Genomic DNA, 144,179 nt, shown 5'->3' with positions numbered 1-144,179 from the left:
GTGGAAAGACTCAAAAGTCCGCTGGCAAAGTAATGGCCTCTGTTTTTTGGGATGCGCATGGAATAATTTTTATCGATTATCTTGAGAAGGGAAAAACCATCAACAGTGACTATTATATGGCGTTATTGGAGCGTTTGAAGGTCGAAATTGCGGCAAAACGGCCCCATATGAAGAAGAAAAAAGTGTTGTTCCACCAAGACAACGCACCGTGCCACAAGTAATTGAGAACGATCTGGCCCCCCAGCGACTTTTTAATGTTCTCAGACCTCAAAAGAATGCTCGCAGGGAAAAAATTTGGCTGCAATGAAAAGGTGAACGCCGAAACTGAGGCCTATTTTGAGGCAAAACCGAAAGAGTACTACCAAAATGGTATCAAAAAATTAGAAGGTCGTTATAATCGTTGTATCGCTCTTGAAGGGAACTATGTTGAATAATTAAAACGAATTTTGACAAAAAATGTGTTTTTCTTTGTTAGACCGGGGACTTGTCAGCCAAACTGTTACTGTGCAAACATATTATGTTTCAACCTAAGAATATCTTGTTTTAAGGCCCCAAAACCGCTCTACGCTATTTCATTACTTTTTCTTGCTCAGAAAATGTCGACTTACTCATAGTCGACTCGATTTGTTTTGATACACAATAAAATATGTAAATTCAATAATGTTTAACATTAATAAATTTTTGTGGAGCCTCGCTCCTGTGCCACAACAATATGTCTTTCCAGTAGCACCATTTGCTCTATCTCCGTCGCCATATTTATTTTTCTCTATTCTCTCTCTCTCAGACGTTTTTAAACATATCTATGTTTATACAAAATTTCAAAAATAATTTATGTTTGCATCAAGAGGCACTAATTCAAAAACTACGTTCTAAAATCGGACGGTAACAAAATGGAACGTTTGGAAAGGTTGAAATCGGTTAAGATTTCGAGATAGCTCCCGTAAATATCATTCGCCCGATTTACACTCATATGACCCCAGAGGCCATCATTTCACTCCGATTTACGTGAAATTTTGCACAGGGAGTAGAGTTAACACTCGTGCTATGCATGTTAAATTTTGTAAAAATCGGTTCAGATTTAGATATAGCTCCCAGATCGCCCAATTTCCCTTCATATGACGACAGAGGCCACAATATTTTACTCCGATTTACCATAAATTTTGAGTCGAATTAACATTGAAGGATTTAAGCTGGTATCGAAAATGTAGATCTGCAAATTCGTTCAGAGTATATTATAGTCGGCCCGGCCCGGCTCGACTTTAGACTTTAATTACTTTTATATACTCCACCATATGATGGGAAGTATACTACCTTTGTCAATTCCGTATGTAACACATCGAAATATTGGTCCCATAAAGTATATATATTCTGGGTCATAGTGAAATTCTGAATCGACTTAGGGATGTCAGTCCGTCTGTCTGCACGAGCGTCTTTTGAATTCCCTCTAACTTTCGATGTGGTCGAATGATATTGCAAATGGGACATATCGGGCCATAAACCGACCTCCCATATTTGGTTTGCGGAGCGCCCCGGAGGAGCAAATTTCATCCGAGCTGGTTGAACGCGATGTGAGTATATATAATAAAATTGCTTCATATCGGTCCATTACTATTTATATCACCTATATAAACTGATTTATATCACCTATATAAACCCAGATTTTCCTTACGCAGCCTCTTGGAAGGGCAAATCTCGTCTGAGCCAGTTCAAATTTGGTACGTGATATATGTATACGTCCTCTAAGAATTATGCAAAAATTGGTCCACATAGGTCCCTAAATATATATAGCCCCATATATACCGATCCTCAAATGTAATATATTTTGCCATGGGTAACTATTACCCCAATACGAGTAATACAATTATGGTTGATAGTCTTCAGTGGAACTTTGTACGTAATCTTTGGTGGAGGGTACATAAGAGTCGAAGTGTCGGCCGTACTTACTTCCCAGCAAAAAAATTTGGAAGTTCAAAAAAATTTGAAAGTGCTTTTAAAGCTGTTCCATAGGCACAGCTTTAAAAGCACTTCCAGAAGACACACTCCCAGTGATGTTCTTTATTTTAACTACCCAGGAAGTTCTTTTAATTCAATTTTTATAACTTGTTTTTTTTCATACTTTTAATAGGTAATTTTAACTTTTTTTGTTTCAAATAGGTTAAAAACAGAGTAAGAATTCGTAAAATGGTAGATATCATTTAAATTTTGTCGAAAAAAATCCTAAATCCAATCTGAAAAAATTGTGAATTTTTGAAAATATTTGAGATCAAACCTTTCCGACAAGCGTCCGAAGCTTCCGGACTACGGAAGGTGCTAGCATCCACGAACTTCGCTCCAGGTTTCAATAATACATCGGAGGGCAATTGGACAACGTCCAGTGAGGAGACGCTGGACGTACTATTGGACACACATTTTTCCGGAAATCAGACGGTTGAACCATGTACTGGCGGTGCCACAGTGGCTCAGCGGTCGTTTTCTATCGAGGAAATTGTATCGGAATCTAGAATAACATGGGCGTTAAATAGCTTTGGATCATTCAAATCCCCCGGACCTGATGGAATTACTCCGGCGGAGTTACAAGCGGTGGCTGACAGAGTTATCCCCTGGTTGTCGGCGATATATATAGGATGTATCAACTCAGCATATATTCCAGGAAAGTGGGGGGAATCAAAAATTGTTTTCATACCTAAAGCGGGAAAAGCCTCTCACTCGAATGCGAAGAATTTCCGACCAATCAGCTTATCATCATTCCTACTTAAGACTCTGGAGAGGATGATAGATATTTATCTTAGAACTAGCGTCGATTCAAGTGTGCTCTCGAAACGACAACATGCATACTCGAAGGGCAGGTCTACTGAGACCGCATTACATGAACTAGTCAGCTTTATTGAAAGCTCACTATTTGTCAAAGAATACACAATCGTGACATCGAAGGGGCGTTCAATAACGTCCATCCGAGCTCGATATTAAATGGACTGACAACTCTGAATGTTGATCCAGGTATACTTAGGCTGTTAGACGAACTTCTAAGGAAGAGACGCATTTCAGCCACACTAGGACAAGCAAACATACAAAGGTCAGAGGCACTCCTCAAGGAGGAGTTCTATCACCTCTTCTTTGGAATGTTGCTATAAACGACCTTCTGGTTTCACTAGAAAAAGAAAGGATATAAGTGGTGGCATACGCAGATGATGTGGCGCTAGCAGTCAGGGGAAAATTCCCATCAACAGTTAGAGATATTATACAGAGAGCTCTCCGGATGACTGAGAAATGGGCGAAAGATAATGGTCTTGGGGTAAATCCTGCAAAGACAGAACAGTCATGTACTGCAAAGATCGAAAAACTCCCACGGTTAGGCCCATTTCCTTAGGGGGTATTGAAATTCCGTTTAGTGAGTGTGCAAAATACCTTCGCGTTATTTTGGACAGGAAACTGAACTTTAAGCTTAATATTGAAGAAAGGGCGAGGAAAGCAACCGTAGCTTTATACTCGTGCAAAAAGGCAATAGGAAAAAAGTGGGGACTAAAACCAAAAAATGTGCATTGGCTATACACGGCAGTGGTTAGACCTATAATGCTATATGGTGTTGTAGTCTGGTGGCCGGCACTTCACCAGCCAACAAGTTCAGACAAAGTTCAGCGTATGGCGCGCTTGTGTATCTCAGGTGCATTCAGCAAGAGAGGAACAAATTCCCTTAATGTCATCTATTGCCTTTAGACATTTTGGCCAAACAGTCAGCTGCAACAACGGCTGTGCGGTTGCGCGAGCTATCGCTGTGGTCGGAAAAAAGTTACGGTCACAGTTCGGTCTTCAAAATAATGCCAGATGTGGGTTACACTTTGGCGAGACCACTTTTCGACAAAAAGTTTGAGACTCTAATTCCCAACAGTGAGGCGTGGTGTACACGGACCCCGGGGAATAAAAGATATATAGATTTCTACACTGATGGCTCCAAATTGTATGGCCAAGTGGGTTTCGGAGTATATTCTAAAGATCTGGAACTTCGAATAGCGAAAAGATTACCTGATCACAGTAGTGTTTTTCAGGCTGAAATATTAGCAATAAGAGAAGTGGTGAATTTGCTGAGAAGTAATGCTCCAAGCAATATTGGCATTAATATATACTCAGGCGGTCAACCTGCAATAAAATCCTTGGACTCTGTGTTCCTCAACTCGAAAACGGCCATCAACTGCCGCAAATCTCTCAATGAGATGGCTGAGCAGCACAATATTCACCTAATATGGGTGCCTGGCCATACACGGATGAAAAAGACTATTTTTCATATGTTTGGCTATAAACATTATATGTTTGGAACACAAATTTTTAAACACAATATTTTTGAGTGCAAGCATATAATGTTCATAAACTAGCATAACATGTTTGGGACATATATGTTAATATGTTAGAACATATTATGTTTGGGACATAAAATGTTTGTAAATATAATATGCTTGGATGCAAACATATATTAATTTAGAAATAGTCTATAAACATATATGTGTTTAGTAGCTTGGAGCACTATTTAACAGGGAGCGATATTGAATTAAGTTGGTGGTTGTTGCTTGTTATTACAAAATTAACATTTTATTTTTCCTTGGGCAATTGATCAGCTACTTCTTTGATCCTTACAAACTGTATGGTCCGCTGTTCGAATCCCCGTCCGGCAAAAGGTAAAATTAAAATAAAAAAAAAAATCATACAATTGAATAATTTCTTCTACAATGTTTGTATTACAGAAAAAGGTGCTAAGAATTAAAAAATGTCGTGGAAGTGAGAAAGATGTGGGGGAATATACAATTAGGCAGAAACAAAATTTTGAGCATTCAGGTCGAAAACCTATGTTGTTAGCACTTATATTACCTGTTTATTTTCATAATTCATTATGATTGTAAATATATAAATAAATAAATAAAATTTTGAGCACAATATTGTTTGGGAGAATTTTTTTAAGCATATAATATTTTTGGGTGCAAAATGATTCCAAACATATTATATGTTCACAAAATAACATATTGTTTTTTGGAAGACAACATTATTGAATTGAATTTATTGTTTAGACCAATATGCTTTCAAACATATTATATATTAGAAGATATCAAACATATAAATGTTTGGGCAATACCCAAAAATGTATATGCTTGAAGCAAAATAAGTTTGGGAGTATATGTTACAGAAGCGATTTTTTATGAGGGTGTAGGAACATACCGGGGAACTGCGAAGCGGATGAGCTAACAAGGCTGGGAACTACCTTACATATTCCAGGGGAACTAGAATCTGTTGGTATGCCTCTGGCTACCTGCAAGCTCTTACTGCGTGAGAAGGCTGTCATGATGGCAAATGTTCGATGGGAGAATTGTAAGGGTTGTAACGACACCAAGCAAATATTTCCCCATTTAAACTTAAACCGCATACTACACGCTCACAAAAAATCGCTTCTGTAACATATACTCCCAAACATATTTTGCTTCAAGCATATACATTTTTGTCTATTGCCCAAACATTTATATGTTTGATCTCTTCCAATATATAATATGTTTGAAAGCATATTGGTCTAAACAATATATGTTTGGGTAGTCAATTTCCGAACATTTTGTATTTTTGCATCCAAATTCAATAATGTTGTCTTCCAAAAAACAATATTTTTTTATGTGAACATATAATATGTTTGGAAGCATTTTGCACCCAAAAATATTATATGCTTAAAAAAAATTCTCCCAAACAATATTGTGCTCAAAATTTTATTTATTTATTTATATATTTACAATCATAACGAATTATGAAAATAAACAGGTAATATAGGTGCTAACAACATAGGTTTTCGACCTGAATGCTCAAAATTTTGTTTCTGCCCAATTGTATATTCCCCCACATCTTTCTCACTTCCACGAGATTTTTTAGTTCTTAGCACCTTTTTCTGTAATACAAACATTGTAGAAGAAATTATTCAATTGTATGTTTTTTTTAATTTTAATTTTACCTTTTGCCGGACGGGGATTCGAACAGCGGACCACACAGTTTGTAAGGATCAAAGAAGTAGCTGATCAATTGCCCAAGGAAAAATAAAATGTTAATTTTGTAATAACAAGCAACAACCACCAACTTAATTCAATATCGCTCCCTGTTAAATAGCGCTCCAAGCTACTAAACACATATTTGTTTATAGGCTATTTCTAAATTAATATATGTTTGCATCCAAGCATATTATATTTAAAAACATTTTATGTCCCAAACATAATATGTTCTAACATATTAACATATATGTCCCAAACATGTTATGCTAGTTTATGAACATTATATGCTTGCACTCAAAAATATTGTGTTTAAAAATTTGTGTTCCAAACATATAATGTTTATAGCCAAACATATGAAAAACAGTCTTTTTCATCCGTGTAGATATGCTAGTGTTCTCTAGACGCCAGATATCACTCCTGATATCTGCTATAACGGGTCACTGCTTGATAGGCGATTTTGCAAAAACTATAGGCGCGAAGTATAATGACTATTGTATGAGCTGTCATGATGCGGAGGAAAAGGAATCAATAAAACACCTCTTGTGTGAGTGTCCTGCATTTTGTGTAAGGCGTAAGCAAATTTTTGGGGCACTTCAGATTACTGGCGGACCTGGAAAACGTTAACTTAAGCAGTCTGCTAATGTTTTTGGAACAATCTGGTTGGTTCAACGGAAGAAAATAATCGAGAAGGTTCAGCGGTTAAAACTAGAAGTGTCCATATGTAATAGGTAATTTTAGTTAATGTGGTATCACAATGGACCGAATAGTCTAAGTGAGCCCGAATCTTAATCGGGCTGCCACTTTAACCTAACCTAACCTTCCGACAAGCGTTAAAATCCATTAAAAATTATAAAAAACTAGCGTAACCCGGCCCGCTTCGCTGCGCATTCCGAAGCATATTTGTAGAAACAATTTGCGTTAACTTAGTCAACCATATCCTTCGTGCTGAAAACAAATTCGAAAATACGGAGGATATTCATATGTAAAACGGTTCGTCTTAATAAATGTCTGGGAGAGGGTGTACCCTTTCCCCAAATTTTTTAAATAATGTTCTGTATTCAAGTAGTTGGACAATCTTCTATATTTCTTGAGAATTTTAAGTGTGGCTTGTCAAGGAAAGGTATCCTTCTCCTCAAAATTAAGCACTATATTATAATAACATACAAAGAATTACTGTTTCCCATCCAATAAATCGGAAAAAGCAAAAGTAGTAAAAAAGTTTACCATATTAACCCTCTATGTTGGCTGCCAATTTCATGTAAATTTAAGTTCGTTACTAAAAAGAAGTCTGGCAGAAGCCTGTGCAAAAATCATAAAATTATGTACCGAGTTCCCATTTATGGACAACCCTCTACTTTCAATTTAAGAAAAAAAAACGGACAAAAGGGAACCCTCTCCCCACCTTCACTCCACACCGACCTGATATCGGAATTATAAGCCTAAATGGGCGGCCTCTCTTCCGTCCAAATATCACAAAGTCAGGTATCAACTATTAATATCGTAACCTCTCCCCAGTCCTCTGTAAATTTCAAGTAACTCGGTAAAGTTTAATTGTTTCTCTGTATGTACTTAAGAGAAGCCGATGTCTCCCTATGCCCCTTTGTTTTTATTAAAAAATCAGGAACCTGATATAAATTTCATAACCTCGCCCATTTTTTCCGTAAAATTTCAGTCGCGGGAATTTAGTTTTGTTTTCACTGTACTTTAAAAAAAAAAGTCGGGCAAAGGGGCTGTTCCCAACCCTCCCCCCATCCAAATATCGAAAAGTAATGTAGAGGATTTTTGTCTAGATGCCAACCCCAACATTCTATGAAAATTTCAAGCAAATCGCATAATTTTGTTCCAAGTTTCAAAAAGTAGGGCAAGGGGGAGGTCCCTTTCCCCGTCGACATATGAAATCATCAGGTATCCGATATTAATTAAATAACCTCACCGCATGTTCTCTGTAAATCTCATAATTTAGAGAATTTTAGTTTTTTCACTGTACTTTAAAAAATGTCGAACAAAGGGAGGTCCCCCTCCGCCACCAAATATCGAAATATAAAGTAGCGGATCTTTGTCTAGATGCCAACCCCAACCTTCAATGAAAATTTCAAGCAAATCGGTCAACTTTGGTCCAAATTTCAAAAAGTTCGACAAAGAGGAGGTCCCCTCCGCGACCAGGTGTCAAAAAATGAGGTACCCTATTTTCACCACATGAACGCCCCCTACGATCTCTGAAAGTTTCAAGTAAATCGGTTCAGCCGTTTCGTAGCCAACTCGGACCATACAAACAAACAAAAAGTCGCTTAAGGGGAGGTACCCCCTCCCGATCAAATTTCGAAAAAAAAAATTGCGAATCTTTGTCTAGGGATCACCCCCTACTATCCCTGAAAACTTCGTGCAAATCGGTCAAGTTTGGTTTAATTTTCAAAAAGTCGAACAAAGGGGAGGTTCCTCTCCGCGACCATATGTCAAAAAATGAGGTACCCTATTTTCAGCACATGAGTGCCCCCCACGATCTCTGAAAGTTTCAAGTAAATCGGTTCAGCCGTTTTCGCGCCAACCCGGAACATACAAATAAACAAACAAACAAACAAACAAACAAATAAACAAACATAATTTGAATTTTATATATATAGATTATAAAAATTATTTATTTGACAAAATATCACATAATTTTTTTAATTTACATCCAAAACATTGAATTCGGATCACACCTAAAGAAGTGATGCAAATTCAGTGCAACGGCTGTAGAAATGGAGGACTTCCGTCCTATGACAAGCCCATGTTAAATTCATCGCTTATGCGTCAATTTTGCACCACTTGCGGCGACGCTTTTTTTGCTGGGTTGTTTTTATTTTAGTGTATCGAAGCAAACGGGTAAAGTAGGGAACTAGCGCCGTCGATAATATAGAAGTCTCAGTTGCTAGTTTTAGATCTTCAAATATCTTAGAATCAAACAAACTGGATGTTAATTGCCTTTCACAATAAAAGTTGTCATTAAAATAGTTAGAACACGACTTTCAACAATTAATCGATAGGGTAAAAGTAAAACCATCCAGTGCATAACAAACTGCTCTGAACTAAAGAATTGAAATTTGTTCAAGTGCTTTAATCTTTAAAAAATTAGCAAAAATTTGCAAAATGATGTTAAATAAAATTGTACTGATAATCGTATCATTTTTCGCGGGACATGTATTATCTAGAAAGTTTCTTAAACCCAGACGTAAGCTTTTTACATTATTTTTAAAAATTTACGCGAATCAATTAGTTTCGTTTCATAGCCGATTTTCTAAAATACTGCACACTGCATGGGCCGGATTACAACGACTGTTTCAGCAAAAATTCTGAGCAAATGATCTCTCATTGGAAAGCAGGTAAAATATTTTAGACTCTGATTAAATATTATTAGCCCCTATATAAACCTATCTTAAGTTAATTTATTTTTGTTTATTATTAATAAATTCTTCTTTACACCCACCACAATATAAATTTAAGTCGGGATACGAAACACTTTGTCATTCCGTTTGTAACACATCGACTTGGAACTTTACGCAAGTAGTTGTATGTAGGCCGGATAGTATTGCATATGGGCCATGTCGGCCCAGTTTTAATTTAGCTTTGGCGTTTTGGCTGAAATTTATCAACCAATCCCCAGATTTGATTTCCAGAACTTCCTGGTGGTGAAAATTTTATCCGATCCGGTTGAAATATAAACCGACCCCAAATTTGACGTCTGGAGCCCCAATCCGGTTGACTCTCTAATTTGCAATTATTTAAAGGCTCCTCTATATAAACCAATTTAGAACTGAATTGGCTTATAATATAAGAATTTAATCTGCTGTTTTGTCTAACATATGGACTAACTTTCAATTTAGAAGACAATGTTATGAAGTTTTAAGATCCCTTGATATCGGCAAGTTTTACATCATCCCAAGTAATTCAATTGTGGGCTACAGTCTTCGGTAGAACTTTCTGTACAATCCATAGTGGAGGGTTCATACTATACTTAATGGTAGCACAGGAAGAATAACGCCTGAAGAAATGTTCGGGATGCTTAAAAGAATGACTCGCAGCCTATGACAAGCCCGTGTAAAATTCAAAGCTTTTGATCCAATTTTGCACAACTTTCGGATTTACCTTCATTGTTTTCTTTTTGCTGGGCAATAAACCTATTTTGCGGTAGGGATTCCTAATCGAACACAATTTAGGGTCAGTTTTTGATATAACCCTCATATAAATCGACCCACACCCGCGACAGCACTTCAGTCCCCGCTTAATCCATTTTGTCATACTCTTTCCTATATTTTGGCCAGTTTATGCTTCAATGTTACGAGTATCTTCCAATGCGTGAATTAATGCGAGATTGTCTGTATAGACATTAACTTTAACATAGTCTTACAAAATCTAGGCGTCCATTTGACGGGTCCCGAATGTGAAATAAAATGTTCACTAAACTCACCTCTCAATAACTCAATTGTTATGCGAGCCGTGCTGCATGTGGCAGTACAGTCCAATAGTGTCATCAGCCCATAACCCGCTCGAAACTGTGAACTTTGGAGTTATATTCAGACTTAAATTCTATTATGGTTTTTAGGTGTTCCCGGTCTCAAATCAGCTGGTTCCCTCGATCCTTTGCATGTTAAACGGGTCGGAATCAAACACACACAACTTCCATTAGTAGTAGAGGTGGACTTAATGAATATTGAATTTACAGGTTTCGCTGGTCTTCAAGTGCCACAGACGAAGTAACTTTTTGTTTTTCAATAAATAAACATTTTGATTGATTTTATTTATTTTTTTTTTTTTTTAGTTATACATTTGAAAACTTAACAGCAGTATCCACACTGGTTTTACCGGAGTTCAGAATTGCTTCTGATTACAAAATGAAAGGAAAGATTCTCAATTTAAATTTAAATGCAGTGGGCAAAATGAATATTGCCATAGGTAAATAATGCAAAATTTTGACCATTGGCATACGCAAGCTCATGGAACTCCATCTATTATTTTTTCTCATTTATCATCATTCCAGACAACTTTACTGCAAAACTCTATGTTCAATTTAAGTTAGTAGATAGCGATGGATATACATTCGGTGACGTTGACAAACTACGCATAGAAATTATTGGAATCGATCATTTGAGTGTATCCATGTCGAATCTCTTTCAGGGGCAAAAAGATCTAGAAGATAGCGTCAATTCCCTCTTCAATGATAATTGGCGTGAATTTTATGAATTATTGCGTCCTGCAATTCTGACATCTACAGAAGCTGTGATGAATGATCGTCTGAGAAAAGTGTTTTCATTCATTCCTGTCGAATATATATTTGACAAATTCCCCACGGCTGCAGAATACTATGGATGAACGAGATTATTTGTAATGACTAGCAATAAACATAAGTGAAATTGCAAGAAGACGATATGCAATATTTTAATTTTACAATTAATTAGTTTTCGAGCTTTATGGACAAATTACATCAAGGAATTTGATCTATGGAACCATTGAAAAGAAAACGCCAGATACAAATCTACACACGCCAATACTGTGGTATCACAATGGACTGAATAGTCTAAGTGAGCCTGATACATCGGGCTGCCACCTAACCTAACTTAACCTATACTGTACATGTTTCAGTTCGGGTGAATGAACTTTTCCACAGCCTTTATATAGATCTGGCTGGGAGAGATAACTCAATTTTGTTCCCTTTATGCTAACTTCTTATGGAAAAAAAAATTTGGGAATTTTCTTCTTACAAATTGAATCATCTTAATTCCCACTGTGCATCATCTTTTCATATAGTTACAAATCCCTTGATCTTATTTTTATTTCGTTTTGTTACTGCAGTAATACAACAACACAGTGAACAATCAAACAAAGCTTTTGTTTCTATAGTTAACAACAACATGTGACAATTTACAGAAACATGTTACAAGGAGACAACAACAATTCTAACGCGTACTTTAGTAGTGTTTTTTTTCCTAGTTTACGACGGGCTCTTCATTACTTATTATTTTTCATGCTAGCCTGATACCGAAACAGGCGATTACTATTGTTTTCTCTCTCATTTTGAAAGCATCGTTTTAATTTAGCCAACTTTGATAATACCATCCTAGGCCAAAAATCGGGGACCATACCAACTTCGACCGACATAGATCTCCCTTCGGAATTTCTTAACCCTTTCGACCCTGAATTTTTTTTGTATCGCTAAATTTTTTTTTTACTTTAAATCATGTTGAAGTCATGTAAGAAGCATATAGCCAAAATTTTGGGTCGCCACGCCCATTCGTTTGGGCGGTACAGATTGTTGCCTGTGGGCAACATTCGGCAATTGTGACTACAAAAAAGACGGTTTTCTAATTAGAGACGTATTATTAGATTTTATTGAATTATTTTCAAATTTATGTATGATAAGACAAAAAACAATTTTTATTATTAATACAGCAAAGATGTACTTTACATTTTAGACATTTTGATTTTGGAGTTCCTGATTTGCATAATCTGCATCGACCTTTTTCGCCAAATACTACCCAGTGACCTATTTTATCATACCGCTTTAACTCTGGAGGATTCGGTTGGTACTTATACTTTTTTATGCTATGCGACGACATACTGCTCGATGGAAGATAATCATATGATATTGCATTATTTTTTTCCAATTTCGTTGGTCGACCTCTTTTTCGTTGGACATAATCTTCAGAAATGGAGCTATATTGCAAAAGTCCATTTGCAATTTCCAATTGAAATTGTATTAATGGAATATGTTTCTGGCTAGGACGAAGGAGACGAATATGTTTTCTATAAAGCAACCACGCGTTTGTAACGGATGTTCCTAGGCACCAATAAAATATTCTTATGTACCATTTTCTTGAGCGGTGGTTAACCTTATACAACTCCATAAGCATATCAGCCAGGTCAACTCCTCCCATACCTCTATTATAGGAAGCAACAATAGCAGGTCTTGGAACATCAATGTAAGCTTTTTCCTTCGTACTCCAACGCTTGCAAATATCAACCGGTTCGTGGGCTATACACGTAGATACTAGCACAACTGACTTGTTATCAAACCACTTTAGGCATACTAGATTATAAGAAGCTTCACATCTCACATCAAAGGATCCTCTACCCCGCTTTTTGAGTTCTGCATCTGAAAGCAACTGGCAACTGCTTATCCGATTTGTACGTATAGTTCCTGTTGCAAATATGCCCATTTCCTTCAACGCAATAAGAAGACTTACTGATGTAAACCAGTTGTCGAAATAAAGTTTGAAGTTCTTGTGCTTTGGAAGGTTCTGAACCAAATAAAGGACGATATCCGAAGATAATCCCAATCCGTATGACGGGCAGGTTCCATCGCCAACATACATTGTGAAATCATATACCATTCCAGTAGTTCCAGCACGAGTAAACATTTTCAAACCCCATTTGTGGGGCTTAGCTGGGTTATATTGTTTATATGTAGAGCGTCCTATAACCAAAAGTAACATTATAAATTGGGAATATCAGAATTTATACAGAAGCCTACCTTTAAATGCAATTATCTGTTCATCAACACTTTGGTGCTCATCCTGAGGTAAATTATTGAAGTTCTCCTTGAGTATATTCAGCAATGGACGTATCTTGTACAATTTATCATAATTTAAATCATTCTTTTTAGATTGTTTACCGTTTTCATTGAAATGTAAACACTGCTTAATTTTATCAAAGCGGTCGCGAGACATTGCTTCTGATATAGCCGTAAGTCTTATGTTTTGGGCCCACGCCATTTTAAACTGGGGCAGTCTAAAAACACCCAAGTATAACAAACCACCAATATACTTTCTTATTTCGCCCTTAGTACAGTTAAGTTCAATACCGACTTTTTGAAGCCCATATAAATTGGTTTGTTGTGTGATCAAATCAATGCAACGACTATCAAACATTTTTTCGAAATATTCAACTGCTGTCAAAACTTTATGCTCTTCCATAATATGATCGTCCTCCCAAATAGTCTCAGGGGATTCATATTTCTTGGATCTCCATTTGAGAGATTTCAAATAAATTTTTTCAAAGCACATATTCACAGCACCAGAAGAATCTTGTTCAAACGCATCCACCAATTTGTTATCAAGAAGGCCATTCTCTATGCTTTCTCCTCTTTCTACGATTTCTTCCAAATCCCCCCTAGCACTGCAGGTATGTCTTCTACCTCATCGCCGCTTTCGTCACTTTCGTCACTGGAAGCATCCCAATCAACGTTATTTGTTCTCTCAATGTCTATGCTTGTCAAACCGGTTTCTTTAGGTCGCATGTCTAAAAGTATGTAAATTTACTACCTTAATTGCCGAAAGTTGCCCACAGGCAACTTTTAAACTTTAAAAATTTCTCACTTGTTGTTTGTGCACAATTCTTAGATTTTCTTTCAACAAATATTTTATTTGATACTTATTAAACAAGATTTAATAAACACTTTCAACTTTTTTGGTGTATTTTGTGAAAAAAATCACTACTCAAAAAACCCTTTCCAAATTCGGAATTATTTTTCTCCTTGAGGCACGTGCGTACTAATGGAAATAAACTTGCTAAATGACAACCAAATGAATTGTTTTTTTATTGAACTTAAAGAGAACACTTGCAGCTTTCAATACTGTTATAGTTTTTTGAACAAAAACAAAAACAACGCTGACAGTTAGTCTCAAAACACAAAAAGTTGCCCACAGGCAACTTCAGGGTCGAAAGGGTTAATCGACAATCAGGGGATTACTTCGTCTTTCATCCAATCCGGTTGAAATTGGGTACGCGATATTAATATATGCCCTTTAACAACCACGCAAAAAATGTTCCGATCCCCAAATTAGACCTCCCGGACCCTACTGGAGGAGTAAATTTCATCCGATCCGGTTTAAATTTCGTACGTGATATCAGTATATGCCCTCCACTAACCATGGAAAATTGGTTCATATCGGTCCATAGTTAAGTATAAACCGATCCATAGATTAGACTTCCGGAACCTCTTGAAGCGAATTTCATCTGATACTGTAGAAATGTTCAGGATATTCTTTCTGCTCCTTAAAAAAATCGCTTCTGTAACATATACCCCAAAAACATTTTGCTTCAAGCATATATATTTTCAGGATTAGTCCAAACAAAATATTGTTTGTATTGTTCAAACATATTATGTTTCACCTTAGGGCATACACTGGAAGAAAAAATAATGAAATTTTCTTTGTGTGGATATATTTTTAATGCGCCAATTGGTTACTTCCATTATTTTACTTGCAGCTTACTCTCTAGGTCTCATATATGTTTATATATGTTTATAGGCTATTTCTAAATTAATATATGTTTGCATATAAGCATATTATATTTACAAACATTTTATGTCCCAAATGTAATATGTTGTAACATATTAACTTATATGTCCCAAATACATTGCACTTAAATATATGCACTTTAAAATATTGTGTTAAAAAATTTGAGTTCCAAACATATAATTTTTACACACAAACATATGAAAAACAGTTTTTTTCGTCCGTTTAATAACCATGCCAAAAATGGTCGATAATTATATCTACAATGAAAGAAGAGTTTTCTTTTCTGAGGAACGAAATTTTAGACAAACGAGAATTTCTTTTGACACTAAACAATTTTCTTTAGAAGCAAATAAAACAGATTAGAGAGCATTGTTACAACGTTTGTCATGAATTCGGGTTTATTTGCTTTCAATGAAAATACTTTATGTCAAAGAAAAATTTCGTTTGTCTAAAATTTCATTCCTTAGGGAAGTATTTTTTCTTTGGGTGTAGCACTTATATATAGCGGAAGTCTAATGGAGCAATAAATTCCATCCGATCCGTTTTAAATTTCGCCCTCTAATTGTCATGCTAAAACTGCTTCATATCGGTTCATACACCCTCAAAAATCGCTTCTGGAACATATACTGGTTCAAGCATATATATTTTCATGACTTGTCCCAATAAAATATTGTTTATATTGTTTAAACGTATTATGTTCACTTTAGGCATATATATTTTTAAGGCACCGATTGGTTACTTCACTTTTTTTATTTGCAGCAAAATGCAATAAATGTTCTTGTGTTGGATACAAATAAAAATATGTTTTTAATTTTTTTAAATGCCCTACTCCACATATTTATTTATAAACAAAATATAAAAATCAACAAGCAACCACAAACATTTACGTTTTACACATTTCTTCATGTTGGACTTTTAGCCTCACTGAGTTGTGATGATATATTTCGTTATCTCTCTCATTCGCCATCTTTAGTTTATCTTTATACTCTCTCGGTTCCTCTTTCTAAACACATATATATTTATAGGCAATTTTTAAATTAATATATGTTTACAACCACATATATTATATTTAAAAAAATATATATTTCACAAACATAATATGTTCCAACATATTAACAAATATATCGCAAATATGCTATGCTACACTGAAAAAATATTGACCTAATATAGAAGATTATGCAACTTAAACTTTAGGACTCGAAATTTACGCAATGGTAAAGACAAAATTCTTTATAATAATGACATTTTAATTAAAAGAAAGTTTATAACCCTTGCTTCAAAATTTTTTTCATTAAATTTAGGACACAAATCGTGAAATTTTGCGTCCCTCTGCTGAAGTTGTAGATCTTTGAAGTAAGGCAAATGTTCCTTAAAATAAAGAAAAACATTTTTAATTTAAAGAAATCGTCTTTAACTCAATTGACATATTAAATTTTTAAATTTAAGATAAAAATGCTTCAAATATAGGCTAAGACTTATTTTAAGGATTTGCATCTTTGGTTTAAATTTTTTTTTAGGAATAAGACAACAGTTTTTACTTTGAAGTACTTGGCATAATTTGGATTTTGAAGCTGGAATTTGTTTGTACATGAATACCTTTATTAATATATCGCAAACAGAGAATAAAAATTCGATGAATGAGATTTGTATCCAATTTCAATTTTATCGATCCTAAATTTAAAGCCAGGGAGGTCCGTAAAAAATGTCTTTATTTTAAAGAAGCCGCATCTTTGGCCAAAATCTTTGGATCCAAGTAAACTTTTTTTTCAGTGTAGTTTATGAACACTATAATGTATTAAAAATTTGAGTTCCAAACATGTAAGTTTTACACCGAAACATATGAAAAACCGTCGTTTTCGTCTGTGTAATTATGTGTGGACTCTTCATAAAGCGATCAAGAATTAAGGAAGCTTATATATAGGTATTTATTCTGCGTTTTTTATCTGACAAAGACTCCATATGTCCTAATATACAATTTAGAAGGCTGTGCTAAGAAATAACAAGTATACACTGTTAGAAAAATATGTTTTCCATATGTTCCGATGTAAAATAAATGTGTTTCGGAAAGAATTTTTTAAACACAATATATTTAAGTACAAAAATATAATGTTCCTAAATTAGAAGAAAATATTTGTGAAACATATATTAATATGTTAGAATATATTGTGTTTGGGATATCAATGTTTCAAAAACATAATATGTGTGAATGTAAACATACACTCAAAAAAATTTACTTGGATCCCAAGATTTTGACCTACCCTTAAGGATTTTGGTATTGATTCCGAGTCAAAGATGCGGCTTCTTTAAAATAAAGAAATAAAGGTACTCATGTACAAAAAAAATGTCATTTTAAAAATCAAAATTATAACGGATACTTAAAGTAAAAACGTTTTCTTAGTTCCAAAAAAAAAAATTAAACCAAAGACGCTAAATCCTAAAAGTAAGTCTTACCCTATATTTGAAGTGTTTTTATCTTAAATCTAAAGTTTCAATATTTCAGTTAATTTAAGGACAATTTATTTAAATCGAAAATGTGTTAGTTCAAAGACATGCGACTTTAACGGAGGGAGCCTAGGGAGCCACCGTGGTGCAATGGTTAGCATGCCCGCCATGCATACACAAGGTCGTGGGTTCGATTCCTGCTTCTATCCCACCTCAGCAATGCTGGTGACATTTCTGAGGGTTTCAAAGCTTCTCTAAGTGGTTTCACTGCAATGTGGAACGCCGTTCGGACTCGACTATAAAAAGGAGGTCCCTTGTCATGGAGCTTAACATGGAATCGGGCGGCACTCAGGGAGAAGTTCACCAATGTGGTATCACTATGGACTGAATAGTCCGATGTATGGGCTGCCACCTAATCTAACCTAACGGAGGGACGCAAATTTACAAAATTTGTGTCCTAAATTTAATGAAAAAAATTGTTAAAGCAAAGATAATGATGTAAATTTTAATTTAATTAAATTTTCATTATTTTAAAGAAATTTGTCCTTAATATTTTGTAAATTTCGCATCCTAAAATTTAAGTTGCGTAATCTTTAATATCACTTAATTATTTTTTTCAGTGTAGAGAAAGAAATAGAGATAGATACCGGGAGGGTTGACGAAAGATATCAACATAACACAGCGAGAGTTGGCAAAATGGCAATTTGTGGTTGCAGTGAAACTCCTTGCATGTTGTTCTTCGAAAATTACAATCTTTTATCACCAAAAACATATTTTTTGTTACAAAATTTTTATTTTTGCAATGAAAAAAAATAATATTTCTGTGGATTTTTGACAAAACCCCATAAGTCTAAAAACTCAATTTTACAGGAGAGCGAAAATACGCCTTTAATGAGTCACAAAGTTCTGGGAAATGTTTGATATTTGTGTGATAGACCTTAAAGCTTAAAAAAATGTCCTATCTCGACTTATGGGGTTTTGTCACAAGTCCACAGATTTTATCCAAAAACTCAGTACATTTCGTTTATATCAAGCACTGTTCTTTTCTGACTGTAAATCTTTAATATCCCACATTTTGAAGTTTCATAGTGAACATTTAATATAGTAATATGTAATGTCGAACATCTTTTCGAAATCTTCCGAGCATTTAAAAAAAAGATATGTAAAAGTAAAAATATAAATACTTTCGGTCGGAGCAGGAATTGAACTCATGACCTTTTGTGTGCAAGGCCGACATGCTTATCATTGAGCCAGCTACGTAGCCCAGTGAATAGTGTGTTGGCTTACAAACTGTATGGTTCGCGGTTCGATTCTCTGTCCAGGCGAAAGATAAAATTTAACAAAATTATAAAATTGAATAATTTCATCTACATTGTTTGTATTAAGAAAACGGCGCTAAGAAAAAAAATCCTCGTGAAAGTGAGAAAGATGTGAGGACATAAATATGCAATTAGGGAGAAATTAAACATTTTTGGAGCACAATCTTCTTTGGGAGAAAATTTTTCCAAGCATATTTTTTTGGCTCAAAATGCTTCCAAACATATAATATGTTCACATAAAACAAATATAATAATGTTTCGACAAATGTCAAAAATATATGTGCTTCCTGCAAAATAAGTTTGATGGATGTATACGTCACTAAGTTCGACCCGGCCGAATCTTAAAACCCACCACCATGATATAACAGTTTCCTTTGAAAACGTAGCTGGTTAATTGAACCTACACGGACGAAAAAGACTGGTTTTCATATGTTTGGGTGTAAAAATTATATGTTTGGAACTCAAATTTTTTAACACCATATTTTTAAGTGCAAGCATGTTCATAAACTAACGTAACATGTTTGGGACATATATGTTAACAAGTTAGAACATATTATGCTTGGGACATAAAATTTTTGTAAATATAATATATTTGCCTGCAAACATATATTATTTTAGAAATAGCCTATAAACAAATATGTGTTTAGAAAGAAGGATCTAAAAAGTATGCTGCAAGTAAATGAATGGAAATTGGCGCCTTAAAAATATATATATACACAAAATTGCGGGGTATCGGTTTACACCGAAAGAATTCACTTCGTCAATTTTACGCAGAATTCTTCATTAATTATTCTTCGTGAATTCTTCGTTAAAACAACGAAATTTTCATTCATTTTCGTAAATTTTACGAAGAACATTTTACGAATACACGAAACATCTACCAAATATTCTACATTAAATTTTCTTCGTAAAAGTTCGTACTTTTAACGAAACTTTCTTCAAATTTCATGACTTTTGTGAAGAAGTTTTTACGAATGAATATTTTACGAAACATTATGTGCCAAAATTTCTTCATAATAAGTACGAAACATTATTATTGTAATTAAAGTGTGATACGGTCAAAATTTGACGTATTTCTTTCAATTTTGCATTTAAAAAACCTGAACACCCCTCATTTTGAAGGTGTGTGTGTAGAATGTGCTCCTATTTTGATTTTGGAATTCACTCTTCAGTTGTCAAAATGCCGTCCAAGCAAGAAGAGCAGCGTATCAAAATTTTGCTCGCGCATCGCGAAAATCCGAGCTACTCGCACGCAAAGCTGGCAAAATCGCTAAAAGTTGCCAAATCAACCGTTACAAATGTAATTAAAGTGTTTGGGGAACGTTTGTCGACAGCCAGGAAGTCTGGATCGGGGGAAATCGAAAACCGGAAGCCGCTGAGACGACAAAGAGAGTTGCCGGTAGTTTCAAGCGAAACCCTAACCTCTCTCTCCGAGATGCCGCAAATAAGCTGGGTGTATCGTCTACAACCGTGCATCGAGCCAAAAAACGAGCCGGACTATCGACTTACAAGAAGGTAGTGACTCCAAATCGCGATGATAAACAAAATACGACGGCCAAAGCGCGATCCCGGAGGCTGTACACGACGATGCTGACGAAGTTTGACTGCGTGGTATTGGACGACGAAACCTACGTCAAAGCCGACTACAAGCAGCTTCCGGGACAGGAGTTTTATACGGTAAAAGGAAGGGGAAAGGTAGCAGATATTTTCAAGCACATAAAACTGTCAAAGTTCGCAAAGAAATATCTGGTTTGGCAAGCCATCTGTACCTGTGGCTTGAAAAGCAGCATTTTCATAGCTTCCGGGACTGTCAACCAAGAAATTTACGTGAAAGAGTGTTTAAATAAACGTCTGCTGCCTTTCCTGAAGAAACACGGTTGTTCCGTACTGTTTTGGCCGGATTTGGCATCTTACCATTACGGTAAAAAGACCATGGAGTGGTACGCCGCCAACAACGTGCAGGTGGTTCCCAAGGACAAGAACCCTCCCAACACGCCAGAGCTCCGCCCAATTGAGAAATACTGGGCTATTGTCAAGCGGAACCTAAAGAAGACCAAAAAAACTGCTAAAGACGAGCAGCAGTTCAAGGCAAACTGGCTTTCTGCGGCGAAGAAGGTGGACAAGGTGGCTGTACAAAATCTGATGGCAGGTGTCAAGCGTGAGGCCCGGCAATTCGGATTTGGAAAAGCGAAAGCCTACCTGAATATTTTTCCTGAATTTTATACTAATTGAACTTGAAAAAGAAATGTAATTTGATTTTGTAAATAAACGATTTCACCGTTTTCCCTTGACCAAATTTTGACCGTATAACCCTTTATAATAAATTAAGTAATATATAAATAAATCATTTTATGAAAACTTTTCGTACTTCTTGTGAAAAATGTTCGAACTTTTAAAAAAAAAAATGTATAGTCCAAAGTGCATTTGGTTGTGGTAACAAGTTTGAAAAACACTGCTTTACATCTTAAGTTTTTGAGTAATTTTTAGTTTGGTTGCTTCACTTTTATTCATACACTGTTAGAAAAATATGTTTTTCATATGTTCCGATATAAACAAAATGTGTTTCGGGCACGATTTTAAACCACAATATATTTAAGTGCGAACATGTAATGTTCCTAAACTAACACTAAATGTTTGGGACATCTATGTTAATATGTTAGAATATATTATGTTTGGGGCATGAATGTTTCATAAAAATAATATGTGTGAATGTAAACATATATAAATTAACAAATTTCGAGTAAACATATATATGTTGTGATATTTTATTCAGAGAGCGACAAAAAGAGAGTATAGAGAAAGAAATAGAGATGGAAACCGGGAGGGTTGACGAAAGATATCAACATAACAAAGCGAGAGAATGAAAAAAGAACAATTTCTGTGAAACCACTGTTGTTTCGGAAAACTGTTTTATGATAAGGCTAAAAATTTTGATATGCTTAAGTCTAAATATTATTTAATTTGAATAAAGAGAATAGACATTCGGAACCAAGAGAATAGACATTTGAAAAACAAACTGCAATGTTTTACCCTTGAGAGCAGCATTTTATGCATGTGTGAACATGTGTTTTGTTTATCATTTTGGCATTATGGGCACAATTTTTCGTTAAAATAAATCAGGGTCTTCATAAAAATAACGAAAGGGCACTATACTCTTTTTAGAGTTGGGACAGTAAAATGAAATAAGGAGGAAATAGTGAAAAATTACACAGTAAAATGTAAAAAAACAAACTTTAGTTCCTCTTTATTAAAAAGTAGTCCACGAGGAGTTGACGGACACCATCAAATATAAAAGCGGGCATTAAGTTCGAGTTTTACAGCTAAAACAATTTAAAAAGTTTATTTTCTTTAAAATGAATTATTAAAGAAAAATAAAAGGAATTTTAGAGCGATGGTGTTAAATGCAAGTAAAAAACTGTTCACTCCTAAATAAATTTATGTTTATATTATAAAATTATGTATGTATGTTTATACTCGACTCCACGTTCTTTTGTTAGTTTTTGAATTCCTTCCAAATTTTAAAGTTTTGTACAAAAACAGTTTTTTATTAAAAAATTGTTATTTTTGCAATAAAAAATAATATTTTATCCAAAAATCAGTCAATTTCGTTTATATCAAGCACTGTTACTGACTATAAATCTTTAATAACACACATTTCGAAGTTTCATTTAAAAAAATTTAATATAGTATAAATATAAATGTGTAAATTAAAAAAAAAAAAAAAAAATGTTCGGTCGGAGCAGGGATTGAACCCACGACCCTTTGTATGCAAGGCAGGCATGCTAACCACTGCTCCACGTGGCAAACAAATGTATGTTTCTGTTAAATACTGTTATGTTTGCATGGGCTCGTGGGCGCTGCAAACTATGCTATATAAATGTAACTTAAAACGATAATTATCTACTGGTGACTATAACAGCTACGTAGCCCAGTGGATAGTGTGTTGGCTTACAAACTGTATGGTCCTCGGTTCGATTCTCCGTGCAGGCGAAAGGTAAAATTTAAAAAATTTATAAAAGTGAATAATTTCTTCAACATTATTTGTATTACAGAAAAAGGTGCCAATAACTAAAAAATTTCGTGGAAGTGAAAATTACGAGTATGTTAGGGAATGAGCACAATCGTGTTTGGGAAAAATTCTTCCAAGCATATAATATTTTTGGCTCAAAATGCTTCCAAACATATAATATGTTCACATAAAACAAACATATTAATGTTTCGGCAGTATGCAATAATATATGTGCTTCCTGCAAAATATGTTTGGAACATATGTTAAAGAAGCGATTTTTTTTGAGGGTGTAGCATGGCGTCACCTAAATGAGAAGTAGCATAGACATGCATTTAAAAAATTTAATAAAGGAATACACATTATCAAAGACAATTTTATGTCGCGAACGGAAATTTTGCAACTTCAATGAAACTTCTTCGTCATTTTAATGAAAATGTTTCGTACTTTTTATGAATGCAGAATGTTTCGTAAAATATTCGTAAATTCGTAAAAACTTTTTCACAACAGTCATGAAATTTGAAGTTTCGTTAAAAGTGCGATTCATAAAATGTTCTTCGTAAAATTTACGAAAATGAATGAACACACAAAGAAAATTTCATTAAAATTGAGCCAATTTTTCATTGATATAACGAAAGTTTTCCTTTTATACAATGAAACAAATGGTTAATAGTACGAAACGTTACGTTGATTAACAGAAAATTCGTTATAATAACGATAAATTTCATTGTATTAACGAATTTGTTTCATTGGCTCGCTTTTAATGAAACATTTCGTTACTATAACGAAACTTTTTCTACGAAACTTTTTCTACCAGTGAGGAGTTCACGAAGAATTCTTCGTAAAATTAACGAAGAGAATTCTTTCGGTGTAGGGAACGTGAAGGAGATTATGAAATAAATATATGGTACGTGATTTTTGAAAAATTAAAGTTTCCAGATTTGTTTGAAATCCGCAGAGTAGTTACTTAATTTTATGATATTTGCACGGTAGAGGAGCTCCTTTCTGGCAGGCTTTTTTAAATAAAAATTTAAATTTACATGAAATTCATAGACAACATAGCGGGTGTTTCATTTTCCGGTATATGTTCGGGAAAAGCATTTTTTCCTGCCATCATAGGTCTCTGGGAAGGATATCTGGACCCCAGAAAAATTTTAGCCCCCCTCCCAGAATATGAAAACCTATTTACGATTTTCCATTGTTTTTATATAATATTAAACAAGTAAATACGACCGAAAAAAGCTTCGCTAATGACTTTCATGCACACTAGGGCTCCTTTATTATTTTGTTAATATGATTTTTAGTCGATTTAATTAAAACAAGTATATACGGCCGTATGTTCGGCCAGGCCGAATCTTATGTACACTTCACCATGGATTGCGTACACTGTTAGAAAAATATGTTTTTCATATGTTCCGATATAAACAAAATGTGTTTCGGGCACGATTTTGAACCACAATATATTTAAGTGCGAACATGTAATTTTCCTAAACTAACACTAAATGTTTGGGACATCTATGTTAATATGTTAGAATATATTATGTTTGGGGCATGAATGTTTCATAATAATCATATGTGTGAATACAAACATATATAAATTTACAAATTTCAACTAAACATACATATGTTGTGATATTTTATTCAAAGCGACAGAGAGAGTATAGAGAGAAATAGAGATGGAAACCGGGAGAGTTGACGAAAGATATCAATATAACACAGCAAAAGAGTCAAAAGAGAACAATTTCTGTGAAACCGCTTGTATGTTGTTTCGGAAAACTGTTTTATGATAAGGCCAAAAATTTGATATGTTTAAGCCTAAATATTATTTAATTTGAATAAAGAGAATATACATTCTGAACCAAGAGAATAGACATTTGAAAAACAAACAGCTTATGTTTTCGCCTTGAGAGCAGCATTTTATGTATGTGTGGACATGTGTTTTGTTTATCATTTTGGCATTATTTTTTTCTTGGTTCGTTAAAAGAAATCAGGGGTCTTCATAAAAATAACGAAAGGGCACTATACTCTTTTTAGAGTTGGGACGGTAAAATGAAATAAGGAGGAAATAGTGAAAAATTACACAGTAAAATGTAAAAAAACAAAGTTTAGTTTCTCTTTATTAAAAAGTAGTCCATATAAAAGCGGGCATTAAGTTCGAGTTTTACAGCTAAAACAATTTAAAAAGTTTATTTTCTTTAAAATGAATTATTAAAGAAAAATAAAAGGAATTTTAGAGTGATGGTGTTAAATGCTAGTAAAAAACTGTTTACTCCTAAATAAATTTATGTTTATATTATAAAATTATGTATGTATGTTTATACTCGACTCCACGTTCTTCTTTTGTTAGTTTTTGAATTCCTTCCAAATTTTAAAGTTTTGTACAAAAACAGTTTTTTATTACAAGATTGTTATTTTTGCAATAAAAAATAATATTTTATCCAAAAATCAGTCAATTTCGTTTATATCAAGCACTGTTACTGACTATAAATCTTTAATAACACACATTTCGAAGTTTCATTTAAAAAAAATTAATATAGTATAAATATAAATGTGTAAATTAAAAAAAAAAACAAAAAAAAATGTTCGGTCGGAGCAGGGGTTGAACCCACGACCCTTTGCATGCAAGGCAGACATGCTAACCACTGCTCCACGTGGCAAACAAATGTATGTTTCTGTTAAATAATGTTATGTTTGCATGGGCTCGTGGGCGCTGCAAACTATGCTATATAAATGTAACTTAAAACGATAATTATCTACTGGTGACTATAACAGCTACGTAGCCCAGTGGATAGTGTGTTGGCTTACAAACTGTATGGTCCTCGGTTCGATTCTCCGTGCAGGAGAAAGGTAAAATTTAAAAAATTTATGAAAGTGAATAATTTCTTCAACATTATTTGTATTACAGAGAAAGGTGCCAATAACTAAAAAATTTCGTGGAAGTGAAAACTACGAGTATGTTAGGGAATGAGCACAATCGTGTTTGGGAAAAATTCTTCCAAGCATATAATATTTTTGGCTAAAAATGCTTCCAAACATATAATATGTTCACATAAAACAAACATATTAATGTTTCGGCAGTATGCAATAATATATGTGCTTCCTGCAAAATATGTTTGGAACATATGTTAAAGAAGCGATTTTTTTTGAGGGTGTAGAAACTTCTATGAAAGACTGTCATCCACAATCGAATTACTTGGGTTGTGGTAATACTTACCGATGGCAAGGTATCTTAAAACTTCTTAACATCGACTTCTAAATTGTAAGTTAGTCCATACGTGGTAAATTTTAGACAAAAGAGGAATATCTAATTTTACAATTAATGATTTGGACATTAATTTTAAATATATGCATTTGGACGTTAATTGCCTGTTTCAGTATCAGGATAACATGAAATATTAAAAGGAATATATAGGAAAGTCTACAAATAACATAATTACGAACCGATATGTAATTTTGTAATAATTGCGAACCGATAGGGGGTCGCTTTATATGAGGGCTATATACAATTATGAACCGATATGGAACAAATTTTGTGTGATTGGGGATCGGTTTATCTGATAGCTATATATACCGATATGGACCTAGTTTGACATGGTTGTTAGGGCCACATACTAGCACAATGTACCAAATTTCGGATGAAATTTGCTCCTCCAAGGGGCACCAAAACCAAATCTGGGGATCGGTTTATATGGGGGCCACATATGATTATCGACCGATATGGACCAATTTTGGCATGGTTTTTAAAGACCATATACTAACACCTCGTACCAAATTTCATTCGTAATAATAAAGGACATCTCAGGAAGTAGTTAGAATGTCATGTCGTACTGTCATATGAGGTCCATATCACAAACATTTGAACACAAGTTTTGATGCATCGTGTTCAATGGCGTTTGTGGCCGAGTTTGCTATTATGGTGCCAAAAGACCCAGGATCAGACCCGTTGGAAGCGAAGAAGTTTTTCAATTTGTAAAAAAATAAATAGTGAAATTAGGAAAAATTTTGTTTTTTAAATTTCTTCATCAAAATGAACTTCTAAGGCACAACTTCTAAAGCAATGCAAAGGATCCAAAAGTGGAGTACTGACGTCCTATCAAAAGCCCATATAAAATTCTTTGGAGATGATCCAAGTTTCCGGATCACAAATTGGGGATCCAAACTTCTGGGATTTTTGCGGTACCATTTTATTAATTTTTACTCTTTTTAAAAAAAAATGCAAAAAAATTAACAAAAAAAAACTAGTTATAAGAAATTGAATTTAAAAAACTTCCTATGAAGTTAAAATAATTAACTTTTTTAGTTGCCTTATTATATTAATTGTCTAGTAATGTTGAAGTCTGATTTTTCATTCATTTTTATAAAATAAAACATTAATTGAACCTATGACTTCAGTCTATTAACTTTTAGCTAGGAAAATTGTCTAGCTGCGCTAATGCCTGCCATTCTAAAATTATTTAGAAAATTTTTATTACACAGAATAAAAGGTTAACGGTTTTATAGCAAATGCGAAAAATTAACTGAATTGATATACTCCACATTTTTAGATTTCCACAAAGCGTTGTTAAAACCAGGAATATATAATGCCCTGGTGTAGTTCTTAACTACAACACACGAAATTACACCCTCTCATAAACAAAAAAATTAACTAAAATAAAAAAACATTGTCGCCAAATCATAACAATTTTAACCATACTGTACTTCTTTCATATTCATTTTGGGAATTGTAAGAAAATTTTCTTTTGCTTTAGTTCCTATTGAACTGATGTGTACGGTCATTAAGTTCTTTAACCCTTTCACTACCGATGTCCACTTAGAAGGACATTCGAAAAAGATACCAAATTCTATTTTCCCACATAGTTTCGATTTATTTCTCGTTGTTATTTTAAAGTGTAGGCTTTAATCTGAAATAAGCTATAAGTATTTTCCATATTGATGAGCACTAAAATACATTTTTATAAACTTCTTTAAGAATAAACGAAAAATATGAAAATTTGAGACAATTTTCCTACTGTATGTCTCTAGTAAATGCACATTTATACAAAAACTATAGCCGATACTTTTTCAGGTTCTTTTTTGTAATTTTTCTCACACTTTTAAATATATTATAGGCCAAATAGCGCTTCTTTTCGTAAGGCCATTTGGTCACAATTCAATAACCAAGTTTAGAGAACAAGCTCATATAGCTCTTGAAATAATTGAGATAGGATCTCAAAATGACAATTTTTGTTTTACATGCTGTTAGTATTAGTAAAAACAGAAGAAAAATTAAAGTTTTTAATATTAGGTTTATTTCGGTAGTGAAAGGGTTAAGTGTTTGAGACATACTTAAAAAAAGGAAAATTTCTTTGGGCTGTGGACAATTTCGACAATAATTAAACTAAGTTAGTTTCACAAATAAGTTTTATTGAATGATCTTTAACACTTTATTTGTTATTGTATATTCATCTCTCATTTTTGCTTCATACTCTAGAGTCTAATTATTTCGCCGTTTAAAACAAAATATATTATATGCTGTTTTGTTTTTTTTTTAATGCGCATTTCAACTTTAATAAAGTGTATTTGATTAGCAAACGTTCTAAAATAAAATCACGCATACTTGATGTTTGATGTTTGCTCAGCAAGTTATAAAAATATTTTGAGTTTAAACTTTAGAATCGCCATAAAAGATTTAAATCACATTGAAGGTGATGACTGAGTTAACTTGTTTCCATCGGATGTCACATACATACGAATGATCAACAAAACAAGCGAATATATGCAAAATATTATGAGCAGAATGAAACACCAGTTTTTTGTTCTATAAACTCTGTATAGAAGTTCACGGTAACATTAGTTTTTATTTGTTTTTAATTTCAAATCTGAGCTTCTGGTATAGACCCCCGAGAAAAAGCTTCTAATTTCAATTCGAATTTTTATATGGTTTTACTTCAAAAGTGTATTAACACGAAATACTAAAATGTTCCATTGATGGTTTTGATAGAGAAATAATTTGCATATCTTTTTATCACAACCATACACACATATATATGTTGTTTAAATTTGGTAGGACACTGTGTCAATCTATATAGGCTGTTGCACCATCATAGAGTGGAGGGTATACTAAGTTTGTCGTTTTGTTTATAACACATCCAAATATCTTCTCCGACCGTATACTGCACTTTAAATCGAAACAAAGTTCGTTGGGAATAGAGGAGGTAGCGGGTACCAAAAACTAAAACTTATTTGTCTTTAATGAGACAAATTCTTTAAAAGCAAATAAAGAGAATCGTTACAATGCGTGTCATAAATTTGGTACGTTTGCTCTTAATGTAAATACTTTATAACAAAGGGGAATTTCCTTTGTCTAAAATTTCGTTCCGCACTAAAAAAACAGTGAACCCATCAGGAAAGAAATTTTTATTTAAAAAAAAATAATTTAATTTTAGACAATTTTAACTAAACTGTAGTAGAAACGCGGATATTACGCCGATTTCACAAAACTATGTAAATAATTTTCGATAAATTCAAGAAAATTTATTAGACATAATTCATTTTTATACCCTCCACCATAGGATGGGGGGTATATTAACTTTGTCATTCCGTTTGTAACACATCGAAATATTGCTCTAAGACCCCATAAAGTATATATATTCTGGGTCGTGGTGAAATTCTGAGTCGATCTGAGCATGTCCGTCCGTCCGTCCGTCCGTCTGTTGAAATCACGCTAACTTCCGAACGAAACAAGCTATCGACTTGAAACTTGGCACAAGTAGTTGTTATTGATGTAGGTCGGATGGTATTGCAAATGGGCCATATCGGTCCACTTTTACGTATAGCCCCCATATAAACTGACCCTCAAATTTGGCTTGCGAAGCCTCTAAGAGAAGCAAATTTCAACCGATCCGGCTGAAATTTGGTACATGGTGTTAGTATATGGTCTCTAACAACCATGCAAAAATTGGTCCACATCGGTCCATAAATATATATAGCCCCCATATAAACCGATCCCCCGATTTGGCTTGCTAGGCCTCTAAGAGAGGCAAATTTCATCCGATCCGGCTGAAATTTGGAACATGGTGTAAGTATGTGGTCTCTAACAACCATGCAAAAATTGGTCCACATCGGTCCATAATTATATATAGCCCCCATATAAACCGATCCCCCGATTTGGCTTGCGAGGCCTCTAAGAGAAGCAAATTTCATCCGATCCGGCTGAAATTTGATACATGGTGTTAGTATATGGTCTCTAACAACCATGCAAAAATTGGTCCACATCGGTCCATAATTATATATAGCCCCCATATAAACCGATCCCCCGATTTGGCTTGCGAGGCCTATAAGAGAAGCAAATTTCATCCGATCCGGCTGAAATTTGCTACATGGTGTTAGTATATGGTCTCTAACAACCATGCAAAAATGGTTAACAACCATGCAATGGTCCACATCGGTCCATAATTATATATAGCCCCCATATAAACCGATCGCCAGATTTGACCTCCGGAGCCTCCTGGAAGACCAAAATTCATCTGATTCAGTTGAAATTTGGTACGTGGTGTTAATATATGGCCTCAAACTCCCATGCAAAAATTGGTCGAAATCGGTCCATAATGATATATAGCCCCCATATAAACCGATCCCCAGATTTGACCTCCGGAGCCCCTTGGAAGAGCAAAATTCATCCGATTCGGCTGAAATTTGGTACGTGATTTTAGTATATGGTATCCAACAACAATGCAGGAATTGGTTCATATCAGTCCATAATTATATATAGCACCCATGGTTAGGTTAGGTTATGTGGCAGCCCGATGTATCAGGCTCACTTAGACTATTCAGTCCATTGTGATACCACAGTGGTGAACTTCTCTCTTATCACTGAGTGCTGCCCGATTCCATGTTAAGCTCAATGACAAGGGACCTCCTTTTTATAGCCGAGTCCGAACGGCGTTCCACATTCCAGTGAAACCACTTAGCACCCATATAAACCGATCCCCAGATTTGACCTCCGGTGCCTTTTGGAGAAGCAAAATTCGTCCGATCTGGTTGAAATTTTGTACGTGGTGGTAGTATATGATATTTAACAACCATGCCAATAGTGGTCCATATCAGTCCATAATCATATATAGACCCCATATAAACCGATCCCGAGATTTGGTTTTGGAGCCTATTGGAGGAGCAAATTTCATCCGAGTCAGTTGAAATTTGGTACATTGTGCTAGTATATGGCCGTTAACAACCATGCCTAACTAGGTCCATATCGGTCTATAGTTATATATAGCCCTCAGATAAATCGATCCCCAATCACACATAAATTGGACCTATATTTCAATTCTGGCTCCCTACGTACTGTGCAATAGTCCATATCGATTCGTAATTATTTGTATTATTTTGTATCACGTATGGACTAACTCACAATTTAGAAAACGATTTAAGATACCACAACCCAAGTAATTCGATTGTGGATGACAGTCTTTCGTAGAAGTTTCTACGCATGGTGGAGGGTACATAAGATTCGGCCTGGCCGAACTTACGGCCGTTTATACTTGTTGGAGTTGTGATAGTAAAATAAAAACATTTGGAAACTGTGAAAAATTAAGATCTATAAAAACAAAGTTTAGTTCCTCTTTATTAATAAGTAGTCCAAAAGGAGTTGACGGATACTTTCGAAAATAAAAGCGGACATTGAGTTTGAGTTTTGCCACTAAAATTATTTCTCATTTTAACGGCAAAACTCGAATCGGTAAAACCAGAATAACATTATAACTTTTTTAGGCAAATTGTATTATAACTTGGTGGGGAATGATCCCAAGCAACAATTGATCAATTGAAGGTAGTATTGAAAATCTGAGATGACCTAGCGATATCCGTTCGTCTGTCCTTCCCAACGAACACAAGCTACCGAACGAAACAAGCTACCGATTTGGAACTTGGCAGAAGTAGTTGTTATTGATGTAGGCCAGATGGTATTCACAAATGGGTCATATTGGATCACTTTTTGGTATAGCCCCTATAAGAGCCGATCAGAGAATGAAGCCGATTCAATTTTGTCGCCGGCTGACACTAAATTTTGACTCCGGCGGCGGCGGCGGCTTGACGGCTACGCCGAAATATACTTGGCTATTTGGCGGCGGTAGGTTATTCATTATAAAATCAAATTGGGGATCAGAGAATGAAGCCGCCGAGTCGCGCCGCTCATTTCAGTCGCCGCCGACCATTTTTTGCCAGTCGACGCCGCCGCCGAATATGTCGACTCATCTCGACTCAAATTAAGCCGCCAATTAATCAAAAATATCGATTTAAATCAGAAAAAATATAATAATAATTGTAGTATTTTTGCCAAATCAATCAATTTCAAACTGCTATAACATTTTTGCAAATATTTAGCTAAGAAATTTTTAACTAATTGTAAATTTGATTGTAAGATTGGTTGTACAAATAATCTCATTACCATTCGAATAACTTCAAATTGATTTTATAATGGATGATTGTGCGCCACCGAATGGACAAATTTATATCGGCTTAGCCGTCAAGCCGTCGCCGCCAGAGGTAAAACTTTAGTGTCAGCCGCCGCCGACAAAAATGGGTCGGTTTCATTCTCTGTTGAGGATATCAAAATGGTTATGAGATTAGTTGTACAACCAATCATCATTTCATTCTTATCTTCTAAGCGAGGATATTTCAAAATTACGAAAGACTGTCATCCACAATCGATTAATTGGGTTGTGGTATCTTAAAACTTCTTAACATCGTTTTCTAAATTGTGAGTTCGTCCATACGTGGTATATATTAGACAAAAAAGGTATCCGTAGGTAAGTCTACAAATAATTACGAATCGACATGGACGTTTGCACGGTACGTACATGGTTGTTAAACATCATGTACTAAATTCACGTACCAAATTTCAACCGAATCGTATGAATTTTGCTCTTCCAAGGGGCTCCGGAGGTTAAATCTGTGGATCGGTTTATATGGGGGCTATATATAATTATGGACCGATTTCGACCAATTTTTGCATGGGTGTTTGAGGCCATATATTAACACCACATACCAAATATCAACCAAATCGGTTGAATTTTGCTCTTCCACGAGGCTCCGGAGGTCAAATCTGGGGATCGGTTTATATGGGTGCTATATATACTTATGGACCGATGTGAACCAATTTTTGCATGGTTGTTAGAGACCATATACTAACACCATGTACCAATTTTCAGCCGGATCGGATGAAATTTGCTTCTCTTAGAGGATCGGAAAGCCAAATTTGGGGGTCCGTTTATATGGGGGCTATACGTAAAAGTGGACCGATATGGCTCATTTGCAATACCATCCGACCTACATCAATAACAACTATTTGTGCCAAGTTTCAAGTCGATAGCTTGTTTCGTTCGGAAGTTAGCGTGATTTCAACAGACGGACGGACGGACATGCTCAGATCGACTCAGAATTTCACCACGACCCAGAATATATATACTTTATGGGGTCTTAGAGCAATACTTCGATGTGTTACAAACGGAATGACAAAGTTAATATACCCCCCATCCTATGGTGGAGGGTATAAAAAAAATATATAAAATATTTGTTATTTTAAATTAGTGAGAAAATTTTTGTTTTTTTTATTTATTAAACATATATAACAAACAATAAGTCTATCAATGTTCGTGATGGTGTATGTTACAAAGAAAGAAAACACCAACAGAATAACAATCCCTTCGTTCATCAGGTAACATTCAGTGACGCTAACCTTTTGTGAAAAAATTGGTTTATGATTTTTTATATTTGTAGGTATTGAAATTGTACACTGAAAAAACAGTGAACCCACCAGGAAGAAAACTTTCGGTTAATTTTAGAAAATTTTGAATATTTGTAGAAAATTTTAACTAAACAGTATAACAAACGCTGGCATCACGCCGATGTCATAAAAATAAGTAAATATTTTTCGGCAAATTCAAGAAAATTTATTAGACTTAATTAATTTTTTTCACTTGTTAAAGAAAATTTTGTAGTTTGAAGGAAAAAATTGGAGTTCAAAATTGCAAGAATGTCTTTAGTGACATACGAAGTTCATGTTGAACGAATTTGCAGTAAAATTTACAAATTTAAAGAAATATTGAACTATTTTGTGGAAGACATGAATTTAGTTAATCTTTATCCTTCATTTGTGTATATTTTTTGCCTTGGTTTTAGTTAATTTAACTAACGTACACAAAAAATTATTAGAGTAGAGGAAACTTTCTCCAAACATAATAAATCCATGAACTAAACGAAAGTTAAATTGGCTTTAGTGAAATAGAGAGTTCACTTTTTTTTGAGGGTAAAAGGAGGAAAAAATCGTTACACAGCAACTTTATAAAATTGGAAGGTACAAGAAGAAGACTGTAAAACATACGTTTTACAGTTGTTAACATTACATGGAAATTGGAAATAGTGGAATATTAAACTAATATTTCAAAGAGATTCGATGCTGTTGATTCTTAATAAATATATTCAATATATTAATAAAACATGTCTTTTATTGAAGATAAAATTGCTTATAGAAATAAATAAAATTGTATTTAAAAAGGTAAGCAGTTCTAATTATGAAGTAAAAGTTTTACCACAAATGTGTAAGATTTGTCGAAATGAATGAAAAAATTTCAATAAAATCATTCCATATATGAATTCAAATTAGTTAAATTTTTTCATTCTGTAGTATAGTGGTATATAAATATAGGAAAATGTTAACTAATATATGGAATGCATTATTCCTAATTTCTACGAAAATCACATCGTTCAAACAAATAAAAATGTCTTTGGCGCTATATGAAGTTCAACTTTCTTCACAATGAGTTCATTTTAACTTAAAGAAGGGGTCACTTTTTTCTGGGTGAATTCTTAATAATATCTCTTTTAACCGATCGCGTACACCCAGAAAAAAGTGCCTTCGAAGCTAAAGGAAAAAATTTTCACCAATATGGTTTATCCATTTTATTACCATTAATGTAAATTTTTGTGAGAAATAATAAAATTTACTCGTTTCAGTAAAAAACTCCTAAACTGTAAGCAGTTAGGAATAGTTCATTAACTAGAATAAGGCATGGAATTTTACTCATACTGTTTTCTTCGCTGGGTATAAGAATTTACTACTGAACAAGAAAATTTTATTCACCGATAACAAAGCATTCGTAAAAATAAACAAAATCCGAACTAAAACCAAGTTTTCTCAAAATTAGTAAAATTTCTTATAAAATGATAATTGCGACTTCCTTTATAATAGAAAGTTTTTCATACATACGAACAACACTTGGCATAGAAAAATATTTTAGTTCATTCGTACTAAAAAGTATGCAATCCTTTCAAAACTTAAGGAAACACACTTGTTAGAATATAGGAAATTTTCCTATATTTCTATTGTTACCTGTAATCGATACCTGTCATCGTAATCGATGTGTTTGCGCGTGGGCGTATCGATATGTTTGCGCGTGGGTTGTTTTTTTAGTTGGAATCGCGTTGTTGTGCGTTGTAAAATAATATAATAAATAACAAATAAAATATATAAAATATTTGTTATTTTAAATTAGTGAGAAAAATGTTCGTTTTTGAAAATAAATCTATCAATGTTCGTCATGGTGTATAAAGAAAGAAAACACCAGCAGAATAACAACCCTTTCATTTGTCTTCATTTTGGAATCTTCAATTATCAGGTAATATTCAGTGACGCTAACCTTTTGTAACAAAAATGGTTTATGATTTTTTATATTTGTAGGTATTGAAATCGTTAGGCAGCAACTTATTAAAAGTGAAAAGTACAAGAAGAAGAAAAAGTGCGTTTTACAGTTGATAATATCACATGGAAATTGGAAATAGTTGAATAATAAACTAATATTTCAAGGAAGTCGATGCTGTTGATTCTTAATAAATATATTCAATATATTAATAAAACATGTCTTTTATTGAAGATAAAATTGCTTATATAAATAAATAAAATTGTATTTAAAAACGAAGGTAAGCAGTTCTAATTATGAAGTAAAAGTTTTACCACAAATATGTAAGATTTGTCCAAATGAATGAAAAAATTTCAATAAAATCATTCCATATATGAATTCAAATCAGTTAAATTTTTTCATTCTGTAGTATTGTGGTACATAAATATAGGAAAATGTTAACTAATATATGCATTATATCTAATTTCTACGAAAATCACATCGTTCAAACAAATAAAAATGTCTTTGGCGCTATACGAAGTTCAACTTTCTTCACAATGAGTTCATTTTAACTTAAAGAAGGGGTCACTTTTTTCTGGGTGTAAGGTATCATATTATCGATTTAATTTAGTTAAAGCGTTTTCTTAATGGTTTCGACATATGACACTCTTCGAGCATATAACAATTATGGTTCACATTTAATATGGAATTAATTAAAAATAAACATCGACCGTAATCGTGTATCGTTGAACTCTATATTTTGAAGAATAATCCATAGAGTTACATCGAAATTAACAAAAATCTACACGCAAAAAAATAATTCTTTCCTCCCAAACGAAATTTTAGACAAACAAAGTTCGTTTCTCATTTGCTTTTCGCTGTAAGGAAGTGTATTTGGAAGAAAAGTATATACTTTTTGTGATAAACGTTTATTCTTTTCCAGGATGTAAGAACAATTTCATAAAGACTAACTCAAAAAAAAAAATTTTTTTTCTGGCTAATTGCATTTTCCCTCACATCTTTCTCACTTCCACGAAGATTTTTAGTTCTTAACACCTTTTTCTGTAATACAAACAATGTAGAAGAAATTTTTTTACCTTTCGCCTGGACGGAGAATCGAACCGCGGACCATGCACTTTGTAAGCCAACACACTAACCACTGAACTATGTACCTGTTATGGTCATCAATAGATAAATATCCATATAAGTTATATTTATATAGCATAGCTTGCGGCGCCCACGAACCGAATAAACAAAGTTTATTTAACAGAAACAAACATTTAGTTTGGCACCGTGGAGCAGTGGTTGCTACGTCTGACTCTCATGCCGAGGGTCGTGGGTTCGATCCCTGCTTCGACCAAAGTTTTTTTTTTTTTTTTTTTTTTTTTTTTTTTTTTTTTTACATACATTCTACATATGTTCGGAAGATTCCGAAAAAAATGTTCAACATTACATTGTACTATATTAAATTTTGAACTGTAAAATGTGTTTTATTAAAGACCAAAAGTCAGAAAAGAACAGTGTTTGATATAAACGAAATGGACTCTGTTGTTGTTTCAAAAATAACTTTTTTTATTGAAAAAATAAAAACTTTGTAACAAACGAATTTTTTTGGTGATAAAAGTTTAAAATTTTCGAAGCAATTCAAAAAACTCTAACAAAAGAAAAACGTTTTCGGTACACGTTTTCCAAACGTTTTTTTTCTTTGCGTGTATGCATTTTCAAGCACATTAAACAAAGAAGACGACTTAATGTAGAGTAAACCTCATGCAAATGCAAAACTGAACTAAACAACATCAAACTCCTGTAGTCTCAACGAAGATTCTGGAGAAACTGGTTTTCGTTGCTTCGAAAACACTTTCTGATGTTGTTTGCATTAATTCCAATTTCAATTCAATTTGAAATAAACGTTTGGGAAAATGTTTATCAAAACAAAAAAATCAGATCAGTATTTCAGAAATTGCATACACCACTAGATTGTTTAGTATAATTGTTGTTTAAAAGTTTGCCAAACAAAAAATATAAACAAAGGAATCATATTCTGAATCACAAAAAAAAATCTCCTAAAAATTTAATCGAGTCAATAAAATGTTATTCGACAAAGTACAAAGGTCTTTAATGATATTCTGTTTTGTCCCTATAATGGCAATGGTCAATGGCCGAATATTAAGTGTGAAACGTATGTATGGCAGATTGTTTTCGGTTTTATTGGATTTCTGATTTTTTGTCTATTCCAGCCGATTTTTTAAATCAGTGTCAGTCAACAGATCCAGACTTTAATGAATGCTTTCGCAGAAATTTTCAAGCGCTTTTCACAGAATGGAATGATGGTATTGTATTGTCTTATATTATATTCACATATATATGATACAGTTTGCAATTAAAACAAGTAACGAAAGTCTAAAGTCGGGCGGGGCCGACTATATTATACCCTGCACCACTTTGTAGATCTAAATTTTCGATACCATATCACATCCGTCAAATGTGTTGGGGGCTATATATAAAGGTTTGTCCCAAATACATACATTTAAATATCACTCGATCTGGACAGAATTTGATAGACTTCTACAAATCTATAGACTCAAAATTTAAGTCGGCTAATGCACTAGGGTGCAACACAATGTTAGTAAAAAAATATGGGAAACATTTAAATCTGAAACAATTTTAAGGAAACTTCGCAAAAGTTTATTTATGATTTATCGCTCGATATATATGTATTAGAAGTTTAGGACAATTAGAGTCATTTTTACAACTTTTCGACTAAGCAGTGGCGAATTTACAAGGAAAATGTTGGTATTTTGACCCTTTTTGTCGAAATCAGAAAAACTTATATATGGGAGCTATATCTAAATCTTAACCGATTTCAACCAAATTTGGGACGCATAGCAACAATGCTAATTCTACTCTCTGTGCAAAATTTCAACTAAATCGGAGTTAAAAATTGGCCTCTGTGGTCATATGAGTGTAAATCGGGCGAAAGCTATATATGGGAGATATATCTAAATCTGAACCGATTTCAACCAAATTTGCCACGCATAGTTAAAATGCTAATTCTACTCCCTGTGCAAAATTTCAACTAAATCGGAGTTAAAAATTGGCCTCTGTGGTCATATGAGTGTAAATCGGGCGAAAGCTATATATGGGAGATATATCCAAATCTGAACCGATTTCAACCAAATTTGGCACGCATAGTTACAATGCTAATTCTACTGCCTATGCAAAATTTCAACTAAATCGGATCAAAAAATTGGCCTCTGTGGGCAAATGAGTGTAAATCGGGCGAAAGCTATGTATGGGAGCTATATCTAAATCTGAACCGATTTGGCTGATATTTTGCAAGTTTTTCGAGACCAATAAAATATTCGGATGTACGGATTTGGAAAAGCGAAAGCCTAACTGAATATTTTTCCTGAATTTTATACTAATTGAACTTGTAAAAGAAATTTAATTTGATTTTTTAAATAAACGATTTCACCGATTTACACGCGTTTTCCCTTCACCATCTTGACCGTATCACCCTTTAAGTATTTTGTGTATATCCAAATGCATACCGGTTTGCGTTCTCTGATACGCACCGCTATGAATCAAATATACTAGTTCCCCTTGAAAACTCTTCGTTGGAGAAGGTTATTTGAAAATATATAGAATTTAATCTTCCTGCGCTTCCCGAACTTAAATTTAAAGTTTATACATAATCCCCATATTCTCTACATCAGATTCTGGATTAATAAGAAATATTTTTGTTTGAATTCTAGAGAAATATCAATCTCATGTAAGCGCGCAAGAAAATTTTCGTAATACGAAATTCACTCGTAAAACACGTAAGTCGCGAATGAAATTTGATCTATATCTTGTGAATGGGACTAAACCAAAGTTTGTCGTGCTCAAGCACGTGAGTGAAAATCAAATTCTGTTCGTGATGTGTGTGATTAAAATTTCTTCTAAATTACATTTATGAAAAAATTCACGTTCATTAAATTAAATTCGCATACACGATAAAGCTCACGTTCACGAAAAAAATCACATTCAATATAAAATTCACGTTCACGATAAAAGTCACGTTCAAAGATCAATACACGCTCACAATAAAATTCACGTACACGATAAAAAAAAATCACACTCACGCTGGTGAACCAACTTTAAATGTTGTTATTTTGCTAATGGTTCCGTCGTGAATAGCTAGTCAAAGGGTTTGTCGTGAATCACGGGAATTTTCGTGAATCATACGAATTGTCGTGTCAAGAACATTTGCGTGAATTAAAACTATTGCGATTAGTCACGACAATTTTCGTGTCGCGAGAATTTTCACTCACGCGCACACCTCCAAATAAGGTTAGGTTAGGTTAGGTTAGGTGGTAACCAGATGTATCAGGCTCACTTAGACTATTCAGTCCATTGTGATACCACATTGGTGAACTTCTCTCTTATCACTGAGTGCTGCCCGATTCCATGATAAGCTCAATGACAAGGGACCTCCTTTTTATAGCCGAGTCCGAACGGCGTTCCACATTGCAGTGAAACCACTTAGAGAAGCTTTGAAACCCTCAGAAATGTCACCAGCATTACTTAGGTGGGATAATCCACCGCTGAAAAACTTTTTGGTGTTCGGTCGAAACAGGAATCGAACCCAAGACCTAGTGTATGCAAGGCGGGCATGCTAATCATTGCACCACGGTAGCTCCACACCTCCAAATAAAATAAAGACTTGATTTCAAATCTAAATTCTGTACATTTTTACCCCCATTATTCCAATAAGTACGAAAAGTAAAATCTTGAAATTTTACTTTTAGCAAGTTGGACGATCAATTCGCCTTCTATCCACTCAAGAAGTGAGATCGGGAGATCGGTCTATATGGAGGAGTTATCAACAATGGACCAATAAAATCTATATTCGACACAGATCTTGCTGGGCCTAAAATACCTCTGGATTTCCAATTTTAGGCAAATCGGATAAATATTGCGGTTTGTAGAAGCCCAAGAAGTAAAATCGGGAGATCGGTGTTATATGTTGTGAACCGATACACACCATATTCGCCACACATTTTTATGGAGCTAAAATGCTTCTAGAAAAAAACCTTAATTTGGACACCCTACTCTGCAAATCCTTCTTCTTAGTCTGCAGCACCAATCACTTAATATTGCAGAGGTCATATTGATACATTAGGATTCACTCGAAGATCAGTGCTTAATAAGTCTCAGCAATTATTCCGGGTATTGATTCGAGTAAGCGACCCCTTACTCCTTTCCTCTCATCAGTATGCAAGATACTTGACGTACTATTCCACGTGAGTTGGAATCCATAGAAATAGGTTGGAGACACTCATTTGCTCAATTTTAATGACAAACTTCATTAATATTACGAATATTTTCCTACCAGTGTTGTCCCCACCGAAAGGGTTGATCTATATGGTCTTAATTCATATAATTTCATATAATTTCTTAATTCATATATCAATCCAAATACTGCATACGTAGATCAGTAGAGGTATGGACGTCAGAACAATTTTTCTCAGATACACGATTGAGTCACGGAAATGCAATTGCATCATAACTTATAGCACTTTTCTTGTGAACACACTAACATTCAAATTGCCCCAAAATTTAAAACACAAGGCATACTTTCCTCACTATTTTATTATGATTTTCTTTTCAGATGAATCAGAAGTACATTCAGTTGGCGCCTTGGATCCGATTTATATCAAAGATCTTAACATTGATCATGATCTCAGTCCACCAGTATCAATTCATGCCAATCTCCATAATCTCGAAGTTAGGGGTCTTGGCAGTATAGAGGTGGAACGCTCCAGGTAAGGTCATTCACCATTTATTACACTATGATTTCGATCTATCCATCAACCTATCCATTTTCCATACAGTTTCGACATCGATAAGCTGATAGTAACATCTACAATGGTTGTACCTAAATTAAATATCAACTCTGACTACAGCATAAAAGGCAGGATTTTAAGTTTACCATTGAATGGTCATGGGAAATCCTATATAAGGGCTGGTAAGTAAAGTCTGAATTGTAATATAATATTTTTTTATTTTTAACTAATACTAAATTTGTAGTAAATTCAAAATTATTATAAACAAGTAAGGAAAGTCCAAAGTCGGGCGGAGCCGACTATATTATACCCTGCACCACTTTGTAGATCTAAATTTTCGATACCATATCACATCCGTCAAATGTGTTGGGGGCTATATATAAAGGTTTGTCCCAAATACATACATTTAAATATCACTCGATCTGGACAGAATTTGATAGACTTCTAAAAAATCTATAGACTCAAAATTTAAGTCGGTTAATGCACTAGGGTGGAACACAATGTTAGTAAAAAAATATGGGAAACATTCAAATCTGAAGCAATTTTAAGGAAACTTCACAAAAGTTTATTTATGATTTATCGCTCGATATATAAAGGGTGATTCTTTTGAGGTTAGGATTTTCATGCATTAGTATTTGACAGATCACGTGGGATTTCAGACATGGTGTCAAAGAGAAAGATGCTCAGTATGCTTTGACATTTCATCATGAATAGACGAACGATCTGCCACAACGTCGAATTTTCAGTGAATGGGCCCTAGAAAAGTTGGCAGAAAATCCGCTTTTTTATCGACAAATTTTGTTCAGCGATGAGGCTCATTTCTGGTTGAATGGCTACGTAAATAAGCAAAATTGCCGCATTTGGAGTGAAGAGCAACCAGAAGCCGTTCAAGAACTGCCCATGCATCCCGAAAAATGCACTGTTTGGTGTGGTTTGTACGCTGGTGGAATCATTGGACCGTATTTTTCAAAGATGCTGTTGGACGCAACGTTACGGTGAATGGCGATCGCTATCGTTCGATGCTAACAAACTTTTTGTTGCCAAAAATGGAAGAACTGAACTTGGTTGACATGTGGTTTCAACAAGATGGCGCTACATGCCACACAGCTCGCGATTCTATGGCCATTTTGAGGGAAAACTTCGGAGAACAATTCATCTCAAGAAATGGACCGGTAAGTTGGCCACCAAGATCATGCGATTTGACGCCTTTAGACTATTTTTTGTGGGGCTACGTCAAGTCTAAAGTCTACAGAAATAAGCCAGCAACTATTCCAGCTTTGGAAGCCGACATTTCCGAAAAAATTCGGGCTATTCCGGCCGAAATGCTCGAAAAAGTTGCCCAAAATTGGACTTTCCGAATGGACCACCTAAGACGCAGCCGCGGTCAACATTTAAATGAAATTATCTTCAAAAAGTAAATGTCATGGACCAATCTAACGTTTCAAATAAAGAACCGATGAGATTTTGCAAATTTTATGCGTTTTTTTTAAAAAAAAAAGTTATCAAGCTCTTAACAAATCACCCTTTATGTATTAGAAGTTTAGGATTTTACAAGGAAAATGTTGGTATTTTGACCATTTTTGTCGAAATCAGAAAAACATATATATGGGAGCTATATCTAAATCTGAACCGATTTCAACCAAATTTGGCACGCATAGCAACAATGCTAACTCTACTCCCTGTGAAAATCGGAGTTAAAAATTGGCCTCTGTGGTCATATGAGTGTTAATCGGGCGAAAGCTATATATGGGAGCTATATCTAACTCTGAACCGATTTCAACCAAATTTGGCACGCATAGCTATAATGCTAATTCTACTCCCTCTGCAAAAATTCAATTAAATCGGAGTAAAAGATTGGCCTCTGTGGTCATATGAGTGTAAATCGGGCGAACGATATATATGGGAGATATATCTAAATCTGAACCGATTTCAATAAAATTTGGCACACTTGACTACACTACTAATTGTACATCTAGTGCAAAATTTCAACCAAATTGGGGTAAAACTTTGACTTCAGATCGGGCGAAAGATATATATGGGAGGTATATCTAAATCTGAACCGATTTCAATAAAATTTAGCACACTTGACTATAGTACTAATTGTTCTTCTTTTGCAAAATTTTAAGCAAATTAGGCTAAAACTCTGGCTTCTGGGGCCATATAAGTCCATATCGGGCGAAATATATATATATATGGGAGCTATATCTAAATCTGAACTGATTTCTTTCCAAATCAATAGGATTCTATTCTGAGCCAAAACACATACTTGTGCCAAATTTGAAGTCGATTGGACTAAAACTGCGACCTAAACATTTATTACAAAAATGTGTTCACGGACAGACGGACATGGCTATATCGACTCAGGAGCCCATCCTGAGCATTTTTGGCAAAGACACCATGTGTCTATCTCGTCTCCTTCTGGGTGTTGCAAACATATGCACTAACTTATAATACCCTGTTCCACAGTGTGGCGCAGGGTATAAAAAGTTAAAATTACACATTACGAGTAAAAGTATGAAAAAACCAAGTTATAAAAAATTTAATTAAAAGAACTTCCTGGGCAGTTAAAATAAAGAGCATCATTGGGAGTGCATCTTCTGAGAGTGCTTTTAAAGTTGTGCCTTTGGAAGAACTTCCAAATATTTTTGCTGGGATGTTCGAACATCGAACACCTGTTGAAGGTGCGCAAAATTTCTGATACAATAGGCAGTTCAAAAGTATTTGGTGGATCGGCGCTACGAATATGGAGTTTTTTGTTTGCAGGCAAGTTACGCTCGAAGATGGGCTATATTTCGTCCAGATTTTGATATAACACCGATATAAACCGACCCCCAATTTTGGGTCTTGGGCTTCTAGAAAGTTATTACCCGATTTTTGCGCATCGGTCTCTGGTTAGGTTGAATTCTTGGCCTTTTAGAAACCGAAGTTTTTACACGATTTGCCTGAAATTGTCAAAATCTAGAGGTATTTAAGACCACAAATAGCTGTGCCGAAAATGGTGTGTCTAGGGTCATGTTGTGGTATAACCAAATAAATCAACTTTGTCACAGATTCCTTTTTGGTTTGTAAACAGGTCAAGATCGAAGATAGGCTGTATCGGTTTATGGTTTGATATATGTAGCTCTGATATAAACCGCCCTGGGTTTTGGGCTTGTAGAAACCGCAGTTTTTATCTGATTTGCCCGAAATTGTAAATCTGAAAGTATTCAAGGACCAAAACAAAGCTGTCCCGTATATGGTGTATATCGGTTGATGTTTTGAACCGATATACAAGTTATAGAGCCCACATTTTTATCTGCAAACGAATATTTAGATGTATTAAAAAATCTTAAAATGGGTGTACCGAATACAGCGTGTATCGGTCCATATTTTGGTATAGCCTCCATAGGGACCGATTTCCCCGATTTGGGAACGATTTACCTGAAATTGTAAATCTAGAGGTATATAGGCCCACGGTTCATAGACCAATCTCCCAATTTCACTACTTGAGGGGCAGAAGGCGCATAGGTTATCGAAAGTAACTGTAAAATTTCCAGATTTCTAATTTCAGGCAACTCGGATAAAAACTTTGTTTTCGAGAAGACCAAGAATTCAAATAGGGAGATAGGTCTATATATATGAGGGCTATACCAATACATGAACCGGAGCACACCATATTTGGAATTTCAAGCAAATCGGACAAAAACTACGGTTTCTAGAAACCCGTGACCCCAAATCGGCGGAATCGGTTTATATGTGGGCTATATCTAAATCTGAATCGATATAGAACATCTTCGAACTGGACCTGCCTGCAGACCCGGTACGGTCATACATCGAAATAGATTTAATTCCCTTTTATTTCTTTTTTGTATTTTTAGACCATCTTGAAATAAAATTGGAAATTGGCTTCAAATTACGCGATGAAGATGGCTTCACCTTTGCCGATGTCGATGAAGTCTACGTCAGTATCAAAGAAGTTGGTGGATTCGGAATTCGTTTGGATAATCTTTTCCATGGTCATGAGGTCCTGGAGGAGAGCGCCAATGCTGTATTTAACGATAATTGGCATGAGTTCTATGAAATTTTACGACCAGCTATTAAGGCAGCCATTCAGAGTATTATGACAGATCGGCTATCCAAGCTATTTTCATATATTCCTATTACATATTTCATTCGAGATATTCCCGCTGCTGCCAATTACAATGGATGGGTGATTTAATTATCTCAGTGTTATTATTTTATAAATTAGAAAGACAAATTTGCATTGTATGCAATTTATTTGGAATCTCAATGAGGTTATTTTTATGTTTGTTTTTAGTTATATAGGGAAAAAATAAATTATAATAAATTATATATATTGAATTTAAATTCATTTTTCATATCTCCAAAAAATTGCATGTAACAATCGTAACTATTTATTGGCAAAAACAAAAGGAATGTAAAATAATTTCTAAATAACATAGTATGTGCAATCTATTAGAAGTCTGCACGTGACACGAAATTGTCGTGAGTCACGCAACGGCGTGAGTATGCGTGAATGTGATTTCAAACCAAATTCCGAAACGGACAAGCCTCCGGTAGAGTCAGCAGTGAAAACATCTCCTAGCGAAGCCGAAGGAGACATAAAACCTGTAGACTATGGCGAAAATCATATGCGGGAAGTTTCTACAGGCTCAAACCTCACCAAAGCTGAACCGCGGATTGTTGCGAGAGTCACCGAGATCTGTGAAGAGGAAGCCCTTGATGACTCAATTGAAGCGGCTGATGTGACGGTGGTTGAAAATTTGGATGGTTCTACGGTTCCTCCAGATAAATCTTCGCCATTGTAAGGCCGCTTGTGCTGCCTTAAAAGTTCTCCTGATGAAAGGAGACATAGATATAGTTCTTATTCAAGAACCATACATATATAAGAACAAGATCTGTGAATTAAGCACTCCGGGTTTCAAACTTTTGCATAATACCGGTAACGATATAAATCGAGCATGTATAATTGCTAGAAACGAACTAAACTTGTTTCTGCTTCCTTCATTGAGCAATGCAGACACTGTCGTAGCCAGTCTAGAGATATCCAAATGCAAATATTGGGTATCTTTGGTCTACATGGGACATGATAGGGAGATGCCACCCTGTGCCGTTAGGACCTTAGTTGAGGAGTCACTAAAAACAAAGACAAAACTCATTATGGGATGCGATGCAAATGCACATCATAGTATTTGGGGAAGTAGTGAGAGTCGCTAATTGAGTTTATTTTGCGTACTAACCTTGTAGTTTGCAATAAGGGAGATGCACCAACCTTCGTCACCAGAAACAGGCAAGTGGTTTTGGACGTCACGTTGACCTCTCCGGAACTGAATGATAAGATATCTGAGTGGCAAGTTTTGAGGGAACATAGCTTCTCAGATCATCGCTACATCAGTTTCAGATTGGCTGTTCGTACTTCAAAGACCATATTTCCGCCAAATGTTCGGAAAGCTGATTGGAATAGGTATAGGGAATCGTTTTATTTGATGATACCGGAAATGCCAGAAACAAATATGAGCACTGTGCAAGATATCTAACACGCAGTGGAGCGGATTACTAAGGCCTTCAACATGTCACTGAAAGCTGCTTGCCCTAGAGGAAAGCCAAGGGGAAAAACTCGGCCGCCATTTCCTATCGAGGAAATTGTATCGGAATCTAGAATAAAATGGGCTTTAAATAGCTTTGGACCATTCAAATCCCCCGGACCTGATGGAATTACTCCGGCGGAATTACAAGCAGTGGCTGAAAGAATTATCCCCTGGTTGACGGTGATATATAAACGATGTGTAAACTTAGCATATATTCCAGAAAAGTGGAGGGAAACAAAAGTCGTCTTCATACCTAAAGCAGGAAAAGCCTCTCACTCGAGTGCGAAGGATTTCCGACCAATCAGCTTATCCTCATTCCTACTTAAGACTCTGGAGAGGATGATAGACATGTATCTTAGAACTAGCGTGGATTCAAGTTTGCTCTCGAAACGACAGCATGCATACTCGAAGGGCAGGTCTACTGAGACCGCATTGCATGAACTAGTCAGCTTTATTGAAAGCTAACTATCTGTCAAAGAATACACAATCGTGGCGTTTCTAGACATCGAAGGGGCGTTCAATAATGTCCTTCCGAGCTCGATATTAAATGGACTGACAACTTTGAATGTTGATCCAGGTATACTTAGGCTGTTAGACGAACTTCTAACAAAGAGACGTATTTCAGCCACACTAGGGCAAGCAAACATACAAAGGTATGTGAACAGAGGCACTCCCCAAGGAGGAGTTCTGTCACCTCTTCTTTGGAATGTTGCTATAAACAACCTTCTGGTTTCCCTAGAAAAAGAAAGGATAAAAGTGGTGGCATACGCAGATGATGTGGCGCTAGCAGTCAGGGGAAAATTCCCATCCACAATCAGAGATATTATACAGAGAGCTCTCCGGATGACTGAGAAATGGGCGAAAGATAATGGTCTTGGTGTAAATCCAGCAAAGACTGAACTAGTCATGTACTGCAAAGGTCGCAAAACTCCCACGGTTAGGCCCATTTCCTTAGGGGGTACTGAAATTCCCTTTAGTGAGTGTGCAAAATACCTTAGCGTTATTTTGGACAGGAAACTGAACTTTAAGCTTAATATTGAAGAAAGGGCGAGGAAAGCAACCGTAGCTTTATACTCGTGCAAAAAGGCAATAGGAAACAAGTAAGTAAAGTAGAAAGTCGGGCGGGGCCGACTATATCATACCCTAAACCACCATTACAGAATTAGTAATCATATTCATTTGTGGGGTAACATATAGGTCTGGGAGATAAACCGCAGTTGCATATTTAAGAAAATTAAGGGGTACATGTCTATGGGTGCTTTGTGTCAATCTGACTATAGCTCATAGTCAATGTTGCCAAGGAAACTGTTCGGTTTACCCTACAAAGACAAAAAAGTTCCCTACTTTCCCATACATTCCCAAACAATTTTCCCTACTATATTTTTCGTTAAATTTAAAAAATTTTACAAAACAAAAATGGTTCTAAGTACTTTATTATCTTAAAACATGAATATGCAACGTATATAACTTAGAATATAAATTTTTATTACCACCACGGTTGCCACAGTTGGTAGAATTCTACCCAAATTGGTAATCTTTTTTGTTAAATCTCTATAAAAATAAAATTTTGGAAAAAGTTTTTATAAACAAATTTTTGTGAGAAATTTCCCTATAGAAATAAAATTTTGACAATAAATTCTATAGAAATAAAATTTTGAGAAAAAATTCCACAGAAATAAAATTTTGAGAAATTTTTTTATAGAAATAATATTTTGAAAAAATATTCTATAGAAGTACAATTTTGACAAACTGTTCTATAGAAATAAAATGTTGACAAAATTCTCTACAGGAATAAAGTTTACCACACATTGTTAAAAATCAAGCCTTGCCGGCTTCTAATTTCCTCCTCTAGAGCCACCAAAATGTAAAAATTATTACAAATTTTGTTGAGTGAAAATGTCCTACATTGTGGCCCTACGTCCCTACTACACCCTCAAAAAATTGCATTATTATTCTGCAAGCTGCATAAAATTTTCTTTTGAATAGTTATTGTAATTAGGGGTTTCATTTTCCCGAACTTTTTCCATTCCCGGGCAAGCGGGAATTTTTTTCGAATTTCCCGGGATCCTGGTCAAAGGGAAACCCGCTTCGATGTGGCATATATTTTGACTTTTGAATAAATTAGAAATCGCCGAAAGCTACGGTTATAAAGCGCTGTCCGGGCCACTGACATTATTATCCCAGCAAACAAATTTGGAAATTCTTCCAAAGGCACAACTTTAAAAACACTTCCAGAAGATGCACTCCCAATGATGTTCTTTATTTTAACTACCCAGGAAGTTATTTAATTCAATTTTTTATAACTTGGTTTTTTCATACTTTTAATGGGTAATTATACCCTTCACCACTACTGTGGTACAGGGTATAATAAGTTTGTGCATTTGTATGTAACGCCAAGAAATAGTGGTCATAGACCCATCTTTTAGTATACCGATCGGCTTAGAATTAAATTCTGAGTCGATTTAGCGATGTCCGTCTGTCTGTCTGTCTGTCTGTCCGTCTGTCTGTATATGTAATTTTGTGCACAAAGTACAGCTCGCAATTTAAGTCCGATCGTCCTCACATTTGGCATAGGGCCGTTTCTTGGGACAGAGACAATCGCTATTGGTTTTGGAAAAAATCGGTTCAGATTTAGATATAGCTGCCATATATATTTATCCCCGATGTGTTCATAGTTAGCGTGTTTATCAACCGATGTTCTTCAAATTCCGTATATCCGAATATTTGATGAGTCTCGAAAAACTTGCAAAATATCAGCCAAATCGGTTCAGATTTAGATATAGCTCCCATATATATGTTTCGTCCGATTTATACTCATATGACCACAGAGGCCAAAGTTTACTACCGATCTTCGTGAAATTTTGCACAGAGGGTAGTATTGATATTCTACCAATGCTTGGTAAATTTGATTGAAATCGGTTCAAATTTAGATATAGCTCCCATATATATCTTTCGTCCGATTTGAACTTATATGGCCACAAAAGCCAGAGTTTTGCCGTGATTTGCTTCAAATTTTGCACAAGGGCTACGTTGAATAGTATTGTTAAGTGTGTCGAATTTTGTTTAAATCGGTTCAGATTTAGATATAGCTCACATATATATCTTTCGCCCGATTTGGACTTATATGGTCTCAAAAGCCGGAGTTTTGCCCTGACTTACTTCAAATTTTGCACAAGCGGTACTTTTAACGGTACTATTGTATGTGCCAAATATGGTCAAAATCGATTCAGATTTAGATATAGCTCCCATATATATATTTCGTCCGATTTGAACTTATATGCACGCAAAGAAAAAAAACGTTTGGAAAACGTGTACCGAAAACGTTTTTCTTTTGTTAGAGTTTTTTGAATTGCTTCGAAAATTTTAAACTTTTATCACCAAAAAAATTCGTTTGTTACCAAATTTTTATTTTTTCAATAAAAAAAGTTATTTTTGAAATAACAACACAGTCCATTTCGTTTATCAAACACTGTTCTTTTCTGACTTTAGGTCTTTAATAAGACACATTTTACAGTTCAAAATTTAATATAGTACAATGTAATGTTGAACATTTTTTCGGAATCTTCCGAATATATCTGGAATATATGTAAAAAAACAAAAGCAAAAAAAAAAAAAACTTTGGCCGAAGCAGGGATCGAACCCACGACCCTTGGCATGAGAGTCGGACGTAGCTACCACTGCTCCACGGTGCCAAACTAAATGTTTGTTTCTGTTAAATAAACTTTGTTTATTCGGTTCGTGGGCGCCGCAAGCTATGCTATATAAATATAACTTATATGGATATTTATCTATTGATGACCATAACAGGTACATAGCTCAGTGGTTAGTGTGTTGGCTTACAATGTGCATGGTCCGCGGTTCGATTCTCCGTCCAGGCGAAAGGTAAAAAAAATTTTAAAAATTTATAAAATCGTATAATTTCTTCTACATTGTTGGTATTACAGGAAAAGGTGTTAAGAACTAAAAATCCTCGTGGATGTGAGAAAGATGTGAGGGATAATGCAATTAGCAAGAAAATAATGTTTTTATACCCTCCACCATAGGATGGGGGTATATTAACTTTGTCATTCCGTTTGTAACACATCGAAATATTGCTCTAAGACCCCATAAAGTATATATATTCTTGGTCGTGGTGAAATTCTGAGTCGATCTAAGCATGTCCGTCCGTCCGTCCGTCTGTCCGTCTGTCCGTCTGTCCGTCCGTCCGTCTGTCCGGCTGTCCGTCCGTCTGTGGAAATCACGCTAACTTCCGAACGAAACAAGCTATCGACTTGAAACTTGGCACAAGTAGTTGTTATTGATGTAGATCAGATGGTATTGAAAATGGGCCATATCGGACCACGTTTACGTATAGCCCCCATATAAACCGATCCCCAAATTTGGCTTGGGGAGCCTCCCGGAGCAGCAAAATTCATCCGATCCGGTTGAAATTTGGTACGTGGTCTTAGTATACGGTCTCTAACAACCATGCAAAAATTGGTCCATATCGGTCCATAATTATATATAGCCCCCATATAAACCGATCCCCAGATTTGACCTCCGGAGCCTCTTGAAAGAGCAAAATTCATCCGATCCAGTTGAAATTTTGTACATGGTGTTGGTATATGGTTTTTAACAACCATGCAAAAATTGGTCCATATCGGTCCATAATTATATATAGCCCCCATATAAACCGATCCCCAGATTTGACCTCCGGAGCCTCTTGGAGGGGCAAAATTCATCCGATCCGGTTGAAATTTGGTACCTGATGTTAGTTTACGGCCTCTAATAACCATGCAAAAATTGGTCCATATCGGTCCATAATTATATATAGCCCCCATATAAACCGATCCCCAGATTTGACCTCCGGAGCCTCTTGGAAGAGCAAAATTCATCCGATCCAGTTGAAATTTGGTACATGGTGTTAGTTTACGGCCTTTAATAACCATGCAAAAATTGGTCCATATCGGTCCATAATTATATATAGCCCCCATATAAACCGATCCCCAGATTTGACCTCCGGAGCCTCTTGGAAGAGCAAAATTCATCCGATCCAGTTGAAATTTGGTACATGGTGTTAGTATATGGTCTCTAACAACCATGCAAAAATTGGTCCATATCGGTCCATAATTATATATAGTTCCCATATAAACCGTCCCCAGATTTGACGTCCGGAACCTCTTGGAGGAGCAAAAGTCATCCGATACGGTTGAAATTTGGTACATTTTGTCAATATATGGCCTCTAACAGCCATGTAAAAATTGTTTAATATCGGTCTTTAGTTATATATAGCCGATGACTTATTACACAAAAATTGGTCCATATCGCCAAAAATAATCTACCAAAACTTTATTTCCATAGAAAATTTTGTCAAATTTTATTACTATAGAAAGTTTTGTCAAAATTTCATTTCTATAGAAAGTTTTGTCAAAAGTTTATTTCTATACAAATGTTTGTCAAAATTTTATTTCCATAGAAAATTTTGTCAAAATTTTATTTCTATAGAAAATTTTGTAATCTACCAAAACTTTATTTCCATAGAAAATTTTGCCAAATTTTATTACTATAGAAAGTTTTGTTAAAATTTCATTTCTATAGAAAGTTTTGTCAAAAGTTTATTTCTATAGAAATGTTTGTCAAAATTTTATTTCTATAGAAAATTTTGTAAAAAATTTATTTCTGTAGAAAATTTTGTCAACATTTTATTTCTATACAAAATTTTGTCAAAATTTCATTTCTATTCAAAATTTTGTCAACATTTTATTTCTATAGAAATTTTTGTCAAAATTGTATTGCTATAGAAAATTTTGTCAACATTTTACTTCCATAGAAAATTTTGTCAACATTTTATTTCTATAGAAAATTTTGTCAAGTTTTTATTTCTATAGAAAATTATGTCAAATTTTTATTTCTATAGAAAATTTTGTCAAAATTTTATTTCTATAGAAAATTTTGTCAAGGTTTCATTTCTATAGAAAATTTTGTCAAAATTTTATTTCTATAGAAAATTTTGTCAAACTAGATTATATACGTATTTAATCGGCCTTTTTTTGTTTAATATATACCCCGTATGGGCTAACTTACAATTTAGAAGACAGTGTTAAAAAGTTTTACGATACCTTGCCATCGGCAAGTGTTATCGCAACCCAAGTAATTCGATTGTGGATGACAGCCTTTAGTAGAAGTTCCTACGCAATCCATGGTGGAGGGTACATAAGATTCGGCCTGGCCGAACTTACGGCCGTATATACTTGTTTTTTTTTTGAGCTAGTCTTTATGAAATTGGTTTTACATCCTGGAAAAGAATAAACGTTTATCACAAAAAGTATATACTTTTCTTCCAAATACACTTCCTTACAGCGAAAAGCAAATGAGAAACGAACTTTGTTTGTCTAAAATTTCGTTTGGGAGGAAAGAATTATTTTTTTGCGTGTGGTCTCAAAATCCAGGGTTTTGCCGTGATTTGGTTCTAATTTCGCACAAGGAGTACGTTTAGTAGTATAGGTAATTGTGGCAAATTTGGTCGAAAGCGGTTCAGATTTAGATATGGCTCCCATATAAATCTCCCGTCCGATTTGCACTCATATGACCAGGGGGGCCAAAGTTATACTCCCATTTACGTGAAATTTCGCATAGATAGCAGAATTATTATTCTAACTATGCATGTCAAATTTAGACAAAATTGGTTCAGATAGTATATAGCTCCCATATATACGTACACCAGAGTTGGGGAAATATGGTAGACTGTTTCATATTTTAGACCCATTTCCAATGGGATTTTCCTCCAATTGACTGGATAGTTTTCTTAGAGAATACAAATATGGCCAAAATTCTCATACTTTACACAAAATTCTGTGATTATTTCCCCATATCTTAGCCATATTCTACACACTGCAATGCCAAAATTTCCACAGAACGGATGAGTTTTAAATAAGGCTCCAAGTGACCCGACTAGACCAAATAATATATCTCAACCCACACTTGACCACATATCTTCGCGAGATCTAACCAATATCCTTGTAAAATCGCCACTGCTGAGTAGCAAAAATTGTAAATATTACTGTAATTGTCCTATATCTCGAATACATATGTATCGCCTGAAAAATCATAAATCTCTTTTGTACAATTGCATTAAAATTTCTCTCGCTTCATATTTCCCATATTTTTTATTAACATTGTGTTTCATCCCAGGGCGTTAGCCGAGTTTTTGTAGAAGTACAAAAAAATTGTTTCCATTACAAGTATTTGTATCTGGAAATGCAATCTTTTATATAGCTCCCAGCAAATTTTAAGTAGTTGAGATGGTAACACAAATGTTTGTCTACATAGTGGTGAAGGGTGTAATATAGTCGGCTCCGCCCGACTTTAGACTTTACTTACTTGTTTTAACTTTTTTTGTTTCAAATAGATTAAAAACAGAGTAAGAATTCATAAAATGGTACCAATCATTTAAACTTTGCCGAAAAAAATGCTAAATCCAATCTGAAAAAATTGTGATTTTTTGAAAATATTTGAGGCCAAAAGTTTCCGACAAGCGTTAGAATCCATTAATTAATTATAAAAATTATTTATTTGACAAAATATCACAGAATTTTTTAATTTACATCCAAACCACTGAATTCGGATCACACAATAAGAAGTGATGCAAATTCAGTGCAACTGCTGTTGAAATGGAGGACTTCCGTCCTATGACAAGCCCATGTTAAATTCATCGCTTCTGCGTCAATTTTGCACCACTTTCGGATCCAAAAAGAACATTTTCATTACTTTTTTGGCGACGCTTTTTTGCTTGGTATGTTAAATGCTTATATCAGCCATAAATCATACTAAATTTTCGATACCATATCACATCCGTCAAATGTGTTGGGGGCTATATATAAAGGTTTGTCCCAAATACATACATTTAAATATCACTCGATCTGTACAGAATTTGATAGACTTCTACAAAATCTATATTTAAGTCGGCTAATGCAATAGGGTGGAACACAATGTTAGTAAAAAAATATGGGAAACATTTAAATCTGAAGCACTTTTAAGGAAACTTCGCAAAAGTTTATTTATGATTTATCGCTCGATATATATGTATTAGAAGTTTAGGAAAAATAGAGTCATTTTTACAACTTTTCGACTAAGCAGTGGCGATTTTACAAGGAAAATGTTGGTATTTTGACAATTTTTGTCGAAATCAGAAAAACATATATATGGTAGCTATATCTAAATCTGAACCGATTTCAACCAAATTTGGCACGCATAGCTACAATGCTAGTTCTACTCCTTGTGCAAAATTCCAACTAAATCGGAATTAAAAATTGGCCTCTGTGGTCATATGAGTGTAAATCGGGCGAAAGCTATATATGGGAGATATATCTAAATCTGAACCGATTTCAACCAAATTGGGCACGCATAGCTACAATGCTAATTCTACTCCCTGTGCAAGATTTCAACAAAATCAGAGCAAAAAATTGGCCTCTGTGGTCATATGAGTGTAAATCGGGCGAAGGCTATATATGGGAGATATATCTAAATCTGAACCGATTTCAACCAAATTGGGCACGCATAGCTACAGTGCTAATTCTACTCCCTGTGCAAGATTTCAACAAAATCAGAGCAAAAAGTTGGCATCTGTGGTCATATGAGTGTAAATCGGGCGAAAGCTATATATGGGAGCTATATCTTAATCTGAACCGATTTCAATAAAATTTGGCACACTTGACTACACTACTAATTGTACTTCTAGTGCAAAATTTCAACCAAATTGGAGTAAAACTCTGGCTTCTGGGACCGTATTAGTCCATATCGGGCGAAAGATATATATGGGAGCTATATCTAAATCTGAACCGATTTCAATAAAATTTGGCACACTTGACTACACTACTAATTGTAATCCTAGTGCAAAATTTCAACCAAATTGGGGTAAAACTCTGGCTTCTGGGACCGTATTAGTCCATATCGGGCGAAAGATATATATGGGAGCTATATCTAAATCTGAACCGATTTCAATAAAATTTGTCACACTTGACTGTAGTACTAATTGTTCTTCTTGTGCAAAATGTTAAGCAAATTAGGGTAAAACTCTGGCTTCTGGGGCCATGTTAGTCCATATTTGGCGAAATATATATATGGGAGCTATATCTAAATCTGATCCGATTTCTTCCAAAATCAATAGGGTTCGATTGGACTAAAACTGCGACCTAGACTTTGATTACAAAAATGTGTTCACGGACAGACGGACATGGCTATATCGACTCAGGAGCCCACCCTGAGCATTTTTGCCAAAGACACCATGTGTCTATCTCGTCTCCTTCTGGGTGTTGCAAACATATGCACTAACCTATAATACCCTGTTCCACAGTATGGCACAGGGTATAAAAATTGTATGGAAATACTAGACACTTTTTTCGATGTAACCATCATAAAACAGAGTCACTATACTTCACTATATGCAAATTTTCGATCAATATTCCCGAAAGAAATACACCATCTATATTTGATATTAAAGTAACTATCATAATAAATGTTGCCATTTTTTATAAACACGTCCTTGCAATAATTATGAAAATATTTTGAAATTATGCATTTGCAAAAGTGGCTATATAAGGTTTACTTAGTGTACACCCTCAAAAAAAATCGCTTCTTTAACATATGTTCCAAACATATTTTGCAGGAAGCACATATATTATTGGATACTGCCGAAACATTAATATGTTTGTTTTATGTGAACATATTATATGTTTAGAAGCATTTTGAGCCCAAAAATATTATATGCTTAGAAGAATTTTCCCCAAAGAAGATTGTGCTCATTCCCTAACATAATTTTCACATCCACGAAATTTTTTAGTTCTTGGCATCTTTTTCTGTATTACAAATAATGTTGAAGAAATTATTCAATTTTATAATTTTTTTAAATTTTACCTTTCGCCTGGACGGAGAATCGAACCGAGGACCATACAGTTTGTAAGCCAACAAACTACCACTGAGCTACGTAGCTGTTATAGTCACCAGTAGACAATTATCGTTATAAGTTACATTTATATAGCATAGTTTGCAGCGCCCACGAGCCCATGCAAACATAACCTTATTTAACAGAAATACACATGTGTTGGAAACGTGGAGCAGTGGTTAGCATGTCTGCCGTACATGCAAAGGGTCGTGGGTTCAATCCCTACTCCGACCAAACACCAATTGTTTTTTTTTTTTAATTTACACATTTATATTTATACTATATTAAATTTTTATAATGAAATGTGGGTTATTAAAGATTTACAGTCAGAAACAGTGATTGATATAAACGAAATGGACTGAGATTTTGGATTTTGGATTTGAGATTAATAAAAAACTGTTTTTGGTATAAAAGTTTGAAATTTTGGAAAGAATTCAAAAACTCTAACAAAAGAAGAACGAGTCGAAAATTTATTTAGGCGTGAACAGTTTTTTACTAGCATTTAACACCATTTTAAATGCATTTAATACTTATCATGTTTTGTACTTAATTTAAGTTTTAACTTTAAGGCCGGTATTAAGTTGGTATTATCGCTCTAAAATGACCCTGTTTTGCCTTTTACTTTTCTTTAATAATTCATTCTAAAGAAAATAAACTTTTTCAAATGTTTTAGCTGCAAAACTCGAACTTAATGCCCGCTTTTATATTTGAAAGTGTCCGTCAACTCCTCTTGGACTACTTATTAATAAAGAGGAACTAAACTTTGTTCTTATACATTTTACTGTTTAGTTTTTCACTATTTCCTCCTTTTTTCATTTTACTGTCCCAACTCTAAAAAGAGTATAATGCCCTTTCGTTATTTTTATGAATATCCCCTTGTAATTTGTGTATATTTTCCACCTTTTTTTTTTTTTGTAATTTCCTTTGCCTGAATATTTTGACTTACTCCTCGTACGTTCCGGTTTCTTTTAACGAACCAAGAAAACTAGTGTACCCATAACGGCAAAATGATAAACAAAACACATGTCCACACACACGTAAAATGCTGCTTTCAAGACGAAAACACATGCTGTTTTTTTTTTTTTCAAATGTCTATTCTCTTGGTTCTGAATATCTATTCTCTTTATTCCGAATACTCATTCTAATATTCAAATTAAATAATATTTAGACTTAAGCATATAACATTTTTGGTCTTATCATAAAGCAGTTTCCGAAACAACATATAAGCGGTTTCACAGAAATTGCTCTCTTTTGATTCTCTCGCTGTGTTAATTTGATATCTATCGTCAACCCTCCCGGTTTCTATCTCTATTTGTCGCTCTCTGAATAAAATAAAACAACATATATATGTTTACTCGAAATTTGTAAAATTATATATGTTTACATTCACACATATAATTTTTATGAGACATGTATGCCCCAAACATAATATATTCTAACATATTAACATATGTGTTCCAAACATTTAGTGTTAGTTTGGGAACATTACATGTTCGCACTTAAATATATTGTGTTTAAAAATTGTGCCCGAAACACATTTTGTTTATATCGAAACATATGAAAAACATATTTTTCTAACAGTGTAAATATTAGAAAAACCCTACATATAGGGAATTTCCCCTACTTCTAGCAACACTGGCTGTGTTGATATTGCGCCTACGGAGTTAGTATGCCACTAATATTGAGCCCATTATTAAAAAAGAGAAAATCGTTAAATTACCTTGTGCAAGATTTGAGTAAGATCAGTTAAGAAATTAGGCCTGTATGGTCAAACATAAGGTTATTAGGGGCGAATTTTTCAAAATCGGGTGATACATATATGGGAGCTATATCTACATCTGAACCGATTTCGATGAAATTTTGCACATATAGTTAGTACTATAGAGGACTGGATCTAGCTAACTTTTAGTAAGATCGGTTAATAAATAAGGGTTCTATGGCCAAATTTGGGATAATCGGGCTATACATATATATGGGAGCTATATCTAAATCTGAACCGATTGCGATGATTTTTTTCACATATAGTTAGTGCTATAGAAGACTACATTTAGCCAAATTTGGGTAAGATCGGTAGATAAATAAGGGTCTTATGGCTAAATTTAGAAAAATCGGGCGGTACATATATATGGGAGATTATATTTAGCCAACTTTGAGTAAGATCGGTTGATAAATAAAGGTTTTGTGGCCAAATTTGGGAAAATCGGGCGATACATATATATGAGAGCTATATCTAAATCTGAACCGATTTGGATGAACTTTTGCAGACTTGAAGGGCGATGGAAAATATTACCTTTTGCCAAATTTGGTGACGATCCGTTTGAAAGAACGCGCAACGTGACCCCATTTGTCGAAATCGGGCGATACATATATATGGGGCCTATATCTAAATTTGATCCGATTTCTTCCAAATTCAATAGCGTTCGTCCTTGTGCCCAAAAAACTCCCTGTACCAAATTTCATCAAAATCGGTTAATAATTGCGACCGGAATCCTGTGAACAACAAATACATGGACAGACGGACGGACGGACACCAAGCGCTAGATCGACTCAGGAGGTGATTCTGAGTCGGTATATATTTTATGGGGTCTAAAATCAATATTTCTGGTAGGCACATTTTTTGGCCGATCAAACTTATTATGCCCTGACCACTATGTGGTTTAGGGTATAAAAAGTGGGGACTAAAACCAAAAAATGTGCATTGGCTATACACGGCAGTGGTTAGACCTATAATGCTATACGGTGTTGTAGTCTGGTGGCTGGCACTTCAGAAACCGACTTGTTTAGATAAAGTTCAGCGTATGGTGAGCTTATGTATCTCAGGCGCATTTAGTAAGACAGGAACAGACTCCCTTAATGTCATGCTACATCTATTGCCTTTAGACATTTTGGCCAAACAGTACAGTGGTGTACACAGACCCCGGGGAATAAAAGATATATAGATTTCTATACTGATGGCTCCAAATTGAATGGACAAGTGGGGTTCGGAGTATATTCTAAAGATCTGGAAATTCGAATAGCGAAAAGATTACCTAATCACTGTAGTGTTTTTCAGGCTGAAATATTGGCAATAAGAGAGGTGGTGGTTGGCTGAGAAGTAATATTCCAACAAATATTGGCATTAATATATACTCAGACAGTCAACCTGCAATAAAATCCTTGGACTCTGTGCTCCTTAACTCGAAAACGGCCATAGACTGCCGCAAATCTCTCAACGAGATGGCTGAGCAGTACAATATTCACCTAATATGGGTGCCTGGTCATAGGAACATACCGGGGAACTGCGAAGCGGATGAGTTGGCAAGGCTAGGAACTACCTTACATATTCCAGGGGAACTAGAATCTGTTGGTATGCCCCTGGCTATCTGCAAGCTCATGCTGCGTGAGAATGCTGTTATGATGGCAAATGTTCGATGGGAGAATTGCAAGGGCTGTAACGACACCAAGCAAATATGGCCCCATTTAAACTTAAACCGCAAACTAGATATGCTAGTGTTCTCGAGACGTCAGATATCACTCCTGATATCTGCTATAACGGGTCGCTGCCTGATAGGCGATTTTGCAAAAACTATAGGCGCGAAGTATAATGACTATTGTATGAGCTGTCATGATGCGGAGGAAAAGGAATCAATTAAACACCTCTTGTGTGAGTGTCCTGCATTTTGTGTAAAGCGCAAGCAACTTTTAAGAGCATATAGCTTCAGATTACTGGCGGATCTGGAAAACGTTAACTTAAGCAGTCTGCTAATGTTTTTGGAACAATCTGGTTGGTTCAGCAAAAGAAAATAATAGAGAAGGTTCAGTGGTTAAAACTAGAAGGTCCCAAATGTAATAGGTACTTTTAGTTAATGTGGTATCACAATGGACTGAATAGTCTAAGTGAGCCTGAATCTTAATCGGGCTGCCACTTTAACCTAACCTAAATGTCGTGCGTGAGAGTGAGTCTCGAAAATAATTTCTTCGTGAGTGTGCGTGAGTAACGAAAAGTACGCTCACGAAAATAATCCCGCCCACGGACATAAAACGCTTAAAGTTCAGTTCATTTAAAATGTTAGTGATACCTGGAATGTTAAGAGTTCAATTCATTTACAATTTTAGTGATACCTGGAATGTTAAGAGTTTAATAACGCTCTCGATTTTAATCATGCTCATGTACTAAAAAAAAGTGAACTCTCTATTTCACTAAAGTCAATTTAACTTTATTTTTAATGTATTAGATGTATAGGACAATTCGAGTCATTTCTACAAGTTTTCGATTTAGCAGTAGCGATTTTACAAGGAAAATGAGGGTATTTTGGGTCCCAATCGAAAAAAAATATATATGGGTACCAAATATGGGGACCAAATTTGTTAAAAAGTCAATTATACTCTCTGTGGAAAATTTCAAGTAGATCGGAGTGAAATTTTGTCATATGAGTAAAAGTCGGGCGAAAAATATAAGTATGAGACGATTTTTTCCAAAGCCAATAAAAAGTGTTTTCACATACAGACGGACATGTCTAGATGGACTCAGGCCTGAGCATTATTGCCAAAGACACCATGTGTCTATCTCCTTTCCTATTGGGTGTTGCAAACATATGCACTCACTTATAATACCCTGTTCTACCGTGTGTGTGGTGTAAGATATAATAATCAGCAATGATAGGCTAATAAGTAAGTCATTATATCATTACATGTACAAAGGTACACTAATGTACATTAAAATTAATGACTTAGGAAGAACGTCCAAATTGTAGTTTGCTAGGGCGCCCGAGTAAAATGTTTCTGATCCAAGTTTTCCCTGCTTCGGGATCCAAAACGAACTAATACATAACACTTTTTTTGCTGGGTAAAATTGTATTTAATATCATCTTCTCTAACTTAATTTGGCTTTTATTAAACATGTTTCTCTGCCGGTATTAAAATTTCACTTGATACAAATGTTATTCCATAGCAAGTTTGAAATTAAAAAGTGAATGTTGTGAGAACCAATGAATATTTATAAATAATTAATTAATTATTTGTAATTAAGTCTAGATTGACTATGACTACTATCAACAAATCTAAACAACACCTCTAATGGCGCTTATTTTAGAGATTTGTTGTAGCATCATAAGCTTGTACCATATAAAGATGATGTGGTTTGGTTTAATGTTCAGTCAGTTTCATTCGTCATTATTTATCTACAGTGACGTCAAATTTTGAATGAAGATGAAAGCATGAATGAATATTCACTCTCATAAGCTATACACAGAAAAAATAACACCAAAATATTTCCAAATCAAACGAAAACATAATAAATTAAAAAAAGAAAACAAGGAAAGTCTATAGTCGGACGGGGCCGACTATATTATACCCTGCACCACTTTGTAGATACAATATCAAATGCTTCAAATGTGTTAGGTGCTATATAAAAATGTGTATGTTCCTATATACATAAATATAAATCTGACCCGATCCTGACAAAATTTGTTAAACTTCTACAAAATCTATAGGCTTAAAATTTAAGTCGGCTAATGCCCTGGTACTTCTACAAAATCGCTAGAATTAAAAATTAAATGGGCTAACACCCTGGGATGAAACACAATGTTAGTACAAAACAAGTAAGTAAAGTCTAAAGCCGGGCGGAGCCGACTATATTATACCCTTCACCACGATGTAGACCAACAATTTGTGTTACCATTTCAAATCCTTCAAATTTGTTGGGAGTTATTACGAAGGCTTTTATTAGAAATATTTATATAATTTATATATATACAATACAATATATATACAATATAAAATCTGTAGAATTAAAATTTCAATCGGCTAACATCTTGGGATGAAACACAATGTTAGTTACAAAATATGGGAAATATAAAGCTAGCAATTTTAATGCAATTGTACGAAATAATATTTACGATTTATCGAGCGACAAATACGTATTCGAGATAAAGGAAAATTTAAGTAATATTTAAAAATGTTGCTACAGTGGCGCTTTTACAAGGATATTGGTTAAATCTCGGCATTGTATGTGGTCAATTGTGGGTTGTGATATATTATCATATTAGATCAAAAAGCATATTAAATATATAAGCAAATCAGTGTAAAATTCTGGCTTTAGAGGGCATATAAGTGCAAATCGGACCAAAAGTATATATGGGAGCTATATCTAAATCTGAACCGATTTCAACCAAATTTGGCACAGTTAACCATATTATAAAACATGAGCAAATTTTGAATCAAATCATATTATAAAACGTACACTTTGTGCAAATTTTGAATCAAATCAAGGCAAAATTCTGGTTTTTGAAGCCATATCAGTGCAAATCGGACGAAAGATATATATGGGAGCTATATCTAAATCTGAACCGATTTTAATACATATATATCTCTCGATATATATGTATTAGAAGTTTAGGAAAATTAAAGTAATTTTTGAACTTTTCGACTAAGCAGTGGCGATTTTACAAGGAAAATGTTGGTATTTTGACCATTTTTGTCGAAATCAGAAAAACATATATATGGGAGCTATATCTAAATCTGAACCGATTTCAACCAAATTTGGCACGAATAGCTACAATGCTAATTTTACTTGCTGTGCAAAATTTCAACTAAATCGGAGTTAAAAATTGGCCTCTGTGGTCATATGAGTGTAAATCGGGCGAAAGCTATATATGGGAGATATATCTAAATCTGAACCGATTTCATCGAAATTTGGCACGCATAGCTACAATGCTAGAATTAGCTGTAGCTCGCTGTGCAAAATTTCAACTAAATCGGAGCAAAAACTTGGCCTCTGTGGTCAAATGAGTGTACATCGGGCGAAAGCTATATATGGGAGCTATATCTAAATCTGAACCGATTTCAATAAAATTTGGCGCACTTGACTACACTACTAATTGTACTCCTAGTGCAAAATTTCAACCAAACTGGGGTAAAACTCTGGCTTCTGGGACCGTATTTGTCCATATCGGGCGAAAAATATATATGGGAGCTATATCTAAATCTGAACCGATTTGGATAATATTTTGCAAGTTTTTCGAGACTCATAACATATTTGGATGTACGGAATTTGAAGAAGATTGGTTGATAAACACGCCAATTATAACCAGATCGGGGATAAATATATATGACAGCTATATCTAAATCTAAACCGATTTTTTCCAAAATCAATAGCGATCGTCTTTGTTCCCCAAAACGACCCTGTGCCAAATTTGAGGACGATCGGACTTAAACTGCGACCTGTACTTTGCGCACAAAAATACATGAACAGACAGACAGACAGACGGACATCGCTAAATCGACTCAGAATTTAATTCTAAGACGATCGGTATACTAAACGATGGATCTCAGACTTTTCCTTCTTGGCGTTACATACAAATGCACAAACTTATTATACCCTGTACCACAGTAGTGGTGAAGGGTATAAATATGGGAAATATAAAGCTAGAGCACTTTTGATGCAATTGTACAAAAGAGCATTTATGATTTATCGAGCGATACATATGTATTTGAGATATAGGACAATTTGAGTTATATTTACAATTTTTGCTTCTCAGCAGTGGCGATTTTACAAGGACATTGGTTAAATCTCGCCAAGATTTGTGGTCACGTGTGGGTTGTGATATATTATTTGGCCAATTCGGGCGATATTTCCACAAGTCGGAGCTTTATTTAAAATTCTACCATTCCTTGGAAAGTTTGGCATTACAGTATGTAGAATATGACTACGATATGGGGAAATCATCACAGAATTTTGTGTAGAATGTGGGTATTTTGGCCATATTAGATCAAGATGGCACACTTAAATACCATATTAAATGTATTCTCTGTGGAATCTATCGAGTCAATTGGAGGAAACTCCCATTGAAAATGGGTCTAAAATATGAAACATTCTACCATATACACTGAAAAAAATATTGTCGTGAGGTCAAAGATTTCATGTCTTTAAAATACGAATACAAATTTTGCTTAGCATAGAAGACGCATTTTTCTAAAATAAAGTTATTTTCCTTGTCCAAAAGTCGATAAACTTTTCAATGAAGTCATATTGTCCTTATAATTAAGTAATTTGACTTAAAAATGCGTATCATAAAATGAAAGAAAAAATGTTTTGGGCTAAGGTCAACTTGACTTTAATAATTCAGAAAAATTCTTTAAATTTAATGAAATTGTCTTTAAATTTGTTGTCTTTTTGCAACTTGACTACAAAGCAAAAAATCGTTCAAATATAGGACATGTTTTTCAAAACTTTATTTTAAAGAAGTTTTTTACTTCAAACATAGCATAATTTCTACTGGAAGTCGAGTCCTAATTTGGAAAATAAAGTTGCCGTTAACTCGTTTTTAAAGGACTTTGATAGCATATGAAGAAAAAAAGCTGAGAAAGCGAAAAATTAAAATTTGCTTCCTAGAAGCAAGTACACAAAACCTAAATTTAAAAGAAAATTGTGTCTTAAAAGTATCCTTACTTGTATTCTCCGCTTCTTTGGCTCGGAATCAATACCAAATTTTTTAAAGTAAAGACAAAATCTGTGGAACCGAGTATGCTTTTTTTTCAGTGTATATATGGGAGCTATATCGTACATATATATGGGAGCTATATCTAAATATGAACCGATTTTGACCAAATTTGACATGCATAGTAGAATAATAATCCTGCTATCTCAGCAAAAAACGTGAATGGGAGAATAATTTTGGCTTCCGTGGTCATATGGGTGTAAATCGGTCGAAAGATATATATATATATATATATATATATATATATATATATATATATATATATATATATATATATATATATATATATATATATATATATATATATATATATATATATATATATATATATATATATATATAAATATATATGTATATATATATATATATATATATATATATATATATATATATATATATATATATATATATATATATATATATATATATATATATATATATATATATATATATATATATATATATATATATATATATATATATATATATATATATATATATATATATATATATATATATATATATATATATATATATATATATATATATATATATATATATATATATATATATATATATATATATATATATATATATATATATATATATATATATATATATATATATATATATATATATATATATATATATATATATATATATATATATATATATATATATATATATATATATATATATATATATATATATATATATATATATATATATATATATATATATATATATATATATATATATATATATATATATATATATATATATATATATATATATATATATATATATATATATATATATATATATATATATATATATATATATATATATATATATATATATATATATATATATATATATATATATATATATATATATATATATATATATATATATATATATGGGAGCTATATCTAAATCTGAACCAATTTCAACCAAATGTGGCACACTTAACGATACTATTTGGCACACTTAACGATACTACGTACTCCTTATGCCAAATTTGAAGCAACTCAGGGCAAAACTCTGGCCTTTGAAGCCATATAAGGGCAAATCGGACGAAAGATATATATGGGAGCTATATCAAAATCTGAACCGAATTGAACCAAATTTGGCACGCTTAACTATACCATTAAATGTACTCCTTGTGCAAAATTTGAAGCAAATCAGGGTAAAACTCTGGCTTTTGAGACCATATTAGTCGAAATCGGACGAAAGATATATATGGGAGCTATATCTAAATCTGAACCGATTTGGCTGATATTTTGCATATCTCACGAAAGCCCCAAAATATTTGGTTGCCCGAAATTTTGATAAAATACGTTGATAAATACGTCAATTATGACCAGATCGGTGATAAATATATACGGCAGCTATATCTAAATCTGAACCGATTTTTTTTAAAATTAATAGCGAGTGTCTTTGAGCCAATGTAAAACTCTGTGCCAAATTTGAGAAGGATCGGACTTAAACTTAAAGACGGGCATCGCTAAATCGACTCAGAATTTAATTCTAAGGCGATCGGTATACTAAACGATGGGTCTCAGACTTTTCCTTCTTGGCGTTATATACAAATGCACAAACTTATTATTCCCTGTACCACAGTAGTGGTGAAGGGTATAAATATGGGAAACATTTAAATCTGAACCAATTCTGAGGCAACTTCGCAAAAGTGTATTTACGATTCATCGGCCGATAAGTACGTATTAAAAGTATAGGAAAATTGGAGTCATTTTTACAAGTTTTCCATTTAACAGTGACGATTTTATAAGGAAAATGTGGGTTTTTTGCCCAAATCGGAAAAACATTTATATTTTATTCTAAATCTGAACCGATTTAATTCAAATTTGACATGTGCAAAATTTTACGTAAATGGGGTTACAACTTTGACCTCTGTGGTTATGTGAGCGTAAATCGGGCGAAAGATATATATAGGAGCTATACCTAAATCTGAACTGATTTAAACCAAATTGAGTAAGCGTAATTAGAATCCCAGTAAAAAAGCGTCGCCAAAAAAGTAGTGAAAATGTTCGTTTTGGATCCGGAAGTAGTGCAAAATTGGCGCAGACGCAATGAATTTAAGACGGGCTTGTCATAGGACGGATGTCCACCATTTCAACAGCCGTTGCCCTGAATTTGCATCGCTTCTTACTCTATGATTCAAATTCACTGTTTTGGATGTGAATTAAAAAATGTTGTCATATTTTGACAAATAAACAATTTTTGTAATTTTTAAGATTTTTAATACATTCTAACGCTTGTCCGAAACGTTTGAATTAAAATATTTTTAAAAATTCGCAATATTACTTGAGTGGATTTAGAATTTTTTTCGACAAAATTTCAATAATTTGTACCATTTTATTAAAGCTTACTTTGCTTTTAACCTTTTTGAAACAAAAAAATTAAATTTACCCATTAAAAATAAGAAAAAAAGCGAGTTATAAATAATTGAATTAAAAGAACTTCCTGTGTAGTTGAAATAAAAAATATCTTTGGGAGTACATCTTTTGGACGTGCTTTTAAAGTTGTGCCTTGGAAGAACTTCCAAAATTTTTTGCTGGGATGTTAATTATACTCCCTGTGCAAAATTTCACGTAAATCAGAGTACAACTTTGGCCTCTGTGGTCATATTAGTCTACATCGGGCAAAAGATATATATGGGAGCTATATCTAAATCTGTACCGATTTCAATCAAAGTTGGCATAGGTTAGGTAAAAGTGGTAGCCCGATTAAGTTTCAGGCTCACTTAGACTATTCAGTCCATTGTGATACCACATTAACTAAAAGCACCTGTTACACATGGGCACTTCTAGTTTTAACCGCTGAACCTTCTCGATCATTTTCTTCTGTTGACGGGGCCACATTTGCTTAGTGTCGTTGCAACCCTTACAATACTCCCATCGGACATTCGCTATCATAACAGCCTTCTCACGCTGTATGAGCTTCCATGTAGCCAGAGGCATACGAACAGATTCTAGTTCCCCTGGAATATGTAGGCCGGGCACCCATATTGGGTGAATATTGTACTGCTCAGCCATCTTGTTGAGAGATTTGCGCCAGTCGATGACCGTTTTAGAGTTAAGGAAATTTGGCATATTTGACTACAGTACCAATTTTTATCCTTGTGCGGACAGATATATCTATATTGAAATTGAAATCTATATTTCGAAAGTTAAAAAATGATTTTTTTTGGTGGTGATCACTAATCGATTTGGTGGGGGTGAGCACTGATCGATTCAGCCCATCTTCTAGCCCAACCTTCTAGAAAATATAAAATAATCTCCATCAATAGATGTTGCAGCGCAATTATAGTCAAACTGTTCATTGATCGATTGAAGGCCACAATGGAGTTTAATTTACGTTAATATTTGTGTAGTTGCAAAAATATGAAGCGTTTTAAAAATTTTTGTTTAGCCGTAGTCGGAGCACGCAGAGAAGGAATATGATCACCTCAACCATGTTTCGAGAGCAAAATGTTATTTTTGGACGGTGACCATGGAACATTTTTGTCGCAAAAATGTTGTTTTCTCGGCAAACATATACATGGTTGCCGAAGTCAGACATATGCTTTTTGAGAAAATAACATGGTTGCCGCAAACATGTTACATGTTCTCCGTCCAAAAATAACATTTTGCTCTCGAAACATGGTTGAGGTGATCCTTCTTCTCTGAGTGAGTCGAGCAAAATTTTTACGACTCCGACTGCAGCAAAGTCTTCAGACTCCGAGTCCACAGCCCTGGTAGTAAGTTCGAGTTTAGCCGCTAAAGCAGAATATAATTATATATTTTAGCACATTTTATTATGACTTGATAGGGAAATGATCCACACACTATTCACAATTTCTTGAAATTGTGCAAAGTTTCTTGAAATTTGTAAGTTTTAGCATAAATGCGCCCATCTCCAACTTCGAATGATTCAATCACGAATTTAATCGATCCAATTAATTTTTTAATTGAAATGCCTTCAATCACGAAAATGATAGTATCAATCACAGTTTTAATTGGACATTAAAAAATACTTGATTAAAAAATTAATTGATTTAATAATAATTTTTTAATTGATTCAATTAAAAATTTAATTGATGTTGATTGCAAAACTCAATTAATTTTTTCATTAAAAACGTTACTTTTTTCAATCACTGACTTACGGCCATTTTCATGTAGCTCCGTTAGGCTTTAACTGCCAGTTAACAGAAAGTCAATTGTAAATATCTTATCTCCGGTTAACTATAAAGCTGAGTACTATGTTCAGTTTTCAAGCTTGTTTTCACGGATACTTTTTTAATTAATTAATTTATAAATATAAAATTATTTGCAATCAATTTCCTGGATATTTTCCATCCATTATTTGGCAAAACTTGATCAAAATATAATCGTTTTTATACCCTAAACCACATAGTGGTCAGGGTATAATAAGTTTGATCGGCCAAAAAATGTGCCTACCAGAAATATTGATTTTAGAACCCATAAAATATATACCGATCGACTCAGAATCACCTCCTGAGTCGATCTAGCGCTTGGTGTCCGTCCGTCTGTCCATGTATTGGTTGTTCACAGGATTCCGGTCGCAATTATTAACCGATTTTGATGAAATTTGGTACAGGGAGTTTTTTGGGCACAAGGACGAACGCTATTGAATTTGGAAGAAATCGGATCAAATTTAGATATAGCTCCCATATATATGTATCGCCCGATTTCGACAAATGGGGTCACGTTGCGCGTTTTTTCAAACGGATCGTCACCAAATTTGGCAAAAGGTAATCTTTTTCATCGTCCTTCAAGTCTGCAAAATTTTGTCCAAATCGGTTCAGATTTAGCTATAGCTCCCATATATATGTACCGCCCGATTTTCCAAAATTTGGCCATAGAACCCTTATTTATTAACCGATCTTAAAAGTTGGCTAGATCCAGTCTTCTATAGTACTAACTATATGTGCAAAATTTCATCGAAATCGGTTCAGATGTAGATATGTATCACTCGATTTTGAAAAATTCGCCCTTATAACCTTATGTTTGACCATACAGGCCTCATTTCTTAACTGATCTTACTCAAATCTTGCACAAGGTAACCTTTTGTGGTATTAATCAAACCCGCAAAATATTATGCAAATTGGTTCAGATTTAGATATAGCTTCCATATATATGCATCGCTCGATTTTCCCAAATTTGGCCATAATAATCTTATTTATTAACCGATGTTACTCACATTTCAAATTTTGATGTACTAGCCGATCGTACTTATACGTACTTGTAGCTCTTACATAAGAATATTACTCGATTTTTACAAATTTGTATTTATTACCCACACTAATTTAACCATTTTCTCTTTTTTAATAATGGGCTCAATATTAGTGGCATACTAACTCCGTAGGTGCAATATCAACACAGCCAGTGTTGCTAGAAGTAGGGGAAATTCCCTATATGTAGGGTTTTTCTAATATTTAGCGTCTTATAGGGACGTAGGGCCACAATATAGGACATTTTCACTCAACACAATTTGCAATAATTTTTACATTTTGGTGGCTCTAGAGGAGGAAATTAGAAGCCGACAAGGCTTGATCTTTAACAATGTGTGGTAAACTTTATTCCTGTAGAAAATTTTGTCAACATTTTATTTCTATAGAACATTTTGTCAAAATTGTATTTCTATAGAAATATTTTTCAAAATATTATTTCTATAAAAAATTTTCTCAAAATTTTATTTCTGTGGATTTTTTTCTCAAAATTTTATTTCTATAGAAAAATTTCTCACGAAAATTTGTTTATAGAAACTTTTTCCAAAATTTTATTTTTATAGAGATTTAACAAAAAAGATTACTAATTTGGGTAGAATTCTACCAACTGTGGCAACCGTGGTGGTAATACAAATTTATATTCTAAGTTATATACGTTGCATATATGTTTTAAGATAATAATGTATTTAGAACCATTTTTGTTTTATAATATTTTTTAAATTTAACGAAAAATATAGTAGGGAAAATTATTTGGGAATGTATGGGAAAGTAGGGAACTTTTTTTGTCCATGTAGGGTAAACCGAACATTTTCCCTGGCAACATTGACTAGAACTATAGTCAGATTGACACACAGCACCCATAGACATGTACCCCTTAATTTTCTTAAATATGCAACTGCAGTTTATCTCCCAGACCTATATGTTACCCCACAAATGCTTAAATATGAATACTAATTCTGTAATGGTGGTTTAGGGTATGATATAGTCGGCCCCGCCCGACTTTCTACTTTACTTACTTGTCATAAATATATTTGTACTTTTAATTTAGTGTTTTGGTGAAAAAAAACCGAACATAGTACTCACCTTAACTGAAAAATTTTCAGCATAGGCAAGATGACAGATATGTCCATAATTCGGGTTAGCTAACGGAGCATTAACGGAGCATTAAAATGGGGGTTAGTGTTTTTAGTGTGATTAAAAAATTGAATGTTTGAAATAAATTTTCAGTTAAAAATTAAAAAAAAATCCATCACTTGTTTTAAATGACTTACCCCCATTTTCATGAAGCTCCGTTAGTGCTCCGTTAACTAACGAACTTTTAAACCGTATTATGGACATAGCTGCCATGTTGCCTATATATTCCATATGCCAGTTAGGAACTTAACTGCAGAAAATTTTTCAGTTATTGTTAACCGGAGAGGAGATATTTGCAATTTACTAAAAGATATTTGCGATTTACTGAAATTTTACACAGAGCTATTTATGCTATTTGCCTCAGAGTGTGATGAACACCCAAAGAAAAACTACTTTCCTCTGGAAGCTTAATATTAGACAAACGAATTTCAGCATATGCCATCTTACTACCATAAAAATAGGTCCATATCGATTCCATTTGTGGTGCCCACTTATGAGGTTAATATTAATGTGAGAATATAGTAAAGGTCTAATTGTTCACTTTGAGAGGTATATGGGAATTTATATCTTACATATAGATTTAAACGACTTTAAATGGCAACGAAATTGTTGGTCTACAGATTGCATGGTGCAGGGTATAATATATTCAGCTCTACCCGATGCTAGCTTTCCCTTACATGTTTTCCAAGGGTTAATGAACTTCACCCGATGAAACATTAAATTCTGATGCAAGATGTAGTCTCTGATGGCAATAAAATATATAAGGGAACATCTTAAAAAAAAAAACAAATTTAACGAACAGGTTGGTAGATTATGACTAGCTGTTTTCAAACTAAATGCACAGAATTTGATCATTTAAAGAGCAGTTGAAGCAATAAAAAAAGCTGTTTTGTTTTTAAACTAATTAAACATATTTTCACACAAGAATTTTATTGTATTCGTTTTAATTATCACCACAATTTAATAAACGAAAACCTGAATAATTTCGCCAGTTAGTTTTTCAATCGAATCGAGAGAACAGTATTCCTAGCTAAAGTCAAACCGGGATTCATAGAAAATAAAATGAATTTTAAAATTCAATTTGGTTTATTTGTAGGCATAGTGGTAACATTGACAACTGCCGTGGGGGATAAATACCTGGCAGAAAAACGTATGTTATTTCAAGGATATGACTGTGATATCTGTAAAATAAATGGATGAATTTTGATTTTTGTAGCGGATTTTTTTACACCCTGCAAGCTACAAGATCCAGCATTTAATCGATGTTTTGCCAAAAATTTTGAAGCCCCCTTTAGCTATTGGAATGATGGTAAATATTAAGAAAAGTTATCCAACGACATGCAGACAGCAGCCAACAATTTGCAATGCAATATTTTACCGACTTTTTTGATATGAGAAAAGGAGATTTCTTTTCTGAGGAACGAAATTTTAGACAAACGAAATTTTCATTTGACGAAAAACAACTTTCTTTTAAAGATTAGGGACGATCGTTGCATCACTTGTCAAATGTTCACTTAAAGAAAATATTGTATACCAAGGGATACTGCAGAATATTTTTGCTTAAGAGCAAATAAACCCAAACTTTTATTTAGTTTAGTAATGATTTCGTTTCAATTCAATATGAATAATTTGATTGATATGGCCTAAGGACCCCAAAGTTTTAGACAAACAAAATATTCTGTTGGAGAAAAAACTGTTTCTTGAAAAGTAAAAAAATATTATGGGCAATCGTCAAAAGGCAATAATCGCTTTCCAAAAGATTATTGACTTTGGTATCCCTAATATGGCTATACATATGGAAATCGAATCCTCTGGCACGGATTCTAAAAAAAATGAAAAAATGGCAAAATCCACTCGGCCAGACTGAAACATGTAAAGTTAGGCGAGTATAATTTTTTTTTTGCATTTTCTTTTCAAAGTCTCAATTAATCAAGTTTTTTAATCTATTTTGTTCACATACTTCGAATAATAATTGTGAATAAAATCGTGCATTTAACATAGACGTTAATAGTTTCCTTTTAACATCAGGCTAATATGAAAGTAAAAAGAAGAGAATTCAATGTTTGTGTATACCGCTAAACGAAATCAAAGGAGATTCAGATACTCTGTGCACAGAGTGAAAGTGCTCAAGGTATTCAACTCTTTGACTCCAAACAAAAAATCACTTATCCCAACCGAATTTACTTGATTAGAGGAGAAAAGTAATTTTCGGATTTTAAGTTCGAACGAAAACAATATTACTAAAATGTTTATCAAGGAGTGGTCATATGAAATTGCACCCAGAGAAGGAATATGATCACCTCAAACATGTTTTAAGAGCAAAATTTTATTTTTGGGTGGTGACCATGTTCCTTCGTATTCCTTCCCTGCGTGTGGCATGTACTAGAAAGTAATTCATAATTGTATAGGCTACATCGCTTCCCTTGACTGTTTGGTAAATTTTTAATACCCTCCACCATAGGATGGGGGTATATTAACTTTGTCATTCCGTTTGTAACACATCGAAATATTGCTCTAAGACCCCATAAAGTATATATATTCTGGGTCGTGGTGAAATTCTGAGTCGATCTAAGCATGTCCGTCCGTCTGTCCGTCTGTTGAAATCATGCTAACTTCCGAACGAAACAAGCTGTCGACTTGAAACTTAGCACAAGTAGTTGTTATTGATGTAGGTCGGATGGTATTGCAAATGGTCCATATCGGCCACTTTTACGTATAGCCCCCATATAAACCGATCCCCAGATATGACCTCCGGAGCCTATAAGAGAAGCAAATCTCATCCGATCCGGCTGAAATTTGGTGCGTGGTGTTAGTATATGATCTCTAACAACCATGCTATAATTGGTCCATATCGGTCCATAATTATATATAGCCCCCATATAAACCAATACCCAGATTTGTTCTCCGGAGCCTCTTGGAGGAGCAAACTTCATCCGATCCGGTTGAAATTTGCAACGTGGTGTTACTATATGGCCGCTAATAACCATGCCAAAATTGGTCCATATCGGTCTATAGTTATATATAGCCGATCCCCAATCACGCAAAAATTGGTCCATGTCGGTTCATAATCATGGTTGCCACTCGAGCCAAAAATAATCTAGCATCATTTTATTTCTATAGAAAATTTTGTCAAAATTGTATTTCTAGGTTCTGGGTCGTGGTGAAATTCTGAGTCGATCTGAGCATGTCCGTTCGTCTGTTGAAATCACGCTAACTTCCGAACGAAACAAGCTATCGCCTTGAAACTTGGCGCACGTAGTTGTTATTGATGTAGGTCGGATGGTATTCCAAATCGGTCCACTTTTACGTATAACCCCCATATAAACGGACCCCCAAAAATTGGCTTGCGAGGCCTCTAAGAGAAGCAAATTTCATCCGATCCGGCTGAAATTTGGTACATGGTGTTAGTATATGGTATCTAACAACCATGCAAAAATTGGTTCATATCTGTCAATAATTATATATAGCCCCTATATAAACCGATCCCCCGATTTGGCTTCCGAGCCTGTAATAGCAGCCAATTTCATCCGATCCGGCTGAAATCTGGTACATGGTGTTAGTATATGGTCTCAAACAACCATACCAAAATTGGTCCACATCGGTCCATAATTATACATAGCCCCCATATAAACCGATCCCCCGATTTGGCTTGCAGAGCCATGTATATGATATTTAACAACCATGCCAAAAGTGGTCCATATCAGTCCATAATCATTTATAGCCCCCATATAAACCGATCCCGAGATTTGGTTTTGGAGCCTCTTGGAGGAGCAAATTTCATCCGAGTGAGTCGAAATTTATGGATGACAGTCTTTCGTAGAAGTTTCTACGCAATCCATGGTGGAGGGTACACTCAAAAAAAAGTGAACTCACTATTTCACTAAAGCCAATTTAACTATATTTTAGTTCATGAACTTATAATATTCGGTGAAAGTTTCATTTGCTCTAATAACTTTTTTGCGTACGTTAGTTAAATGAACTAAAAGACGGGAAAAATTATACACAAGTTAAGGATAGAGATTTACTAAATTCGTATTTGTCATAAAATAGTTCATTATTTCTTCAAATTTGTAAATTTTACTACAAAAGCGTCCATCATGAACTTCGTATGTCACTAAAGACATTCTTGCAATTTTGAACTCCAATTTTTTCCTTCAAACTACAAAATTTTCTTTAAAAAGTGAACAAAATTATTTATGTCTAATAAATTTTCTTGAATTTGTCGAAAAATATTTACTTATTTTTGTGATATCGGCGCGATGCTAGCGCTTGTAATACTGTTTAGTTAAAAATTTCTAAAAATATTAAAAGTTTTCTAAAATTAATCAAAAGTTGTCTTCCTGGGGGGTTCACTGTTTTTTCAGTGTACATAAGATTCGGCCTGGCGGAACTTACGGCCGTATATACTTGTTATACCCTAACCCACATAGTGGTCAGGGTATAAATTTGATCGGCCAAAAAATGTGCCTACCAGAAATATTGATTTTAGACCCCATAAAATATATACCGACTCAGAATCACCTCCTGAGTCGATCTAGCGCTTGGTGTCCGTCCGTCTGTCCATGTATTCGTTGTTCACAGGATTCCGGTCGCAATTATTAACCGATTTTGATGAAATTTGGTACAGGGAGTTTTTTGGGCACAAGGACGAACGCTATTGAATTTGGAAGAAATCGGATCAAATTTAGATATAGCTCCCATATATATGTATCGCCCGATTTCGACAAATGGGGTCACGTTGCGCGTTTTTTTTCAAACGGATCGTCACCAAATTTGCCAAAAGGTAATCTTTTCCATCGCCCTTCAAGTCTGCAAAATTTCATCCAAATCGGTTCAGATTTAGATATAGCTCTCATATATATGTATCGCCCGATTTTCCCAAATTTGGCCACAAAACCTTTATTTATCAAACGATCTTACTCAAAGTTGGCTAAATATAATCTTCATAGCACTAACTATATGTGCAAAAAATCATCGAAATCGGTTCAGATTTAGATATAGCTCCCATATATATGTACCGCCCGATTTTTCTAAATTTGGCCATAAAACCCTTATTTATCAACCGATCTTACCCAAATTTGGCTAAATGTAGTCTTCTATAGCACTAACTATATGTGCAAAAAATCGTCGAAATCGGTTCAGATTTAGATATAGCTCCCATATATATGTATAGCCCGATTTTCCCAAATTTTGCCATAGAACACTTATTTATTAACCGATCTTACTAAAAGTTGGCTAGATCCAGTCCTCTATAGTACTAACTATATGTGCAAAATTTCATCGAAATCGGTTCAAATTTAGATATAGCTCCCATATATGTATCGCCCGATTTTGAAAAATTCGCCCCTAATAACCTTATGTTTGACCATACAGGCCCCATTTCGTAAATGACTCTTACTCAAATACTCAAATATTTGTGGTATTAATCAAACCCGCAAAATATTATGCAAATTGGTTCAGATTTAGATATAGCTTCCATATATATGTATCGCTCGATTTTCCCAAATTTGGCCATAGTACTCTTATTTATTAACCAATGTTACTCACATTTCAAATTTTGATGTACTAGCCGATCGTACTTATACGTACTTGTAACTCTTACATAAGAATATTGCTCGATTTTTACAAATTTGTATTTATTACCCACACTAATTTAACGATTTTCTCTTTTTAAATAATGGGCTCAATATTAGTGGCATACTAGCTCCGTAGGCGCAATATATACACAGCCAGTGTTGCTAGAAGTAGGGGAAATTCCCTATATGTAGGGTTTTTCTAATATTTAGCGTCTTTAGCGTAGGGCCACAATGTAGGACATTTTCACTCAACACAATTTGTAATAATTTTTACATTTTGGTGGCTCTAGAGGAGGAAATTAGAAGCCGGCAAGGCTTAATCTTTAACAATGTGTGGTAAACTTTATTCCTGTAGAAAATTTAGTCAACATTTTATTTCTATGGAACATTTTGTCAAAATTGTATTTCTATAGAAATTTTTTTCAAAATATTATTTCTATAAAAAATGTTCTCAAAATTTTATTTCTGTGGAATTTTTTCTCAAAATTTTATTTCTATAGAATTTATTGTCAAAAGTTTATTTCTATAGAAAAATTAATTACAAAAATTTGTTTATAGAAACTTTGTCCACAATTTTATTTTTATAGAGATTTAACAAAAAAGATTACTAATTTATATTCTAAGTTATATACGTTGCATATTCATGTTTTAAGATAATAAAGTACTTAGAACCATTTTTGTTTTGTAAAATTTTGTAAATTTAACGAAAAATATAGTAGGGAAAATTGTTTGGGAATATACAGGAAAATAGGGAACTTTTTTTGTCCTTGTAGGGTAAACCGAACATTTTCCCTGGCAACATTGACTATGAGCTATAGTCAGAGTGACACAAAGCACCCATAGACATGTACCCCTTAATTTTCTTAAATATGCAGCTGCGGTTTATCTCCCAGACCTATATGTTACCCCACAAATGCATATGATTACTAATTCTGTAATGGTGGTTTAGGGTATGATATAGTCGGCCCCGCCCGACTTTCTACTTTACTTACTTGTTTTTTTTTTTCAATTTTCAATAGTTCAAGAACTATAGTCGAAAAACGGAAAAAATCGGTGATAAAAGTGGTATTTTTTCGACATTTTTGCGATTTTGGGCATGAAGATGAAAATTTTCCGAATTAATATATTCTGCATTTTTGTTGACCGAGTCAATAGCTAAAACTTTGGCTAAATACACCAAAAAGGAATTCACACAATTTTTCGAGATATGGCCATACGAAAATTGCAAAATGGTGCTCAAGATCGAATTTGGCGACAGAATTCAGAGGCTCATAAAAGACGAACGGCAACCAATCTAACAAAATCCAAAAATTACTTTTCTCCTCTCATCGAGTACTTTCGGCTGAGATAAGTGATTTTTTGTTTGGAGTCAAAAAGTTGAATTTTGCGTCACAGTGTTATATATAGACCCCATACGAACCGATCCCTAGATTTGACTTCCGGAACCTCTTGAAGGAGCAAATTCCACCCGATCCTGTACGTGATGTTAGTATATGCACTCTAACAACCATGCAAAAATGGTCCAAATTAGTCAGTATATGATTTTTAATAATCATTCAAAAATTGGTTTATAGACCCTTATAAACTGATCCCCAAATGTTACTTTTGGAACTTCAGGGAAGTACAAATTTCATTCGATCAAATTGAAGTTTGTCCCTCTAATTTACCATGCGAAAATTGATTCAGAGCGGATCATCATTATGTATAGATTACTCCAAATTAATCCATCAGAACTAAAATAGCTTATATAAGTAGTAATGCTGCTTTTTTAATCTAACATGGACTCCATATGGACTTACTTTCAACTTAGGAGACAATTATTAAACAATCAAAATATTAATTACTTCCTTAAAACAAAATAATTTGCAGGTTTACCGGGTTTAAAAACATTGGGACCTTTGGACCCTTTCTATATCAAACGTGTTGCCATTGCAGAAGATGGCAATGGTCCAGCAGCCATAAATATTGGTCTAACCAATCTAGAGATGACAGGTCTAAAACATACTGTTATTGAGGATGCCAGGTATTATTAATAGCGAAAAGTATATCGTTGACTAAACTAACGACAATTTTTAACAATTTTTTTAAAGTTTCAATCCAGCCAAATCTGTCACGAAAGTTCAAGTCTATGTACCAAAAGTTAACATCAACGCTGACTATAGTGTCAAAGGCCGAGTTCTGACTTTACCATTAGATGGAAATGGCAAGGCTAGAATTGTTATTAGTAAGTTGTAATAAAAATAAAGGGTGATTCTTTTGAGGTTAGGATTTTCATGCATTAGTATTTGACAGATCACGTGGGATTTCAGACATGGTGTCAAAGAGAAAGATGCTCAGTATGCTTTGACATTTCATCATGAATAGACTTACTAACGAGCAACGCTTGCAAATCATTGAATTTTATTACCAAAATCAGTGGCAGAAAATCCGCTTTTTTATCGACAAATTTTGTTCAGCGATGAGGCTCATTTCTGGTTGAATGGCTACGTAAATAAGCAAAATTGCCGCATTTGGAGTGAAGAGCAACCAGAAGCCGTTCAAGAACTGCCCATGCATCCCGAAAAATGCACTGTTTGGTGTGGTTTGTACGCTGGTGGAATCATTGGACCGTATTTTTTCAAAGATGCTGTTGGACGCAACGTTACGGTGAATGGCGATCGCTATCGTTCGATGCTAACAAACTTTTTGTTGCCAAAAATGGAAGAACTGAACTTGGTTGACATGTGGTTTCAACAAGATGGCGCTACATGCCACACAGTTCGCGATTCTATGGCCATTTTGAGGGAAAACTTCGGAGAACAATTCATCTCAAGAAATGGACCGGTAAGTTGGCCACCAAGATCATGCGATTTGACGCCTTTAGACTATTTTTTGTGGGGCTACGTCAAGTCTAAAGTCTACAGAAATAAGCCAGCAACTATTCCAGCTTTGGAAGACAACATTTCCGAAGAAATTCGGGCTATTCCGGCCGAAATGCTCGAAAAAGTTGCCCAAAATTGGACTTTCCGAATGGACCACCTAAGACGCAGCCGCGGTCAACATTTAAATGAAATTATCTTCAAAAAGTAAATGTCATGGACCAATCTAACGTTTCAAATAAAGAACCGATGAGATTTTGCAAATTTTATGCGTTTTTTTTAAAAAAAAAGTTATCAAGCTCTTAACAAATCACCCTTTAATAATAACGTTGAGGTAATATAACTTTGATGCTCTGAAACGTAATTTAAATTAAAAATTTCCATGTTGTCATACATTATTACCGATTATGAATAACTAAAACCAAGGGGAGTAAACCCTGAGCAATATATCGACAAATCACTTGCCCTATATTTATTTACTCACCTTCCTGTAAATTACAAGTAAATCGGAGAAGTTTAGATTTTGCTCTATTGTTTAAAAAAAGCGTCCCCTTTTCCAAATTATGGGCTTTTTCAGAAACAACCCTAAACATCCCGGAAATCTTATGAAAATAGGGAAACTTTTCTTCAAGTTTGGGAGCCACCGTTGTGCAATGGTTAGTATGGACTGAATAGTCTAAGTGAGCCTGAATCTTAATCGGGCTGCCACTTTAACCTTTAACCTAATATGCCCGTTTGCCGAACACCAAAAGTTTTTCAGCGGTGGATTATCCCACCTCAGTAATGCTGGTGACATTTCTGAGTGTTTCAAAGCTTCTCTAAGTGGTTTCACTGCAATGTGGAACGCCGTTCGGACTCGGCTATAAAAATGAGGTCCCTTGTCATTTAGCTTAACATAGAATCGGGCAGCACTCAGTAATAAGAGAGAAGTTAACCACTGAATAGTATAAGTGAGCCTGAAATATCGGGTTGCCACTATACAAACCCCCTTATACGGCGATCTTCCGATTTGATTTCCTGAGGGCAAGAAGGCCACAATTTACAACCGATTTGCTTGAAATTTTACATCTAGAAATAGTTTCAGTTCGTAAAGAGCTGTTCTAAATTTGCTTGAATTTAGTGCCGTATTTACTTTTTTTATTTTTATTTAATTTTATTATTTCTAGAAAAACTGAAGATAGATGTGGCCATTCGTCTTAAGGGTCGCAAGGAGGATGGATTTTTCTTCACCGATATAGACAAAATCCGTATGGATATAAATGATGTCGGAGGATTCCAATTGGACTTGGATAATCTCTTCAATGGCCAGAAGGTTTTAGAAGAAACCGCAAACAGACTATTTAACGACAATTGGAGAGATCTTTACGAAGTTATGAAACCATCCATAAGTGCCACTGTTGAGAAGATTCTGGATGATCGATTCCGGAAGATATTTTCCTACGTACCGGCCAACTATTTTATTGAGAATATAGAAGAAGTCGTAAAAGCTGCATAGTGTATAAGCAATTTTGTATATACGTAGAATTGTTGTAAAAAGCTGCCAAATATTTGTTAAAAATAGGTTTTATTATATGTTTTATTTAGGACAAAAATTGTTAATTTGAATTGTTATTTGACTACTTATTATTTTGTTTTTGGTTTGGCTTTGGGGTTAGTTTTGAATATGTTAAGCAACTAAATTATTAAACAATTTGTATTATTTTGATGACAACGCTAAATTCGAACAAAATAAATTTGTCAGTATGACACGTACAAAAATCTGTTTCTATAGGTACAAGAAATCAAGTCGGGAGATTAACCCATAAGAGAGTTACACCGAAGCATTGATCGATACATGCAAGCAAAATTTGGCATAGCTCCTCTTGGAACTCAAGATTTCAAATTTTAAGCAAATCGGAAAAAAATTGCGGCTTCCATGCCCTCAAACATTCAAATCGGGAGATCGGTCTATATGGGGGCCAAATCGAAACATTGACCGATTATACTAAATTTAACACAGCTCTTTATGAACCTAAAAATCCCTAGATTTAAAATTTCAATCAAATCGGCAGAAAATTGCCCTCAAGAAGTCAAATCTGGAGATCAGTCTTTAGGGGGCTATACCATAACATGGACTGATCTATACTAAATTCAGCACAGCTCTGGACCTAAAATACCTCTAGATTTCCGTGATGATTCATGAAAATTCATTAAATTTAGCAGCATCTATATGCTCAAGAAGTCAAATCGGTGGGTCGGTTTATAAGGGCACTATATCGAAACATGGACCAATAAATGTAATTCCCTAAATAAAAAAATAAATAACAAGTATAAACGGCCAAAAGTTCGGCCAGGCCGAATCTTATGTACCCTCCACCATGGATTGCGTAGAAACTTATACGAAAGACTGTCATCCACAAAGGAATTACTTGGGTTGTGGTATCTTAAATCATTTTCTAAATTGTGAGTTAGTCCATACGTGGTATATATTAGACAAAGAGGTATGTAAGTCTACAAATAATTACGAATCGATATGGACTTTTGATTGAAATATGGGGGTCGCTTATATGGCGGCTATATACAATTATTGATATGGACCAATTTTTGTGTGATTGGGGATCGATTTATCTGAGGGCTATATATAACTATAGACCGATATGGACCTAGTTAGGCATGTTTGTTAACGGCCATATACTAGCACAATGTACCAAATTTCAACTGACTCGGATGAAATTTGCTCCTCCAAGAGGCTCCAAAACTAAATCTCTGGATCAGTTTATATGGGGGCTATATATGATTATGGACTGATATGGACCACTTTTGGCATGGTTGTTAAATATCATATACTACCATATCATATCGATTTATATGGGGGCTATATATAATTATGGACCGATATGAACCAATTTTTGCATGGTCATTAGAGAACATATACCAGCACCATGTACCAAATTTCAGCCGGATCGGATGAAATTTTCGTTTCTTAGAGGCTCCGCAAGCCAAATCGGGGGATCGGTTTATATGGGGGCTATATATAATTATGGACCGATTTGGACCAATTTTTGCATGGTTGTTAGAGACCATATACTAACACCATGTACCAAATTTCAGCCGGATCGGATGAAATTTGCTTCTCTTAGAGCGATCGCAAGCCAAATTTTGGGGTCCGTTTATATGGGGGCTATACGTAAAAGTGGACCGATATGGACCAATTTTTGCATGGTTGTTAGAGACCATATACTAACACCATGTACCAAACTTGAGCCGGATCGGATGAAATTTGCTTCTCTTAGAGCAATCGAAAGCCAAATTTGGGGGTCCGTTTATATGGGAAGTTAGCGTGATTTCAACAGACGGACGGACGGACGGACGGACATGCTCAGATCGACTCAGAATTTCACCACGACCCAGACCTTATGGGGTCTTAGACCAATATTTCGATGTGTTACAAACGGAATGACAAAGTTAATATACCCCCATCCTATGGTGGAGGGTATAAAAATAAATAAAATAAAATATACACCTAGACCTCGCTTTGCGTCGTTTCGTTTTGCGTTGTTTCGAAGTTGCTTCGCTGCTGAATCAGTACTAGTTTTCACTTTGCGTCGTTAGATTTTCGAAGTTGCGTTTTTATCGTTGTTATCTATCTCCAATCCTTTCATGGTTTGCCATAAAAATTCATAATTCAGTTTGCGTCGTGTTTTTTGGAACGTATCTGCGACGCAAATCGAGGTCTAGGCGTATCCCATTTTCGAACTTGATCTGTATGCAGACATAAGACGAGTTTGTGCAATTTTCAATATTGAAGCGTGAATGCTCCATGATCTCCATTCATCCATATGCACAGAGGATACAGATTGATTGTCATAACCGAATTTATTGCCAACCTCATTTTGGCAGTTGTAGCAACTATCTATTGGCAGTGTCCAGCATTATCCTTTAGAAGAAACAAGATACTGGGCTCCTTTTTCTTACAGGCTCTCACTGATCTGCGGGAGTGCAGCTTAAGGAACCTACTTACCTTTATCGGGGCCTCAGGTTGGTTGTTCTAAGATTTCTTTTAAAGAAAACGGACAGGTGGAAGTTCTGGGACTATTCCAAAAGGGACTGCACCGGAAGGAAGAAGATGGGAAGATCTCATCGAGGAATCACAATGGACGTATATTGGTCTAAGTGGACATCAATTCAACACAAAATTGATGTCATTCTCTTCAACCTAACCTTACCTATGTACCCTGCACCATGGATTCGGCACAAAGTTCTACTTAAGACTGCCATCCACAATCGAGTTACTTGGGTTGTGGTAACACTTGTCGATAGCGAGACATCTTAACCCTTTCACTACCGATTTCCACATAGAAGGACATTCGAAAAAGACACCAAATTCTATTTTTTCCACTTAGTTTCGATTTATTTCTCGATGTTATTTTAAAGTAGAGGCCTTAATCTAAATAAGCTATAAATAAATATTGTCCATATTGGTGAGGTCTAAAATACATTTTTATAAACTTCTTTAACAATAAACCAAAAATATGAAAATTTGAGACAATTTTTGTACTGTATGTTCCTAGTAAATAGAGTTTTATACAAAAACTATAGATGATACTTTTAGGGGCTCTTTTTTTTTCTCACACTTTGAACGAAATTATAGGCTGAATAGCGCTTATTTTCGTAACGTCATTTTGTCACAATTCAAGAATCAAGTTTTCAGAACAAGCTCTTATAGCTCTTGAAGTAATTGAGATAGGTTTTCAAAATGACAATTTTTATTTTACATGCAGTTAGTACAAGTAAAAACAGAAAAAACTATCATCTTTATACGAACGATAAGACATCTTTAATTTTCGGACATTAAATTTACATATTTCTTTAAAAGAAATTCCTTCCGTAAAAGAAATTTGCACCTGAAGTAAGGTCAATTTTCCTTAAAGTAAAACCACATGTTTTATTTAAAGAAATCGTCTTTAAATTAACTGAAATATTGAATCATTAGATTTAAGATAAAAACGCTTCAAATATGGGCTAAGACTTGAGGATTTTGCATCTCTGGTTTAGCTTTTGTTTTTTTTTTTTTTAATTAAGAAAATAATTTTTGCTTTGAAAAATCCGTTATAATTTGGACTTTTAAACTGGCATTTGTTTGTACGTGAATAGCTTTATTAATATACCGGGAAAAGTGAACACTCGATAAATAAGATCTGTATCCTAATTTTAATTTTATTGATCCTAGATTTAAAGCCGCATCTTTGGCTCGGAATCAATACAAAAATCCTTAAAGGTATGTCCAAATCTTTGAAAACCCTTTATGTAAGTATACACTGAAAAAATATTTACGTGATAATAAAGATTACGCAACCTAAATTTTGGGATGCGAAATTTACAAAATATTAAGGACAAATTTCTTTAAAATAATGAAATTTTAATCAAAATAAAGTTTATAATCTTTGCTTCAAATATTCTTTTCATTAAATTTAGGATACGAATTTTGTAAATTTGCGTCCCTTCATTAAAGTCGAATGTCTTTGAACTAAGGCTAATATTCCTTAAAGTAAAGAAACACATTTTTGATATAAAGAAATTGATCAACTGAAATATTGAAACTTTAGATTTAAGATAAAAGCTCTTCAAATATAGGCTAAGACTTATTTTGAGGATTTAGCGTCTTTGGTTTAAAGTTTTTTTTTTGGAATTAAGAAAACTTTGTTTACTTTGAAGTATCCGTTATAATTTGCATTTTTAAACTGGCATTTGTTTTTACGTGAGTGCCTTTATTAATAAAACGCGAAAACAGAATGAAAGCCAGATAGGTTGATCTTCCTTAAGGGAAGGTCAAAATCTTTGGATCCAAGTAAACTTTTGTTTGAGTGTAGGAGTAAACTTTTTTTGAGTGTAGGCAAGCCTATTTTTGGGTAGGGTTAAACACTTGGTACATCGCTAGGCCAAGTATATCAAAAAAAAAACAGATCAATAAATAGCCACATTTCCAAAATGTTATATTCGTTTTTCGGCTAAGACTACCCTCATATACAAAATTATCCAGCTATTCAAAATATCAATTACACCCTTGAAACATTATTATTTTTTCAGGTATACCCGGTCTAGAATCAATAGGATCCTTAGACCCTCTCCATCTCGAAAGTGTTACTATTGCGGAAGATGAGAATGGACAAGTATCGATACATATTGGCCTAACCAATATAGAGTTGACAGCTCTAAAATATGCATTTGTTGACGAGTTCAGGTATGACAGCGGAAATTACGAGGGCAGTTCGGAAAGCACAAAAAGCGCGGTTTAAACAGAAAAAAGTTAAGTGTTTTGGAAACTTCCATCTCTGTTATGAACACATGTTAAATTTTGTTTCGATCTGACAACTCCTTCATATAGAAACAGGTGTTCAAAAAAGACGCATCCACAATTTTTTTACAATGGAAAAATTAGAAATGCGTGCTGTCATTAAATATTTGCATAAAAAGATTTATCGGGACAAGAAATTCATAATGACATGGTGAATGTGTTAGGTGAAAGTGATCCTTCACATGTAACAGTAAAAAATTGGGTTGCTGAATTTAAACGTGGTCGTACAAGCATTGAAGATGAACCACCTAGTGGACGTCCAAAAACAGCAACAACAACAGAAATTGTAGCCAAAGTGCATGATATGGTATTAAATGATCGACGAATAAAAGTGTGTGAAATTGCTAATATCATTGGCACCTCAAATGATCGAGTCCATTTAATTTTGCATGAAGAACTACAGATGAAAAAGCTTTCTGCAAGATGGTGCCGCATTTGTTAACAGTCGATCAAAAAGGCATAAGAATGAACATTTCTTAAGCTTGTTTGGATCGTTTAAAATGGATTTTAAGAGTCGTTTCATAACTGTTGATGAGACATGGATCCACCACTATACTCCAGAGACAAAAGAACAATCCAAACAATGGACTGAAGCTGGAGGAAGTGCCCCAAAGGAGGAAGTGCAAAAACAATTCCATCGGCTGGTAAAGTTATGGCAACGGTTTTTGGGACTTCAAAGGTATTTTATGGATTGACTATCTGCAAAAGGGTAAAACAATAAATTCAGAGTACTATTGCAACCTCAATTAAATGTACAAATTCGAGAAAAACTTCCTGGCTTACAACACAAAAAAAAATAATTTTCCATCAAGACAACGCACCAGCGCACAAGAGTGTTTTAACAATGGCTAAAATCAACGAATTAAAGTACGAGTTGCTTGACCATCCACCTTATTTTCCTGATTTAGCACCCAGTGACTTTTACTTGTTCCCAAATCTAAAAAAAATTCCTTGCTGGCAAGCGTTTTACCTCAAATGAAGATGCAATTACAGTTGTAAACCACTATTTTGAAGATCTTGAGGAAAACTACTTTAATCAAGGGATAGAATTGCTAGAAAAGCGTTAGACTAAGTGTATTGATAAAATAAAAATATTTTTGAAAAACTAACTATTCTCTTTCATTGATAGGCTAAGAAGTTTCGGAACCGCCCTCGTATACACCCTCAGAAAAAATCGCTTCTGCAACATATGCCCCAAACACATTTTGCTTCAAGCATATATTTTTTCAGGATTGGTCCAAACAAAATATTGTTTGTATCGTTCAAACATATTATGTTTCACCTTAGGGCATGCACTAGTAGAAGAAAATTTTAATGAAATTTTCTTTGTGTATATATATTTTTAAAGCGCCAATTGGTTACTTCCATTCTTTTACTTGCAGCATACTCTGTACGTCTCTCTTACTAAACACATATATGTTTATAGGCTATTTCTAAATTAGTATATGTTTGCATCCAAGCATATTATATTTGCAAACATTTGATGACCAAATATAATATGTTCTAACATATATATCCCAGACATGTTATGCTAGTTTATGAACATTTTATGCTTGCACCTAAAAATATTGTGTTAAAAAATTTGTGTTCCAAAAATATAATTTTTACACACAAACATATGAAAAACAGTCTTTGTCGTCGGTGTAGATTATAATAACTATTTTTACTTCAAGCGAGTTCATTGTTTACTAGTAGAGGACAGACACTTCTACCAATTCTAAAGAATTGTTGTTAGTATAGAAACTTGTTTTGTTCTTAATACATTTCAACGAATATAGTTCATTATTCTTACTGTCAAGTACGCTTTAGAATAATATTAAACTCATTCGAACTAAGAATAAGAAAAACGAAGCTAAATTAAAGTATTTTCGATACTTACTCCGAGTTAAGGATTTTACTGAACCTTAGAAAATTTCTTTAAAATTGGTAGAAATTTCGTGCACCAGGAAGTAACCAATTGGCGCCTTAAAACTATATCCACACAAAGAAAATTTCATTAAAATTTCTTTCTACCAGTGTATGCCTGAGGTGAAACATAATATGTTTTAACAATACAAACAATATTTTGTTTGCACCAAGCCTGAAAATATATATGTTTGAAGCAAAATGTGTTTGGGAGAATATGTTACAGAAGCGATTTTTTTGAGGGTGTAGAAAATTTCTTTAAAATTGGTATAAATTTCGTTCACAATAGTAAAAAAATGAAATCACTGACGGTAAAACTGTCTTAAAGGCCAAATCACGGTCATTTTTACTACACTCAAAAAAAAGTTTACTTAGATCCAAAGATTTTGACCTTCCCTTAAGGATTTTGGTATTGATTCGGAGCCAAAGAAGCGGCTTCTTTAAAATAAAGACATCTTTGACGGACCTCCCAGGCTTTAAATCTAGGATAAAGAAAATTAAATTTAGATAGAGATCTCATTCATCGAAATTTTATCCTCTTTTTGCGATATTAAATTAATAAAGGTATTTATGTACAAACAAATTCCAATTTAAAATCCAAATTATGACAGGTACTTCAAAGTAAAAACAGTTTTCTTAATGTAAAAAAAACTTTTAATCAAAGATGCAAATCCTTAAAATAAGTCTTAGCCTATATTTGAAGCGATTTTATCTTAAATTTAAAAATGCAATATGTCAGTTGAGTTAAAGACGATTTCTTTAAATTAAAAACGTGTTTCTTTATTTTAAGCAAAATTTGCCTTACTTCGAAGATCTACAACTTCAGCAGAGAGACGGAAAATTTCAAGATTTGTGTCCTAAATTTAATGAAAAAAATCTTTGAAGCAAGGATTATAAACTTTCATTTCATTAAAATGTGATTATTTTAAAGAATTTTGTCCATATTAGGTCAATATTTTTTCCAGTGTACCATTTAAGAAAAAATAATTTTTATAACTTGAACTGACTGGTATAAAAAATGTTGTATTACGTGTAAGTAAAAATGTCGTTACTGGCACGACAGAATGACCAAATCTTTGCAATTTCAAACTACATTGTAGTACACTACTTTAAGTAAAATTTTTAACTAACTTTAAAGAATCGCATGAACTGCAAAAGAGTTAAAAATAATAATTATTACGAGATTTTAATTTCAAAATTTTTGAAATTTGAACTAACAAGGTAGAAATGCGCTTAACTAAAGTGAAGTTCAAAATTTGCCATAAATTGCGAGCTACTTTGTTTTCAGTGTAGGTAAAATTTTTGTATGGAAATTTTTCGTAAACAATAGTACACTTTTTTCGGTGCATCTTCGACACAATTATGTGTGAACCACAAATATCTCTAGATTTCCAATTTCAGGCGAATCGGATATAAATTCGAATATAAAGACGCTTAAAAAAGCTAATAGGGAGATCAGTCTATATGGGGACTATACAAAAATATGAACCGATACACGCTATATTCGGCACTCTTAAATATGTGTGGACCTAAACTACGTGTAGATTTCCAATTTCAGCCAAAGCGCATAAACATTGCAGTGTCCAGAAGCCTAAGAAGTCAAATTAGGAGATCGGTCCATATGGGGGCTATACCGAAACATGGACCGATTAACATTATCTGTGTTTATGGACTCAAAATACATCCATATTTTGAATTTCAGGCAAATCGGAAAAAAATCGGATGTCTAGATGCTTAAGAAGTCAAATCGAGAGATTGGTCTATATGGGGGCTATATATGAACCGATACACACAATGTTCGTCTTACTTATGTGTGGACCTAAAATACCTCTAAATTTCCAATTTCAGGTAAATCGGATAAAAATTTCGTTGTCTAGATGCCCAAGAAATCAAATTGAGCGATCGGGCTATACCAAAACGTGGACCGAATCACACCACACTTACACTCAAACAAATCAGATTCAATCACGAAACTAACTGATCCAATTAATTTTTTAATTGAAATATCTTCAATGATTTGATTTAGAAATTTCAATTAATATTTTAATTGGTTCAATTAAAAATTCAATTGATGTTGATTGCAAAATTCAATTAATCTTGTTTAAATTAAAAACGTAACTATTTCCAATTACTTTCATATCTGACTTTGTGTTTTTAGTTTGATTAAAAAATTGATTGTTTGAAATAAATTTGTATTCAAAAATTAAAAAAATTCATCATTTTTTTAGCTGAGTTAGTCCTCCTAATTTGAGTAAAAAGTTAATTGTATCAATGAATGTATTAATCGAAAAAATTTTCAACTTCAATCAACTTTTTAATTGGAAATATTTTGGTGTTTTTCTTCTGTATTTATGCACCCAAAATATCACTAGTTTTTTTTAATTTCAGGCAAATCTGATAAAAAAAATGCACTGTTGAGATGATCAAGACCCCAATCGGTCGGTTTGTATGGAGGCTATATCAAAATGTGGACCGATAAAGCCCATATTCGAACTTTCAGCACGATAGCTTCCTTATTGAAGACAGCAGCGTGATTACTACAGACAGACGGACATCGTTATATCGGAGAAATTCTACTCCCTGATCAAGAATATACTTTATGTAGTCGGAAATCGATAGTTCGATGTGTTACAAGCGGAATGACAAACTTATTACACCGTCATCACCATTCGATGAGGTGGGTATAAAAAGTCAAAATAAATACCTATGTAAGTCTCTTTAGTTCTTGATCGTTTTATATAGAGGAGTCTATATATTGTTATGAACCGATATGAACCAATTTTCTCATGCTAATTAGAGAGCCAAATTTCAACCGGATCAAATGAAATTTGCTCTTAACCAATATCTGGGTATCGCTTTATATAGGGGCTATATATAATTATGGACCGATATGTGTATATGTCTTATCAACACAAAATTCAATATTAGTCTCCGAATCGAGACAAGAATCCATTAGAACCCCAACATCATGAACATTTGTGATGTTCTGATGGTGAATTTGTAATGTGGTGGTTACCATTTACACCCATGTTCCGATATCCACTTCAATTCCACTATTCACGTCAAATCCACGAACGTGAAAATTTGGTGTTCTTAATTCCATGCTCTTTTTTGAACTTTTCTGTAACCAGCTGGGTTACACAAATCACCCAAAAATTCACTAAGGCGGAAATCAAAATAAGTGGAATCAATAGACTTATTATAATTTATTATTTTTTTTAATTAAAAATTACGCAGTTTTAATAAAACTCATGTATTAAATATAAAACATTTCAAATTTTTTACGCGAGTACTTTTTTAACCGGAAATACACCCATCTTGGACATAATTCAACTTTCACCAAGACTTTTGCAAGTGAATTGATTTCACGAAAATTCCGGTGAAAGTGGATTGTACCACACGAAAATCGTGGAATTGATTCACATTCACCTGGAAGTGGATTTGGGAACATGGGCATTAGAGATCGGTCAATACGCTGAAAAAATATTGGCGTGTGTACAAGATGTCTTACGTTTTTCTTATCACAGTTTTTCTTATCACAGAGAACACATTTCTCTGTTACAAAGTTTGACCAAAAGTCAATAAACGTTTGAATGGAGCCGTTTTGTCCTTAGAGTCAAGAGACTCTACTTTGCATTAGGAGCTGTTTTTTTTACTTTACGTTAAATTTAGGTTGGGTTTTTAATTTGGCCCGGAATCTATACCAACATTCTTAGTGTAAAGACATCACATGGACTGAATAGTCTAAGTGAGCCTGATACATCGGGCTACCACATAACCTAACCTAGTGTAAAGACAACCCAGCTAAAACTCTCATTATCTGGTAATCTTTGGCCAGTTTCATTACATTTGGAGAATAATCGTCACAAATTACTGAAAAGAATCTACTATTGTTATTATAAGTTAGTCATTCATCGCAATGTAATGCAACGTGTAATGAGAGTTTTACTTTTGGTAATGCAAATTGTAATGAGTTGTGGGTAGTATGCACAACTCATTACATTACTTAGTGTTTGCTGGGAAGTCTTTGGAATCGGGCAAAATTTTTTCGGTATATAAAAGTTACATCCAAAAATCCATCCTTTCAGGAATGTACCCAACACTCGTCTTGGCCGATCATTCGGCCTCGTATACTAAGTAAAACCAAACCCACTGTGCATTGTCATAGTTACTCGCACACTCCCCACCCAATTTGCACCTTTGTCATAATGAAACTTTTTGAAATGCATAAATGTCAAACCAGTAAAAGACGATCTGAGAGTGCAGCGCAAATGTTAAGCTAAAACAATCATAAGAATTTTTATATATTAGAATATAAACTAGTGTACTTCCTATGTTCTCTATATAAGAATGCATAAACGTTTCTCAAATCAGGTCCATTGAAATGTATCAATTCTTAATGGATACTAATTTTTGAATTTCCATATCAAATTAAATTTTGTTTCTCAATATGTAAAATATAACCGTAGGCCAAAGCACAATGAACGACATTCGTTAAATAGTTGGTGAAACACGTTTCCAAAATTCTCTTCTAGTTTTGAAGAGCAGTTTTGTTTTCCTATTTTGCATTAATATATTTGTTTTTTTTTTTTTTTGTTTTTAATAAATTTAACAATGACTTAAGTCGAAGTTCTTATCAGTTTTTCATTGGTGTAGTTGGTGTTAATTTCGCGCATGTGATAGAATATATTTTCGAAGAAAACATAAATAATTAAAGCATTATGAAATTGAAAATAGAAATTGGTGTACTGATGGCCATGACCTTAGCCATTACGGCAGTTTCTGGTGATAAATTTCTTGCTGTGAAACGTAAGCAAAATCCAATTCCCAAAAAGGGCTTCCAATAAAATAAATTTAATTTTTTCCCTTACAGCGGACTTTCTCACACCTTGCAAGCAAATAGAACCAGGATTTAATAAATGTTTTGCTAAAGATTTCCAAGAATCTTTTCAACATTGGAATGATGGTAATTATTAATTTTTCAACCAATACCATAAACACAAATGCACAGTAGATCAACAACAACATTTTAAAACTATAACGAAACTAAAGCTTTATGCTCAATATGACTAGGTTGAAACCCATTTGCCCTCTACCAAGAGTTAGAATCATTTGACCCTACCGCAAAAAATTTAGAAAATGATTTGAGGAATTTATAAAAAAATATAAAACAACTAATTTTGTAAGCCGAATTCATAATTAGGTATGTAAAACTGGAAAATTGGTTTATGTAGGAGTTACACAAAAGTATGACAAGCACGGTTGCCACTCGAGCCAAAAATGATCCACCAAAATTTTACAAACAGTGTTTGATTTGTATGGTTATTTTGAAAAAAATTTTTATATTTTATTTTATAGAAAATTTAGTCAAAATTTTATTTCTATAGAAAATTGTCTTTTCTATAAAAAATTTATGTATATAGAAAAATTTATCAACATTTTATTTCTATAGAAAATTTAGTCAAAATTTTATTTTGTCAAAACTTTATTTCTATAGAAAATGTGGTCAAAATTTTATTGCTTTAGAAAATTTTGTCAAAATTTTATTTTATTTCTACAAAAAATTTGGTCAAAATTTTATTTCTATAGAAAATTTTGTCTAAATTTTATTTCTATAGAAAACTTTGTCAAAATTTGATTTCTATAGAAGGTTAGGTTAAAGTGACAGCCCGATTTTTTTCAGGCTCTATTCTGTCCATTATGATACCACATTAACTAAAAGTACCTATTACATATGGGCACTTCTATAGAAATTTTATCGAAACTTTATTTCTATATAAAATGTTGTCAACATTTTATTTCTATAGGAAATTTTGTCAAAATTTTATTTCTATAGAAAATGTTGTCAAAATTTTAGTTCTTTAGAACATTTTGTAAAAATTTTATCTCTTTAGAAAATGTTGTCATTTTTGTTTTCAAGAGTAAATCTGTGAAGTACCTCTGGTTGGGGAAGAATATTTTTCAAAATCTACCAAAACATCAAGAATTCTACCAATTTACCAAACAGTAAAAAATATTTGGTAATATTCTGCCAACTGTGGCAAACGTGATGACAAGACATAAAGCGAGGTGAAATCAACATAAACAAGTATATACAGTAGTAGAGTTCTGCCGGGCCGGATCTTAAATACCCACCACCATGAATCATGAATCCTTTGAAAATTTCAAGGGGGTTTGATGATATTTTCCCAAGCAGATCACCTCAACCAGTACGCTTCCCACAGATAAATGTAAAGATTTTACATATGAAGACTAGATCAAATTCTGAATTTATAAGAACCATTTTTTGTTTGAGTTTGAGAGGAATCATAAACATCTCTTGTAAGTGTGCAAGAAAATGATGAAATAATGCCTTGATTTGAAATCTATAATCTGTGGATTTTCATTCCAATTATTTAAATGACTACGAGAAGTAAAATCTGGAAATTTTGCATTCAGTTTCAAGCAATTTTCATGATCAGGGCGCCTTCTATACTTGTGTTGTATCTACAATATCATTATTTAAAAAAATGGGGGCAGTAATGTGTCTTCTTTTGGGGCAATCTTTAAAAAAATGACCCATTTGATAACAATAAAAGCAGGATCCGGGAAGTCGTATGGGCTTCTGACAGGCATTCTTCGTGTGACCGAATTGAGAACAATTGAAGCAACGTATGATTTTTGCGTTGCTAGCAAATACAGGATCACAGGATTTATTTGAGCGACGCTTCTCGTATCTTTCGATTCTGCACAATAATTCTTGTAATGAGTTTGAGCCATAGAGAATTGCTATATTATTAGATTTGTCTTCCATTCCGTCAATAATTATATCAATAAGTTCTTGCTCGTCGATTTGGGCATCCGCAGCTATAGTTTGCATTGCGACAATATAAGCGACACAAGATTCGGTTGGTTTTAATTTACGCAATCGTAACCTGCGATAAATTTCTTCTCGCGTAATTGTTCTCTTAAATATACCCAAGAGAGATTTTTTTAATTCTGGATAGTCCACGAGTTTAGAGTTTTCCATAAATTCTCGGGCTGTACCAACCAACAAAAATCTCATGCACAAATATTTGTCATGCTCCCTCATGTTTTCAGTATATGTTTCGAATATATTAATCCATTTACTAATATCACGGTCATCACTACCAGAATATTTGGGGACCATCTTTGAAAGTTCTTCGTAATTAATACGTCGTGGGGAGTTTCCAGCATCTCTTTCTAGAATATCTATTTGGTTGCGAAGAGTCAACATTTCTTGCTTCATTCTTAAAATTCTTATCTCATTTTCGAGCTCCAAAGCTTCTCTCGAAAACACATTAGGATTGACGGAAACGGCATCCAATCTTGTATTTGGCATAGTTACGGAAGTTTCAGGAAATTCTTGTGATCCTAAGTTTACTAGAACGGAAGTAGCGGTTACGGAAGAAGGAACGGAAGTAGTGGTTACGGAAGAAGGAACGGAAGTAGCGGTTATGGAAGAAGGAACGGAAGTGTTTGGTTGCTGAAGATTCTCACAGTTTAAAAGGTCTGCCATAGCATCACATATTGTCGAGTTTTGTGTTCCATCAGAATGTATGGGCGGCATCTCAGAAATTGCGGAAGCCCCAACCGCTATACTAGATAACAATTGGTTTTGAGTTCTATCCATGTTGTCCTCACCAGATAATGTTTGATTTGAACTTCCATCTTCAGGATTGGCACGTAATGAATCGTAGAGAACTCTTAGCTGAGCCACTGAAGCAGTGTTCGGAAATGGGACATTCGCTACCTTCAAAGCTTCTATAATCTTCTGTCGAGATTGGCGCAATTCCATTATATATACTTTTTTTTTCGACCCCACACCTGAATTTTAATATTGCTGTCGATAAATTCCTTTTTAATTTATTTTCCTTTATCCAAATCAATTCAATTTCTTCGCCTACTTAGTCTACAGACTTAACAGACTTAATAAATAAAGTACATAAATAACAAGTTGCACATTACAATATGGAGGTCTTACCAAATGGACCGATAAAACTAAATCATATACACTTTGTTGTGGGTCTAAAATGCCAGTATATTTTCAATTTGTGGCAAATTGGATAAAAAAACAAGTAACGAAAGTCTAAAGTCGGGCGGGGCCGACTATATTATACCCTGCACCGCTTTGTAGATCTAAATTTTCGATACCATATCACATCCGTCAAATGTGTTGGGGGCTATATATAAAGGTTTGTCCCAAATACATACATTTAAATATCACATGATCTGGACAGAATTTGATAGACTTCTACAAATCTATAGACTCAAAATTTAAGTCGGCTAATGCACTAGGGTGCAACACAATGTTAGTAAAAGGAAACTTCGCAAAAGTTTATTTATGATTTATCGCTCGATATATATGTGTTAGAAGTTTAGGACAATTAGAGTCATTTTTACAACTTTTCGACTAAGCAGTGGCGAATTTACAAGGAAAATGTTGGTATTTTGACCCTTTTTGTCGAAATCAGAAAAACATATATATGGGAGCTATATCTAAATCTGAACCGATTTCAACCAAATTTGGCACGCATAGCATCAATGCTAATTCTACTCTCTGTGCAAAATTTCAACTAAATCGGAGTTAAAAATTGGCCTCTGTGGTCATATGAGTGTAAATCGGGCGAAAGCTATATATGGGAGATATATCTAAATCTGAACCGATTTCAACCAAATTTGGCACGCATAGTTAAAATGCTAATTCTACTCCCTGTGCAAAATTTCAACTAAATCGGAGTTAAAAATTGGCCTCTGTGGTCATATGAGTGTAAATCGGGCGAAAGCTATATATGGGAGCTATATCTAAATCTGAACCGATTTGGCTGATATGTTGCAAGTTTTTCGAGACCCATAAAATATTCGGATGTACGGAATTTGAGGAAGATCGGTTGATATACACGCCAATTATGACCAGATCGGTGAGAAATATATATGGCAGCTATATCTAAATCTGAGCCGATTTTTTCCAAAATCAATAGGGATCGTCTTTAAGCCGAAACAGGACCCTATACCAAATTTTAGGACAATCGGACTAAAACTGCGAGCTGTACTTTGCACACAAAAATACATCAACAGACAGACAGACAGACGGACAGACAGACAGACAGACAGACGGACATCGCTAAATCGACTCAGAATTTAATTCTAAGCCGATCCGTATACTAGAAGGTTGGTCTATGATTACTCCTTCTTGGCGTTACATACAAATGCACAAACTTATTATACCCTGTACCACAGCAGTGGTGAAGGGTATAACTACAATTTCTAGAAACTCTAGTAGTTAAATCGGGAGTTCGGTGTAATGGGGGCTATACCAAAACATGGAAATATACACACAGTATTCAGCACCTTTAATTGTAGTTCTAGAATCTAGACCCCAAATCAGAGGGCCGGTTTATAAGGGGACTATATCAAAAACTGTACCGATACTCAATATATTCGGCACACCCCTTTATGGTTCTAGAATACCTCTAGATTTCCAATTTCAGGCAAATTGGATAAAAACTACGGATTTTAGAAGCCCAAGAAGTAAAATCGGGAGATCGGTCTATATGGGGGCTATATCAAAACATGGACCGATAATCACCATTTTCGGCACATCTCTTTATTTTCCTAGAATACCTCTACATTTCCAATTTCAGGCAAATTGGATAAAAACTACGGTTTCTAGAAGCCCAAGAAGTAAAATCGGGAGATCGGTTTATATGGGGGCTATATCAAAACATCGTCCGATAATCACCATTTTCGGCACATCTTTTTATTTTCCTAGAATACCTCTAGATTTCCAATTTCAGGCAAAGTGGGTTAAAACTACAGATTCTAGAAGCCCAAGAAGTAAAATCAGGAGATCGGTCCATATGGGGGATATATCAAAACATGGACCGATACTCACCATTTTCGGCCCATCTCCTTAAGGTCCTAGGAGACCTCTGTATTTCCGATTTGAGGGAAATTGGGTAAAAATTACGGATTCTAGAAGACCAAGAAGTAAAATCGGGAGATTGGTCTATATGGGGGCTATATCAAAACATGGACCGGTACTCACCATTTTCGGCACACGCATTTAGGGTCATAGAGTACCTCTAGATTTCAAATTTTAGGTAAATTGGATTAAAACTACGGATTCTAGAAGCCCAAGAAATAAAATCGGGAGATCGGTCTATGTGGGGGCTATATCAAAACATGGACCGATACACCTCATTTTCGGCACACTTTTTTATGGTCCTAGAATACCTCTAGATTTCCAATTTCAGGCAAATTGGGTAAAAACTACGGATTCTAGACGCTCAAGAAGCAAAATCGAAAAATCGGTCCATATGGGGGCTATACCAAAACATGGAGCGATAGGCACCATTTTCGGTACACTTTTTGATGGTTCTAAAATACCTCTAGATTTCCAGTTTCAGGCAAATTGGATAAAAACTTCAGTTTTTATAAGCCCAAGACCCAAAATCGGGAGGTCGGTTTATATGGGGACTATATCAAAGCTTGGACCGATATAGCCCATCTCCGAACTTGACCTGTCTGCAAACAAACAACGAATCTGTGCCAAATTTCAGGACGATAGCGTCATTATTGAAGGCTGTAGCATGATTACAACAGACAGACAGACGGACAGACGAACATGCTATATCGTCTTAGAATTTCTCCCTGATCAAGAATATATATACTTTATATAGTCGGAAATCGATATTTCGATGTGTTACAAATGGAATGACAAACTTATTATACCCCCGTCACCATTCTATATGGTGGTGGGTATAAAAACAGTTTAAGATATCAGCTTAACTATGAAATTTTACACAGTTGAGCTAAGGTATTTACACTGAAAACTTGAATCTATAGAATTTCAGGTGGGCTCTCTTAATATTAGGACTGTATCAAAACCTGCTTGCAGACAAGAACCGAATTTGTTCTATATTTTAAGTTAAATCGGAAGACCGGTGTAAATGAGGATTGTATCAAACCCTTACCGAATTGAAAAATCCCTTAATGGTTCTAACATACTTCTAGATTTACAATTTTTAGGAAAATCGGAAAATCGGTTTCTAGATATACAAGAATTCAAAACGGGTCATCGGCCTAAATGGGGGCTATACAAAAGTATATACCCATATAAACTAAATTCGACACAGGTCTTTGTGGACTTCTATATCGTCTTAGAATTTCTCCTTGATCAAGAATATATATACTTTATGTATTCGTAAAGCGATATTTCGATTTGTTATAAACGGAATGACAAACATATTATACCCCATCACAGTTCCATGGTGGTGGCTATAAAAAGCCAGATTAAATACCTACACCCTCAAAAAATCGCTTCTGTAACATATTCTCCCAAACACATTCTACTTCAAGCATATATATTTTCAGAATTGGTCCAAACAAAATATTGTTTGTATATTATATTATGTTTCACCTTAGGCATACACTGGTAGAAAAAAACTTTTTCTTTAAGTGTATATATTTTTAAGGCGCCGATTTTTTTACTTACAGCATACTCTCTAGGTCTCTCTTTCTAAACACATATAAGTTTATAAGCAATTTCTAAAAAAAATGTTACATCGCAAACATGTTATGCTAGTTTATGAACATTACATGTTATGCTGGTTTATGAACATTATTATTAAAAATAATGCGCTAAAAAGTTGACTTCCAAACATGTAGTTTTCACATCCAAACATATGAAAACCAGTCTTTTTCGTCCGTGTATATATAAACCACTTTAGTTCTTGATCCATTTATATGGCGGCTATATATAACTACACAGAAAAAAATTTCCGTAGTTAAACTAACGCTAAATTTAACTTATTTTTATTGGAAAAAAATTATTTGCTAGTAGTTAAATTTTATTATTTTTTTTAAGTATGTCTCAAAAATTGTATAAACTAAACGTGGATATAAAGTTCAATGGCCGTACACAAAAGTTCAATATGATCTAAAGCAAATGAAGATTTTCGTACGATTCCCAAAATAGTAAGAATGAACTACTGTATGGTTAAAATGGTCATGATTTGGCGCGAATGATTTTCTTCTTTACTTTTAGTTCATTTTTTCTTCTATGAGAGGATGTAATTTCGTGAACTGCAGTTAAAAAGTACAACAAAGCATTAAATTTTCCTGGTTTTAACAACGCTCTGTGGAAATCTCAAAATGTGGAGTAAAATTTAGTTCAATTTTCGTGCGAGGTAGTTCATTCTTCCTATAAAACAGTTCACTTTTTTTCCGTGTATGAACTGATATGAAAAAAATTTTATACGGCTGTTAAAAACCCCATACTGGGCAAATTACAAGCAGATCGGAAGAAATTTACTCTTCTAGTAGGCCTTAGAAGTCAAATCGGCCAAATCGGTATTGGCTTATGTTATATGGAGGCTATACTTAAGGATTTTTATACCCTGCGCCACACTGTGGAACAGGGTATTATAAGTTAGTGCATATGTTTGCAACACCCAGAAGGAGACGTGATAGACACATGGTGTCTTTGACAAAAATGCTCAGGGTGGGCTCTTGAGTCGATATAGCGATGTCCGTCTGTCCGTGAACACATTTTTGTAATCAAAGTCTAGGTTCAAATTTGGCACAAGTATGTGTTTTGACTCAGAATAGATCCCTATTGATTTTGGAAGAAATCGGTTCAGATTTAGATATAGCTCCCATATATATCTATCGCCCGATATGGACTCATACGGTCCCAGAAGCCAGAGTTTTACCCCAATTTGGTTGAAATTTTGCACTAGGAGTACAATTAGTAGTGTAGTCAAGTGTGTCAAATTTTATTGAAATCGGTTCAGATTTAGATATATCTCCCATATATAGCTTTCGCCCGACTTATACTCATTAGACCACAGAGGCAAATTTTTAACTCCGATTTAGTTGAAATTTTGCACAGATAGTAGAATTAGCATTGTAGCTATGCGTGCCAAATTTGGTTGAAATCGGTTCAGATTTAGATATAGCTCCCATATATAGCTTTCGGCCGATTTACACATATATGACCACAGATGCCAAATTTTTGGTCCGATTTAGTTGAAATTTTGCACAGGGAGTAGAATTAGCATTGTAGCTATGCGTGCCAAATTTGCTGAAATCGGTTCAGATTTAGATATATCTCCCATATATAGCTTTCGCCCGATTTACACTATATGACCACAGTGGCCAATTTTTTACTCCGATTTAATTGAAATTTTGCACAGGGAGTATAATTAGCATTGTAGCTATGCGTGCCAAATTTCGTTGAAATCGGTTCAGATTTAGATATAGCTCCCATATATAGCTTTCGGCCGATTTACACATATATGACCACAGATGCCAATTTTTTGGTCCGATTTAGTTGAAATTTTGCACAGGGAGTAGAATTAGCATTGTAGCTATGCGTGCCAAATTTGCTGAAATCGGTTCAGATTTAGATATATCTCCCATATATAGCTTTCGCCCGATTTGCACTATATGACCACAGAGGCCAATTTTTTGCTCCGATTTAGTTGAAATTTTGCACAGGGAGTAGAATAAGCATTATTGCTATGGTTGAAATCGGTTCAGATTTAGGTATGGCTCCCATATATATGTTTTTCCGATTTCGACAGAAATGGTCAAAATACTAACATTTTCCTTGTAAAATCGCCACTGCTTAGTCGGAAAGTTGTGAAAATGACTCTAATTTTCATAAACTTCTAATACATATATATCGAGAGATAACTCATAAATAAACTTTTGCGAAGTTTCCTTAAAATTGCTTCAGATTTAAATGTTTCCCATATTTTTTTACTAACATTGTGTTCCACCCTAGTGCATTAGATTTTGTAGAAGTCTATCAAATTCTGTCCAGATTGAGTGATATTTAAATGTATGTATTTGGGCCAAACCTTTATATATAGCCCTCAACACATTTGACGGATGTGATATGGTATCGAAAATTTAGATCTACAAAGTGGCGCAGGGTATAATATAGTCGGCCCCGCCCGAGTTTAGACTTTCCTTACTTGTTCTTCTTAAAAAACAGCAATTTTTGGGGACATACACTCAAAAAGCACCAGAAAGGAACATTTTGGTTAATTTTAGAAAAATTTAAGTAAACTGTATTACGAATGCAGATGTCACGTGGATTTAACAAAAATAAGTAAATATTCTACGACAAATTCTAGCAATATTATTAGATATAAGTATTATTTTTCACTTGTTAAGTATTACTTTTCGAAATTTGAAGGAAAAAACTTGAGTTAAAAATCTTCACATCTTAAAATTTAGGTTGTCTTTAATACCAAGTAAATATATTTTTCAGTGTATATACGAAAATTTACTGACTGGTGCCGATCAGTCATGTGATAAATCTATCAGTCGCAATTTGCACCAATTTTACCTACTTATATTAATGTTCACTTTCTATTTTCAGGCCTTCCCGGCTTAAAGTCATTTGCCCCATTCGATCCTTTGTATGTTAAACGGGTTGCCATAGCTGAAGATGGCAACAGTCCAGTATCGTTAAACATTGAATTAACCAATGTAGAAATGACCGGACTTAAGGATACGAGCTTCTTAGATGCCAGGTATGTGTTTTGCTATTGTTGTTGAAAATTGAATTTATACACTTAAGAAAAACCTCTCATCATTTGAATATTCCATAGTTACGAACATGCAAAGGGAGTGACTAAGCTGCAAATGAGTATACCAACATTAAATATGAACTCTGATTGTGATTTAAAAGGTCGTGTCCTATCATTGCCTTTGAATGGATAGGGTAAAGCGAAAATCACTATTCGTGAGTATATATGGCAACGATGAAGAAAATTCGAAATTTTATTAATTAGTTGATTTGGTTTTAAAGAAAATCTTAAAATGGACATTGCTATACGAACTAAAATTCGTCGCGAACATGATCATTTATTCACCGATGTGGAAAAACTTCGTGTGGATGTTCGAGAAATTGGTGGATTCCAAATGCATTTGGATAATATCTTTAATGGCCAACAAGTCTTGGAGGAATCGGCCAATGCCCTCATCAACAACAATTGGAGGGAGCTGTATGAAGTTCTGAAACCTTCGATTACAGCCACTGTTCAGACTATTATGAGTGATCGTTTTAAGAAAATTTTCGCTTTTGTTCCTGCCACATATTTCATTGAGGATTTAGTTTATCAGTGAACTGACATACTGGAACCAAATAATAATAGATGATAAAGTCTATTTCGAGGTATTATATATATGTAGTTTTTAAGATGTAAAAAAATATTAAATTAAAAAATGTTTACAAATGTTTTATGAGCAATTTTTTTTCATCGATAATATTATTAACTAACTTAATATCTTTTTTCTACTGTCTCTCTTGAAACTTTTTTAGAACTTTGTTCGACATACAGTGGAGAACAAAACCGATTTGAAAACTTTGCTCAGATAACCATTTCTTTACTATTATGTAAGTATGCTTGGGTTTGAGGTCTTGTTGAAAAACAACTTGCTCCCCAAGGTAGGGTCGAAGCCTCACAACCTTAGTCAAATTTGATTGCACAATATCAAGGTCTACATTTTTCATGATTTCTTCCATTTAAATCAGCAGCCACCATCACCATACCATTAATCTTCCCATTCCATGTTTAACGGTTTGCTTGACGTGGTGTTTTTTGGAGATTTTGTCGTCACCAAGTCATTACCAGTAATATTCTGAGGACGTTACTAGTAATGTTCTTTTGCATCGCATGGAAAGCGGTTTATTTTTTTATCTAACCATATAACTTATTTCCAATCTTTGAGGACTTAACTAGACATTTTCTATTTAATAAAGATTGCAAAAAGGGAAAACATCCCAATCAGAAAAAACATCGAAAAAGCATTGTAAAAATATCAACCGGAAAAAGCGTTGTTACAATCCCAAAATGATAACATAATTCTACGGTGTATCGATCGTATTTAACGTTTTCAAAGCGTCATGAAATCAATATTTTATACGCTTTTTCGATTGTTTAACGAACGTTTTGACAACCCCAAAATGATAACATCGTTATACGGTGTATCGATGGTTTTTACAACCAATAAAAAGCACTGAAAATTCAAATTGAAGGTTTTAATTTGACTATACATTTTCCATTCAAAAAACCAAACGTACAATAAACCAGTAAGGAAGGTCTAAAGTCGGGCGGGGCCGACTATATTATACCCTGCACCACTTTGTAGATCTAAATTTTCGATACCATATCACATCCGTCAAATGTGTTGGGGCTATATATAAAGGTTTGTCCCAAATACATACATTTAAATATCACTCGATCTGGACAGAATTTGATAGACTTCTACAAAATCTATAGACTCAGAATTTAAGTCGGCTAATGCACTAGGGTGGAACACAATGTTATTAAAAAAATATGGGAAACATTTAAATCTGGAGCAATTTTAAGAAAACTTCGCAAAAATTTATTTATGATTTATCGCTCGATATATATGCATTAGAAGTTTAGGAAAATTAGAGTCATTTTTACAACTTTTCGACTAAGCTGTGGCGATTTTACAAGGAAAATGTTGGTATTTTGACCATTTTTGTCGAAATCAGAAAAACATATATATGGGAGCTATATCTAAATCTGAACCGATTTCAACCAAATTTGGCACGCATAGCAACAATGCTAATTCTACTCCCTGTGTAAAATTTCAACTAAATCGGAGTTCAAAATTGGCCTCTACGGTCATATGAGTGTAAATCGGGCGAAAGCTATATATGGGAGATATATCTAAATCTGAACCGATTTCAACCAAATTTGGCACGCATAGCTACAATGCTAATTCTACTCCCTGTGCAAAATTTCAACTAAATCGGAGCAAAAAATTCGCCTCTGTGGTCATATGAGTGTAAATCGGGCGAAAGCTATATATGGGAGCTATATCTAAATATGAACCGATTTCAACCAAATTTGGCACGCATAGCTACAATGCTAATTCTATTCCCTGTGCAAAATTTCAACTAAATCGGAGGAAAAAATTGGCCTCTGTGGTCATTTGAGTGTAAATCGGGCGAAAGCTATATATGGGAGCTATATCTAAATCTGAACCGATTTCAACCAAATTTGGCACGCATAGCTACAATGCTAATTATACTCCCTGTGCAAAATTTCAACTAAATCGGAGCAAAAAATTGGCCTCTGTGGGCAAATGAGTGTAAATCGGGCGAAAGCTATATATGGGAGCTATATCTAAATCTGAACCGATTTGGCTGATATTTTGCAAGTTTTTCGAGACTCATAAAATATTCGGATGTACGGAATTTGAGGAAGATCGGTTGATATACACGCCAATTATGACCAGATCGGTGAAAAATATATATGGCAGCTATATCTAAATCTGAACCGATTTTTCCCAAAATCAATAGGGATCGTCTTTGAGCCGAAACAGGACCCTATACCAAATTTTAGGACAATCGGACTAAAACTGCGAGCTGTACTTTGCACACAAAAATACATCAACAGACAGACAGACGGACAGACAGACAGACAGACAGACGGACATCGCTAAATCGATTCAGAATTTAATTCTAAGACGATCGGTATACTAAACGATGGGTCTCAGACTTTTCCTTCTTGGCGTTACATACAAATGCACAAACTTATTATACCCTGTACCACAGTAGTGGTGAAGGGTATTAAAAATGAACCCTCGAGCACACTAAAGTCACTTTAACTCTATTTTCACCACTGTGGTATCACAATGGACTAAATAGTCTAAGTGAGTCTGATACATCGGGTTGCCACATAACCTAACCTAACCTAACTCTATTTTAGCTCATGAACTTATTGTGTTTTGTGAAAGCAAGGGAATTACATTAACCCTTATATTAGTATAAAAATACTTTATTCTCTGCAAAAAATTAAAAAAAATTGAATGGTCAGGTACGTGATTTTTCCGACCATGTAATGGTATCAAATTCTATCATTTAACTAATAGAACATGTTTGCGGCATTTGAGAACCATTTAAATGCTTATTGCCAACATATATTTTTCTCCGCTCGAAAATTATTTTTACAAAGACCAAATACATTGTTTTCGCGACAATTACATACTCTAGATAAGCATTAAATGGATGCGGCAACCATGTCCAAACTTGTTTTTTCTGTGCGTGCGTATTTCAAACAAAATACTTAAATACACTTTACCCCAAATGCGCCAAAACAAAAAACATTCTTGCAATTTTGAACTCCATTTTTTTCCTTCAAACGAAGAAATTATCTTTAAAATGTGAAAAAAAAATTATTTTGTCTAAAAACTTTCTTGAATTAGTCGAAAATATATGTGGACCTTTGACAAATCCCCCATAAGACAAGATAGAACAATTTCTCAAAAATTTTATGTTATGTGTAGCTTTTGAAGGCGCATCTTTCTGTGTTTATAGATACAGATGCAATATCTGCCCTAGATCAGGAGATATAGTATAATTGTAGCAAAACAACATATCTCATCATAGGTTGTAAAATAAAATCGAAATACTTGTATGATACTTTTGACAAAACAACATAAGTCCACATAAGGTTTGTGTAATTGAAATTTTTTTTACAAAATTTCGAGTCAACGCATATTTAACTTCAGTTGTGTTGTTATACCCTCCATCATAGGATGGGGGTATATTAACTTTGTCATTCCGTTTGTAACACATCGAAATATTGCTCTAAGACCCCATAAAGTATATATATTCTGGGTCGTGGTGAAATTCTGAGTCGATCTAAGCATGTCCGTCCGTCCGTCCGTCCGTCCGTCCGTCCGTCCGTCCGTCCGTCTCTTGAAATCACGCTAACGAACGAAACAAGCTATCGACTTGAAACTTGGCACCAGTAGTTGTTATCGATGTAGGTCGGATAATATTGAAAATGGGCCATATCGGTCCACTTTTACGTATAGCCCCCATATAAAGGGACCCTCAGATTTGGCTTGTGGAGCCTCTAACAGAAGCATATTTCATCCGATGCGGCTGAAATTTGGTATATGGTGTTGGTATATGGTCTCTAACAACTATGCAAAAATTGGTTCACATCCGTTCATAATTATATATAGCCCCCATATAAACCGATCCCTAGATTTGGCTTGCGGAGCCTCAAAGAGAAGAAAATTTCATCCGATCCGGCTGAAATTTGGTACATGATGTTGGTACATGGTCTCTAACAACCATGAAAAAATTGGTCCATATCGGTCCTTAATTATATATAGCCCCCATATAAACCGATCCCCAGATTTGGCTTGTGGAGCCTCTAACAGAAGCATATTTCATTCGATCCGGCTGAAATTTGGTAAATGGTGTTGGTATATGGTCTCTAACAACCATGCAAAAATTGGTCCACATCGGTTCATAATTATATATAGCCCCCATATAAACCGATCCCCAGATTTGGCTTGCGAAGTCTCCAAGAGAAGCAAATTTCATCCAATCCGGTTGTAATTTGGAACATGGTGTTAGTATATGATCTTTAACAACCGTGCCAGAATTGGTCCATATCGGTCCATAATTATATATAGCCCCCATATAAAACATCCTCCAAATTTGACCTCCGGAGCCTCTTGGAGGAGCAAAATTCATCCGATCCGGTTCAAATTAGGCACGTGGTGTTAGTATATGGTCGCTAACAACCATACCAAAATTGGTCCAATCACACATAAATTGGTCCATATCGGTTCATAATCATGGTTGCCACTAGAGCCAAAAATAATCTACCAAAATTTTATTTCTATAGAAAATTTTGTCAACATTTTATTTCTAGAGAAAATTTTGTTAAAATTTTATTCGGTTCATAATAAAATTTTCATCATTGTCAAAATTTTATTTCTATAGAAAATTTTGTCAAAATTTTATTTCTATAGAAAATTTTGTTCAAATTTTATTCGGTTCATAATCATGGTTGCCACTCGAGCCAAAAATAATCTACCAAGATTTTATTTCTATAGAAAATTTTGTCAAAAGTTTATTTCTATAGAAAATTTTGTTAAAATTTTATTGCTGTAGAAATTTTTGTCAAAATTTTCTTTCTATAGAAAATGTTGTCAAAATTTTTATTTCTATAGACAATTTTGTCAAAATTTTTATTTCTATAGAAAATTTTGTGAAAATTTTATTTCTATAGAAAATTTTGTTAAAATTTTACTTCTGTAGAAAATTTTGTCAAAATTTTATGTCTACTTTGTCAAACTGAATTATATACGTATTGGATCGATCTTTTTTGATTTAATATATACCACGTATGGACTTCCATACAATTTAGAAGATGGTGTTAGGAGGTTTTAAGATACCTTGCCATCGGCAAGCGTTACCGCAACTTAAATAATTCGATTGTGGATGGCAGTGTTTAGATGAAGTTTCTACGCAATCCATGATGGAGGGTACATAAGCTTCGGCCTGGCCGAACTTACGGCCGTATATACTTGTTTTTTTTTTAGTCAGAATGATCATGATCATGATTCAATGCGACAAAACACATAAATAGATATTTCTTTTTTGTTTTAAATAAAATATCATATGACAATACAACATAAGTCGGTAGTTCCTAATTTTCTCTAAAAATAAGCTATCGAAAAGATCTATCACATAAATATTAAACATTTTCCAGATCTTTTCTACAGAAGTTTTTGAGACCCCATATAGGTGTATTTTAGCTCCCCTGTAAAATTGAGTTTTTAGACTTATGGGGTTTTATCATAAATCCACAGATACGCACTTATATTTGTGAAATCAGCGTTTAGTTTAGTTAAAACTTTGTACAATTGCCTACATTTGTAAAATTAACCAAAATTGTACTTCCTGGTAGGTTCACTGTCTTTTTCAGTGTACATTTTCAATTTATATGAAAAATGAATATTATCCTATTGTAAATTAATTCATATCAACAGTAATACCTCCATTATTCATAAAAAGAAACCTTAAGTATTGAAGGAAAATGCATTTTCAACGATAATTTTGTGGAAAATATACTTTTTAAAACCCGTCAATTAATTTGTTTAGCAAGTTGTTTCAACGTTAGCTTCCAACGTTGTTAACATACAACGCTCAATATTTATAACCATCAGGAATTTCTGACTGGGATGCAATCAGTTTTGCTCCCCACTGCATATCCTTATTGGTTCCTTGCAGTCAGGTCTACATCAATCGTGGCGAACATCCGAATCGAAATTCCAGCAAAAATTACTTTGGAAGTGGTTCAAAATTGATTGATCTGAGACCAATATTTCTATGATTACAAACGGAATGGCCAAGTTAGTATACCCTCATCCTATGGTGGAAGGTATACAGAAATCTAACAAACACAACATTTCCGCACAGTGCTGCCGCTACTACTTCAATCAAAGTATTTTGCTTCATTTTCACAAAATTTACTTCGTCACTCCTTCTTCCAAAAATCTGCTTCACTTTTTGTTCTGCTTCAAATTTTTAGTTTTTTCCCCATATTACCTAATTGTTTTTCCTATTCTTTTAATTACGATGAACATAGCGGTTTTAATCATTGAATTATTGACCGATGTGGACCAATTTTTGCATAGTTGTTAGAGACCATATACTTACATCATGTACAAAATTTCAGCTGGATCGGATGAAATTTGCTTCTCTTAGAGTCCCCGCAAGCCAAATTTGGGAGTCCGTTTATATGGGGGCTATACGTAAAAGTGGACCGATATGGCCCATTTGCAATACCATCCGACCTACATCAATAACAACTACTTGTGCCAAGTTTCAAGGCGATAGCATCTTTCGTTCGGAAGTTAGCGTGATTTCAACAGACAGACGGACGGACATGCTCAGATCGACTCAGAATTACACCTCTACCCAGAATATATATACTTTATGGGGTCTTAGAGCAATATTTCGATGTGTTACAAACGGAATGACAAAGTTAATATACCCCCATCCTATGGTGGAGGGTATAATAAAATGAATTCTATTGTTTTGTTTTCAAAAATGTATGCTACTTCAATTTTATTCAATCTACTCCACTTCTTTCCAAAATCTACTTCACTCCATTTTTCACTAGCGGCAGCACTGTTTCCGCATCTTTCGTCCATTGCAAGCAACAAAATGTGCGCGAAGATAAATTGTAAATTTAACTATCCGAGACATAAACCAGATCGTTTTTGCCTGTCCACCTAATGGGTTAATTACAATTTAGGAAGATAAAATATTTATTGGCAACTACTTGCATTTATACCAAAAAATTTAGAGCAGGTATTGCACAACACAGTAAAACTTTATATCAAATTGGGCAAAGTAACTTTTAAACCATAGCGACAAAACTAACATTTATGTGATACTTTGGAGATTGTAGTACTCTTCAAGGTCTTTCGTTTGATACCAAAATATATTGCACAATTATAGTGGAAGGTGCTGATTTTTATTAAATATTTTATCTTCCCAAATTGTAATTAATTCATTGTAATTGTGCGGGCACAAAATACCTGGTTTGTGTCTCGGCTAGTTTATTTTACAATTTATCTTCAAACACTTAGAAACAACCGACGCGTAAAATATAAATTATAGGTGTATATTCGAAACAAGTCGAACAATTCAAACTTAAATCACGGAGAAAATACACATGGTATTTGTGACCATGTAATGACTTGAATAGCATCATCTATTTTTATACCCTCCACCATAGGATGGGGGTATATTAACTTTGTCATTCCGTTTGTAACACATCGAAATATTGCTCTAAGACCCCATAAAGTATATATATATTCTGGGTCGTGGTAAAATTCTGAGTCGATCTGAGCATGTCCGTCCGTCCGTCTGTTGAAATCACGCTAACTTCCGAACGCTAACATCGGTCCATAATTATATATAGCCCCCATATAAACCGATCCCCCGATTTGGCTTTCGGAGCCTCTAAGAGAAGCAAATTTTATCCTATCCGGCTGAAATTTGGTACATGGTGTAAGTATATGGTCTCTAACAACTATGCAAAAATTGGTTCACATCGGTCAATAATTATATATAGCCCCAATATAAACCGATCCCCCGATTTGGCGTGTGGAGCCTCTAAGAGAAGCAAATTTCATCCGATCCGGCTGAAATTTGGTACATGGTGTTAGTATATGGTCTCTAATGACCATGCAAAAAATGGTCCATATCGGTCCATAATTATATATAGCCCCCATATAAACCGATCACCAGATTTGACCTCCGGAGCCTCTTGGAAGACCAAAATTCATCTGATTCAGTTGATATTTGGTACGTGGTGTTAGTATATGTTATCCAACAACCATGCAGGAATTGGTTCATATCAGTCCATAATTATATATAGCCCCATATAAACTGATCCCCAGATTTGACCTCCGGTGCCTTTTGGAGAAGCAAAATTCATCCGATCTGGTTGAAATTTGGTACGTGGTGGTAGTATATGATATTTAATAGCCAGGCCAAAAGTGGTCCATATCAGTCCATAATCATATATAGCCCACATATAAACCAATCCCGAGATTTGGTTTTGGAGCCTCTTGGAGGAGCAAATTTCTTCCGAGTCAGTTGAAATTTGGTACATTGTGCTAGTATATGGCCGTTAACAACCATGCCTAACAAGGTCCATATCGGTCTATAGTTATATATAGCCCTCAGATAAATCGATCCCCAATCACAAAAAATTGGTCCATATCAAGTTCATAATTGTATATAGCCCCCATATAGGCGACCCCCATATTTCAATTTTGGCTCTCTACCACGTATGGACTAACTCACAATTTTGAAAACGATGTTAAGAAATTTTAAGATACCACAACCCAAGTAATTCGATTGTGGATGACAGTCTTTCGTAGAAGTTTCTACGCAATCCATGGTGGAGGGTACATATGATTCGGCCTGGCCGAACTTACGGCCGTATATACTTGTGTTTTAATACATAAAATCCAATATAGTTGCTTAACATTTATCTGTATGCCAAGAAATATGCATTTGATTTTTAATTTAAAAAGTTTCCAAACTTGCTTTAAGCTACATGAGGGTACAATATTTTTATAGTGATAAAACTTTAGTATTTTTTTTTAATACGAAGAAGATCGTGAAATTATGCTATTATATTATTGAATTGGTGTAAAATGGTGTAGCACATTGACCACAATACGGATTACAATGGACCGTATCGGACCACTTTGGGGAAAACCCGATCCCTAGATTTAAATTCTGGAGTCTCCTGAAGGAGCGAATATCATCTGATAATGTATAATTTTTTCGAGTTAGTCTCTATGAAAAAACAATAAAACAAAAAAACTTCCAAACAAACTTCCTTACAGCGAAAAGTAAATGGGAAACGATATTTGTTTGCCTAAAATTTTGTTTTTCTTTTGCGTGCACTTGTATTTATGGTACACGTCAAGTATTTTATTTTGGTTGCTAAACTATATAGCATTGTTGGGCACAGTGGACTGATTTTAAAGTTGTGCAAATTAATTTACATATTATTACAGTTCTAATACGATTTTATTAGGCATGAAGGGTAAAGCATTGAAATTATTAAGCTACACTGAAAGAAGAGTTATCTTTTCTAAGGAACGAATTTTTAGACAACCAAAGCTTTCTTTTGATGCTAAAAAAAAACTTTCTTTAACAGCAAACAAAAAAGATTAGATAGAAGCGTTGAACGGCTTATTATAAATTCGGTTTTATTAGCTCTTAAATAAAATACTTTATAAGAAAGCAGAATTTCGTTTGTCTAAAATTTCGTTCCAAAGGAAAGTACTTTTTCTTTGGGTGTATTGAAAAGAAAATGCCAGATACCTATCTCACAAGCCTTACTATATATATGTTACAGTGTTTCCTAAGCTCAAAAAAAAAGTTTATTTGTATTCAAAGATTTTGACCTTCACTTAAGGCTTTTGGTATTGATTCCGAGCCAAAGATGCGGCTTATTTAAAATAGAGAAACATTTGGCAACCTATCTGACTTTAAATCTAGGATCAATAAAATTAAATCATTTATCAAATTTTCTTTCTCTTTTCGCGGTTTATTAATAAAGGTACTCACGTACAAACAAATGCCAGTTTAAAAATTCAAATTATAACGGATACTTTAAAGTAAAAAAGGGTTTCTTAATTCCAAAAAAACTTTAAACCAAAGACGCTAAATCCTCAAAATAAGTCTTAACCTATAGTTGAAGCGGTTTTATCGTAAATCTAAAGTTTCAACATTTCAGTTCATTTAAGGACAATTTCTTTAAATCACAAATGTGTTTCTTTACTTTAAGAAAAACTAGCCTTAGTTCAAAGACATGCGACTTTAAGGGAGGGACGCAAATTAACAAAATTTGTGTCCTAAATTTAATGAAAAAAATTTGAAGCAAAGATTACAAACTTTATTTTAATTAACATTTCATTATTTTAAAGAATTTTGTCCTTAATACTTTGTAAATTTCCCATCCTAAAGTATAGGTTGCATAATCTTTAATGTCACGTAAATATGTTTTTCAGTTTAATACACATTTCCATAGTCTCTTGTAAAATCTGGCCGGGTAGATGATTCTATTTAATTTCCTATGAAAATTATTATACTCGTATTATATTATTATATTATTATATTAGAATTATTTCTCCCAAATTGAACCATTTTTTTCACCATCATCTTCTCATACAGGTACAATCATCTAATCTTTTTCATCGATTTCGATTTGTTACTGCATTAATGCAACAACAAATCGAAGTATATTTTTAGGAACTTTGCTGAATTTTTTTAGTTTTGAGTAAAATCGATATTTCTGGGACATTTCCTAAGACCGCCAACTTATAGTATTATTCAAGGCCTTTAGTGCGGTACAAAAATATATTGCCCAAGTATTGTGCACAGAGTTGATTTTTATACCCTCCATCTTAGGATGGAGGGTATAAATTTCATCTGATCCGGCTGAAATTTGGTACATGGTGTCAGCATATGATCTCTAACAATCATGCAAAAATTGGTCCACATCGGTTTATAATTATATATAGCCCCCATATAAACCGATCCCCCGATTTGGCTTGCGGAGCCTCTACGAGAAGCAAATTTCATCCGATCCGGCTGAAATTTGGTACATGGTGTAAGTATATGGTCTTAAAGAACTATGCAAAAATTGGTCGAAATCGGTGCGTAATTATATATAGCCCTCATATAAACCGATCCCCAGATTTGGCTTGCGGAGCATAAAAGAGAAGTAAATTTCATCCGATCCGGCTGAAATTTGGTACACCTTGTTGGTATATGGTCTCTAACAACCATGCAAAAATTGGTCCACATCGGTCCATAATTGTATATAGCCCCCATATAAACCGATCCCCAGATTTGGCTTGCGGAGCCTCAAAGAGAAGAAAATTTCATCCGATCCGGCTGAAATTTGGTACATGATGTTGGTATATGGTCTCTAACAACCATGCAAAAATTGGTCCATATCGGTCCTTAATTGTATATAGCCCCCATATAAACCGATCCCCAGATTTGGCTTGTGGAGCCTCTAAGAGAAGCAAATTTCATCCGATCCGCCTGAAATTTGGTACATGGTATTGGTATATGGTCTCTAAAACCGTGCAAAAATTGCTCCACATCGGTCCATAATTATATATAGCCCCCATATAAACCGATCCCTAGATTTGGCTTGCGAAGTCTCCAAGAGAAGCAAATTTCATCCAATCCGGTTGTAATTTGGTTGTAATTAGTATATGATCTTTAACAACCGTGCCAGAATTGGTCCATATCGGTCCATAATTATATAGCCCCCATATAAAACTTTCTCCAGATTTGACCTCCGGAGCCTCTTTGAGGAGCAAAATTCATTCGATCCGGTTCAAATTAGGAACGTGGTGTTAGTATATGGTCGCTAACAATCATACCAAAGTAGGTCCAATCACACAAAAATTGGTCCATATCGGTTCATAATCATGGTTGCCACTAGAGCCAAAAATAATCTACCAAAATTTTATTTCTATAGAAAATTTTGTCAAAATTTTATTTCTATAGAAAATTTTGTTCAAATTTTATTCGGTTCATAATCATGGTTGCCACTCAAGCCAAAAATAATCTACCAAGATTTTATTTCTATAGAAAATTTTGTCAAAAGTTTATTTCTATAGAAAATTTTGTTAAAATTTTATTTCTGTAGAAATTTTTGTCGAAATTTTCTTTCTACACGCAGAGAAGAAACATGATTGTCACAATCATATTCGAAGAGCAAAATAATATGATAGCAGCAATTTTTGCGGCGACCATGTAACATTTTAACCTGCAACCATGTTGGCTCAGTGAACATGGTTCTAAGAAAAATACAATTGTCCTCATCTAAAATGTTATTATATTGATAAAAAGAATTTTGTTTCCATTAAAAGACAATGGTCACGATCTAAAATGTTATGTTATTCGTCAAAAATGTTTTTTTTCTAGTTAAAAGAACATGGTCACAACCTAAAATGTTTCGATTTTTATGAAAAAACTTTTTTCGTCGTCGAAAAAAGGACGCCACTTGAAAAAGAAAACACAAAATCAACTTTATTTATTTGTTTTTATTTATTTATAAACTAATTCATTGTTTATTTGTATTTATAATGTCGTGCAAGCAAACATCACATACTTTTACACACTCTAGTTTGGTTCAATTTCAACAATAAGTAATCATTCCATATTTACTTCGTGCCCAATGTACAAACACAGACATCATATAACTGCAAATAAAAATAAATTATACCATATATCAAAATGCAGAACAAAAACCAGGTACATTTGTTTCAATTACACTTTCCTTTTTTGTATTCACATAAAACCACGTGCCATTTCTAAATAAATAAATTAACACAAAACACAATAATTCCGTATTCTCCGTCCATTCCAAGAAACAATCAACAAACGACTGACGCGCAAAATGAAAATCGTGTGTACCTGCTCAATGTTTTTATAAAATTATTTTCGCTACAAACAAGTTAAAAAATTAAATGGTCACGAAAACAATGTACATGGTCTTTATGGCCATGTAATGGTTGTAGACATGTCTATACGTAAACTATAAAAATACTTTTTTCTCTGCAAAAAAGTAAAAAAAATTGAATGGTCAGGTACATGATTTTCCTGACCATATAATGGTCTCAAATTCTATCATTTAAATAATAGAACATGTTTGCGGCATTTGAGAACCATTTAAATGCTTATTGCCAATATATATTTTTCTCCGCTCGAAAATTATTTTTACAAAGACAAAATACATGGTTTTCGCGACAATTACATACTCTAAATAAGCATTAAATGGATGCGGCAACCATGTCCAAACATGTTTTTTCTGTGCGTGTATAGAAAATGTTTATTTCTATAGAAAAATTTGTGAAAATTTTATTTCTATAGAAAATTTTGTTAAATTTTGTTCTGTAGAAAATTTTGTCAAAATTTTATGTCTACTTTGTCAAACTGAATTATATACGTATTTGATCGATCTTTTTTGATTTAATATATACCACGTATGGACTTACATACAATTTAGAAGATGGTGTTAGGAGGTTTTAAGATACCTTGCCATCGGCAAGCGTTACCGCAACTTAAGTAATTCGATTGTGGATGGCAGTGTTTAGAAGAAGTTTCTACGCAATCCATGATGGAGGGTACATAAGCTTCGGCCTGGCCGAACTTACGGCCGTATATACTTGTTTTTAATTGTAATTAACCCATTAAGGTTGCTGATCGATGTTGAACTCTATTTAGAAACTATACAATAACCCAACTTCACCACAAACACTAACATCTGAAAAAGATTATAATTATATTGATTTACTTTGTTTAACTTCCATTTGAATGGCACGTGATCTTTGAGTGCATTAACATCTTCAATGGCGCTATGTTATAGAAAGGTCGTATGCAGTATACAACAATTTTCCTTAGAACTGGCGTGACTTCCATGAATCATTGCTACTGGCATTCGTTTAGTTGCACCTGAGTTAGTTGGGCATTATGCTTTATTGATTAGCATGAAGATACTCTGTATTAAGTAGCAACAATAGAGGTGTATTTAATTTTATTGTTTAAGCTGTTGATTACCTTGATTGAAGTTTAAGTGCATCTATTTATAAAGCCTCCCTCATGGTCACGTATTGAAGATATATAGTTGTCGTGATCATATACCAAGAGCAAAATAATATGTTTGAACTGTAATAAAATCTCTACCATTAAAAATGTGTTGTGATCTTGAACCAAAATGTTTTTCTACACCCTCAAAAAAAATCGCTTCTTTAACATATGTTCCAAACATATTTTGCAGGAAGCACATATATTATTGGATACTGCCGAAACATTAATATGTTTGTTTTATGTGAACATATTATATGTTTGGAAGCATTTTGAGCCCAAAAATATTATATGCTTGGAAGAATTTTTCCAAAAGACGATTGTTCTCATTCCCTAACATACTCGTAATTTTCACTTCCACGAAATATTTTAGTTCTTGGCACCTTTTTCTGTAATACAAATAATGTTGAAGAAATTATTCACTTTTATAAATTATTTAAATTTTACCTTTCGCCTGCACGGAGAATCGAACCGAGGACCATACAGTTTGTAAGCCAACACACTATCCACTGGGCTACGTAGCTGTTATAGTCACCTGTAGATAATTATCGTTATACGTTATATTTATATAGCATAGTTTGCAGCGCCCACGAGCTCATGCAAACATAACATTATTTAACAGAAACATACATTTGTTTGCCACGTGGAGCAGTGGTTAGCATGTCTGCCTTGCATGCAAAGGGTCTTGGGTTCAATCCCTGCTCCGACCGAACACTTTTTTTTTTTAATTTACACATTTATATTTATACTAATGTGGGTTATTAAAGATTTATAGTCAGTAACAGTGTTTGATATAAACGAAATTGACTGGTTTTTGGATAAAATATTATTTGTTTATTGCAAAAATGTAACAAAAAACTGTTTTTGGTACAAAACTTTAAAATTTGGAAGGAATTCAAAAACTCTAACAAAAGAAGAACGTGGAGTCGAGTATAAACATACATAAATAATTTTATAACATAAACATAAATTTATTTAGGCGTGAACAGTTTTTTACTAGCATTTAACACCATCGCTCTAAAATGCGTTTTATTTTTCTTTAATAATTCATTTTAAAGAAAATAAACTTTTTAAATTGTTTTAGCTCCAAAACTCGAACTTAATGCCCGCTTTTATATTTGAAGGTGTCCGTCAACTCCTCGTGGACTACTTATTAATAAAGAGGAACTAAACTTTGTTTTTATACATTTTACTGTGTAATTCTTCACTATTTCCTCCTTATTTCATTTTACTGTCCCAACTCTAAAAAGAGAGCCCTTTCGTTATTTTTATGAAGACCCCTGATTTCTTTTAACGAACCAAGAAAAAAATTGTGCCCATAATGCCAAAATGATAAACAAAACACATGTCCACACATACATAACATAAAATGCTGCTCTCAAGGCGAAAACATATCCTGTTTGTTTTTCAAATGACTATTCTCTTGGTTCCGAATGTCCATTCTCTTTATTCAAATTAAATAATATTTAGACTTAAGCATATCAAATTTTTGGCCTTATCATAAAACAGTTTTCCGAAACAACATACAAGCGGTTTCACAAAAATTGTTCTCTTTTGATTATTTCGCTGTGTTATGTTGATATCTTTTGTCAACTCTCCCTGTTTCCATCTCTATTTCTTTCTCTATACTCTCTCTGTCGCTTTGAATAAAATATCACAACATATGTATGTTTAGTCGAAATTTGTAAATTTAAACATGTTTGCATTCACACATATGATTTTTATGAAACATTCATGCCCCAAACATAATATATTCTAACATATTAACATAGATGTCCTAAACATTTAGTGTTAGTTTAGGAACATTACATGTTTGCACTTAAATATATTGTGTTTTAAAATTGTGCCCGAAACACATTTTGTTTATATCGGAACATATGAAAAACATATTTTTCTAAGAGTGTAGTACTTCATGGCGCCGCCTAAAATATTCGTCAGAGAAAAAACCTCCAACCTCCCATATAACTAAAATCAATAGGGAATAGCTCCGTTCAAGTACCCGATATTTTTTGATAGTTAACATAAATTTTTATAGGAAGTCCTTCGTTTACTCCGAAACTCCAACAAAAGAGAGCCATGAGAAATAGAAAAGTTGGAAGTGGTTGCAGGAGATTTTTTTCCCAGGAAAATCTTGCTAGAGGTAGCGCAAAATTACTAGCTTTGTTTTAGTCACAATATATTTCACAAATGTGCTGTTTCGCCTCAGAAGCTGTAAACAGAAAAAACCAATATGAGCTAATGTAGAAACTCGTTAAACCACCTTTGGTTCCCATCGAAATGGCAAAGTCGCTTTGAACAGCAACCCAAAGCTTTTCTATTTTCACTTTCTGAACTTGGGAACAAAGTTTTAGTTTTGTCATCCCTTTGATTTACAACTCGTTTATTTATTTCCACGTACACCCTCAAAAATATTGCTTCTGTAACGCATACTTCCAAACACATTCTGATTCAAGCATAAACCCTCAAAAAAAATCGCTTCTCTAGTATATGTTCCAAACATATTTTGCATTAAGCACATATATTATTGGATACTGCCGAAACATTAATATATTTGTTTTATGTGAACATATTATATGTTTGGAAGAATTTGGGCCCAAAAATATTATATGCTTGGAAGAATTTTCCCCAAAGAAGATTCTTCTCATTACCCTCACGTGGAGTCGACTTTTTATTTAGGCGTGAACAGTTTTATTTTTACTTAATTTTACTTCATTTCATTTTTACCTTTAAGGCCGGTATTAAATTGACATTATCGCTCTAAAATAACCTTGTTTTGCCTTTTTCCTTTTCTTTAATAATTCATTTTAAAGAAAATAAACTTTTTCAATTGTTTTAGCTGCAAAACTCGAACTTAATGCCCGCTTTTATATTTGAAGGTGTCCGTTAACTCCTCTTGGACTACTTATTAATAAAGAGGAACTAAACTTTGTCTTTATACATTTTACTGTTTAATTTTTCACTGTTTCCTCCTTTAGTCATTTTAATGTCCCAACTCTAAAAAGAGTATAGTGCCCTTTCATTATTTTTATTAAGATCCTTTTGTAATTTTTGTATATTTCCCACCGTTTTTTTTAATTTCTTTTGCCTGAATATTTTGACTTACTCCTCGTACGTTTCGATTTCTTTTAACGAACCAAGAAAAAAATTGTGCCAAAATGATAAACAAAACACATATCCACACATACATAAAATGCTGCTCTCAAGGCGAAAACACATGCTGTTTTTTTTTCAAATGTCTATTCCCTTGGTTCCGAATGGCTATTCTCATTACTCGGAATACTAATTCTAATATTCAAATTAAATAATATTTAGACTTAAGCATATCAAATTTTTGGCCATATCATAAAACAGTTTTCCGAAACAACATACAAGCGGTTTCACAGAAATTGCTCTCTTTTCATTCTCTCGCTGTGTTATGTTGATATCTTTCGTCAACCCTCCCGGTTTCCATCTCTATTTCTTTCTCTATACTCTCTCTGTCGCTCTCTGAATAAAACATCACAACATATATATGTTACTCGAAATTTGTGAATTTATATATGTTTACATTCACACATATTATTTTTATGAAACATTCATGCCCCAAACATAATATATTCTAACATATTAACATATGTGTCCCAAACATTTAGTGTTAGTTTAGGAACATTACATGTTTGCACTTAAATATATTGTGTTTAAAAATTGTGCCCGAAACACGTTTTGTTTATATCGGAAGATATGAAAAACATATTTTTCTAACAGTATATATATTCGGGATTGGTCCAATAAAAATATTGGTTGTATTGTTCAAAAATATTATGTTTTACCTTAGGCATACACTGGTAGAAAAAAATTTAATGAAATTATCTTAGTGTGTATATATTTTTAAGGCGTCAATTGGTAACTTCCATTTCTTTACTTGCAGCAACTCTCTCGGTCTCTCTTTCTAAACACGTATAGGTAATTTCTAATTAAAATATTGTATTTAAAAATCCACAAATATTGTATTTAAAACAAGTAAGTAAAGTCTAAAGTCGGGCGGGGCCGACTATATTATACCCTTCACCACTATGTAGACCAAAATTTGTGTTACCATCTCAACTACTTCACATTTGCTGGAAGCTATATAAAGGAGACAATTTTTTTTACTTCTACAAAATCTCTAGAATTAAAAATTAAATCGGCTAACGCTATCCAGTTAATTGGAGGAAACTTCCATTGAAAATGGGTCTAAACTGTGGAACAGTCTACTATATTTCCCCAACTCTGGTGTACGTATATATGGGAGCTATATATAATCTGAATCGATTTTGACTAAATTTGACATGTATAGTTAGAATAATAACTCTGCTATCTATGCGAATTTTCACGTAAATGGGAGTATAACTTTGGCCCCCCTGGTCATATGAGTGCAAATTGGACGGAAGATATATATGGGAGCCATATCTAAATCTGAACCGATTTCAACCAATTTTGGTACACTTACCGATACTATTAAACGTACTCCTTGTGCAAAAATTCAACCAAATCACGGCAAAACTCTGGCTTTTGAGGCCATATAAGTTCAAATCGGACGAAAGATATATATGGGAGCTATATCTAAATCTGAATCGATTTTGACCATATTTGGCACATACAATAGTATCGTTAAAAGTACCGCTTGTGCAAAATTTGAAGTAAGCCAGGGCAAACCTCTGGCTTTTGAGACCATATAAGTCCAAATCGGGCGAAAGATATATATGTGAGCTATATCTAAATCTGAACCGATTTTAACAAAATTTTACACACTTAACGATACTATTAAACTTGTGCAAAATTTTAAGCAAATCACGGCAAAACTCTGGCTTTTGTGGCCATATAAGTTCAAATCGGACAAAAGATATATATGGGAGCTATATCTAAATTTGAACCGATTTCAATCAAATTTACCAGGCATTGGTAGAATGTCAATTCTACCCTCTGTGCAAAATTTCACGAAGATCGGTAGTAAACTTTGGCCTCTGTGGTCATATGAGTCTAAATCGGACGAAAGATATATATGGGAGCTATATCTAAATCTGAACCGATTTGGCTGATATTTTGCAAGATTTTCGAGATTCATAAAATATTTGGATGTACGGTATTTCAAGAAAATCGGTTGATAAACACGCTAACTATGAGCAAATCGGGGATAAATATATATGGCAGCTATATCTAAATCTGAACCGATTTTTTTCCAAAACCAATAGCGATTGTCTCTGTCCCAAGAAACGTCCCTATGCCAAATTTGAGGACGATCGGACTTAAATTGCAAGCTGTACTTTGTGCACAAAATTACATATACAGACAGACGGACGGACGGACAGACAGACGGACATCGCTAAATCGAATCAGAATTTAATTCTAAGCCGATCGGTATACTAAAAGATGGGTCTATGACCACTATTTCTTGGCGTTACATACAAATGCACAAACTTATTATACCCTCTACCACAGTAGTGGTGAAGGGTATAAAAATGTTATGTACAGGTATGTCCCACAACAAATAAATACAGCCGTATATTCGGCCGGACCGAATCTTAAATACCCAACACACATGAATCAAATATAATAGTTTCTTCTGAAATCCCCAAGTCGTAGCGGGTCACGTGAAAATATATGGAATTGCAGGTGGATTTCAAGAAATATAAAATCACAAGAAAATCGGTTCAAATGATACGCTTCCCGATGTTTAATTTTGAAGTTTATATATGATACCAACATCAAATTCTAGATTTATAAGAATCATTTTTGTGTAAGCGTGCAATAAAATGATGAAGTAACGCCTTAATTCGTTATCTTAATTCTGCAGAATCAGTGCGAGAAGCAAATCTGGAAATTTCACTTTTTAGTTTCTTCTATCCGCTCAATAATTGAAATCGGGCTTTACCAAAATAAAAAAACAAAAAAATAAACTTGACAAAGATCTTTCCGAACCTAAAATACGTATAGAACTGCGATTTCAAAACTTCGAATTCTAAAGCAAAAGAAATAAAACCGGGCTATATATGGGGGCTGTACCAAACCGTAGGTCGATACACAACATATTCGGCACACCTTCTTATGGTTCTAAACAACCGCTATATTTCAATTTCCAGGCAAATCGATTATAAATTACTGTATTAACATATTTCTAGATTTCCAATTTCATGCAAATCGGGCAAAAATTTCTAGAAACCCAATACCTTAAATTGGGGAGTCGATTTATATGGGGGCTATATCAAAACGGGGCCACCGTTTTCAGCATTTCTAAGTAGTATCACTGTAATGTGGAACGCCATTCCGACTCGGCTATAAAAAGAAGGTCCCTTGTCATCGAGGTTATCGTTGAATCGGGCAGCACTCACTGGTAACAAAGAAGTTCACCATTGTGGTATTACAATGGACTGAATAGTCTAAGTGAGCCTGATATATCGGGCTGCAACTACACCTAACCTAACCTACATCAAAACCTGGACCAATAGAAGCTATCTTCGAACTTGACCTGCCTGCAACTACAAAAGGAATCTGTGCAAAACTTCAGGTCCATTATTGAAGACTGAAACGTTATTACAACAGACATAACAGGTTGGCTGATAAGTCCCCGGTCTGACACATAGATGGCGTCGCTAGTATTAAATGCATATTATTTTTATATAGTACCAACCTTCAAATGATTCGTGTCAAAATTTGACGTCTGTAAGTCAATTAGTTTGTGAGATAGAGCGTCTTTTGTGAAGCAACTTTTGTTATTGTGAAAAAAATGAAAAAAAAAGGAATTTCGTGTTTTGATAAAATACTGTTTTCTGAAGGGAAAAAATACGGTGGAAGCAAAAACTTGGTTTGATAATGAGTTTCCGGACTCTGCCCCAGGGAAATCAACAATAATTGATTGGTATGCAAAATTCAAGCGTGGTGAAATGAGCACGGTGAACGCAGTGGACGCCCGAAAGAGGAGGTTACCGACGAAAACATCAAAAAAATCCACAAAATGATTTTGAATGACCGTAAAATGAAGTTGATCGATATAGCAGAGGACTTAAAGATATCAAAGGAACGTGTTGGTCATAGCATTCATCAATATTTGGATATGCGGAAGCTCTGTGCAAAATGGGTGCCGCGCGAGCTCACATTTGACCAAAAACTACAACGTGTTGATGATTCTGAGCGGTGTTTGCAGCTGTTAACTCGTAATACACCCGAGTTTTTCCGTCGATATGTGACAATGGATGAAACATGGCTCCATCACTACACTCCTGAGTCCAATCGACAGTGGGCTGAGTGGACAGCGACCGGTGAACCGTCTCCGAAGCGTGGAAAGACTCAAAAGTCCGCTGGCAAAGTAATGGCCTCTGTTTTTTGGGATGCGCATGGAATAATTTTTATCGATTATCATGAGAAGGGAAAAAATTTGGCTGCAATGAAGAGGTGATCACCGAAACTGAGACCTATTTTGAGGCAAACCCGAACGAGTACTACCAAAATGGTATCAAAAAATTGGAAGGTCGTTATAATCGTTGTATCGCTCTTGAAGGGAACTATGTTGAATAATAAAAACGAATTTTGAAAAAAATGTGTTTTTCTTTGTTAGACCGGGGACTTATTAGCCAACCTGTTACAGACGGACATGGTTGTGGTGATGGGGGCATAATAAGTTTGCCATTCCGTTTGTAATATATCGAAATATCGATTTCTGTCTGTTTGTTATAATCACGCTACAGTCTTCAATAATGAAGCTATCGTGCTTAATCAAGTTCGAAGATGGGCGATATCGGTCCAGATTTCGATATAGCTCCCATACAAACTGAACCCCATTTGGGCTTTTGAGCGTCTAGACATCTTAATTTTTATTCGATTTGCCTGAATTTCAAAATCTAGAGGTATTTTAGGTGCATAAATAAGTGTGTAGAATATGGAGTGATTTGGTTCACATTTTGATATAGCTCGCATATAGTTCGATCTTCTGATTTGACTTCTTGTGCTTCTAGACATCGCAACTTTTATCCGAAATGCCTGAAATTCAAAATCTGGATGTATTTTGGATCCATAAATAAGTGGTCCAAACGTGATGTGTATCGGCCTATGGTTTGGTGTAGACTCCATATATCCTGATCTCCCGACTTGACTTCTTGTATACACCGCAATTTTATCCGATTTGTCGGGAATTCAAAATCTGGATTAATTTTGGATCCACACATAAGTACGCCGAATATGATGCGAATCGGTCCACGTTTTGATATAGACAGATCTTCCGATTTAACTCCTTGTGCTTCTAGATACCGCAATTTTTTCTCCGATTTGCCCGAAATTCAAAATCTAGATTTATTTTTGATTCATAAATAAGTGTGCTGAATATGGTGTGTATCGGTCTATGGTATGGTATAGCCCACACTCAAAATTTGGAAAGCCCTTTTTTTGCCTATTTACATTTCTAAACTTTTTTGGGGGGAAATGTTTATAGTTATTTTTAATGGTAAGGTTCAAAAATCACCTGGAAACGCTGACAAAAGTATAGACGGTCAACGCTAAATCGGCAAGAAGTAGTCCAAAGCATATCTGCTACATTTGTGTCTATTTCGTCTCCTTCTGAGTATTGCAAACATAAGCAATAAACAAACCGGTTGGAGGAAACCGTTTTAGTTTTTATTGTCCATTATGACATTAGCAATTAGTGCTGACAGTTAGCAATAAGCTTAGCGATAGCTTGTAGTCCGAATGCAATTGCTACAATTATTACTAAGTTGATCTAATTACTTTAAGATGACAAGTAAAGACAATTAATTAGAGAGAATAGGCCTTACAGAATGTTTAGAAAGTCAAGATCAATATGAACAAGCAAACACAGAGCGGCTTGAAATTTCGAATATTGTATTTTATAAATTTTTCTTTTTGTCCAGACGGGGGAATCGGGCCACTGAACATACAGTTTGTAAGCCAAAATTGTATCCACTGGGAGATGTACAGACATTTAGCGCTAAAGTCATCAATGCGCAAGCAACGCATTGTTGGGCATATACAAACTAATGTAAATAAACTTTTTTTAAGGAAAATAAACCACTTTACTATGTAGGCGAAGCATTTTTCCGCGACGAACAAATGTCGCGGCAGAAATGTATTTTCTTGTTTCGGAGTTTTTTTTTTTTGTTGTCAATATAGCATGATTTTTCAACATTTAATATTAGAATTGAATAACAGTATGTATTTTTTTTTGTTATCTGTTCTGTTATCGGTTTATAATCAAAATAGAACCCTAGATTTTGGAAAAAATCGGTTCAGATTAAGATATAGCTCCCATATATATCTTTCTCCCGATATGCACTTATATGGCCCCAGAAGCAAGAGTTATACCACCCGCTTTGCTTCAATATTTGCACAACGAGTACAATTGATAGCATCGTCCTTGGATCAAGTGTGCTAAATTTGATTGAAATTGGTTCAGTTTAGTTACAAGCCAGCCTTTTTTGACTTTGAAATGTTCATGCAATATTAAATGTATGCTGGTACCACTAATGCCTATGGTTGTCTTAATCTCACGATAGGTCACACGACGATGTTGCAATAGCTGTTGGCGCACAGCTAGGCTTGCCAGATGGCCGGGATTCGGCTGGATTGTCCCGGAATTTCGTCTCCAGGAAGTGTCCCGAATTTTTCACAAAATTTGCCAAAAATCCCGGAATTTCAATTAATCAAGGCCTATGTTTAATTTTTTCCCCATTTCTTAGAAAAGAAAACGATTTGAAATTAAATCGCTTTCAAAAATATGTTTGGTTTTGGATTTTCATACCTTTAATACCAACCGCCATAGAATAAGTTTGTCATTTCGTTTTAGTTTGCAGGCAGGAGAAGTTCAAAGATGGGATATAGCGGTCCATGTTTTGGTATAGCCCCCATATAAACCGACCCCCGGATTTGGGGTCTTAGGTTTCTAGAAATCTTTTTTTCTATCCGATTTGCCTGAAATTGGACCACAAATAGGTGTGTCGAATATGGTGTGTATCACCCGATTTTACTTCTTGAGATTCTAGAAACCGTAGTTTTTATCCAATTTGCTCGAAATGTGAAATCTATAGTTTTTTGAAAACCATAAATAGGTGTTCCGAACAAATTGTGTATCGGTATAGATATATCACCCTTATAAACCCGCCCTCCGATTTGAGGTTAGATTCTGTAGATATTTCAGAAACACAATTAGGTATGCTGAATTTTGTGTATCGGTGCCTGTTTTTGGCATAGCACCCATATAGACTGATTTCCCGATTTAACTCCTTGGGCTTTTATCGGATTTGTCTGAAATTGTAACGGATTTAGTTTTTATTGCTCCATTTGGTAAGGCCTCCATATAGACCGATTTCGCTTCTTGAGGGTATAGAAGGCGCACTGTTCTGGAAAATTGCTTAAAACTGAAAGTAAAATTTCCAGGTTTTACTTCTTGGGATAAACATCTAAAGATTTTAGATTTTAAATCAAGTCGTTATTTAATCATTACTATATATTATCATGTAACCCGCTACGACGAAGAGTTTTCAATGGTAACTGTTGTATATACTTGTTAAATGTACATATGTCTGTGAGAATTTGTACCATTTCATTCAATCTCATCACTATGGGAAACAAATCAAATCACTACCACATGAGTAATGTAAAAAATATACGCAAATGTTTTTCTGCGAAATGCATTTTTACAAATTATAAGTCAAGTCTATACTCCCATCCAACATTTTAAAGTTCGACTTTATCCCATTCACTACCATACTCTTCAGTGACACTACAACAATTCCCGACTCTGATGCGAAATATAACCAACCCATGTCCATGGCGATATCCAAATTCCCAGTAACTAAAGGCACTACAAAAGAAGCAGCGATTGTTATCGCAGAGTTTAAGTTTGTTTGCCAAAACCGAAAGTAATATGCCAGTAAATATGAGTTTCAAAGGTTCCAACATATTTAGGAATTTCAAAGACTGCAGACAATGACTAAAGGGTGATACGGTCAAAATTTGGTCAAGGGAAAACGCGTGTAAATCGGTGAAATCGTTTATTTAAAAAATCAAATTAAATTTATTTTTCGAGTCCAATTAGTATAAAATTCAGGAAAAATATTCAGTTAGGCTTTCGCCTTTCCAAATCCGAATTGCCGGGCCTCACGCTTGACATCTGCCATCAGATTTTGTACAGCCACCTTGTCCACCTTCTTCGCCGCAGAAAGCCAGTTTGCCTTGAACTGCTGCTCGTCCTTAGCAGTTTTTTTTTCTTCTTTAGGTTCCGCTAGACAATAGCCCAGTATTTCTCAATTGGGCTCTGGCGTGTTGGGAGGGTTCTTGTCCTTGGGAACCACCTGCACGTTGTTGGCGGCGTACCACTCCATGGCCTTTTTACCGTAATGGCAAGATGCCAAATCCGGCCAAAACAGTACGGTACAACCGTGTTTCTTCAGGAAAGGCAGCAGACGTGTATTCAAACACTCTTTCACGTAAATTTCTTGGTTGACAGTCCCGGAAGCTATGAAAATGCTGCTTTTCAAGCCACAGGTACAGATGGCTTGCCAAACCAGATATTTCTTTACGAACTTTGACAGTTTTATGTGCTTGAACTTCGTCGGCATCGTCGTGTACAACCTCCGGGATCGCGCTTTGGCCGTCGTATTTTGTTTATCATCGCGATTTGGAGTCACTACCTTCTTGTAAGTCGATAGTCCGGCTCGTTTTTTGGCTCGATGCATGGTTGTAGACGATACACCCAGCTTATTTGCGGCATCTCAGAGAGAGAGGTTAGGGTTTCGCTTGAAACTACCGGCAACTCTCTTTGTCGTCTCAGCGGCTTCCGGTTTTCGATTTCCCCCCGATCCAGACTTCCTGGCTGTCGACAAACGTTCCCCAAACACTTTAATTACATTTGTAACGGTTGATTTGGCAACTTTTAGCGATTTTGCCAGCTTTGCGTGCGAGTAGCTCGGATTTTCGCGATGCGCGAGCAAAATTTTGATACGCTGCTCTTCGTGCTTGGATGGCATTTTGACAACTGAAGAGTGAATTCCAAAATCAAAATAGGAGAAACATTCTACACACACACACCTTCAAAATGAGGGGTGTTCAGGTTTTTTTAAATGCAAAATTGATAGAAATACGTCAAGTTTATATTGACCAAATTTTGACTGTATCACCCGTTACGCAATGGCGTATATGCAAATTTACCAAGTGATAAAATATGGGCAACGATTTTCGAAAAATGTGACTGCTTGTCCCGATAAATCCCGGAATGTACGGCGCAATGTCCGGATTTCCGCAACCATCAGCTGGTAACCCTACACGCAGCATCAATGGTTTCCATAATAACAACTGATTTTGGACGACCTTCACGAAATTCGTCTTGAAGTGAACTACATCCACGGTTAAGTTCACCATACCATCAACAGTGGAGCTTCGTCGCCAATTAAATTTAGTTCATCGATAAAATTTGTAGAAAATAATCGCACGAAAATGTTCACGATTTAATTGTATTTTTCGGGCGAAATTAATTTTTTTAGATGATGTGAACAACACAAATACGTATAACCTTAAAAATTCAAGAGCTTTTAGTTGGCAGATTGCAACACTAGGGTTGCCCATTGGACCCCAATGAACCGATTTCCAATTATAAATGCAATCTAAGGAATTTTTAACATACACCGCCATTTGTAACAGATATCACAACACATGTACACGCAAAGAAAAGAAACGTTTGGAAATCGTGAACCAAAAACTTTTTTTTCTGTTGTTAGAGTTTTTTGAATTGCTTCGAAAAGTATACACTTTTATCACCAAAAAAAAAATCGTTTGTTACAAAATTTTTATTTTTTCAATAAAAAAAGTTATTTTTGAACCAACAACACAGTCCATTTCGTTTATATCAAACACTGTTCTTTTCTGACTTTAGGTCTTTAACAAAACACATTTTAAAGTTCATAGTAAAAATTTGATGTAGTAGAATGTAATGTTGAACATTTTTTCGGAATCTTCCGACCATATCTGGAATATATGTAAAAAAAACTTTGGTCGAAGCAGGGATCGAACCCACCAAGGGTATGCAAGTCCGACGTAGCCACCACTGTTCCAAGGTCCCAAACTAAATGTATTTTTCTGTTAAATAAACTTTGTTTAATCGGCTCGTGGGCGCCGCACGCTATGCTATATTAATATAACTTATATGGATAATTAGCTATTGATGACAATAACAGCTACGTAGCTCAGTGGATAGTGTGCTGCCTTACAAATTGCATGGTCCGCGGTTCGATTCTCAGACCAGGCGAAAGGTAAAAAAAAATTTTTATAATCGTATAATTTCTTCTACATTGTTTGTATTACAGAAAAAGGTGCTAAGAACTAAAAAACTTCGTGGAAGTGAGAAAGATGTGAGGAAAACTGCAATTAGCCAGAAAAAAAATTTGAGTTAGTCTTTATGAAATTGCTTTTACATCCTGGAAAAGAATAAACGTTTATCACAAAAAGTATATACTTTTCTTTCAAATACACTTCCTTTCAACGAAAAGCAAATGAGAAACGAAATTTGTTTGTCTAAAATTTCGTTTGGGAGGAAAGAATTATTTTTTTTGCGTGTAATTCCATTCTGGACGACTGTCATTAGTAGAATTTTATACACAATCCAGGTTGTGTAAAAGATTCGGGCCCAATGATGTTTCTGTATAAATATACTGGTTTCAATTTCCCTTCTTATACTCATCATGAAATTTTTCCCAGTGTGGTTGTACTTCTTCTCGTGTCCAGTTAGTTCTATTTATATTATCATCATCAGTAATGTGGTATTACATATTACTAATCACATATTTACATACTGGATTCTCGTAATGTAGACAATAATCGTCTGATATTATTTAAAGAAATAAATTGAATAAATCGATCTAAGTGAACTTCAGTATATGGCAAAACCTTTGATCATGGAGGAGAATGGTGTCAAAGTCACGTGCCTATTACTTTTTATTGAAATAAAATTGCAAAGTGCAATTAATAAAATTTTATTTACAATACATTATGTTGTATTTGTAAATGTCTATTCGAAAAACGTGCTAGATTAAGAATGCCGTCTTGGGGAAATTATAAACTATCACAGATAAATCTATATATTCTAAATAAATACTAAAGGCTTATATAAAAATTTACCAAAGACAAGACCAGCCGAATCTTAAATAACCACCAACATGAATCAAATATAATATGTTAGCTTCCTATGAAAGCTCCTCATCGTGGCTGGTTAACATAATTAGGGAAAAACTTACAAAAATAAAAGGTTCCTTAACTTTTTCAACTTTTATCCTACGAAAAGATTTTTGAATAATACTAGCCCATATTTCTTCGCAAATTTCAAGTCTGCCGAAAAATGGATCGGTACATTCTTCAAACAGTTTTGGAGATGTCTATTATTTTTCTTGTCCTTGCTGTGTTTTATTCGTAATAAAATTTGAATATATTGTTAAAAATGGATTTTATATGACACATCCAACGAACTTCTTGTGAAGTGAAAATTAAGTCCATCTCTACACTCAACAAAAAGTTTACTTGGATCCAAAGCTTATGACCTTGCTTTAAGAATTTTAGTATTGGTTCCGAGCCAAAGATACGATTTCTTTAAAGTTGATTATTTGCGTTGCTTGTGATGGCTATAGCGATAATTGTTTGTTGATGACAATAACAGCTACGTAGCCCAGGGGATAGTGTTATGCTTTCAAAGTGTATAGTCTGCGTTTCGATTTTCCGTCTGTCTACTTCAGAAATGTATTACTGTATTTTATTTATTTATGGAAGTAGCCAGAAAAAAAAACAAAATTAGAATATTTAATTATTTTCACATCCTGTTTTTATACCCTGCGCCACACTGTGGAACAGGGTATTATAAGTTAGTGCATATGTTTGCAACACCCAAAAGGAGACGAGATGGACACATGGTGTCTTTGGCAAAAATGCTCATGATTCGATATAGCCATGTCCGTCTGTCCGTGAACACATTTTTGTAACCAAAGTCTAGGTCGCAGTTTTAGTCCAATCGACTTCAAATTTGGCACAAGTATGTGTTTTGGCTCAGAATAGAACCCTATTGATTTTGGAAGAAATCGGTTCAGATTTAGATATAGCTCCCATACATATATTTCGCCCTATATGGACTTATATGGCCCCAGAAGCCAGAGTTTTACCCTAATTTGCTTAAAATGTTGCACAAGAAGAACAATTAGTACTATAGTCAAGTGTGACAAATTTTATTGAAATCGGTTCAGATTTAAATATAGCTCCCATGTATATCTTTCGCCCGATATGGACTAATACGGTCCCAGAAGCCAGAGTTTTACCGCAATTTGGTTGAAATTTTGCTCTAGGAGTACAACTACTAGTGTAGTTAAGTGTGCCAAATTTTATTGAAATCGGTTCAGATTTAGATATAGCTCCCATATATATCGTTCGCCCGATTTACACTCATATGACCACAGTGGCCAATCTTTCACCCCGATTTAGTTGAAATTTTGCACAGGGAGTAGAATTAGCATTGTAGCTATGCGTGCCAAATTTGGTTGAAATCGGTTCAGAATTAGATATATCTCCCATATATAGCTTTCGCCCGATTTACACTCATATGACCACAAAGGCCAATTTTTAACTCCGATTTAGTTGAAATTTCGCACAGGGAGTAGAATTAGCATTGTAGCTATGCGTGGTTGAAATCGGTTCAGATTTAGATATAGCTCCCATATATATGCTTTTCCGATTTCGACAGAAATGGTCAAAATACCAACATTTTCCTTGTAAAATCGCCACTGCTTAGTCGAAAAGTTGTAAAAATGACTCTAATTTTCCTAAACTTCTAATACATAAAGGGTGATTCTTTTGAGGTTAGGATTTTCATGCATTAGTATTTGACAGATCACGTGGGATTTCAGACATGGTGTCAAAGAGAAAGATGCTCAGTATGCTTTGACATTTCATCATGAATAGACTTACTAACGAGCAACGCTTGCAAATCATTGAATTTTATTACCTAGAAAAGTTGGCAGAAAATCCGCTTTTTTATCGACAAATTTTGTTCAGCGATGAGGCTCATTTCTGGTTGAATGGCTACGTAAATAAGCAAAATTGCCGCATTTGGAGTGAAGAGCAACCAGAAGCCGTTCAAGAACTGCCCATGCATCCCGAAAAATGCACTGTTTGGTGTGGTTTGTACGCTGGTGGAATCATTGGACCTTATTTTTTCAAAGATGCTGTTGGACGCAACGTTACGGTGAATGGCGATCGCTATCGTTCGATGCTAACAAACTTTTTGTTGCCAAAAATGGAAGAACTGAACTTGGTTGACATGTGGTTTCAACAAGATGGCGCTACATGCCACACAGCTCGCGATTCTATGGCCATTTTGAGGGAAAACTTCGGAGAACAATTCATCTCAAGAAATGGACCGGTAAGTTGGCCACCAAGATCATGCGATTTGACGCCTTTAGACTATTTTTTGTGGGGCTACGTCAAGTCTAAAGTCTACAGAAATAAGCCAGCAACTATTCCAGCTTTGGAAGACAACATTTCCGAAGAAATTCGGGCTATTCCGGCCGAAATGCTCGAAAAAGTTGCCCAAAATTGGACTTTCCGAATGGACCACCTAAGACGCAGCCGCGGTCAACATTTAAATGAAATTATCTTCAAAAAGTAAATGTCATGGACCAATCTAACGTTTCAAATAAAGAACCTGAGATTTTGCAAATTTTAGGCGTTTTTTTAAAAAAAAAAGTTATCAAGCTCTTAACAAATCACCCTTTATATATCGAAGTTTCCTTAAAATTGCTTCAGATGTAAATGTTTCCCATATTTATACCCTTCACCACTACTGTGGTACAGGGTATAATAAGTTTGTGCATTTGTATGTAACGCCAAGAAGGAAAAGTCTGAGACCCATCGTTTAGTATACCGATCGTCTTAGAATTAAATTCTGAGTCGATTTAGCGATGTCCGTCTGTCTGTCCGTCCGTCTGTCTGTCTGTCTGTTCATGTATTTTTGTGCGCAAAGTACAGGTCGCAGTTAAATCCGATCGTCCTCAAATATGGCACAGGGTCGTTTTGGGGAACAAAGACGGTCGCTATTGATTTTGGAAAAAATCGGTTCAGATTTAGATATAGCTGTCATATATATTTATCCCCGATCTGGTTATAATTGGCGTGTTTATCAACCAATCTTCTTCAAATTCCGTACATCCAAATATTTTATGAGTCTCGAAAAACTTGCAAAATATTATCCAAATCGGTTCAGATTTAGATATAGCTCCCATATATATCTTTCGCCCGATATGGACTAATACGGTCCCAGAAGCCAGAGTTTTACCCCAATTTGGTTGAAATTTTGCACTAGGAGTACAATTAGTAGTGTAGTCAAGTGTGCCAAATTTTATTGAAATCGGTTCAGATTTAGATATAGCTCCCATATATAGCTTTCGCCCGATGTGACCACAGAGGCCAAGTTTTTGCTCCGATTTAGTTGAAATTTTGCACAGCGAGTAGAATTAGCATTGTAGCTATGCGTGCCAAATTTGGATGAAATCGGTTCAGATTTAGACATATCTCCCATATATAGCTTTCGCCCGATTTACACTCATATGACCACAGAGGCCAATTTTTAACTCCGATTTAGTTGAAATTTTGCACAGCGAGTAGAATTAGCATTGTAGCTATTCGTGCCAAATTTGGTTGAAATCGGTTCAGATTTAGATATAGCTCCCATTTATATGTTTTTCTGATTTCGACAAAAATGATCAAAATACCAACATTTTCCTTGTAAAATCGCCACTGCTTAGTCGAAAAGTTGAAAAATTACTCTAATTTTCCTAAACTTCTAATACATATATATCGAGAGATATATATGTATTAAAATCGGTTCAGATTTAGATATAGCTCCCATATATATCTTTCGTCCGATTTGCACTGATATGGCTTCAAAAACCAGAATTTTGCCCTGATTTGATTCAAAATTTGCACAAAGTGTACGTTTTACAATATGGTTAACTGTGCCAAATTTGGTTGAAATCGGTTCAGATTTAGATATAGCTCCCATATATATCTTTCGTCCGATTTGCACTTATATGGCTTCAAAAACCAAAATTTTGCCCTGATTTGATTCAAAATTTGCACAAAGTGTACGTTTTACAATATGGTTAACTGTGCCAAATTTGGTTGAAATCGGTTCAGATTTAGATATAGCTCCCATATATATCTTTCGTCCAATTTGCACTTATATGGCTTCAAAAACCAGAATTTTGCCCTGATTTGATTCAAAATTTGCACAAAGTGTACGTTTTATAATATGGTTAACTGTGCCAAATTTGGTTGAAATCGGTTCAGATTTAGGTATAGCTCCCATATATACTTTTGGTCCGATTTGCACTTATATGCCCTCTAAAGCCAGAATTTTACCCTGATTTGCTTATATATTTAATATGCTTTTTGATCTAATATGATAATATGTCACAACCCACAATTGACCACATACAATGCCGAGATTTAACCAATATCCTTGTAAAGCGCCACTGTAGCAAAAATTTTAAATATTACTTAAATTTTCCTTTATCTCGAATACAATTGCATTAAAATTGCTCTAGCTTTATATTTCCCATATTTTGTAACTAACATTGTGTTTCATCCCAAGGTGTTAGCCGATCGAAATTTTAATTCTACAGATTTTATAGAAGTACAAAAAATTGTCTCCATATTGTATATACATAAATTATATAAATATTTCTAATAAAAGCCTTCATAATAACTCCAAACAAATTTGAAGGATTTGAAATGGTAACACAAATTTTTGGTCTACATAGTGGTGAAGGGTATAATATAGTCGGCCCAAAAAAAAAATCGCTTCTTTAACATATGTTCCAAACATATTTTGCAGGAAGAACATATATTATTGGATACTGCCGAAACATTAATATGTTTGTTTTATGTGAACATATCATATGTTTGGAAGCATTTTGATCCCAAAAATATTATATGCTTGGAAGAATTTTTCCCAAAGACGATTGTGCTCATTGCCTAACATACTCATAATTTTCACTTCCTCGAAATAGTTTAGTTCTTGGCATCTTTTTCTGTAATACAAATAATGTTGAAGAAATTATTCACTTTTATAATTTTTTTAAATTTTACCTTTCGCCTGCACGGAAAATCGAACCGAGGACTATACAGTTTGTAAGCCAACATACTACCCACTGGACTACGTAGCTGTTATAGTCACCAGTAGATAATTATCGTTATAAGTTACACTTATATAGCATAGTTTGCAGCGCCCATGAGCCCATGCAAACATAACATTATTTAACAGAAACATACACAGATAAAAATAAGTTTGAGAACCAATAACTTTTGTTGGAAAACCAATAACAAAATTTGTTAATTTTCCTGCAACAAACTAATTTGTACTTTTAATAACCATTATTACAAAAAAGTTGTTAGCAATCGTTACCATCAGAAGGCAACAAATAATTTGTGTTCTCAATAACATAATTTGTAAGTAATTTGTTGAGCATCCAACAGTTCAAAATATTTGTTGTTGAACGTTACTTTTAATCCTCAACAAATATTTTTGAATTTGAACGAAAAATTTGTATGTGGTTTGTTGGAGTCTATCAATGACCTGTAACAAATTTATTGGTGTATTGACAAAAAATTAAATTGAAATTGACAGAATTATTGCACCAAAATTGCCGGAACAATTTTGGAGATATTTTGTTAAGTACACACAGAGAATGAATATGACAAAATGCTATTTTTGGACGGGGAACATGTAACATTTTTGTGTCGAAAATCCTATACTCAGTTTTGTAAATGTATGACGATTTTAAATTTGAGTAGTCCAGGGTCTAGCAAGCATTTTGACAACTTTTTGCCCAGTGATATATATTCTAGTTAATTAGAATTGTAATAACTCTAATCCCGATATTAATACGGTTTTATTAATTATCTCATACAACAAACACATTTAACTACCAAATTTAAAAAATATAAATTTTTTACAGGCATTTATAAATGCTTTTCTGTATTCTCTGATGAATGAGCTATTTGCTTGCTATCATACACGTGCATGTGCTCATACTCATTTTGTTCTAACGGTATTCTTCGCATACTTCTTTTAGCTTTCGTACATGTTTTCAACGATGTGCGCGTAACCAGTCTTGTATTTTTGTTTTTGTTTTCATATCGATAGCAGTCAACTAATTTCGCAACAAAACAATTTGTTGAAAATTCAGAATATTTCTATTATTTCCTTTGTCAAGCATCTACAAACACATTTCAACAACAAATGTCTCATATTCAATAGACAAATTTGTTGAGCATCAGCAGATTTTACATACAAATAAAGTTGTTAATATTTATTTGCAGTTATTTTTTTGTGTGTACATTTGTTTGCCACGTGGACTCTCCCGTCAACTCTCCCGGTTTCCATCTCTATTTCTTTCTCTATACTCTCTCTGTCGCTTTGAATAAAATATCACGACATATGTATGTTTAGTCGAAATTTGTAAATTTATATATGTTTGCATTCACACATATGATTTTTATGAAACATTCATGCCCCAAACATAATATATTCTAACATATTAACATAGATGTCCCAAACATTTAGTGTTAGTTTAGGAACATTCCTTGTTTGCACTTAAATATATTAAATATATTGTGTTTTAAAATTGTGCCCGAAACACATTTTGTTTATATCGGAACATATGAAAAACATATTTTTCTAAGAGTGTACTTGTTTTTATTAACATTGTGTTCCACCCTAGTGCATTAACCGACTTAAATTTTGAGTCTATAGATTTTGTAGAAGCCCATAAAATTCTGTCCAGATCGAGTGATATCTAAATGGGAAAAACCTTTATATATAGCCCCCACCACATTTGACGGATGTGATATGGTATCGAAAATTTAGATCTACAAAGTGGTGCAGACTATAATATAGTCGGGCCCGCCCGACTTTAGACTTTCCTTATTTGTGGTTTTATATTTCTCTAAGTGTATCAGGAAGAATAAACATACCAGTGGAAAATGTGTTGTAAACGCAATTCTTCAGTGATTAATCGATATCATTCGTTTTTGAAATTCATTCATAAATGTGCGGTTATTTGCAAACCGAATTCCATAGAGAGCCTAAGCTTCTAGACAAACGCAAAATTTAAAATCAAAGCGGAGATCTAACATAGACTTGACACACAATCCATTAAAGGCAAGGCGAACATCAAGTCATTTATTTTATTTTCTTTTTAAATAAAGAGACATAGATGCTAACATAAAAATAAAAGATAATTAAAACGTGCTAATTAATTCAATTAACTGCAATTATAAGCAAACCCGGTTCGACACGACTGACTAGAACTGTTACTGTCAATCAAATGGGATTGGAAACAAATAAGCACGCGACTACGCTCATGTGAATCGAAGCCCTTATACCCTCCACCATCGCTTAAATCATCTAGGACTCCTGTAGAAGAGTTATTATCACACTTTGTAGCATATAATATTATATTAAATTGGAAATCGCCTGACCATATAAATTCTATACACAGAACATAAAAATGCTTATAAGCATGTTTGTACACCCTCACAAAAAATCGCTTCTGTAACATATACTCCCAAACATATTTTGCTTCAAGCATATACATTTTTGGGTATTGCCCAAACATTTATATGTTTGATCTCTTCCAATATATAATATGTTTGAAAGCATATTGGTCTAAACAATATATGTTTGGGTAGTCTAAGTTCCAAACATTTTGTATTTTTGCATCCAAATTCAATAATTTTGTCTTCCAAAAAACAATATGTTATTATGTGAACATATAATATGTTTGGAAGCATTTCACACAAAAAATTTTTTTTCTGATTCAATCACGAAATTAATTGATCCAATTAATTTTTTAATTGAAATGTCTTCAATCACAGAATTGATAGTATCAATTAAAAAATTAATTGACAGTCAATTAAAAAATTAATTGATCCAATTAAATATTTAATTGATACTATTAATTTGTGTGATTGATTTTTATTTCAATTAAAAAATTTGTTGAATCAATTAAATTTTTAATTGAATATTTTTTAAAACTCAATTAAGATTTTAATTGGAAAAATTTTCGTGAATTTTTTTTCTGTGTTTTGCACCCAAAAATATTATATGCTTAAAAAAAATTCTCCCAAACAATATTGTGCTCAAAATTTTATTTATTTATTTATATATTTACAATCATAATGAATTATGAAAATAAACAGGTAATATAGGTGCTAACAACATAGATTTTCGACCTGAATGCTCAAAATTTTGTTTCTGCCCAATTGTATATTCCCCCACATCTTTCTCACTTCCACGAGATTTTTTAGTTCTTAGCACCTTTTTCTGTAATACAAACATTGTAGAAGAAATTATTCAATTGTATGATTTTTTTATTTTAATTTTACCTTCTGCCGGACAGGGATTCGAACAGCGGACCACACAATTTGTAAGGATCAAAGAAGTAGCTGATCAATTGCCCAAGGGAAAATAAAATGTTAATTTTGTAATAACAAGCAACAACCACCAACTTAATTCAATATCGCTCCCTGTTAAATAGCGCTCCAAGCTACTAAACACATATATGTTTATAGGCTATTTCTAAATTAATATATGTTTGCATCCAAGCATATTATATTTACAAACATTTTATGTCCCAAACATAATATGTTCTAACATATTAACATATATGTCCCAAACATGTTATGCTAGTTTATGAATATTATATGCTTGCACTCAAAAATATTGTGTTTAAAAATTTATGTTCCACACATATAATGTTTATAGCCAAACATATGAAAAACAGTCTTTTTCATCCGTGTATGCAAATAACAAACTAACACAAATAAAATTTTAATTGAATTAAAACAAAAATCAATTATAATTTTATTGATTCAACTCTTTTAATCTAAAAAAATCAGTCACAAAAATTAATATACACAAAAAAATTTTCACGAACATTTTTCCAATTAAAGTCTGAATTGAGTTTTACAAAATTTTCAATTAAAAATTTAATTGTTTCAACAAATTTTTTTGATTGAAACAAAAATCAATCACAAAAATTAAAAGCATAAATTAATTTTTTAATTGGATCAATTAATTTTTTTAATTGACCTTCAATTATGTTTTTAATTGATACTATCATTTCTGTGATTGAAAACATTTCAATTAAAAAAATAATTGGATCAATTAATTTCGTGATTGAATCGGAAAAAAATGTATTGTGTGTATACCGGCGCAAGTTCGATCAGGTCGAATCATATGTAACCTCCACCATGGAGAAAGTTCGACAAAATACTGGCATCCACCATCGTATTACCTGGGTTGTGTTAACACTTGCCGATGGCGAGGTATCCAAGAACTTCTTAACATTGTCTCCTAAATTGTACGTTAGTCCATATGGAGTCTAATAGAGAAAATATGTTGGATATTTTCCACACTATACCCCCATAAATCGAACATTTTTCGATTGAAAAATCCGGTGCAGCCTACCCAAAAAATGGACGTTCGTTTGATGGGGTGTTACCCATCGCAAGACCAAAAGTGTAACCCATTTTGTATACGGTACAGATGGTTACACCATAGACCATAGACCAAGGAAGATAGAGACATAACAGGTTGGCTGATAAGTCCCCGGTCTGACACATAGATGGCGTCGCTAGTATTAAATGCATATTATTATACCCTTCACCATAGGATGGGGGTATATTAACTTTGTCATTCCGTTTGTAACACATCGAAATATTGCTCTAAGACCCCATAAAGTATATATATTCTGGGTCGTGGTGAAATTCTGAGTCGATCTGAGCATGTCCGTACGTCCGTCCGTCTGTTGAAATCACGCTAACTTCCGAACGAAACAAGCTATCGACTTGAAACTTGGCACAAGTAGTTGTTATCGATGTAGGTCGGATGGTATTGCAAATGGGCCATATCGGTCCACTTTTACGTATAGCCCCCATATAAACGGATTCCAAATTTGTCTTGCGATTGCTCTAAGAGAAGCAAATTTCATCCGATCGGGCTTAAATTTGGTACATGGTGTTAGTATATGGTCTCTAACAACCATGCAAAAATTGGTTCATATCGGTCCATAATTACATATAGCCCCCATATAAACCGATCCCACGATTTGGCTTGCGGAGCCTCTAAGAGAACCAAATTTCATCCGATCCGGCTTAAATTTGGTACATGGTGTTAGTATATGGTCTTTAACAACCATGCAGAAATTGGTCCACATCGGTTAATAATAATATATAGCCCCCATATAAACCGATCCCCCGATTTGGCTTGCGGAGCCTCTAAGAGAAGCAAATTTCATCCGATCCGGCTGAAATTTGGTACATGGTATTGGTATATGTTATCTAATGACCATGCAAAAATTGGTCCACATCGCTTCATAATTATATATAGCCCCCATATAAACCGATCCCCCGATTTGGCTTGCGGAGCCTCTAAGAAACGAAAATTTCATCCGATGCGGCTGAAATTTGGTACATGGTGTTGGTATATGTTCTCTAATGACCATGCAAAAATTGGTCCATATCGGTCCATAATAATATATAGCCCCCATATAAATCGATTCCCAGATTTGTCCTCCGGAGCCTCTTGGAGGAGCAAAATTCATCCGATCCGGTTGAAATTTGGAACGTGGTGTTAGTATATGGCCGCTAATAACCATGCCAAAATTGGTCCATATAGGTATATGTTCCATATCGGTTCATAATCGTGGTTGCGACTCGAGCCCAAAATAATCTACCAAAATTTTATTTCTATAGAAAATTTTGTCAAAATTTTAATTCTGTAGAAAATTTTGTCAAAATTTTATTTCTATAGAAAATTTTGTCAAAATTTTATTTCTATAGACAATTTAGACAAAAATTTATTTCTATAGAAAATTTTGTCAAAATTTTATTTCTATAGAAAATTTTGTCAAAATTTTATTTCTATAGACAATTTTTTCCAAATTTTATTTCTATAGAAAATTTTTTCCAAATTTTACTTCTATAGAAAATGTTGTCAAAATGTTATATCTATAGAAACTTTAAACTTAATTATATACGTATTTAATGGGCCTTTTTTAGTTTAATATATACTACGTATGGACTACCTTGTAATTTAGAAGACGGTGTTAGGAAGTTTTAAGATACCTTGCCATCGGCAAGTGTTACCGCAAACCAAGTAATTCGATTGTGGATGACAGTCTTCAGTAGAAGTTTCTACGTAATCCATGGTGGAGGGTACATAAGCTTCGGCCTGGCCGAACTTACGGCCGTATATACTTTTTTATATAGTATCAACCTTTTTTATATAGTATCAACCTTCAAATGATTCGTGTCAAAATTTGACGTCTGTAAGTCAATTAGTTTGTCTTTTGTGAAGCAACTTTTGTTATTGTGAAAAAAATGGAAAAAAGGAATTTCGTGTTTTGATGAAATACTGTTTTCTGAAGGGAAAAAATACCGTGGAAGCAAAAACTTGACTTAATAATGAGTTTCCGGACTCTGCCCCAGGGAAATCAACAATAATTGATTGGTATACAAAATTCAAGCGTGGTGAAATGAGCACGGAGGACGAACGCAGTGGACGCTCGAAAGAGATGGTTACCGACGAAAACATCAAAAAAATCCACAAAATGATTTTGAATGACCGTAAAATGAAGTTGATCGAGATAGCAGAGGCCTTAAAGATATCAAAGGAACGTGTTGGTCATATCATTCATCAATATTTGGATATGCGGAAGCTCTGAGCAAAATGGGTGCCGCGCGAGCTCACATTTGACCGGCGGTGTTTGCAGCTGTTAACTCGTATTACACCCGAGTTTTTCCGTCGATATGTGTCAATGGATGAAACATGGCTCCATCACTACACTCCTGAGTCCAATCGACAGTCGGCTGAGTGGACAGCGACCGGTGAACCGTCTCCGAAGCGTGGAAAGACTTTGGGATGCGCAAGGAATAATTTTTATCGATTATCTTGAGAAGGGAAAAACCATCAACAGTGACTATTATATGGCGTTATTGAAGCGTTTGAAGAAGAAAAAAGTGTTGTTCCACCAAGACAACGCACCGTGCCACAAGTCATTGAGAACGATGGTAAAAGTTCATGAATTGGGTTTCGAATTGCTTCCCCACTCACCGTATTCTGGTCTGTAACCATAGACCAAGAAAATATAAAGACAAAGTTTGACGATTCACCCTGATTTTGTTTATTTGCAGTGCGCAGTCATTCCACTCAATTTCGCAGTCAAGTGACTCAATTTCTTTTTGGAAAACGAGAGTTACCGTACAAATCAGTCAATTTGCATTACAAAACAGGTGTGGATGTATAGAATTTTATATGCTTCTACAACATTTGGTGTTTCATCAAGAAAACAAATTAAAGCCAAATTAAAAAATCACTCAAAAGAGTCCTCTATGGTGTGCAGAAAAACTACATCGCTGTGAATTCACTTGAGATGTCTATACCTTAATTAGTCTATGGTTACACTCTGCTGTTGAAGAAGCTTTTATTCTTCGACCTTAATAATTACGTTGTTTAAAATACAAAAGCAAGTGCATGGCGCGATT

The 144,179-nt window shown here is 34.3% G+C and overlaps 4 protein-coding genes across 4 annotated transcripts; all 4 read left to right on the top strand.

Moving 5' to 3' along the window:
* Positions 1-1,827: 1,827 nt before the first annotated feature.
* On the top strand, positions 1,828-11,354 carry LOC142231353 (protein takeout-like). The gene is made up of 4 exons (XM_075301968.1): positions 1,828-1,831; positions 10,588-10,738; positions 10,804-10,937; positions 11,023-11,354. Exons 1-4 carry the CDS (start codon positions 1,828-1,830, stop codon positions 11,352-11,354), a joined length of 621 nt encoding a protein of 206 aa, XP_075158083.1.
* A 26,383-nt stretch (positions 11,355-37,737) lies between these two features.
* LOC142231337 (uncharacterized) lies at positions 37,738-82,089 on the top strand. Its single transcript, XM_075301952.1, has 10 exons — positions 37,738-37,879; positions 37,938-38,030; positions 41,354-41,507; positions 41,577-41,710; positions 45,386-45,717; positions 72,894-73,047; positions 73,114-73,206; positions 79,343-79,496; positions 79,564-79,697; positions 81,498-82,089. The coding sequence occupies exons 1-10, from the start codon at positions 37,789-37,791 to the stop codon at positions 81,824-81,826; spliced, it is 1,668 nt and encodes a 555-aa protein (XP_075158067.1). The 5' UTR covers positions 37,738-37,788; the 3' UTR covers positions 81,827-82,089.
* A 17,433-nt stretch (positions 82,090-99,522) lies between these two features.
* On the top strand, positions 99,523-103,309 carry LOC142231325 (uncharacterized). Its single transcript, XM_075301939.1, has 3 exons — positions 99,523-99,568; positions 102,966-103,119; positions 103,198-103,309. Exons 1-3 carry the CDS (start codon positions 99,523-99,525, stop codon positions 103,307-103,309), a joined length of 312 nt encoding a protein of 103 aa, XP_075158054.1.
* On the top strand, positions 102,982-103,838 carry LOC142241692 (uncharacterized). Its single transcript, XM_075313488.1, has 3 exons — positions 102,982-103,119; positions 103,198-103,331; positions 103,398-103,838. Exon 3 carries the CDS (start codon positions 103,409-103,411, stop codon positions 103,712-103,714), a length of 306 nt encoding a protein of 101 aa, XP_075169603.1. The 5' UTR covers positions 102,982-103,119; positions 103,198-103,331; positions 103,398-103,408; the 3' UTR covers positions 103,715-103,838.
* Positions 103,839-144,179: the final 40,341 nt, after the last annotated feature.

Source organism: Haematobia irritans, chromosome 1 (assembly GCF_050003625.1).
Source record: "Haematobia irritans isolate KBUSLIRL chromosome 1, ASM5000362v1, whole genome shotgun sequence".
NCBI classification, from domain to species: domain Eukaryota; kingdom Metazoa; phylum Arthropoda; class Insecta; order Diptera; family Muscidae; genus Haematobia; species Haematobia irritans.
This window is presented reverse-complemented; position numbering and strand designations above follow the sequence as displayed.

Excerpts from the sequence above, each read along its gene's own strand:
- LOC142231353 (XM_075301968.1), top strand. Across the intron at positions 10,739-10,803 it reads CTTCAAGTGCCACAGACGAA|TTATACATTTGAAAACTTAA; the intron begins GTAACTTTTTGT and ends TTTTTTTTTTAG. Across the intron at positions 10,938-11,022 it reads CAAAATGAATATTGCCATAG|ACAACTTTACTGCAAAACTC; the intron begins GTAAATAATGCA and ends TCATCATTCCAG.
- LOC142231337 (XM_075301952.1), top strand. The coding sequence starts at position 37,789 with ATGTTATTCGACAAAGTACAAAGGTCTTTAATGATATTCTGTTTTGTC. Across the intron at positions 41,711-45,385 it reads GAAATCCTATATAAGGGCTG|ACCATCTTGAAATAAAATTG; the intron begins GTAAGTAAAGTC and ends TTGTATTTTTAG. Across the intron at positions 79,497-79,563 it reads ACTGTTATTGAGGATGCCAG|TTTCAATCCAGCCAAATCTG; the intron begins GTATTATTAATA and ends ATTTTTTTAAAG.
- LOC142231325 (XM_075301939.1), top strand. The coding sequence starts at position 99,523 with ATGAGGATTGTATCAAACCCTTACCGAATTGAAAAATCCCTTAATG. Across the intron at positions 99,569-102,965 it reads AATTGAAAAATCCCTTAATG|GCCTTCCCGGCTTAAAGTCA; the intron begins GTTCTAACATAC and ends TTCTATTTTCAG. Across the intron at positions 103,120-103,197 it reads ACGAGCTTCTTAGATGCCAG|TTACGAACATGCAAAGGGAG; the intron begins GTATGTGTTTTG and ends AATATTCCATAG.
- LOC142241692 (XM_075313488.1), top strand. The coding sequence starts at position 103,409 with ATGGACATTGCTATACGAACTAAAATTCGTCGCGAACATGATCATTTA.